This window comes from Saimiri boliviensis (genome assembly GCF_048565385.1).
Source record: "Saimiri boliviensis isolate mSaiBol1 chromosome 19 unlocalized genomic scaffold, mSaiBol1.pri SUPER_19_unloc_3, whole genome shotgun sequence".
In the NCBI taxonomy this organism is placed as follows: domain Eukaryota; kingdom Metazoa; phylum Chordata; class Mammalia; order Primates; family Cebidae; genus Saimiri; species Saimiri boliviensis.
In genome coordinates this window covers 487,713-631,891 of record NW_027412504.1, presented here as the reverse complement: position 1 = coordinate 631,891, position 144,179 = coordinate 487,713, and the positions used below count along the sequence as shown (strand labels likewise).

The 144,179-nt window shown below is 43.7% G+C and overlaps 1 protein-coding gene, 1 long non-coding RNA gene and 3 pseudogenes across 2 annotated transcripts; 2 read left to right on the top strand and 3 right to left on the bottom strand.

Moving 5' to 3' along the window:
* Nucleotides 1–613, top strand: part of LOC141583306 (telomeric repeat-binding factor 1-like) — a 2,793-nt pseudogene extending 2,180 nt beyond the window's left edge.
* A 1,808-nt stretch (nucleotides 614–2,421) lies between these two features.
* Nucleotides 2,422–5,709, bottom strand: LOC141583318 (Krueppel-like factor 4 pseudogene; annotated as a pseudogene).
* An 8,435-nt stretch (nucleotides 5,710–14,144) lies between these two features.
* Nucleotides 14,145–19,179, top strand: LOC141583316 (uncharacterized). Its single transcript, XR_012515985.1, has 3 exons — nucleotides 14,145–14,319; nucleotides 14,731–14,844; nucleotides 17,891–19,179. It is a non-coding gene; the product is annotated as an uncharacterized LOC141583316 (long non-coding RNA).
* A 39,277-nt stretch (nucleotides 19,180–58,456) lies between these two features.
* On the bottom strand, nucleotides 58,457–59,599 carry LOC141583305 (phospholipid phosphatase 2-like). Its single transcript, XM_074392549.1, has 2 exons — nucleotides 59,294–59,599; nucleotides 58,457–58,738 (listed from the first exon to the last, which is right to left on the bottom strand). The coding sequence occupies exons 1-2, from the start codon at nucleotides 59,597–59,599 to the stop codon at nucleotides 58,457–58,459; spliced, it is 588 nt and encodes a 195-aa protein (XP_074248650.1).
* Nucleotides 59,600–87,600: 28,001 nt separating this feature from the next.
* Nucleotides 87,601–91,017, bottom strand: LOC141583304 (E3 ubiquitin-protein ligase UBR2 pseudogene; annotated as a pseudogene).
* Between the last annotated feature and the right edge of the window lie 53,162 nt (nucleotides 91,018–144,179).

The following is a 144,179-nucleotide window of genomic DNA, read 5'->3' as shown; positions in this document are numbered from 1 at the left end:
CCGGGTGCTCTGCTCACTACCTGGGCAATGGATCATCTGTGCCCCACACCTCAGCAGTGCAGTGTACCCAGCTAACAAGCCTGCCATGTGCTCCCTGAATCTAAAATACAAATAAATTTTATTATTACCCATGGAACAAAATCTGTACTATTAGCAAGAGTCATTTTGCGTCTCACTTGGAAACAATTTGACTTTTGTTCCAGTGTTTAAACTTTGACAAAAATGGTTTTGAATAGATCTGTATAGCCTGATGCCATAAACATAATATAACCTGTTGCCATAAATATAAGATTCTCTGATACATTCATTTAACATATCAATATCGGGCCAAAAATAATATTGTGTAAAGTTTAAATAGCTATTGACTATGAGCACCTTGACGTCTATGATAGGTAATAAACAAGGCCATACATACCTTACTAAGCAGTTTTGGTTTTTCACTAACATTGCATTTTTTAAAGATTTAAACTCACAGAATTATTGAGCATATTGACTTGTGTGCTTTATTTAGCAAGTGAGTAAAAATATTGGAATAATAAAGCATTTGCATAAAAATCAAATGGTAGTGTGTTGTAATCTGTATTTTACTTCCTATTAAGGTTTTATACGTGACTTTCCCATGGTTCCTGAATTTGTTATCTTATTATATACTATATATAATCAGAAACATGGATAATTTTTTAAAAGAAGAATCTGACAGCTGCGCGGCGACGCCCCCCTGTGGCCACAGGGCTGAGAACGGTGGCCCTTAGCTCCATCCTCACCTGCTCAGCCGAGACCTCCCCTGGGTCTCCCTGGGCTCCCGGCAGCAGGAAAGGCGTCTGAACACAAGAGGGCGCCCCTACCCCATGTCACGGTTGGGATCGGCCGCGTCTGTGTGGGTCTGTTCATGGGCTTTTTATTCTATTCCATTGATTTAAGCCTATTTTATAACAATGTCGCACTGCTTTTTATTACTAGAGGTTTATAGTAAATCTTGAAATTACTCAATATGCATCCTCCAAATTCCTTCTTTTTAAAGTTATTTCAGCTATTCGAACTTATTTATATTTTCATAGAAATGGTAGCTTCAGCTTGCCAATTTCTTTTAACATTTCCTTTAAAGCTCACTGGTGTCTTAATTGAAAATGCACTTAATTTAACAGCTCAGTCTTGGAGAAGTAATAACACTGGATATTCCACTTCTTGAATACGCAATTTCTCTGTTAATTTTGATCTTCTTTACTTTCTGTCGGTAGTGCTTGTAGACTTTAGTGTAGAAATTATACACACTATTAAAAAATTGATGCCTGAACATGGTATTACTTTGCTAATTTTTATTTTGAGACAGAGCTTTGCTCTGGTTGCCCAGGTAGAATGCAATGATGTCATGTTGGCTCACTGCAACCTCTGCCTCCTGGGTTCAAAAGATCTCCTGCCTCAACCTCCTGAGTACATGGGATTGCAGGCTTCCACCACCATGCCCGACTAATTTTGTATTTTTAGTAGAGAGAGGATTTCGCCATGCTGGCCAGGCTGGTCTGGAACTCCTGACCTCAAGTGACCCACCCACCTTGGCCTCCCAAAATGCTGGGATTACAGGAGTGAGCCTCTGCACCCGGCCTGTTTTTTATTGTATTAATTGAGTTGTGTTATTTAATTTGCAGTTTATTTGAATCAAACACTTCCCCATAAACCAATCTGGAGTGACATATTTTTTAAAATGTGTATTTGAATTTATTAACTTCTTGCACTGAATTTTTGGTCTTTGTTCGAGAGAAATCATTGTTCTTGGTTCTTTTTTCTTCTAATTTTGTTGTCTGCATTTTCTTTTTTTAATCTGAGTAATGTTGGCCTCATAAATCCAGTTGAAAAGAGTTGCCTCCTTTAATTTCTAAAAAGGTGTGTGTAAAATTGATGCTATTTTCAACTGTGTGTTTCATATAATTCATCAGCAAAGCCTTCTGGACCTTTTGTATTCTCTATGGGAAGGATTTCAACTACAAATTCAATTTCTACAATTTATATATGGCTGGTCACATTTTCTATTTCTTCTTAGATCAGTTTTCATGAATTTTCTCTCTCAAGGAAATTGTTCATTTGGATGTCAAGCTTATTGGCATAAAATTATTAATATTCCTTTTCTTGACCTGAAGGTCACAGTGGTCTGATGTTCTTTTATTCCTGTTATTGTTAATTTGTATCTTTTTGTCTTGATCAATCTAGTTAGGGTTTTATAAAATTTACTGATTATTTTCCCGTACAAGCAAGTTTAGGATTTGTTAATTTTATTTATCTTTCTAAGTAATTGACTTCAGTTTCATTATCATTTCCTTCCTCTGCATGTTCCTTTTCATTTCTTATGGCAGAAGCTAAGTTACTAATTTGACATCTTCTTCTTTTCTAATAGAGGTACTTAAAAATGTCATTTTTTCTCTATTATTTCAGCTGCACACCATAGATTGTGATTTATTTTACTTTAATATCCTTCAGTTTAGAGGATTTCCTAATTTCTCTTGTGATTTCTACTTTGACAAAATTGTCATTTAGAGTTTTGATGTTTAATTTCTAAATACTTGGTATTTTTACAATCATGTATCTTAGTCCATTTTGGCTGTTGTAACAGAATACTATAGTCTGTGTGGATTATAAACAAAAGAAATCTATTTCTCACAATTCCAGAGCCTGGGAAGTCCAAGGTCAAGACAATAGCAGAATGAGTGTGTGATTCAGGTGTTTCCAGATTCACAAATGGTGTCTTTTCTCAGTGTTCTTACATGGTGGAAGGGGCAAAGGACCTGAATGAAGTCCCTTTTATAAGAACAGTAACCTAATTAATAAGGGATCTGCCCTCATGACTTAATCACCTCTTAAAGGCTCCACCTCCAAACACCATCACATTAGGGATTAGGTTTCAATATATGAACTTAGGGAATGACCAAAACATTCAGTCCACAGGATCACCTTATTGCTACCAATTTCTAATGCGTTTTCATATGGTCTGAAACTACGTCTTGTATGGTTTCAATATTTTCAAATGTATTGTTTGATGGCCTGAGATATAGTTTCTCTTGGTAAATGTATAATTCACACTTGAGACAATATATATTTTTTCACTGATGTTCATATGTATTTATATACATAAAGTCTGTGTGGTTAATGTTTTTGTTTTTCTAGTTCTTTGTTGGAATTTTCTATAGTTTTTAAATTTATTGCTAAAGTTTTAACATATCCAATCATGCTCATAGAATTCTCCATTTCTCTCTGTAATTTTATCCATTTCTTTGTGAACTCTGAAGTTAAGCTATTGGGCGGATTTCTGATTGCATGTCTTTTTGCTGGATTGATGCTTTTGTTATTGTGAAATGTCTCTCTCTCTGTTTTTTTAATCTCTGGTAATACATTTCATTTGAAAATCTCTTCTTTACTGGTTGTAATATAACCGGTAGCAATATAATGCTTTCAACCCCCTTAGGCTTACTGTTCACGTGACATTGCTTCTTCCGTCAATTTTCATTTAACTTAGACCTACGTGTGCAGGCGTTAGTCTGTTTTCACACTGCTAATGTTGTAACCAAGCGAGTTGTAAGGAAAGTGCCACACTCTGAGATAGAATCAGGAGTTCTTTGTTGCCAGTGACCAAGAGACAGCTAACGCTCAAAATTCTCTTGGCCCGGAAGAAGGGGCTTGATTCCTTTTTACACTTTGCTTAGAGAAAGGGGGTAATCACCCCCTTGCATTTTGTAAGTCCAGGAATATTCAAGTTGGATTTAGAATTGGAATGATAGAAGATCCAGTCACAGACGCCATCGATTCTTTGATTTTTGTCTTTTGGATTCCTCGTTTTTCCTGATTATCCACTCACAAGTTGACTCAGCTGGGAACCTGACCATGAATGTAGTGCTTTCTGGCTGGGCTCCGCCCCTCATCGGGAAGACCAGGTGAAAAGGTAAAGAAACAAACAAAAACCTGAATTCTCCCTTGGCAGTGTGGGTCATATCCACTGTCTGGGATTTAAAATGCCTCTTCATGTGCAAGGCGAGGTGGTCTGACCTGGAAAATGCTCGGTGGCGTTTCTGGCACCGGAACGGGCGTTGCCCAGTGTGTTTACCGTAGTGCCTGGTCAGTTCATCTGAGCAGACGAATTTCCATCCACAGCCCTGGCAGTCACCGTGGTAAGGTTTCTCAGCTGTGTGGGCTCGCAGGTGTGCCTTGGGATGGGAACTCTTTGTGTGGGTGGCCGTGCTTTTCTGGGACACGATCGTCTTCCCCTGTTTGGCCTGGGCTCCTCGGCAGGCAGGAACCCGGCGGCTTGAGCTCTTGGTCATGGAGCGGCGGACTTGCGGCTGAGTCTGGTCAGGCAGGAAGGATGGGTAATCGGGCCCTGGGTGGGGATGGAAGCCGGGGAAGTGGCAGGGCAGGGTGACAGTCCCTGCTGCTCAGCAGTTCCTCAGGTCCCAGGGGTTGGGGGCTGCCGCCCCAGGGGGACGTCGTGTACAGCCCGCCGTGGCCATGGCTGGGAGGGGTCCAGCGCCTGAGTGGGTGCAGGAGGAGACTCCTCCTGCTTGATCTGGGGGTACGGGCGCTGCGGGCCGCCGTTGTGGGGGCCGCCACCACCACCACCAGGTGGCTGCTGTCAGGGCCGTCTTCGCTGCCGCTGATGACAACTGGCTGTGTACTCGCTGCCCGGGGGCGCTCAGTGACGCCTTCAGCATGAACTTGCCAGTCACCCCAACAGCTGGCAGCTGCAGCTGCAGCGGTGGAGTGGACCCCGGCTCCAACTGCGGCTGCAGCAGGTCCGCCGCAGAGCCGCCAGAGGGGCTCATGTTGTGCATGTCCTCCAGGTCGAAGGAAGCCGTCGGAGGGGGAGCGGACTTTCTGCCACAGAGGAGGCCTCCGCCCGTGGGGTCCCCACGCCTGGGTCGCCCCGCCGGCATCGGACAGCCGAAGCTGCAGGTGGAGGGTGCGCTGGCAGGGCCGCTGCTCGACGGGAACGACGAGGAAGACGCGGATGCTGACAAGGGTACAGTGGCGGCCACTGACTGCTGATGGACAGCGGACCGGAGAGGACAAGGCCCAGGTCCAGGAGGCCGCCGAGCTCCTCGGTCTCTCTCCGGGGCAGGGGGCCAGGTTGCTACCGCCGCAAGCTGCAGGGGCTCCGGCAGGTCTGTGGCCACGGTCGCCACCACTAGGTCCTGGCGTGGCCAGGAAGCATTGGGGGAAGTCCTTCATGTGGGAGAGCTCCTCCTGCCAGCGGCTAATCGGGTTATTTGGAGCACCTGCTTAACACAGTGTCCTCTCCCTTCCCGCCCGGCCAGACGCCAACGTGGAGAAAGGTGGGAGCAGCGCCTCGCTGACAGCCCTGTCAGACCCCCCAGGTGGCTGCCTCATGAATGTGAGGGCCCAGAAGGTCCTCAGGAGCCCGAAGCATCTGGGGCACCTGAGCCCCAAAGTCAACGAAGAGAAGACTTAGAAACGAAGCCAAAACCCAAACCCCCAAGTTGCCTGACGTCCTTCTTCTTTAGATTAAATATAAATTAGAGTCATCCTTTTTAAAAAGTTTCTTTGTTTACAAAGCTCTTAGAAAAGTAGACAATCTTATAAAAATAGACAATCAGCAAGGCAAGAAAGTAGGCCCGGTGGCCGGGCTGCCCTGTCTTCCACTCACCAGCGTCCTCCACCACTATCATGGTCACCTGGGTTGCTGCCGTGGGCGCAGGGGCTGTGGCCAGGGCAGTGGGCAGGAGTTGCCACTCGGTGAGGCTGCCACGGTGGAGAACTGGTGGGTGCTGCAGGGCACGGAGTCTGGGGAGCTGGAGTCTGGATGCACGGAGTCTGGGTGCGCAGAGGCCACAGGCGCGGGTCATGGGCCTGTGGGTGGGGAGGGGACCGGAGGGGCGGCGAGGTCACTCGGCGGCTCCTGGTGCCTCCGCTGCCTGCCACGGCCTCTGCTCCCCACGCGCCCGCTCCTTCTCTCTGGGAAACTTGGAAAAACTCTTAATATGTGCAGATTCCTTAGGCTTTCTTGATTCTTTCCGGGCCTTAAGGTAGATTTAGAGAATTATAAATTCTTGCAACAGAAAATCTGCCTTAAAAAAGTCTTCCCCGGTGATCTTTAGGCAGCTCATCTACAGACAGGTTCTTAGACACCCTGGCAAGTTTCAATGTTGAAAATTGTTTCCTCTTCCCTCAAAGCAATGACAGGGCAGGTGGCCAATGGACGGGGACCGGAAACCGAGGCTGCCCCCGAGGGCGCGTCTAAGGCAGAAGACAAGGACGGCATCCGAAAGCACGTCCCGTCCCGTGGAGCTGCAGCATTTCAGATCAATACTGCAAATACCCCCGAACTGCCAAGGAACACGGCCCAGGCACCCTCTGAGGAGGGATTCTCACTTTTAATTCCTCTGTTCTTCATCTTCTGCTCTGTTGGAACCCAAAACCTTCGAGTGGATCTCTCCCGTTCTGGGAGCGCAGCTGTTCCTGGGACTCGGCTCCAGCTGCCGCCCACTCTGGCCTAACCGGGCTGTGCGGTGGAGGTGGCGGCCCCTTTAAGGCCCCGCTGCGCCTGCGCCTGGGGCTCTCGGAGGCGGGGCCGGAGCGGAGGACCAAGCGGCCGCAGGGGGGCGGTGGGCGGTGGCTGAGACAGCGGCGGTGCCGGAGGGGAGGGGAGGGGAAGGGCGGGGCGGGGCGGGGCGGGGCGGGGATGGGAGGGGCGGGGCGGGGATGGGAGGGGCGGGGTGGGGCCGGTGGCGGGGGAGGGGAAGGGCAGGGGAGGGGCGGGGAGGGGAGGAGCGCGGTGGGGGCGGTAGCGGGGGAGGGGCTGGGGCGGGGAAGGGCAGGGGAGGGGAGGGATCGGGAGGGCTGGGGAGGGGAGGGCAGGGGAGGGTTGGGGAGGGGAGGGGAGGGTTGGGGAGGGGAGGGGAGGGTTGGGGAGGGGAGGGGAGGGTTGGGGAGGGGAGGGGAAGGGGAGGGTTGGGGAGGAGAGGGGAAGGGAAGGGAGGGGAGGGGAGGGCTGGGGAGGGGAGGGGAGGGGAGGGCTGGGGAGGGGAGGGGAGGGGAGGGCTGGGGAGGGGAGGGGAGGGGAGGGTGGCGCCGCCGCTGGGAGCCGCTCAGTGAGTGCGGCGCTTCTGGAAACGCAGGACAGGCGGGCGGGCTGCGGAGGGCGGAGGCGCGGGGCGTGGCGGCCGCCATGCCTGTGGGAAGTGAAGGTTTGCCGGGAAGTCCACCAGCGTTTGTGAGGTGAGGGCGCCGCGCCAGGCCGCGGGCGGGGAGTTCGGGACCCCGGCGCGCAGCTGGGTTGACGCGCGCAGGGGCCTCCGCAGCGTTTGCTGGGCGAGCCGGCCGGGGCGGCCGCCGGGCTGGAGTCCCTGCGCCGGGTTCCTCTCCCCGCGGCCGCCGCAGCCCTCCTCTCGGGGCGCCGGGAGGAATCCCGCTGGCGGGAGCGGGTCTTTGGGGCTTCTCAGATGATCTCACCGGGCGTCCTTTCACCGAAGCGCAGCAAGACTTTTGGAGTGGTGTCCTCGCTTTCCTTTTTTTTTTTTTTTTTTTTGCTGGTAAAGCTGCTTTCCACAGGAAGTCTTTTCTTGAAGTGCTGTCATTTATTTCTTTGGGGTACAGTGTTGTTCACCCGAAGGAATGACTCTCAGTGCTCCAGGACGTTAAAGTGATCTGCTGGTCGTTTCAAAGCTTTGTTCTGAGCTGATACGCTAGTAGCTTTCTTTTATTGTTAAATTTTATTGGTAAATTTCACCTGTGAACCAGCAGCTCGGTTTTCTATTCTAAAATGCTAGCTTTAAGATTTCTGAGAACTTTGTGTCAAAGAAGTCTTTGAAAAGTTACAGAAGTCTGTGGAAGAAGTTGACAATTTGAAATGTGCAGGTGGTCGGGGGACAGTGGATCACACGTGTAATCCCAGCGCTTTGGAAGGCCAAGGTGGGCAGACCACTGGAGCCCAGGAGTTCCAGACCGGCCTGGGCAACATGGCAAAACCCCATCTCTACTGAAAATACAAAAATTAGCTGTCTGTGGTGGTGTGTCCCTAGCTACCTGGGAGGCTGAGATGGGAGGATCTATCAGAGCCTGGGAGGCTGAGATTACAGTGAGCAGTGATCTTGCCAGTGCACGCAGGCCTGGATGGCAGAGGGAGAACCTAAAAAAAAAAAAAAAAGTACAGGTAATAAATTTATACTAAGTAAAATTCACCACAGATGAAGAAATAGAACATTGCTAGATTGGGGTATATATGTAAGAGTCACATTGTTGGGTTTAGAGGTATCAGATATTGTTGAACATTTTCCCAAAGTGGTTGTAAAACTTATCAGGGACTATTCTGCTTATCCCACATCCTTGCTGATGCTTGTCAGTTCAAAGTTATTTTGCCATTGGAGTAGAGGTGCAGTAATGTATCAGTGTGGTTTCATTTTGCCTTTTCCTGGTATTGAGGTTGAGTATTTTTTAGTACCATTTATATGTCCTCTTTTGTGAAGTGCCTGTTAAATCTCTGTATCCTGTTTTCAGGATATGCTTGTTTTTCTGTTGATTTGTAACACTTTATTCTGGTTATGTGTCCTTTCTAGGATATATACATATTGCATTTCTCTTTTTTCAAACTGTAGCTTGCCTTTTCACTCTTTTAATGGTGTTTTTAAATGAATGGAGATTCTCTATTTTTTTTTTTTCTTTTTTAGACAGGATCTCACTCTGTTGTCCAGGCTGGAGTGCAATGGCACAATTACAGCTCATTGCAATCTCGACCTCCCAAGGCTCTGGTGATCCTCCTGCCTGAGCCCCCAAGTAGCTGGGATCTGCAGGGGAGCACCATTATGCTCAGCTCTTTTTGTATTTTTAGTAGAGATGGGGTTTTAACATGTTACATAGGCTGGTCTGGAATTCCTGGGATCAAGTGATACACCTGCCTTGGCCTCCCAAAGTGTAGGGATTACAGGCATGAGCCAGTGTACCCAGCCTGAGTTTAATTTTAATGAAATTATACTTGATCAATCTTTTCCTTTATGGTGACTGCTTTTTGTGTCCTGTTAATCAATGCCTAACCTAAGAATATGAACACATTTTTTTCTGTGTTAACCTCATAGCAATTTTATTTTAGTTTATGCTTTTTTTTTTTTTTTTTTTTTTTCAGACAGACTTTCACTCTATTTCCCAGGCTAGAGTGTGGTGGCATAATCTCAGCTCACTGCAACTTTCATCTCCTGGATCAAGGGATCCTCCCACCTTAGCCTCTTGAGTACCTGAGACCATAGGCATGTGCTACCATGCCTGGCTAATTTTTTTTTTTTTTTTTTTTTTTTTTTTTTTTTTTTTTGTAGAGATGGGCATTGAACATTTTCCCAGGTTAGTCTCAAACTCTTGGGCTCAAGTAGTCTGCCCACTTCAGCCTCCCACAGTGCTGGGATTACAGGTGTGAGCCACCCCACCCAGCCATGATTCACTTTTTACTCTACTAAAAAATAGCCATCTCTACTAAAAATACATGGATGTGACTGTTTAATGTAGCACCATATATTGACCGGAACATCCTTGTCCTTCTGGACTGTGTGGCACTTTTTTTCATAAATCAGGTGGCTGTATGATCATCTGATTTATGAAATCAGTGTGGGTCTGTTTCTGGACCAACCTGAGCAACATAGTGAGATCCCATCGCTACAAAAAATCATAAATAAAGATGTAAAATGTTTTTAAGTGGGTAGAGAAGATGGAGTCATAGGTGATAATTTATAAATGATTGTCAGTTTTTGGCTACATACAGGTGTTGGTAAGTCAGATCTGTTGGGAGTTTAGGCAACATGTATTAAGAGAATTATGTGTTCAGAATGATTGCTAGATGTTCACTGACTTCAATTAGATATTATTTGAGACTCACAGAGCTACAGGTTTTATTATTTATTTATTTGTCTTTTAAAAAATTTTACCATCTTCCTGTCAAGGCAGTAACTCTATACTTAATTGTTCTTAAGTATACCTAATTACCAGGAAAATTTTATGGATCATATCTAATTGTTAAGCCATTAAAGGACTGACGTGATGTAATATAGACAATAGTATTCTACATAATAGTTTCAGGACTACATCAATGAAATTGTTTCTTTTTCTTCTTCTTCTTCTTCCCCTTCCCCTTCCCCTTCCCCTTCCCCTTCCCCTTCCTCTTTTCTTCTTTCTTCCTTCTTTTTTCTCCTGCATATAGTTTGAACATATCTTCTTCTCTTTGCTTTCTTGAGACAAGGTTTCGCTCTGTCACCCATGCTGGAGTGCAGTGGTGCAGTGGTATGATCATGGCTCATTGCCGTTTTGACCTCTCAGGCTCTAGCAGTCCTCCTACCTCAGCCTTCTTAGTAGCTGCTGGCATGCACCACCATGCCAGGCTCAGTTTTTATTTTTTGTATACAGGGTCTTCCTATGGTGCCCAGACTGTTTTCAAACTCCTGGGCTCAAATGATCCTCCCACCTTGGCATCCCAAAGTGTTGGTATTACAGGTGTGAGCCATCACTCCTGGCCATTTTAGTTTTAATAATTTTATATTTTTCTAATTTAAAATATTTATTATTTATGAATGTAATATTGTTATGATTATTTTGTAAGTGTTTAATCTCATTTTCAAAATAAGCTTGTGGAAATTAGAGATCTTGTTTCTTATTTACTACTGTATTCTCAGTGCCTGACCTTGCCTGGTATGAAACAGATATTCAATAAATAGTTGTTAAATGAATGAATGAACCACATTCAACAATTCTCTAAGTATCACAGCTTTCACTGTCTAACAAATAAAATAGCTTGTATAGAATAGAGTCACAGTTAACCTGCCATAAAAGGAAATGTCAATGAAAATAGACCTTTGTATGTGTAGCTGCTAAGATTTTGGGGCTTTTGTTACTGCAACATAAACTAGCAAAGCTCAGTGAGACTGCAGATAGAATATACATATATAAATAGACCAGATAGACCAGTGGATGAGATTCCAAAGATAGTTCAATCATCATTAGCTAACCACACCCACACTCTCTTAATTTCCTAACGGAAAGAATGGAATTCCTGTTCACTAAGATCTGCCCCAAATATTACTTATTTTGTGAAAACTTCTCTGGCTACTCAGGAATCTCCCTGCTTCAGCCTCCCGAGTAGCTGAGATTGCACGTGTGCACCACCATGCTTGGCTAACTTTTTATTTTCAGAGACAGGGTCTTACTATGTTGCCCAGGCTGGTCAGGACTGTTGATTGCATATGACAAAAACCCAGCCAATTCTAGTTCCTCACCGCCTTTCAATCTGCTCCTTTCTCAGTCTTCCCAGTCTCAACAAATGGCAGTTCCATCCTTCAAGTTCCCCAAGCCCCAAATCTTAATGTTAACCTTGCTTTCTCTCTTTTATGTCATAGCTCGTATGAAGGCCAATCATGTTCAGACACAGGCGGAGGTTCCTGCTGACCCAGGCTCTCACCAGCACATTGTCCTTTACTGTCCTCCTGAGGGTGTCTGGAGCTTCACTGCTGTGTGCTCTCGGCCTCCATGCTGGGGCACCACTGACTCCTGCTGTCCAGGGCTTCCAGTGGACTCTCCGAGGCACTGATGTAGAATCTTCCCCATTCGGTTCATCAAGAGCAGCCTCATGCGGTGTGGGCTGACATGAAGAGCTGCCAGATCTAACAGGTAAAAATCACGAGGCACTGCCAGCTGGATGGGGTCAGAGAGTCCTCTCTCCATTACGATTCAGATGAGAAGGGAAGATTCCATAGGCCCTAAACATTGCAGCATGACCCGCATGTGCCACCCACGAGCTGCAGTGCGTGGTCAGGTGGAAGTTATTTGACTTCAGGAGAGGACAGTGTTCTCTTCAGGCCTTTTCCTCAGTGGCTGGATCTGCGTCCCTCTCCTCTCTCTTCCCCTCTCATCCCCCAGTCTCCATCCCCATCTCTCTCTCTGTTTCCACCTTGCTGTTCCCTTTCACCTGCTTTCACCTCTTCAACTTTCGTGATTCCCCCCTCCCTGTCCACCACATTTCCCAGGCTAAGGCTCCTGAACTGTCCTGTGTGGGGAGATGTGTCTGGATTTAGGTGGTGCCCTCTAGATGTGTCCAGGATGGGGAAACAGGGCTCAGCTGCCAGTATAATGGTTTCAGAGAGTGGCCACTTTTGAAGGCCTTTCACATTTCCCATTCTAGAATTGTGTAGGACTTAAAATTGATGGGCCACAGTAGAATTCTTGGTTCCTCATGACCTTGTGGTGGTCACCTTCTTTCACTGAGCATTCACATGGTGGCTATTAGGTGCCAGGCCCTGCTCTGGGCTAGGGACACCATAATGAGTAAATGTCAGATCACTACCCCATGGAACCCACCACTGCAGGCATTGAGAGGAGAAAGAAAGGGGCGTGGCCTGTTTGTGTTCTTTTCACGTGGTCACCTGCCAGTTCCTGGGGGAGTGGGAGCCAGTGCAAGGAGAGAAGCCCAGTGAGAAAGGCAAAGGGATGATGTCAGACCCAGGAGCTGAGGCTCACATTCCCCTGCAGCTGGGCAGCTTCTGGAGTGGACAAGGAGCAGCAGGGAACATTGTGGCCTGGTGTTCTGGGGTTCACTGTCTCATCTCATTCCTGTGGGTGCCAGAACTTGTCCAAAGGGAAGACTCAGTGTCTCTAACAACAGCAAGGCGGAGACAGAAAGTGTTTCAGAGAAGCAAGAATGATTGTCTGCCATGGAAACAGTATATGGATTTATAGTAGTGTGTCTCTCTAATAACTAGTTAGCATGTTCCTGTTAATTGAACATATCGGTGGTGTAAGTTTCCTTGGATCTCCTCATCTTCATGTAAGTTTATCTGTTCCCCTATCCCTCCCTTCTTTCCTTCTTTTCCTTCCTTCCTGGGTTTTCTGATCAGGGTCATGTGAGGCTAAAATCCAGAAATGGGCTAGCTATGCTTTTTCTCTAGAGCTCAAGCTTTTATTCCAAGTTCACTGCAGATATTGGAAAATGTTTCTATTCTTGTTTGTGGGGGACTGAGGGCCCTTTTTCTGTGCTGGCTGTCAGCCAGGAGATACTTTGACTTCAGATGCCACCTGCTTTCCTCTTTACCTGTCTTTTCTATCTTTCAACCAATCACAACTCATGGAGTCCTTCTCAAGCTCCTTCCTTCTCTGACTTCATCTTCTCCAACCAGCCACAGAAAGCTCTGTCATGTATGGAGTGATGTGATTCAATCCACTTCATGCAGGTAATCTCATCATCTTCAGGTCATGTAACTGTCACATAAAAACATAATCACAGGAGTGGTGTCTCATCACCTTAACAGGCTTCAGAGACAAGGGTATGGCATGTTTGGGGACCATGTCAGAAATTCCATCTACCACAGTTGGACACTCACATTCCCCCATCTGCAAAATACATTCATCCTCTCCTCTAAAGTTTCCAAATTTCATGTCATTAAAGCATTAGTTCAACATGAAAAATGTCACATAGGCCACATCAGATCCAAAGTTTAAAATCTTATCTAAAACATCCACACCAGGTGTCAATGAGGCTTCTGAGGGTGTCCATTAAGTACAGATTATTGACATAATTGCCTTACCTCTGTCTACCTGTGAAACTGAACAAACTGCTTATCTGCTCCTAATGTGGAATGGCGGGACAGGCACAGAATAACAGTTACAGTGATTCTAGTTCAAAAAGAAGGAACATGGAAGGGAGAAAAAAGTCACCAATCCAAAATAGTTTGGAAATGGAGCTGGGCAAAATCCAGCAGGAGGTACTTAAGTAGGATCCACAGCCTGAGACTGACCCTCCATCCTGTGGGACTTTGCTTCTGGGATCTTTGCTCTGCATTTCTTGAAACCATTATTGTCTATCTTATTTCCCCCTACTCCTTTGGTTCTTCCCCTTTCTCCTCATGGCAGCATCCTCTGCTTAATCCTTGGTCCATCGCCCCCAGCAGAATTGGTCAGATAGTGCCTGTGTCACGGTCCTGACTGTCTCCACGAGGGGCTGTCCTTGTGAGCCTGTGCTCCTCTGAGATCATCTTCACTGTCCTAACCTCGCTCAGTCATGATTGCTTTCAGCTGCCCTGGCTGGCTTAGGAGAAAACCTAAGACTATGGAGTACCAGAGCCATTCTCTGCCCTCTCTATCTCCAGGAGAGGAAGAAAATACCAGGGATCTTCATGGAGAAATGACCCACATGAGGGCCTGGACTCTCCAGCAGTTACAGCAGAGGAAACTCCCTGAGGAAGCATGGAGTAGCTGAACGCCCAGACTGGGAAAGCAGGGTTGTGTTAACCACTGTTTAATCCTCACATGCTCCCTGCCCCAAACTGCTAGCCAGTGAATGACAACGGACTGGGAGTAAGTAATAGGCCTACAGAACCATGATAAAGAATTGTCCAAGGAAAGACCCTTTTACTCTGTTTGCAAGGTGAAATTGCTGTATTTGATCTAAAGTTTTCTGAAAGGCAGCAGCGAGTTTCTGGAGGATGAGTTACCTGCTTTGCACAGGGAGGGTGAGGCCAAGGCTTTCGTGGTATATCTGCTGCCACTGGGTGATGAGGGAACCTGGGAGAGTCTTAGTCTTTCTGGACTTGAGTTTTCTCATCAGTAAAGTAGGTGCTAATTGTACCTCTCTGAGGTCCCTTCCTGCTTAGTTTTCTCTGAGACCTTGAGGGACTGAGATGGTCTTTAACACTGCCTGGACCTCTAACCTGCCTCTGACCTCTCTGGGTCTGACTCCTGACTCTGGCCCCTGTGTTTCTCCTTCAGAGCCTGAGCTGAGTTCACACCTGGGAAGCTGAGAACTGAGGGAACAGATGGAAGAAAGTCAGCAGGTTTTGGAAAAGAGAAGAACCTGTAAAGGACAAGTCAGCGCTAGAACAGGTGAGAAACAAAGCAGGGGAGAATAAGGACAAACTGGGCCAGAAGCCTCAGGGGAATGGGCAATGGGCCTGTGATCATTCAGCCACCTGCATCCTCCCAAGCCTAAACCTGGAAGAAGTCAAAACCCTGAATAGACCAATAACATGGTCTGAAGTCGAGGCAGCAATAAAGAGACTACCACCCAAAAAAAGCCCAGGTCCAGATAGGTTCACAGCTGAATTCTACCAGACATACAAAGAGGAGCTGATACCATTCCTTCTGAAACTATTCCAGACAATCCAAAAAGAGGGAATCCTTCCCAAATCATTTTACGAGACACCAAAACCCGGCAGAGACTCAACGAGAAAAGAAAATTTCAGGCCAATATCCATGATGAACATAGATGCAAAAATCTTCAATAAAATACTGGCAAACCGATTGCAACAGCATATCAAAAAAGCTCATCCACCATGATCAAGTAGGATTCATCCCGGGGATGCAAGGCTGGTTCAACATACGCAAGTCCATAAACGTAATTCACCACATAAACAGAACAAAAGACAAAAACCACATGATTATCTCGATTGATGCAGAGAAGGCTTTTGACAAAATTCAACACCCCTTTATGCTAAAAACCCTCAATAAACTAGGTATTGACAGAATGTATCTCAAAACAATAAAAGCTATTTACGACAAACCAACAGCCAGTATCATACTGAATGGGAAAAAACTGGAAGCATTCCCTTTGAAATCTGGCACAAGACAAGGATGCCCTCTCTCACCACTCCTATTCAATATAGTACTGGAAGTTCTAGCCAGAGCAATCAGGCAAGAAAAAGAAATAAAGGGTATCCAAATTGGAAAGGAGGAAATCAAATTGTCTCTATTTGCAGATGACATGATTGTATATCTGGAAGACCCCATCATCTCAGCCCAAAATCTCCTGAAACTGATAAACAACTTCAGCAAAGTCTCAGGATACAAAATCAACGTGCAAAAATCACAAGCATTCCTATACACCAGTAACAGACTTCAAGAGAGCCAAATCAAGAACGAACTGCCATTCACAATTGCTACAAAGAGAATAAAATACCTAGGAATACAACTAACGAGGAACGTAAAGGACCTCTTCAAGGAGAACTACAAGCCATTGCTCAACGAAATAAGAGAGGATACAAGAAGATGGAGAAACATTCCATGTTCATGGTTAGGAAGAATCAACATCGTGAAAATGGCCATACTGCCCAAAGTAATTTACAGATTCAACGTTATTCCCACCAAGCTACCAATGACCTTCTTCACAGAACTGGAAAAAAACACCTTAAACTTCATATGGAACCAAAAGAGAGCCCGCATAGCCAAGTCAATTCTAAGAAAAAAGAACAAAGCAGGAGGCACCACACTACCGGACTTCAAACTATACTACAACGTTACAGTAATCAAAACAGCATGGTACTGGTACAAAAACAGAGATATAGACCAATGGAACAGAACAGAGGCCTCAGAGGAAATACAACATACCCACAACCATCTGATCTTCGACAAACCTGACAAAAACAAGCAATGGGGAAAGGACTCCCTGTTTAATAAATGGTGTTGGGAAAACTGGCTAGCCATGTGCAGAAAGCAGAAACAGGACCCCTTCCTGACACCTTACACAAACATTAACTCCAGATGGATTAAAGACTTAAACATCAGACCTAACACCATAAAAACCCTAGAAGAATATCTAGGCAAAACCATTCAGGACATAGGTGTAGGCAAGGACTTCATGACCAAAACGCCAAAAGCAATGGCAACAAAAGCCAAAATAGACAAATGGGACCTAATCAAACTCCACAGCTTCTGCACGGCAGAAGAAACAGTCAGTAGAGTGAATCGGCAACCAACAGCATGGGAAAAAGTTTTTGCAGTCTACCCCTCTGACAAGGGGCTGATATCCAGAATTTACAAAGAACTAAAGCAGATCTACAAGAAAAAAACAAACAAGCCCATTCAAAAATGGGCAAAGGATATGAACAGATACTTTACAAAAGAAGACATACAGGAGGCCAACAAACATAAGAAAAAATGCTCATCATCACTGGTCATCAACCACATTGAGATACCATCTCACACCAGTTAGAATGGTGATCATTAAAAAATCTGGAAACAACAGATGCTGGAGAGGATGTGGAGAAATAGGAACACTTTTACACTGTTGGTGGGAATGTAAATTAATTCAACCACTGTGGAAGACAGTGTGGTGATTCCTCAAGGACCTAAAAATAGAAATCCCATTTGACCCAGCAATCCCATTACTGGGTATATATCCAAAGGATTATAAATCATTCTACTACAAGGACACGTGCACACGAATGTTCATTGCAGCACTGTTTACAATAGCAAAGACCTGGAACCAACCCAAATGCCCAATGATGTTAGACTGGATAGGGAAAATGTGGTACATATACACCATGGAATATTACGCAGCCATCAAAAACGATGAGTTCACGTCCTTTGTAGGGACATGGATGAACCAGGAAACCATTATTCTCAGCAAAGTGATACAAGAGCAGAAAATCAAACACCATATATTCTCACTCACAGGCGGGTGATGAACAATGAGAACACATGGACACAGGGAGGGTAGCACTACACACTGGGGTCCGTTGGGGGGAAATGGGGGAGGGATGGGGGGTGGGGAGGTGGGAGGTGGGAAGATACAAAAGGAATACTCCCTTTTTTTAAATTGCATTTTAGGTTTTGGGGTACATGTGAAGAACATGCAAGATTGTTGCATAGGTACAACATGGCAGTGTGATTTGCTGCCTTCCTCCCCTTCACCTGTATCTGGCATTTCTCCCCATGCTATCTCTCCCCAACTACCCACCCCCTGCTGTCCCTCCCCTGTTTCTCCCCGACAGACCCCAGTGCGTAGTGCTCCCCTCCCTGTGTCCATGTGTTCTCACTGTTCAACACCAGCCTATGCGTGAGAACATGCGGTGTTTTTAACGACCCACAAAGAGACTTAGACTCTCAAACACTAATAGTGGGAGACTAACATTCCACTGTCACTATTTGACAGATCAACAAGACAGAAAATCAACAAGGATATCTGGGACTTGAACGCAGATCTGGACCAAGTGGACCTAACAGACATCTACAGAAATCTCCACCCCAAATCCACAGAATATATATTCCTCTCAGCACTGCATGATACCTAGTCTAAAACTGACCACATAATTGGAAGTAAGTTGCTCCTCAGCAAATGCAAAAGAACGAAAATCCTAACAATCTCTCAGAACACTGTGAAATCAAATTAGAACTCAGGATTAAGAAAGTCACTCAAAACCACACAAGTACATGGAACCGGCACAATTTGCTCCAGAACAGCAACAGGATAAACAATGAAATGAAGGCGGAAATAAAGATGTTCTTCGAAACCAATGAGAACGAAGACACGACATACCAAAATTTCTGAGACACATTTAAAGCAGTGACTACAAGAAAAATTATAGCAATAAATGCCCACATTGGAAGTGAGGAAAGATCTAAAATCGTCACCCTATCATCAAAATGGAAAGAGCTAGAGGAGCAAGATCAAAAAAATTCAAAACCTAGCAGAAGACAAGAAGTAACTAAGATCAGAGCAGAAGTGGAGATAGAGACAAAGAAAAACTCTTCAAGAAATCGGTAAATCAAGCAGCTGGTTTTTTGAAAAGATCAACAAAATAGACAAGATAGCCATACTAATGACATAGAAAAGAGAGAAGACTCAAATGGATGCAATACAAAATGATAAAAAGGGTATCACCACCAATTCCAAAGAAATACAAACTACCATCAGAGATTACTACAAACAACTCTATGCATATAAACCAGTAAATCTGGAAGAAATGGATAAACTCCTGGACACTTACACCCTCCCAAGACTAAATCAAGAAGGAGTTAATCCCTTAATAGACCAACAATAAGGACTGAAGTTGAGGCAGTAATTAATAGCCTACCAACCAAGAAAGTCCAGGCCCAGATGGATTTACAGCAGAATTCTACCAGATGTACAAAGAGGAGTTCATATCACTCCTTCTAAAACGCTTCGAAACAATACAAAAAGAAGGAATACTCCCTAACATATTTTACGAGACCATCATCATCCTCAGACAAAACCTGGCAGACATACAACTAAAAGAAAAAAATTCAGGCCAATATCCATGATGAACATTGATGCAAAAATCTTCAATAAAATACTGGCAAACTGAATCCAACAGCACATCAAGAAGCTTATCCATCACAATCAAGTAGGCTTCACCGCGGGGATGCAAGCCTGGTTCAGCATACGTAAATCTATAAATGTAATCCATCACATAAACAAAGAAAAAAAAAAAACACATCATCTCAAAGGATGCAGAGAAGGCCTTCAACAAACTTCTACAGCCCTTTATGCTAAAAAAAAAAAAAAAAAAAAAAAAAAAAAAATCTCTCAATAAACTAGTATCAATGGAACACATTTCAAAATAAAAAAAAGCTATTTATGACAAACCCACAGCCAACATCTAACTTAACGAGCAAAAACTGGAAGCATTCCCTTTGAAAACTGGCACTAGACAAAGGTGCTCTATCTCACCCTTTCTATTCAACATAGTATTGGAAGTTCTAGCTAGAGCAATCAGGCAAGAAAACGACATAAAGGGTATTCGATTAGGAAAAAAAGAAGTTAAATTGTCTCTATTTGCAGATGACATGATTGTATATTTAGAAGATCCCATTGTCTCGGCCCAAAATCTCCTTAAGCTGCTAAGCAACTTCAGCAAAGTCTCACAATACAAAATTGATGTGCAAAAATCACAAGCATTCCTATACATCAGTAAAAGACAGAGAGCCAAATAATGAGTAAATTCCCATTTACGATTGCCACAAAGAAAATAAAATGCCTAGGAATACAACTAGCAAAGGCTGTGAAGGACCTCTTCAAGGAGGATTACAAACCACTACTCAAGGAAATAAGGGAGGACACAAACAGATGGAAAAACATTCCATGCTTATGGTCAGGAAAAATCGGTATGGTTAAAATGGCCCTACTTTCCAAAGTAATTTATAGATTCAGTGCTATCCCCATCAATCTACCACTGACCTTCTTCACAGAACTAGAAAAAAAAAAAAAAAAAAAAAAAAAAAAACCACTTTAAACTTCATATATAACCAAAAAAAAGAGCCCATAAAACGACAATCATAAGCAAAATAAACAAAGCTGGAAGCATCACGCTACCTGACTTCAAACCATTCTCAAAGCTACAGTAATCAAAACAGCATGGTACTGGTACCAAAAATGAGATATAGAGCAATGGAACAGAACCAAGACCTCAGAAGTAATGCCACACATCTACAACCATCTAATCTTTGACAAACTTAACAAAAACAAGCAATGGGGAAAGGATTCTATGTTTAATGAATGGTGTTGGGAAAACTGGCTAGCCATGTGCAGAAAACTGAAACTGGACCCCTTCCTTACACCTAATACAAAAATTAACTCCAGTTAGATTAAAGATTTAAACATAAGACCTAACACCATAAAAACCCTAGAAGAAAGCCTAAGCAAAGCCATTCAGGACATAGGCACAGGCAAGGACTTCATGAATAAGACACCAGAAGTACTGGCAACAAAAGCCAAAATAGACAAATGGGATCTAATTAAACTGAAGAGTTTCTGCATAGCAAAAGAAACAATCACTAGGGTGAACTGGCAACCAACAGAATGGGAAAGGAATTTTGCAACCTACCCATCTGACAAAGGACTGCTATCCAGAATCTACAAAGAACTAAAACAGGTTTACAAGAAAAAATGAACCTATTCAAAAGTGGACAAAGGATATAAACAGACACCTTTCAAAAGAAGACATAGATGAGACTAACAAATACATGAAAAAATGCTCATCATCTCTGGTCATTAGAGAAATGCAAATCAAAACTACACTGAGATACCATTTCAGGCCAGTTAGAATGGTGATCATTAAAAAATCTGGAGACAACAGATCCTGGAGAGGATGTGGAGAAATAGGAACACTTTTACACTGTTGGTGGGAGTGTAAATTCGTTCAACCATTGTGGAAAACAGTATGGTGATTCCTAAAGGATCTAGAAATCGAAATTCATTTTGACCCAGCAATCCCATTATTGAGTATACGCCCAAAGGATTATAAATCATTCTATTATAAATACCCATGCACACATATGTTCATGGATGAATCTGGAAACCATCATTCTCAGCAAACTGACACAAGAACAGAAAACCAAACATCCCATGTTCTCGCTCACAGGTGGGTGATGAACAATAAGCACACATGGGCACAGGAGGGGAACATCACACACTGGGTTCTGTTGGGGGGTGCAGAGTTAGGGGAGGGACAGCAGGGAGTGGGGAGGCTGGGTAGGCATAACATTGGGAGAAATGCCTGATGTGGGTGATGGGGGGATAGGGCAGCAAACCACCATGGCACGTGTGCACCTTTACAACAATCCTGCAAGATCTGCATGTGTATCCCAGAACTTAAAGTACAATAAAATAAATAAATAAATAAAATAGGGATCAATGCAGAGCAAAAAAGACTTGTTTTCAAAGGTAAAACACATTTTTTATAGAAAAGATAGAAACCAAACACTGATTTGGCACATAATTCAGACATGCTATTGATCGATAAATATCTGAAAAATAAGGTAAAAAAAAAGTGAGTTACAGGGAACATTAAAATCTGAAAATTATTGTGCATTTAGCAATAGGACAGTACCACAGGGGCAAAGGAATCTCAAAGGCCCCCTATAATCTAACATAAGCTAGCTGAGTTCATCTTGTTCTCAAATTGGACCTTCGACTCCAGCTTATGTGGCCCACTTCCCTATACTCTGAATACAGCTTGCTCATTCATACATCTTTGCCTTTGGTGACACCTTTTGATGTTCATGGAAAAATCCTCTAATTTCTAAATCATATGCCTCCGTTAAAATCCCTCCCTAGATACACCTTTTCCTTACAGTGTTCCCTAGATAACAATACTATTCTTGCAGAATTGAGAGAGGTCTCACTTAGATAAGATCAAGAAACAGTCCCGGACCTGCCACGTTCTCACACAAATATGTGTTACCATGAAATGACTCTCTCACTGTACCACACTTGTTTATTGTGCCCTGCCAAATTAGATCATAAACTATTCTGGAGGAAGAATGGTGTCCATTGTTCTCTTTGTTCCAAATCACCTGGTTGAATAAGTGGTTAATAAATGGTCATATACTTGCTATTTTAGACCTAAAAAAATTCTTCCTAAAGAAAAAACAAAGTACTTAAAACAATTACTACAAAAGCAAGAGAAGAGGTTAATCTTCCTAATGTCTTTAATTTCAGTGGCCTAGGTAATTACTAGTATATGCAAGTTTAAGTGCAATTCTTCGGAAGAGGTCGGAGGAAAGACGAGTGAGGAGAATGCAATTTTTTAATGTTCTAAGTACTACTCAAGAAGCAAAGAAGCAGATGTCCTTCATTTCCATACAGACCAGAAATATGTGATGTAATAGGCTTCACACAGACCCAGAGAAAATTTGTTTATACGTGGGGAAGAATTTTTCACTGCACAGCTAACCACTGAAGCAAGCTTCTTAAAGGAAATTTCAAAAACCATGTAGACAACGATGTGTTTCCATTCGTTGGAACATTTTACTACTATAGGAACAATCGCTTTCTTGACTCTCCTCCCCCTGCCCTAGATTCATCATGAACAAGTGTCTTTGGAAAAATCTTACATTTAGAAAGTTGGATAGTCTTACTGGAGTGAAAGAAATAGTTCTTACCATTTTTATCCACAAATAACATAAAAATGTAACAATGATTGCAAGTAGGTACTGAAGAAATAAGAGATTACACTGCAGGTTTGTAGAAGACACAAAGTCAAAGCAAAAGCAAGCAAAACGTCATCAAATTGAGAAGAAATCGTTCAGCCTTTCTCTTCTCTTGATCTGTACTCTGAAGCTGGCATAAACCCTTATGTTTATTAGAAATGTCCTCAACAGGGAATCTTGAAGTAGGGATGTGTATCCTAGTCTCTAATGGGATTATTTAATCTCCCTGAACCTCTGTTTTTCCACCATTGATAAGATGAGAATGAGAATACTTATCTACCTATATAGGTGCGACCAGATGCTGTCATGAATATGAACATATTTGCTAAAGTAAAGTGAGCTATTACTGAAATGTATGATTATTATGGGAAATTTGGTGGGGAAAGTAGACTATGATTAGAATAGCATTTTACTCTATTATTATTATTTTACCACAGCACAATTGCCGATTTTCCGTTTAATACTTGTTAAGCACCAGGTTTCCAGGGTAGAGAAATAAACAAAACAAATACTCCTGCAGTGATTGAAGGAAAGCAAACTCTTGTCAAATACATGTTTGTTTCTCAGTACAATACAGCTAACATTTCCTGAGTGCCGGCTAGACAACAAGTGCATGAATATTTTCATATAAACACTCAGAGCTTAATCTTTTTGCTTAAACTATTTTCTGACATGGAAAGAGCCCAGGTTTTCTTTTAAAAAGATAGAAAATTTAGAATGCTCAGTAAAAGTTATGACATCAAATTAATAGAAATTGACTCAGTTTTTACAACTTAAACTTTACGGTGCTTGAACTAAATCAATATCGATTGAATTCTTTTGAGAAAACTTCAACCCTTACTAGTGTTGCTTCCTTCAGGTTGATTCAACAGAACTTTAATCCACCCAAATCATATGCGCTGTGCCTGGATGTGCCTCTGGAGAGCATTGAACTCTCCCTGTACAAGAACAGCTTTTCACTCAATTTTTAAATCCCACTTCAATATCATAGAATTTTAGAATTACAAAAGGACCTTAGAGGTTAAAATCTTCCACTCATTCTAGGAGTCTTATAAAATATTCATGGACAATTTTGACCTGTCTTAAAGCTAGATTCCCTTCTATTATGTAAACATCTAAAAAAAAAGAGGCATCATAGTCTTTCATTAGGTAGCCCAAACGATTATTTCATTGGTAAAATATTAAGACAAAGTCCGTATTCCTGGAACACATTTAATGCCTCAATTTTGGAAAAAAAAAAAAAAAAAAAAAGTCATTATTGTCCTCCATCAAAATTAGGTAGAACTGGACATTTTTTTACATTATTAGCTGGACATAATGTATTTTTAGACCCTCAGAATAAAATACGTACATACTTGCTTTTTAACGCCTGAAATTATCATTAATGTTAGTAGTCTCCTCATCTCTTACATGTTAATACAGTATTTACTAATTAATTTACTCAAATATTTTACATTCTTAGTATGTGTCGTGTAAATTACCGGTCCATGAAAAAGATCAAAATTCAATTCTTTATCGTAATTCTTATGTTACACAGGGGTGACTCTCTTGCCTCTCCTGTAGCATCTCAGAGGCAATTCTCCATGCCCAACAATCTTCCCTCTCCTTCCATGTGTTACCCCAGACATATTTGGGGTTCATAAGTGGAGGACCACAACCCCTGGGCTACCTAAAATAAGCCCCTTACATGCACAGAAACGTTGGCCTGCAGGTTCGGTAGAATGTCCTTCTACCAGAGGACCCTGGATTCCAAAGGTGTTAAGCCATCTCCTGATGCACCTGGTAGAATTCTTTGCTGGCACTACAATTGTCTTTGGCTCTTACCTTCCTGAGCAGGGGTTCCTAACTCCCCAGGCTGTGGACTGAGACTGGTCTGTGGCCTGCTAGGAACTGGGCTGTACAGCAGGAGGTCAGTGGCAGGCAAGTGAGCATTACCACCTGAGACCTGCCTCCTGTTACATCAGCCAGCATTAGATTCTGACGGGAGCGTAAACTCTGTCGTCAACTGCACATGTGAGGGATCTAGCTTGTGCACTCCTTATGAGAATCTAACTATTGCCTGATGATCTGAGGTGGAACAGTTTCATCCAAAAACCATCCCAACTGGTTTTGGGATAAAGCTGCCCAAGACGGAAACCAGTCTCTGTTGTCAAAAAGATTAGGGACAGCTCTTCCCAAGGACAGGACTTCCCAGTTGTGTTAGTCCATTTTGCATTGCTGTAAAGGAATATCTGAGACTGGGTAACTTATTCAGAAAAGAGGTTTCTTTGGCTCACAGTTCTGCGGGCAATACAAGCACGGCACCACCACCTGCTCAACTAGTGGTCAGACCTCTGGGAGCTTTTACTCGTGGTGGAAGGCAAAGGGGGAAGCCGGTGTTTCACATTGCAAGAGAAGAGGGAGGTCCCAGACTCTTAACCAGCTAAACTAATAGAGCAATAAATCACTCATTTCCCTGGGGAGGGCATCAAGCCATTCATGAGAGATCTGCTCCCATAACACAAACACCTCCCGCTAGACCCCACCTCCAACACTGGGTGAATCACGTGTCATCATGAGAGTCAGAAAAGACAAAACATCCAAACAATATCCCCAGTTCTCACACCTGTGCAGTGCCTCCAATCAGGGTCATACATAAAGCTGCTGGTGCTGTCATTCGGCCTCTGAAGTTTTTGTTGCACGTGGGTGTGTGCATATGCATATCAGTGGTAACTCCTCAAAGCAAGCCTGGGACTTATCGTCATTTAAGTTCGCATCATGGCCATACTCTTTACATTCCAGTTCCTGGAAGAAAATCCCATGAAACTAAAAATAACAAAGCTGGCCTCCATAGCCACCTCCCTTGTGGGAAATGAGTCATCTAAAATTCACAGGGAGGCATGTTTGGCATGGGATATAGAAATGATCCTTTTTAATGTAGTGCTTTTGGTAGAAAGAATACCCACACTTGGGACAAGCATATTATACGCCATGAAAAACATACAACTTTGTGGTACATATAACCTCCTCTGAGATGGAATTCAACATGTATTTTTGATTTTAACCTTCAGACTCAGTACACAAACCCTGTCCAACCCAACTAGACTCCGTCATGCTGGGTGTTGGACAGAAATTACCAATGAGCTTAGTAAAAACAAACCAAGCTAAAGCAGACAACCAAAACTCCTCTTGCAAACATTTTTTTTTCAAGTTCTTAAAGGCATTTTTATATGCACTATTTCTTATGCTCTGAAGAAATTTATTTTATATAATCATTTAAGAGATTAAATAACTGGTATAATGAATAGAAAATTACTTTTCAATTATTTGGTTACATTTCTGTACAAGGTCAAATGTAATTCACGGGAAAATGGAATCTGTCCAAATAAACCAAAGAATGACACAAATAAAAACTGTCCGAGAATTCTGAATTATTTTTGGAGAAACTGTTATGCCATTGTGTCACTATAACCACTGTTAGCATGAGTGGTAGAGAACGTATTTCCAAGGCAGTTTTAGTGGCAAAATAAGATCTGAACACAATTGCCTTAATTAACTTAAAATAATCACAAATTCCATAATTAGGAATCTACTTATGGATCAAGGCAGACGAGAGGCAGGAGTAGGTGGCAGCTCCAGTCAGAGCAGCATGTGGAGGCTTCCACTGTGAATTTTTGCTCCAGATTGACTCCAAGAACAAACCAGCAATACTGAGATGACTGACAGACCCTCTGAAGGAAACAGACTCTTTCCTCAGGACCACAGAGACACCCCAAATACTATGAGAGACCCAGCTGTGGAAGTGGAAAACGTCCCCAGTGGAGAAGCTGAAGCTGAAAGAAGGAAACCCTCTGGCAAGTTTCCGAGCCTGATTCATCGTTCACCTGGAAACAGACTCAGGGATGCTGCAGGGGGCATCGTGGGAGTGAGACTGGCCCTTCAGGTTTCCTGGGAGCTGGTTGAGGCCTGTGACTGCCAGCTTTCCCCCACTTCCCTGACAACCTGCAAGATCCAGCAGAGGCAGCCATAATCCTAGGTACACAACGCCAGTGACCTGGGAGTCTCATCCCCACCCACCACAGCAACCACAGCAAGACCTGCCCAAGGAGAGTCTGAGCTCACACACACCTGGCTCTGCCCTACATGACGGTCCTTCCCTACCGACCCTGGTAGGGAAAGACAAAGGGCATATAATCTTGGGAGTTCTAAGGCCCCACACACCAATGGTTTCTCTCCACACTACTGCAGCTGATGCTTTCTGGGATGTGCCACCTCCTGGCAGGAGGCCAATCAGCACAAACATAGACCTCTAAATCAACAAAGTTAAGAACCCTCATGGGTTCGCTGCACCCTACACCACCTCCTCCGGAACAGGCACTGGTATCCACAACTGAGAGATCCATAGATGGTTCACATCACAGGACTCTGTGCAAACGATCCCCAGTACCAGCCCAGAACCAGGTAGACTCACTGGGTGGCTGGATCCAGAAGAGACAACAATCACTGCAGTCAGCTCACAGGAAGCCACATCCACAGGAGAACGGGGAGAACACTACAACACGGGAACACCCCATGGGACAAAAAATATCAGAACAGCCTTCAGCCCTAGACCTTGCCTCTAACACAGCCTAGCCCAATGAGAAAGAACCAGAAAACCAACCCTGGTAATATGGCAAAACAAGGCGTGTCAACACCCCACAAAAATCACACTAGTTCACCAGCAATGGATTCAACCCAAGAAGACATCCCTGATTCCCCTGAAAAAGAATTCAGGAGGTTAGTTAAGCTACTCAGGGAGGGTCAGGGAGAAAGGCAAAGCCCTGTGGGGGTGGGAAAAAAAATCCAAAAAATGATACTAGAAGTGAATGGAGAAATATTAAAGGAAACAGACAGCTTCAAGAAAAAAAAAAAACAATCCAAAATTCAGGAAACTTTGTTCATACTTTTAGAAACGTAAAATGCTCTGGAAAGTCTCAGCCATAGAATTGAACAAGTGGAAGAGAGAAATTCAGAGCTCAAAGATAAGGACTTTGAATTAACCCAACCCAACAAAGACAAAGAAAAAAGAATAAGAAATTGTGAACAAAGCCTCCACAAATTATGGGATTATGTTAAATGACTAAACCTAAGAATAATTGGTATTCCTGAGGAAGAAGAAAATTCTAAAAGTTTGGAAAACATATTTAGGGAAATAACTGAGGAAAACTTCCCTGGCCCAGATAGAGACCTAGGCATGCAAATACAAGAAGCATGAAGAAGACCTGGGAAATTCATCACAAAAAGGTCTTTGCCTAGGCATATTGCCATCAAATTATCCAAAGTTAAGAGGAAAGAAAGACTCTTAAGAGCTGTGAGACAGAAGCACCAGGTAACCTGTAAAACCAAAGTCACCCGATTAAAAGCAGATTTACCTGCATAAACCCTACAAGCTAGAAGGGATTGGTGCCCTATCTTCAGCCTCCTCAAACAAAACAGTTAGCAGCCAAGAATTTTGCATCCAGTGAAACTAAGCATTATTTAAGAAGGAAACATACAGTCATTTTCAGACAAACACACACTGACAGAATTGACCATTACCAAACCACCACTACAAGAACCGCTATAAAAGGAGCTCTAAATCTTGAAACAAAATCCTGGAATCACACGCAAACAGAATCTCTTTAACGCATAAATCACACAAAACCAATAAAACAAAAATACAAGGTAAAAAGCAAAAAACAAAACAACACAGACTATGCAGGCAACAAAGAGCATGATGACTGCAATGATACCTCACATTTCAATACTAACATCGAATGTAAATGGCCCAAATGCTCCACTTAAAAGATACGGAACTGCAAAATGGGTAAGAACTCACCAACCAACCATGTGCTGCCTTCAGGAGTCTTGCCTAACACATAAGGACTCACAGAAATTTAAAGTAAAAGGCTGGAAAAAGTCATTTCATACAAAAGGACACCAAACTGAGCAGGGATAATTGTTCTTAGATCAGACAAAACAAACTTTAAAGCAACAGCAGTTAAAACAGAAAAAGAGAGATAGTACATAATGGTAAAAGGCCTTGTCCAACAGGAAAATACCACGATCCTAAACACATATGCAGCTAACACTGGAGTTCCCAAATTTATAAAACAATTATGAACGGACCTAAGAAATGAGGTAGACAGCAACACCATAATAGTGGGGGACTTCAATACTCCACTGACAGCACTAGACAGGTCATCAAGACAGAAAGTCAAGAAAGATACAATGGATTTAAACTATACCTTGGAATAAATAGACTTAACAGATATATACAGAACGCTTCATCCAACAACTACAGAATACACTTTCTGTTCAACAATACATGGAACTTTCTCCAGTATAGACCATATGATAGGCCATAAAACGACCCTCAGGAAGTTTCAGACAACTGAAATTATATCAAGCACTCTATCATACCAACAGTGGAATAAAACTGGAAATAAATTCCAAGAGGAACCTTCAACACCACACAAATACAGGGAAATTAAATAACCTGCTCCTGAAAGAGCACTGGGTCCAAAAGCAAATTGAGATAGAAATGTAAAAATTTGTCAATCTCAATGACATATTTAAATTACACAACCTATCAAAACCTCTGAGCTACAACTAAGGAGGTGCTAAGAGAAAACTTCATAGCCCTTAACACCTACGTCAAAAAGTCTGAAAGAGCACAAACAGACAATCTAAGGTCGTGCCTCAAGGAATGAGAGGAAAAACATAAACCAAACCCAAACCCAAACCCAGAAGAAAGGAAATAGCCAACACCAGACTAAATGTAATAGAAACAAACAAACAAAAATACAAAAGATAAATGAAACAAAAAGCTGGTTCTTTGAAAAGATAAATAAAGCTGGTAGACCATTAGCAGAATTACCCAAGAGAAGAGAGAAACATCCCAATAACCTCACTGAGAAGCACAACAGAAGATATCACAACTCACACCACTGAAATACTAAAGATCACTCAAGGCTATTACAAACACCTTGACAGAAATAAACTAGAAAAGCTAGAAGAGATGGATGAATTCCTGGAAAAATACAGCCCTCTTAGCTTCAATCAGAAAGAATTAGATGCCCCAAACAAACTAATAACAAGTAGCAAGACTGAAATGGTAATTTAAAAATTACCAACAATAAAAAGTTCAGAAGCAGATGGAATCACCACAGAATCCTACCAGATATTCAAAGAAGAATTGGCAGCAATCCTTTTGACACTATTCCACAAGACAGAGAAAGAAGGAACCCTCCTTTATCCATTCTATGAAGCCAGCATCACCCTATTACCAAAGCCAGGAAAGGCCACAACGAAAAAGAAAACTACAGAGCAATGTCCTTGATAAAGATACATGCTAAAATTCTTAATAAAATACTTGCTAAGCAAATCAAACAACATATCAAACAGATAATCTACCATGATCAAGTGACTCATACCAGGGATGCAGGGATGGGGTAACATAAGCAAGTCAATAAATGTGCTGTACCACATTAACAGAATTAAAGACAAATATTACATGATCATCTCAATAGATGCAGAAAAAGCATTTAACAAAATCCACCATCATTTTCTGATTAAAACCTTCAGCAAAATCGGTACACAAGGGACATACCTTAATTTAATAAAGGCCATCTATGCCATACCCACAGCCAACATAATACTGAATGGGGAAAAGTTGAAAGCATTCCTCCTGAGAATGGAAACAAGACACGGACGGCCACTCTCACCATTCCTCTTCCACATAGTACTGGAAATCCTAGCCAGGGCAATCAGACAAGTGAAAGAAATAAAGGGCATCCAAACAGGTAAAGAGGAAGTCAAAATGTCTCTGTTTGCTAACAATATGATCATCTACCTTGAAAACCCAAAGGACTCCCCCAGAAAGCTCATAGAACTGATAAAATAATTTAGCAGATTTCCCAATACGAGATTAATGTACACAAATCAGCTCTTCTATACACCAACAGTGACAAAATGGAGAACCAAATCAAGAACTCAAACCCTTTCACCATTGCCGCCAAAAAAGAAAAAAAAAAAGAAAAAAAAATACTTAGGAATATATCTAACAAAAGGGTGGACAGACCTCTAGTAGGAAAACTACATAACACTGATGAAAGAAAACATAGATGACACAAAGAAATGAAAACACATCACATGGCCCTGGATGGGTAGAATCAATATTGTAAAAATGAGCATACTGCAATGTACAAATACATGCAATGTATAAACACGATGCAATTCCCATCAAAATTTTACCATCATTCTTCACAGAGTTAGAAAAATAGTTCTAAGGCCGGGCGTGGTGGCTCATGCCTGTAATCCAAGCACTTTGGAGGCCCAGGCGGGTGGATCACCTGAGGTCGGGAGTTCAAGAAAAGCAGTTCTAAAATTCATATGGAAACAAACAAGAGCCAACATAGCCAAAGCACGACTAAGTAAAAGGAACAAATCTGGAGGCCTCACACTTCCTGATTTCAAACTATAAGGCCATGGTCACCAACACAGCATGGTACTGGTATAAAAACAGGCACATAGATCAATGGGAACAGAATAGAAAATCCAGAAATAAACCCAAATACTTACAGCCAACTGATCTTCAGTAAAGCAAGCAAAAACATCAAGTGGAGAAAGGACACCCTTTTCAACAAATGGTGCTGAGATAACTGGCCAGCCACATGTAGGAGAATAAAGCTGAATCCTCATCTCTCACCTTATACAAAAATCAAATCAGGACAGATTAAAGACTTAAACCTAAAACCTGAAACTATAAAAATTCCAGAAGATAACACTGGAAGAACCCTTTTAGGCATTGGCTTAGGCAAAGATTTTATGACTAAAAACCCAAAAGCAATTGCAATATAAACAAAAATAAATAGCTGAGAGATAACTAAAGAGCTTTTGCATGGCAAAAATAACAGTCAGCAGAATAAACAGTTAACTCACAGAGTGAGAGAAAATGTTCACAATATATACTTCTGACAAAGGACTCATATCCAGAATCTACAACAAACTCAAACAAATCAGTAAGAAAAAATCAATCAACCCCATCCAAAAGTGGACTAAGACATGAATAAATTCTCTAAAGAAGACATACAAATGGCTAGCAAACAATTTAATAAATGCTCAACATCACTAATGATGTGGGAAATGTAAATCAAAACAACAATGCAATACCACCTTACTCCTGCAAGAATGGCCATAATCAAAGAATGTAAAAACAACAACAACAACAACAACAACAGTAGATGTTGGCATGGTTGTGGCAATTAGGGAACACTTCTACACTACTAGAAGAAATATAAACTAGTACGGCCACTACGGAAAACAGGGCGGAGTTCCTTAAAGAACTAAAAGTAGAATTACCATTTGATCAAGCAATACCACTACTGGATATCTACTCAGAAAAAAAGTCATTATTTGAGAAAAGATACTTGCACATGCATGTTTATAGCAACACAATTCACAACTGCAAAATCATGGGACCAACCCAAATACCCATCAATAAATGAGTGGATAAAGAAACTGGCATACATATACATGATGGAATACTACTCAGCCAAAAAAGGAATAAATTAGCAGCATTTGCCATAACCTAGATGAGATTGGTGACTTATTCTAAGTGAAGAGACTCGAAAATGGAAAACCAAATATTGTATGTTCTCACTGATATGCAGGAACTAAGCTATGAGTACACAAAGGCTTAAGAATGACACAGTGGACTTCGATGACTTGGTGGAGGTGGGGAGGCACAAGGGACAAAAGCAACAAATACAATGCCGTGTATACTGCTCAGGCGATGGGTGCACTAGGATCTCACACATTACTAAAGAATTTACTCATGTAACCAAGTACCACCTGCACCCCAATAACTTGTGGAAAATAAAATAAAATAACAAAGAATCTTTCTATGAAGTATTTGTTATGCACTAGGCAAGGTTCTAAGAGGTTTACATATATTGATTTATTTAATATTCTCACCAACCACCCTCAGGGGACACTATTGTCAACCTCATTTTACAGATGAGGGAATGAGATGTAGAAAAGTTAAATTGCTTACTCAATGTTACACATAATATGTGGCAAAGACAAGATTTAAAGTAATTAATAATGTGACTGTATTTTAGGGGAAAGTTCAATTGACTTGAGGAAATAAATGTGAAATGCATCAGCATTTTCTATGTGTTTCAGCAGATAATGCATTGTGCCCCACTGCTACTGATGAACCACGTAGGAAGCTAGGTGAGACCAAAGCCGGGATTAACCAGCAGTCTGCTGGTCAGGAGAAGGGTGAGAAGGAGCCAGTGGGGTCCTACCCATTCTCTATCAGCTTATCTAGGACTCTCCAATCTCTCTACTTTCTCATTCTGCCTAATACAAAATACAGTACAAAACCTGTCTTCCTGAGACTAAAATAATTCACCCATGCTTGGTGTCCAGGGCCCACGTTAATCATGTCTGAAACTTGGTTTAACAAATGCACAATGAATCATCATCGCTTTCATCTCTTTAAACTATGACGCAGTCATTAAAACATACCTAACTTGACTTCAAGATGCGCAGGGTAGAGAATCAGAGGGTTGGATGGGCATGGGGAGCTGGGTGCAGGCTCAGTCTCATCTGGCCTTCGCTTGCCTTCCTCTAAGCCAGATTGCCTGAGGGGAGGAGCAGTGTAACATCTGCTTCCAGTAATGAAAATCCACCCTACCAACAGAATGGCCATACATTGAGAAGAGGGAAGTACTGAGTTCTGAAACTCAGTACTTCATGAGTGAAGACTCATCCCAAACTCCTTCGATGTAAGTTTACTATCTATCTGTGGATGTTATCAGACTACATAATCTTGTAAATTTGTTTAGACCATCTTTCAGTTATTTTGAGTGAGTTATGCTTTTTCAATTAGTTGATGGTTGTTTTTTTAAAACTGGGAAGAAATGCAGATAACTGTTTTCTCACCATAAACTGAGCACATATGATGCTTTGAGCCATATAAATGTTTCATGGGTTTTGTGAACTGTACTGGTAGGAAGAGAATTCTGACATGTCACCTCATAATTCTTTGTGTAAAATCAACATGACAACAGCTTGAAATTGAAATCTAAGTTCAAACCTGATTAATAGTTTCATAAAATCTACAGTGGTAGTAAGTGATTGCAGGAAGGAAAAAATTATCTGGGTAGTTTTCAGCCATACTGATGTGTACAATGAATCTAGGGGTGATCAAATGTTGAGTGCATAAATAAATGAGCTAATATGTAAGTGGAATGTTGATAAATTATCGATCAATGGCCTAAATAGTACATACGACTTAGTTATATCACTGACTATCTAGATCATTCTGCTTCCATGAATTGGTTTTTCTAGCTCCATTCTTTCCAAATCATCAGGAATGCTTGATTTATTACCTGGCTAACCAGGAGCTCACAGGTATCTTCTCATCCTTGAGCCAAGGGCCTTCACTCATCACTGTTTCTTTCCTTGATTGTTACTTGCAAGTGATAAATGTACTTGCTTTTCATCATCTCTTCTTCCAATACATGCCCCATGATGAGAAGGACTCAGCCTGGCTTGTTATTCCCATAAGGACAAAGGCCAACTAAAAATAAGAAGCTCGACTCTGTGTAAAGGACTGAATTGTGCCCCACACTAAATTTGCATGTGGAAGTCCTACCCTCTAGTGTGACTTTATTGGAAGAGAGGGCCTTTAAAGAGTTAATTAAGTTTAGATGAGATGACAAGGATTGGGCTTCAGTATGATAAGACTGGTGTTCTTCTAAGAGGAGAAAGAGACACAAGAGATCTCTCTCTCTGTGCATGGAGAAAAGGCCACATGGGAGGGAGTGAAAAGGTAACTGTCTCCAAGATAGGAAGAGCCGTCTCACCAAAAGCCAACCCCACTGGCACCTTCGTCTTAGACTTTCGGCCTCAAGAACAGTGAGGAAATAAATATCTGTTGTTTAACTTACCCAATCTGTAGTATTTTGTTAGGAAGCCTATAATTACTAACTGACTCATATATTCTCCATGTTAAAAATAAGAAAAGAAGCACCTTTTGCTTAGGGCGTTTATTTTAGAAAGCTTGTACTTCTTTGTCATTTTGAAATGTATGTAAATATTCTTAAAAGATAACTTAGTCTCATTAGTTTTAAGACCCAAGGATGCTGTTCTGAAAGCCGGGGAATCATCACTTTGAAAATTATCAAGGAAGATAACACCTCCATTTCTCAGGTTCAGTAGGAGGCTGGGAGAGTAAGTTCTGCAGGTATCTTACTCCAAGTTGCAAGACAACCTCCTTTTATAAAGACATAAGAAGTTTATTTTTTCTTTGGAAAAGCCAATTGTCTAACAGAGACGGTTACCCCAATTGCTAAGAACGTTTAAAATGAAAGGTGTGTGACAAATGGGACTGTAAAGTCCCCTTGAGGACAAGTTATTGCTTACCTTGAGAATTTGTATGTTAAAGGTTGTATCTGTTTTTTATATAAAATGTGAGAGTTGTTTTTTTTTTTTTTTTTTTCTGTCTTTGCAACTGCTGAGCTGATTTCCTGAGAAGTGCATCTCACTCTGGTTTCATGCTAAAAGAAATAAAGGTTATTCAATTAGAAAAAGAGGAAGTCAAATTGTCTCTATTTGCAGATGACATGATTGTATATTTAAAAGACCCCATTGTCTCAGCCCAAATCTCCTTAAGTTGATAAGCAACTTCAGCAAAGTCTCAGGATACAAAATCAATGTGCAAAAATTATGAGCATTCCTGTACATCAGCAACAGACACACAGATAGCCAAATCATGATTGACCTCCCATTCACAGTTGCTACAAAGAGAATAAAATACCTAGAAATACAACTAACAAAACATGTGAAGGACCTCTTCAAAAAGAAGGACAAACCACTGCTTAAGAAAATAAGAGAGGACAGAAACAGATATAAAAACATTTCATGCTCATGGTCAGGAGGAATCGATATTGTGAAAATGACCATACTGCCCAAAATAATTTACATATTCAATGCTATCCCCATAAGCTACCAATGACTTTCTTCACAGAATTGGAAAATAAACACCTTAAGCTTTATACGGAACCAAAAGAGAACCTACATAGCCAAGACAATCCTAAGCACACAATTATGGAGACATCATACTACCTGACTTCAAACTGTACTACAAGGCCACAGTAATAAAAACATCGTGGTACTGGTACCAAAACAGATATGTAGACCAACGGGACAGAACAGAGGCCTCGAAAGTAACACCACACAGCTACAACTGTCTGATCTTTGACAAACCTGACAAAAACAAGCCATGGGGAAAGGATACCCTAGGTAACAAATGGTGTTGGAAAACTGGCTAGCCACATGCAGAAAGCTGAAACTGGATCCCTTCCTTGCACCTTATATAAAAATCAACTCCGGATGGATTCAAGATTTAAACATAAGACCTAACACCGTAAAAAACCTAGGCAGTACCATTCTGGACATAAGCATAGGCAAGGACTTCATGACTAAAACAGCAAAAGCAATGGCAACAGAAGCCAAAACAGACAAATGAGATCTAAACTTAAGAACTTCTGCACAGCAAAAGAAATTAGCATTAGAGTGAACTGGCAACCGAAAGAATGGGCAAAAAATTTTGTGACAGAGATGAAGAGACACTTTTCAAAAGAAGACATTCATGCAGCAAACAACCATGAAAAAAAAGCTCATCACTGATAACTAGAGAAATGCATATCAAAACCACTTTGAGGTACCATCTCATGCCAATTAGAATGGCAATCATTAAAAAATCTGGAGACAACAGATGCTGGAGACAATGTGGAGAAACAGGAATGCTTTTACACTGCTGTTGAGAGTGTAAATTGTTCAACCATTGTGGAAGACAGTGTGGTGATTCCTTCAGGATCTAGAAATAGAAATATTGTTGGACCCAGGAATCCGATTATTAGATATGTACCCAAAGGATTATAACACTTTCAATTATAAAGACACGTGTACACGTATGTTTATTGTGGCAAAGACCATAGCAAAGACTTTGAACTAACCCAAATGCCCATCATAGATAGACTGGACAAGGAAAATATGTCACATATACACCATGGAATACTGTGCAGCCATAAAAAATAACTTCATGTCCTTTACTGGAACATGGATGAAGCTGAAAACCATCATTCTCAGCAAACTGACACAAGAACAGAAAACCCAACATTGCATGTTCTCACTCATAAGTGGGTGCTGAATAATGAGAACACACAGACACAGGTAGGGGAACATCACACACTGGGGCCCAGGGGCTGAGGGGCTAGGGGAGGAATAGCAGGGTGTGGGCGAATTGGGGAGGGATAGCATTAGGAGAAATACCTAATGTAGATGACGGGGCAATGGATGAAGTAACAACCACCATGGCATGTGTATACCTATTGAACAAGCCTACATGATCTGCACATGTATTGCAGAACTTAAAACATAATATTTTTTTCTAAAATATAAGTGGATGGTGAACAATGAGACCACATGGACACAGGGAGGGGAACATCCCACACTGGGGCTTGTGGGTGGTGGGGGAGGGGTGGGGAGGAACAAGCAGGGGTGGGGGGATTGGGAAGGGATAACACGAGAAATACCTAGTGTAGTTGATGGGAGGATCAGATGCAGCAAAGCACCAAGACGTGTGGATACCTATGTAACAAAAATGCACGTTCTGCACATGTACCCCAGAAATTAAAGTGTAATAATAGTATTTCTTTCTCTTCTACCTTCGTGGAGAAGTTTTCTTGGTTGGGGGGAGATTTCGTTTTCAATTATGTGTCTCTAACACCTCCCAGTCTCAGTGAGAATGTTAAACATATATACATATATACATATATATGCATATGTATATGTATATATATATTTTTATATATATGTATATAAACATCTTCTAAATTAATACTTTATCTCTTCATCTGTATTAGTCCAATTTGCATTGCTGTAATAAAGGGATACCTGAGGCTGGGTAATTTATAGGGAAATGAGGGTGATTAGACTCATGGTTGTGCAGACTGTCCAAGAAGCATGGCACCAGCATCTGCTTCTTGTGGGACCTCAGGGAGCTTACAACCATGGCAGAAGGCAAAGGGGAGCTGGCACCTAACATAGTGAGAGAGGAAGCAAGAGAGAGACGGGGGGCAGTATCACACTTTAACAACCAGATCTCAGTGAGTGAAGAGAGCAGGAATTCAGCCATTACTGTGAGGAGGGCACCAAGCCATTCATGAAGGATCTGCTCGATGAGCCAACACCTCCCTCCCAGCAGGCCCTACCTCCAACACTGGGGATCACATTTCAACCTGAGACTTGAAGGACCCAAACATTCAAACGATATCACCATCTCTGTTACTACTGTATCTACACAGATAATGAGGGGTTCTGTTAGACTTCATTACATCTTAATTCTGCTGCCCATATCAGATAAACAATGGTAGGCTGGTAATGAGGAATCAGAAGTATAGGCCAAAAGTGGTTTTACTCAGATGGCCATAGCATCATTTTAAATGTTTGGAAAAATTAGATTTCTTGGGTTAGTGCACTGATTAGTGGAAAATGCCCTGTGCTTGCAGTTGGAAGAATGTGGATCTGAACTCTGTTCCACCACTGACTCTCTCTGTGAGTCTTACCAGTCTCCTAATTTCACCCTGAAGCCCAATCTCCTCATCTGAAAACGTCTCTTGTTTCTTCTAGGGTCACTGAGAGACCAGATGAAATATTACAGGTGTGCTTTGCGTGATGAACACTTGTACCCTAGTGTTTTCTTAGTATTCACTATCCTTGCCATCTAAAGGGACTGTGACATTTACCAGCTAGTTTCCAAAGGGGCTTACTCCTAAAGGAAAGGAAAACTGATCTTTCCATTTCCAGTTCATCTGTCCATTCTTCTACTCCTTTAAACTTCTTCATAAAGACTGTCTTGCCTTTCAGCATTATATTCTATCTTTAATAACATAGGACATGGTGCTCACAGTTTTGCACATTTGTTCTGCATTGGGGGTTATGGTTCCTAAGGGGGATGCCCTATCAAGTTACCCTGTCTTTTCAGCTCAAGAATTCAAGGTGTTTATAAACTGAGGAAATACAATGACTTCAAGTGGAAAATAAAATGAGGAATAACTGCATTCTACAAGATAGCAGTGCAATTTAGAGCTAGAACAGGCCTAGTGTGTTCTAAATCTAGCATAAACACATTTTATGTTATAAATATGGATTTTAAGTAAAAAACCAAGCTTTCTGTTGTGATTTATTTATTTAGGTTTCTCTCTAATTTGGTTGAGGTCTCTCTTTAAAGGAGGCCAGAAGCCGGCCCATCTTCAGGAGAGCCCCGGCCACGAGGAAAGGCAGGCTCTGGGGTGTCAGTCAGGTAAAGCACAAGGAGGAGGCAACACCAAAACACAGGAACAGAAGAAATCTCTAACTTACACATCCTGGAGAAGGTCGGGGAGCGTCTGCAGCCCGAGGGGCAGTCTGAAGGCCGTGAGGAACCAGAGAGCAGAGGGAGGGCCTGAAGCTTTCTTCTCGGGCTTTCCCGTGAGGGTGTGGCTTTGCTGATTTAAGAGAACACGTGGAGCTGGGCTTATTTACAGGGCTCTGGTGTCGACCATTAGGTTTTATCATGACCAGCAGCTGTGTGATGGGTGGGTTCTGACTCAGCGGGATGGGCCGCATCACGACCACTCAGGGAGGGGGAGGGTTACCCAGATCGGAGGGGATACAGTGAGACTGGGCTTCAGACAACTTAGGTCAGGTCTGAAAACGGATGCTGAGGCAGCAACTATTAAACACATTTATGGCAGCTTTCCCCGAAACCTGGCTTTTAAATCATTTATATTACACATGAACAAAAACTAAACTGAAAATATTTGGAAATAACCCCTTTGGTTTGCACTAATAAGTGGGAATCAAGTTTCTAGGTTGTCCTATTTTAAGTCAAATGACAATGTTATTTAAGTTCTCCTATTCGTAGTTTCTCCTATTATAAGTAAAATGACAATGTCATTTCATCTTAAAGCTAAGATATGAAAATAGAGAGGGAAATATGTAGCCCTTTACCTGAGGTGTCAAAGTGTTTCTGTTCATAAAGGCCGTTTTAAGTTTTAGTTTCAGATTTATCTTGTTACTTTAGTGCAGTCTAGGTGAAAATATTCTTTTGAGGCTGTTAGACACATGTTCCCATTTGGAAAAAAGATATTTCATTGACCATATATGTTTCTATTATGATTGTCGAGTGTTTCTTTTATCTAGAGGTTTATATTGCTAAAGAAGTTGCCTATGGTTACAGTTTGCAGCCAACAAGTTACCCTGAATTAGCAAAGGTGGCTCTTGCTATAGGAATGCTGTGGCGTGAGGCTTAACCATAGTTCTCATATTGTGGTTCCCGAACGAGCAGCATCAGTTGTGTCTGAGAACTTATTATAAATGCAAATTCTCAGACCCCACCCAGACCTACTGAATAAGAAACTCTGAGTGGAAACCAGCAATCTGTGGCCCAACAAGCCCTACAGGTGATTCTGGACTGCACTAGAGAGCCATCAATTTAATGTTACAGAAACCCCTTTAGGGTTTCTGTAGCACATTGCTTCAGTAATATAAATGTTGACTTTATTTTACTTAATGGCATATGTGATATAAATGGTATATTAATGTCATATAAATGACTATAAATGGTAGCACATTACTTAAATAATATAAATGGTCAACATTTTAAAATTCTTTTAGCTGGTACTGAAAACCACTATCCTGTTTAACAAGGGTTCAGCCTAACAATAGTGGTGGTCATCACAATTCACAGTCTTGGCCAGTTGGTCCTGTTCATAGGCACAGTCAGTGATTCACCCAGAGGACTCACAATGAGTTGCAAACATGTCCCTTCTGCAGAGCTCAGACCGGGATGCCTTTTGAGGTGCTAACTGGCAAAAAATTTTAAATGTCCTTGCGATTTACCCTGCCCTCATCTTCACCCTCATTCTGGGTCTTTGCTTTCCATGAAACAGTCGCTTTCTCTGTGACCTTATTTATCCTCTCTCACTGTGTGCCCTTCCTCAAACTTGCAGAGAATCCACAAGATTCAGTAATCACCTTCTGAAGGTAGTTTCAGAACTGACTGCTCTCTTAACTATCTCTCTATCTTAGTAAACACAGTCACTTAGATGTCCTCCTGTTAACATCAGCACAAATAAATAAAACTGAATGTGTGCCTCACATCAGCTTCCTATCTGAGCGTCCACATTTTTGTCAGTGGGAGGTTGCACAGATCTACAAGTTACCCTGATTCCCCTTTCTCCTTTGCTGGCTTGACCCTGGAATGAGCTATAGATTTTCATAATATATATCGTATTTATCCATTTCTCCATTACTGTATTTAGAATGTAAACACCGGAAATGGGAAACTGTTTTCCAAAAGGCCTTCTTCTGTCCCTTTCTTATTCCCTCCCTCTCTTTCTCCTTTCTTCCCTTTCTCTTAATTCCGTCCTTTTTTCCTTCTCTCCTCCTTTCTTTCCTCCCCTTCCTTCCACAAACAGATGGCAAAAGAAATGATTTAGCTCCTCTCCTTCTAGGTGTCCCACTGACTAAGAGCAGCCTTTGCATTCTTGAGCCTCAAAGTACTCCACGTTCTGCTGACAATCTACTTCATTCATCTCCCTCCATCCACTTCCTGTATTGACACTTATTGGGTCTCAAACTCAGACACACCGAAAAGCCTGATTGAAAGAGATATTTGAGACCAAATCCTAGGGTTTCTGACACAGTAGTTTCATGGTAAATCCCAAGATTTAACATTTCTGAAAAGTTTTCATGTGCTACAGATAGAATGTTGGTATCTCCCACAAATTCATATGTCCAAGTCCTAACCCCGCAGTGTGTCTGTATTTAGAGATAGGGTCTCTAAGGAAGTAAGTAAAGTTAAATGAAGTCATAGGGTGGGGCCCTGGCCCGATGAGATTAGTGATTTTATAAAATAAGGTGTTATTATAAAATAAAACACCGGAGAAAGGAAAGGAAAGGAAAGGAGAAAGGAAAGGAAAGGAAAGAAGAAAGAAAATGAAAGGAAAGGAAAGCAAAATCAGATGTGGGTGTAATGCACACTAGCATGAGCAGTGGTGCGGTGGTGGTGGCGGCGGATAAGGTAATCAGGGAAGCCTTTTCCGTGAATGTGATAGAAGTGAGGGATGAGCCCTGGGAACTAATTTGAAGTTTCTTCAAACGGTTGCAAGTAGATTTACCGTATGACTCAGTGATTCCATTCCTAGCTATATGCCCCAAAGACCTGAAAACAGGTGTTCAAACAAAAACTTGTATGCTCTTTAAATATGTCAAGATCATAAATATGCAGGAAAGTCTTGGAAACAGTGTCAGGAAAACTGGATCAGAATGAAAAAACATATTATACTCCCAAGCGGGACAAGAGGTAAAAGTTAAATGAGTTCGTGAACTGAATTATCATGTAGGAACCATGCTGATTTCTTGATCTAGGGGTTATGCGGTGGTAACCTAGGAGAGTTTCCACACTTTGGATAAAATATACCGGAGTATTTTGTGGGATGTTGCAAATCTGGTACAGCAATAACTGGTGGGGACTCTAAGAAAAGAAACAGGTTATATTTTGCACTGCTACTGGAAGTTTCCTAGAAGTATGACATTATTAAAAAGTAAATTACTTTTTAAAACAACCATGTCAATACTATGCCAGAAAAGCAGAGACATCACCAAAATCCACTATAGAGGCTACTCTTCATCCAAAGCTGTGAACCCTTATAAAAGCCTCAATGTCAACCAACTCCACTTAGTAGATATTATTATACTTATTAGTATTAGAGGCTGCTGTGTGGACACATTAGTTTTACTGCACAGTGTGGATATTAGTGTTAGGGCATGGTGTACATATTATATTGGTGTTGGAGAACAGTGCAGATATTACATTAACATCAGGGAACCATATGGATAGTATTACATTAGCATTAGAAGCAACAGTGTGGATATCAGATTAGCGTTAGAATATTATATTGGTGTGGATATTATGTTGGTGTTAGGTTATGGTCTGGATATCATAGTAATGTTAGGGCACGGTGTGATTATTATGTTAGAGGCCACTGTGAGAACATATCTTAGCAGCCACTGTGTCTGGATATTGACAATGATATCAGGATGTAGTCGTAATGATGGGATTTGGGGATTTCATTTTTCTAGATGAATTTCTTCCTTTGCTGAGTACTCTAAAGACTCTCTTGTCTGCACTCAGGGCCATGGAAAGGAAGCTTTTTACTCACCAAAGAACAAGACTTAGTTGACACCACCGTCGTGCTGCCCCGAGGAAGTCTTCGGGCACCTCAGAGGGAAGTTGGTCAGGGGTGGGTTCGTGCGCCCTCTGGTGGCACCAGAGCTCAGCACAGATACTCTTGCTCAGTTTCTCAGCAGACGTGCACCCCCGCCTGGCTGTCCTGAAATACCTATAAAATTCAATATTGAGTTTACTCAATGTAATAATTTTAGAAACTCAAACCAAAATGAAACCCACTGCAGCCATTCCTTCCCAAAGACGGTGATGGAAGACTTTGGAAGCCATGTAGAATCAAATGAATATATACACAAATTAAGAAAAACAAAAACATACTCAAAATAGTCCAGAGACTGTAATTTTAAATGCAAAATTATAAAAAATCTAAAAGGAAATCTATATGACGTTGAGTTTGGTGTTGACTTGTAACACAAAACATTAAATGCCAATTCATGAAAATATTGATAACGGAGTTCATAAAACTAAGTATTCTACTGTGCAAAACTGTATGCAGAGAACAAAAAGAAAAGAGAGATGCGAGAAGATAATTACAAAACACACACGTGATTTTAAAACTGGGTAAATATCTGAACAGATACCTAACCGAAGCAAATATACTGATAGTAGGCTGGACATGGTGGCTCATGCCTGTCATCCCACATCTTTCAAAGGCTTAGACGGGTAAATATTCTGAGGTCAGAGTTCCAGACCAGCCTGGCCAACATGGAGAAACCCGTCTCTACTAAAAATACAAAAAATTAGCCATGCGTGCTGGTGGGCACCTGTAATCCCAGCTGCTTGGGAGGCTGAAGCAGGAGAATCGCTTAAACATGGGAGGTAGAGGGTGCAATGAGCCAGTATCGTGCCATTGCACTCCAACCTGGGTTACAGAGCAAGAAAGACTCCATCTCAAAAATATATATATATATTGTTAACAACATATCTCATACATGTTGATATGCTTATACGAGGGGAAACTAGTTCGGGTCTACACAGGAAATCTGCATTTTCCTCCCAATTTCGGTGTGATTCTAAAACTAATTTAAAATAAAGCCTTTATTTAAAAATTGTAATTTTTAAAAATATCTCCTTACTTATTTGCACTAATAATAAGTAGTAATTGACACTAACTACTCCTACTTTTCAAAACAAGGGCATTCATGATGCTACAAAATAATTTATGCAAACATATATAATTTCAATGAAATGCCTATTTTACAAGATTTACGTTAAAATAACACATCCATGTAAACATATTTATCATATCTTTTTTCTGGTGGTGTGGTTCACTCTCTAGGAAATCTGGTCACCTTAGAACCAAGGAAAGAATTCAGATTCTGGACACTATTTCAATTTACAGCAGAATGTTTTCAAAAGTATAACTTAAAAAAAAATTAAAATAGCAATTGATTGTGACTGAATCACTTATTATAATGAATGCTTGTCTTTGTTTTGTTTCCCAGCATTCCTTTTAGCTACAATACAACAAAAGCAAATATTTGCCACTGGAAAAAAATATTCAAAGAAAGACTGTAAAGGGAATTTGTGACCACAATTATTCAATTTTTCATGACGATGCTTTCTAATACTGAAAAGCTTAAAGGGTTAGTCAAAGTTATCCCCCCAAAGATGCTTTGAAGTAATCGATGAAACTAGAGAAACAAAAGTGACAGGACAATCAATGCGACTTTAGATGTCACTGTGTCTCATGAGAAACAGTAATTTACCTTTAGAGGATCGCTAAGAATTACTGGAAGCCCAGACTCTGGAATACATCTAAATTTAGTTGTCAATATCACTAGCAATGAATGTGATAAAAAGGGATCTGTGTTTTATTTCTGTAATACAATATCAATGCAGTATTTAATGCTCCAAGGAAAATAAGTTATACCTGAAATACAGTTGACAATATCAGAATCAAAATAAGCCTCCTGACCAGGCACGATGGCTCATGCCTATAATCCCAACACTGTGAGGGACCAAAGCAGGTGGATAATCTGAGGTAGGGAGCTCGAGACCCGCCTGACAAACACGGAGAAACCCCATCTCTACTAAAAATACAAAAATTACCCAGGCGTGGTGGTGCATGCCTGTAATCCCAGCTACTGGGGAGGATACGGCAAGACAATCGCTTAAACCAGGGAGGAGGTGGGTGTGCTGCGCCAAGATCACACCATTCCTCTGCCCTACTGTATGTGTAAAAATGCAAATTCACTGAACCAGACTAAATTGTATTCAGTAGAAGGCTGATCAAAAAATTCAAAAGAATGCAACTTTTGTTTTATCTACTTCTGTCCTAGAACCACCCCCCACCCCGCCTTCCTACTTCCAGTTGTTCCACCTCACTGAACCGAATGACTTTACATCTTGCACACAGTGATTGGTGTCTCATGTCTCTCTAAAATATATAAAAGCAAGCTCTACCCTGACCACCTTGGGCCCTTGTTGTCAGGACCTCCTGAGGCTGTGTCATGGGTATGTCCATAACCTTGGCAAAAAAACTTTCTACTTGACTGAGACCTGACTCAGTTATTTAGGGATCACAATCCACAAGCACCATGGTGTGACATTTGACTACAGCATTCAGTACAGAGATGAGTTATACAGGTATGGTATGTAGCCTGAAAGCAAGAAGCTATACCATATCACTTACACCATCCAGGTTTTACAAGGACACTTGATGGTGTGTGCACAAAGATGAAATCACTAAAGACACATTTCTTAGAAAGTATCCACATTGTTAGGAGATGCTTGAGTGTATTTTAAATGGTTAAAGCCTAGGAGAAAAAAAAAAGCAACTGAACTGTTATGGTTTAATAACAAAGCTTAATAGAGTTAATGTATTTCATCTAATCTAAGATGCTAATAATTAACACACATTATTTTATGCAACATCACAAATAGGCTGCCAACTAAACCAACTTTCTGAATGACAACAAAAATGTAAACTTACTTCTATTAATGCCAGGAAAGTAAAATGAATATGAATCATGGTTTTGACATGTTAAAGCAAAAAAGGAGAAAGCCGCTAGCCTGAGGTCTTCCCTAAGCAAACGAAACCGAACTTTGAGGCATGCAAACTGACTTAAAAACGTTAACAAACCAACCAGTCAATGACAAAATACCCAGCTGCCAGCTGGCTGTATGACTATTGACACTGAGGGAACCATCCCCACAACCGGCGGTTGCCCAGCTGGAGCCAACGAGAAACCTCACTCAGCTGCCACCGCTGAGAGCTGGAAGACCCAAGCCCTATTTTTCACTCTGGTGCTTCAGGCACGATTCATCATTCCTTCCTTCAAATTTGCCTAAAATTCTTCTAACCCCTAAATTCTAACTTTTAACCCTAACCCTTAGCCCTAATCCTCACCATAAACCCTAACGATACGTTAGTTTCTACGTTTGCACTGATATGTCAGTGTTGATTATTAAAACTTGCACTGCAGCCGCCTGGCCTTGGGTGGGGAGAATCTAGGTGCGAAGGATTCAGAGGAGCTTTCGGTGTCCAGTTTTCCATACCGAGATCTTACCAGTCTCTGACCCTAAGCAATGAAGGGCTGCAAACAGGAAGGAATTTACTCACTGTAGACGTGGCCTAGAGTTGTAGCGAGGCTATGCCCGCTAGGCCTGTGCCATGGAGCATGCAGCTCCACACTCACGGTTCCCCACAGATGTATACTGAGAAGACTGCAACCCCGCAGACCGGCAGGATGCCGCGTGATGCACGCCAGGGCCTGGATGCCACACCACGTAAGCCGGCGCTGGGACAATGCACCACATGCCCCTAACCCCAACCCCTAATCCCTAACCCCTAACCCTAACCCTGAGCCTAACCACGTTAAGTACAGGTTTCAATGAGCACAGACTGTGCTAATGCTCTCCACCTTTGGCAACAGAGCTACACTCTGTCTCAAAAAGGAAAAATACAAAAAATTAGCTAGGCATGGTAGTAGGAGACTGTACTCTCAACTACTTTAGGGGGCTGAGGCAGGGGACTTGTTTGAACCCAGGTAATGAAGGTTACAGTGAACTGAGATCACCCCACTACACTCGAACCTGGACAACAGTGCAAGACTTCATCTGCAAAGGAAAATAGAGACACGGTTAAACACACACTGCATTAATAAGACATGCAAACAGACATCAGGCACATAACAAGATGATCAGTATCATTACCATTACGACCATCTACACCGAAACCACAATGGCATATACCTTTGACACACACTAGAAAGGCTATAATCTAAAGAAATGTAAAATAACAAGTATCAGCAAGGTCTGAGAGAAATGACCATCCTTAAATACCGTATGGGGAATATAAAATAGTGCAGCCTTTTTTGTTTAAATATGTATGTTACTGCGATTTAGGTTTTGGGGTACATTTGAAGAATATTCAAGATTGTCGCATAGGTACATACTTGGCAATGTGGTTTGCTGCCTTTCTCCCTATCACCTATATCGGGCATTTGTCCCCATGATATCCCTCCCCAACTCCCACTACATGCCCTCCACAGACCCCAGTGTGTGATGCTCACCTCCCTTTGTCCATGTGTTCTCACTGTTTAACACCCGCCTATGAGTGAGAACATGCAGTGTTTGATTTTCTGTTCTTCTGTCAGTTTGCCGAGATTGATGCTTTCCAGGTTCATCCGTGTCCGTACAAAGGACACGAACTCATCGTTTTCTATGTATATGTGCCACATTTTCCCTGTCCAGTCTATCATCGTTGGGCATTTGGGTTGGTTCCAAGTCTTTGCTATTGTAAACCGTGCTGCAATGAACATTCGTGTGCACGTGTCCTTATAATAGAACCATTTATAATCCTTTGGATATATACTCAGTAATGGGATTGCTAGGTCAAATGGAATTTCTATTTCTAGGTCCTTGAGGAATCGCCACACTGTCTTCCACAATGGTTGAACTAATTTGCACTCCCACCAACAGTGTAAAAGTGTTCCTATTTCTCCACATCCTCTCCAGCATCTGTCATCTCTAGATTTTTTTAACGATGGCCATTCTAACTGGCGTGAGATGGTATCTCAATGTAGTGTTGATTTGCATTTCTCTACTGCAGCCTATTTTTAACACAGTTTGCTGTTTCCTCAAAAAGTTAAAAATACGCCGGGCATGATAGCTAATGCCTATAATCACAGCACACTGGGAGACAGAGACAGGTGGATCACATGAGTCCGGGAGTTAAAAGCTAGCCAGGATGACACAGCAAAACCCAACCTCTACTAGAAATACAAAAATTAGCCAGGCATGGTGGCACACACCTGTAGTCCCAGCTACATGGGAGGCTGAGACAGGAGGATTGTGTGAGCCCAGAATGTGGAGGCTGCAGTAAGCTGAGATTGCATCACTGCACTGCAGCCTAGGAGACAGCACAAGACCTCATCTCAAAATGGAAAGGCCAAACATGGTGACTCACACCTGTAATCCCAGCACTTTGAGGGGTGGAGGCAGAAGGATCTCTTGAAGTCAGAAGTTAAAAACCACCTTGGCCAGCATGGCAAAACCCAGTCTCTACTAAAAATATGAAAATTATCCGTGTGTGGTGGTATGCACCTGTAATCCCAGCTACTTCAGAGGCTGAGGCAGGAGAATTGCTTGAACCCAAGAGACTGAGGTTCCAGTGAGCTGATATCAGGCCACTGCACTCCAGCCTGGCCAATAGAGGCAAGATCGCACCAAAAAAAAAAAAAAAGAAAGAAAGAAAGAAAAGAAAAGAAAAGAAAACCATAATGCCTGGGACTGGAGGAGTGTAGTGGCTCACGCCTATAATCCAGCACTTTGGCAGACTGAGACGAGCACGTACCTCCGGTTGGGAGTTTGAGACCAGCCTTACCAACATAGAGAAACCTCGTCTCTACTGAAAATACAAAAATTAACTGGGCGTGGTGGTGCTCACCTGAGGAATCACTTGAACTTGGGAGGTGGAAGTTGCAGTAAGCCGATTGTGCTACTACACTCCAGGCCTGGGTGTCAGAGCGAGACTCCGTCTCCAAAAGAAAAAAAAAAATACAAAAACTTAGCTGGGCGTGTTAACAGGAGCCTGTAATCTCAGCTACTCGAAAGGTGAGACACAAGAGTCATGTGAACCCAAGAGTGGGAGGTTGCAGTGAGCTGAGATCGCACCACTGCACTTTAGCCTGGGTAAAAGTGCAAGACTCCATCTCAAATTAAAAAAAGAAAGTGAAAAGACAGCACACAGTGCATTATATATCTAACAAGTCTGTTAACCACAGTGTATAATTTGTCTGACTCAACAACAAAAGCAACCAAATTACAAAATCTAAAAACAGCTGAACACACACTTCAACAATACGACATGCAAATGGAAAACAAGCACATAACAGGATGATCAATATAACTCTCATTATGGCAATCTACATGGAAATCACAATGATAAACTCCTTTAACACACACTCAAAAGGCTATAATCCAAATAAATAGAAAATAACAAGTGTTAGCAAGGTCAGAGAGAAATCACCATCCTTAAATACCATATGTGAATATAAAATGGTGCAGCCTATTTTTAACATAGTTTCGTATTTACTCACAAGTGAAAAATAGTCTGGGCACAATAGCTGATGTCTGCAACCACAGCACATTGGGAGGCCGAGACAGGTAAATCACGTTGAGTCCAGCAGTTCAAGGTCACCCAGGACGACTTAGCAAAACCCCATCTCAACTAAAAATACAAAAATTAGCCAGGCATGGTGGCACACACCTGTAGTCACAGCTACTTGGGAGGCTGACACAGGAGAATTGCTTGAACCCAGAATGTGGAGGTTGCAGCAAGCCGAGATCACACCACTGCACTCCAGCCTGCGAGACGGCACAAGACCCTGTCTCAAAAAAGAAAGGCCGGGCATGGCAGCTCATGCCTGTAATCCCAGCATTTTGGGAGGCCGAAGCAGAAAGATCGCTTGAGGTCAGGAGTTCGAGACCAGCTTGCCCAACATGGTGAAACCCCATCTCTACTAAAAACATGAAAATTAGTCAGGCATGGCAACAGGTACCTGTAATCTCAGCTACTTGGGAGGCTGAGGCACAAGAATTGCTTGAACCCAGGAGGCAGAGGTTCCAGTGAGCAGTTGTCAGGCCACTGCACTCCAGCCCGGCCGACAGAGCAAGACCTATCTCAAAATAAAAAAGAAAGAAAACCAAAATACCTAGGAGTGGCAGGTGCAGTGGCTCACGCCTGTAATCCCAGCACTATGGGGAGCTGAGGCAAGCAAATCAACTGAGGTTGAGAGTTTGAGACCAGCCTGACCATTGTGGAGAAACACTATCTCTATAAAAAATACAAAAATTTGCTGGGCGTGGTGGCACAGGCCTGTAATCCCAGCTAGTCAGAAGGCTCAGGGAGAAGAATCGCATGAACCCGGGAGGTGGAAGTTGCAGTGAGCTGATATTGCACTAATGCACTCCTGCCTGGGTGACACAGCAACAGCAATACAACATCTCAAAAATCAATAAATAAATACAGAAAATTGGCTGGGTATGGTACTGGGAGTATGTAATGTCAGCTACTTGGCAGGCTGAGGCAGGACAATCATCTGAAACCAGAAGGTAGAGGTTGCCGTAAGCCAAGATCACACTACTGCACTCAAGCCAGGGAAACAGAGCTAGAGTCTGTCCATCTCATGAAAACAAAACAAAAAAAAAAGATAGGGGGAACACAACCCACAGAAAGGAAGAAAATATTTGTGCATTACATGTCTAACAGTCTGTTAGCCACGATGTGTAATTTGTATAAATCAACAACAAAAACAACCAAATTGCTAAATGGAGAAACAGCTGAACCCACACTCCGCCAATAAAACACTGAAATGTAAAACAGGCACATAAGAGATGGATAATATCATTATCGTTACGGCCATCTTAACTGTATGACATACTCAATGTCATACACAATGACATACACACGCTTTGCCAAAAATACATGTAAATGGAAAACAAGCACATAAAAAGATGATCACTATCATGATTATGGCCATCTAAACTGAAACTATGACATACTCCCTCACACACACTAGAAAGGATATAATCCAACAAATGTTAATTAACAAGCATTGGCAAGGTGAGAGAGAAACCACAATCTTTAAATACTGTACAGGGAACAAAAACGGTGCATCCTGTGTTTAACATAGTTCGGTAATTCCTCAAAAAGAAAAAAAAACTAGCTGGGCACATCAGTTGATGCCTGTAATCCCAGCACAAGGGGAAGCTGAGGCAGGTGCATTGCGTGACTCCAGGAGTTCAAGACCAGTAAGGATGACAAAGCAAAACCACCTCTCTACTGGAAATACAAAAATTAGCCAGTTCATGGTGGCACATAACTTCAGTCCCAGCTATTTGGGAGGCCAAAATGAGAGGACTGCTTGAGCCCACAATGTGGAGGTCACAGTAAGCCAGGATCACAGCCCTGCACTCCAGCTTGGGTGCCAGCATAAGATCCTGTCTCAAAAAAGAAAGCATGGCCATGGTGGTTTATGCCTGTAATCCCAGCACAAGGGGAAGCTGATGCAGGTGCATCATGTGACTCCAGGAGTTCAAGACCAGCAAGGACGACATAGCAAAACCACCTCTCTACTGAAAATACCAAAATTAGCCAGTTCATGGTGACACACACCTGTAATCCCAGCACTTTGGTAGGCTGAGACGGACAAATCATTTAACATTTGGAGTTCAAGACCAGCTTGGCCAATATGGCAAAACCCCATCTCTACTAAAAATATGAAAATTACCAGGGCTTGCTAGCATGCACTTAAAATCCAGCTACTTGGGAGGCTGAGGCAGGAGAACTGCTTGAACCCAGGAAGTGGAGGCTGCAGTAAGCCGTTATCGAGCCACTGCACTCTAGCCTGGCTGACACAGCAAGAGCCCGTCTGAAAAAGGAAAAAGGAAAGAAAACGAAAATGCCTGAGAGTGGCAGGGTGCAGTGGCTCCTGCCTGTTATCCCAGCAATTTGGGAGGCTGAGGCGAGCAGAGCACGTCAGCAGTTCGAGACCAACCTGACCAACATGAAGAACACCTGTCTCTACGGAAAATACAAAAATTAGCCGGGCATAGTGGCATGTGCCTGTAATCCCAGCTCCTCAGCTGGCTGAAGTAGGATGATCACTTTAACCCGAGAGGTGAAGTTTGCACTGAGCCATGGTCGTGCTACTGTACTCCAGCCTGGGCAACAGAGAAAGACTCTGTCTCAAAAACATTCAAATAATTTCACACTAGAATAGTTATACTAAAAAAAAAAAAAAAGAGTTGACAAAGATGTGAAGAAACTTGAACCCTTAAACACTGCTTCTGACAGTATTAAACGGTCCAGCCTATGTGTAAAATCATTTAGTGTTTCTTCAAACACTTACAAATAGATTTGCCATCTGACTCAATGATTCTGTTCCACGGCATATACCGCAAAGAACTGAAGACAGGTGTTCAAACAAAAACCTGTATGCTCTTTAAATGTGTCAAGGTGACAAATATGCAGGAAAGTCTGGGGAACAGTGCCAGGAAAAGAAAACTGGATCAGAACAATGAAAAAATACATCATACTCCCAGCTGGTGCAGAAGGTAAAAGTGAAATGAGTTTGTAGACTGAATTATCATGTAGGAACCGTGAGGATTTCCTGATCTAGGGGTTATGTGGTGGTTACCTGGGAGAGTGTACTTTGGGTAAAATACACTGAAGTATTTTCTGGGACATTGTAAATCTGGTACAGCAACAACAGCTGCAAAATCTAAGAGAAGAAACAGGTTATACTTTGTACTGCTATTGGAAGATTCTTACAAGTATGACATTACTGGAAAGTAAACTACTTTTTAGAACAACCATATCAATACCATGCCAGGAAAGCAAAGACCTCATCAAAGTCCATTATAGAGGCTATAGTTCAACCAAAGCTGTGAAATCCTTATAAAAATCTCCATGTCAACAGAGTCCACTTAGTAGACACTATTGTATTTACTAGTATTAGCTACTGCGTGGATATATTAGTGTTATGGCATGATGTGGATATTAGTGTTAGGACATGGTGTGATTATTATATTGGTGTTAGGGCATGGTGTGATGACTGTATTACAGACCACTATGAGAATACTTATTAGCAGCCGCTGTGTCTTGGACACTGGAAAGATCAGAATGTAGTCAAAACAGTGGGTGTGAGGGTTTCCTTTTTCTAACTGAAATCCTTCCTCTGCTGAGTACTCTCTAAAGTACCCTCTCTCCTCTGCACTCAGGGCTTTGGATGGGAAGTTTGTTACTCACCAATGAACAACACCAAGTTGACACGACCTTCATGCTGCCCTGAGGAAGATAAAGCTCCTTGCGGCTTCTGGCATCTCAGACAGAAGTTGGTCAGGGGTGGGTTCGTGCACCCTCTGGTGACGCCAGAGCTCAGCACAGACACTCTTGCTCAGTTCCTAGGTGGACGTGCAACCCCGCCTGGCTGTCCTAAAATACCTATAAAATTCAATATTGACTTTACTCGATGTAGTAATTGTAGAAATTCAAACCAAAATGAAGCCCACTGTAATCATTTCTTCCCAAAGACGGCGATGGAAGACTTTGGAAGCCATGTAGAATCAAATGAATATATACACAAATTAAGAAAAACAAAAACCTACTCAAAATAGTCCAGAGACTGTAATTTTAAATGCAAAACTATAAAAAATCTAAAAGAAAATCTATATGACGTTGAGTTTGGTATTGACTTGTAACACAAAACATTAAATGCCAATTCATGAAAATATTGATAACACAGACTTTATAAAACTAAGTATTCTACTGTGCAAAACTGTATTCAGAGAACAAAAAGACAAGAGAGATGTGAGCAGATATTTACAAAACACATACGTGATTTTAAAACTGGGTAAATACCTGAACAGATACCTAACCAAAGCAAATATACGGATAGTAGGCTGGACATGGTGGCTCATGCCTGTCATCCCACAACTTTCGAAGGTTTAGACGGGTAAATAATCTGAGATGAGCCTGGCCAACATGGTGAAACCCCATCTCCACTAAAAATACTACACAGGAAATCTGCATTTTCCTCCCAATTTCAGTGTGATTCTAAAACTAATTTAAAATAAAATCTTTATTTAAAAATTGTAATTTTTAAAAATATCTCATTTGTACTAATAATAAGTAGAAATTGACACTAACTACTGCTACTTTTCAAAACAAGGGCATTCATGATGCTGCAAAGTAATTTATGCAAACATATATAATTTCAATGAAATGCCTATTTTACAAGATTTACGTTAAAATAACACATCCATGTAAACATATTTATCATATCCTTTCTCTTGTGGTGTGGTTCACTCTATAGGAAATCTGGTCACCTTAGAACCAAGGAGAGAATTCAGATTTTGGAGACTATTTCAATTTACAGCGGGACATTTTCAAAGGTATAACTTTTTTAAAAAAAATTAAAATAGCAATTGATTGTGACTGAATCACTTCTTATAATGAATGCTTGTCTTTGTTTTGTTTCCCAGCATTCCTTTTAGCTATAATACAACAAAAGCAAATATTTGCCACTGGAAAAAATATTCAAAGAAAGACTGTAAAGGGAATTTGTGACCACAATTATTCAATGTTTCATGACGATGCTTTCTAACACTGAAAAGTTTAAAGGGATAGTCAAAGTTATTCCCCCAAAGATGCTTTGAAGAAATTGATGGAACTAGAGAAACAAAAGTGGCAGGACAATCAATGCGACATTAGATTTCACCGTGTCTCCTGAGAAAAAGTAATTTACCTTTAGAGGATCGCTAAGAATTACTGGAAGCCCAGACTCTGGAATGCGTCTAAATTTAGTTGTCAATATCACTAGCAATGAATGTGATAAAAAGGGATCTGTGTTTTATTTCTGTAATACAATACCAACGCAGTATTTAACGCTCCAAGGAAAATAAGTTATACCTGAAATACAGCTGACAATATCAGAATCAAAATAAGCTTCCTGACCAGGCACGATGGCTCCTGCCTATAATCCCAACACTGTGAGGGGCCAAAGCAGGTGGATGACCTGAGGTCGGGAGCTCGAGACTGCCTGACAAACACGGAGAAACCCCATCTCTACTAAAAATGCAAAAATTACCCAAGCGTGGTGGTGCATGCCTGTTATCCCAGCTACTGGGGAGGATACGGCAAGACAATCGCTTAAACCAGGGAGGAGGTGGGTGTGCTGCCCCAAGATCACACCATTCCTCTGCCCTACTGTATGTGTAAAAATGCAAATTCACTGAACCAGACTAAATTGTATTCAGTGGAAGGCTGATCAAAAAATTCAAAAGAATGCAACTTTTGTTTTATCTACTTCTGACCTAGAACCACCCCCCACCCCGCCTTCCTACTTCCAGTTGTTCCACCTCACTGAACCAATGACTTTACATCTTGCACATATTGATTGGTGTCTCCTGTCTCTCTAAAATATATAAAAGCAAGCTCTACCCTGACCACCTTGGACCCATGTTGTCAGGACCTCCTGAGGCTGTGTCATGGGTATGTCCATAACCTTGGCGAAATAAGCTTTCTACTTGACTGAGACCTGACTCAGATATTTAGGGATCACAATCCACAAGCACCATGGTGTGACATTTGACTACGGCATTCAGTACAGAGATGAGCTATACAGGTATGGTATGTAGCCTGAAAGCAAGAAGCTATACCATATCACTTACACCATCCAGGTTTTAGAAGGACACTCGATGGTGTTTGCACAAAGATGAAATCACTAAGGACGCATTTCTCAGAAAGTATCCACATCGTTAGGAGATGCATCACTGTGTTTTAAATGGTTAAAGCCTAGGAGGAAAAGAAAAGCAACTGAACTCCTGTTATGGTTTAATAACAAAGCTTAATAGAGTTAACACATTTCATCTAATCTAAGATGCTAATGATTAACAAACATTATTTTATGCACCATCAGAAGTAGGTTGCCAATAAAACCGACTTTCTCAATAACAACAACAACAAAAAACTTACTTTTGTTAATGTCAGTAAAGTAAAATGAAAATGAATTATGGTTCTGATACATTAAAGCAAAGAAGGAAGAAGCCGTTAGCCTGAGGTCTTGCCTAAGCAAATGGAAACCAAACTTGGAGTCATTTAAACTGACCTTAAAACATTAACCAACCAACCAGTCAATAACAAAAAGCCCAGCTGCCAGCTGGCTGTATGATTAGGGACGCTGAGGGAACCATCCCCACAACCGGCGGTCGCCCAGCTGGAGACAACGAGAAACCTCACTCAGCTGCCTCCACTAAAAGCTCGAAGCCCCAAGCCCTTTTTTCCATTCTCCTGCTTCAGGCATGATTCGTGAATCATTCCGGTGCTCAAACTGTTTAAATGTATTTGGCGTAAAATTTTTCTAACCCCTGTATCCTAACCCCTAACTGGTAACCCCGAACGCTAACCCTATCCGCTAGCCCTAATCCTCACCCTAAACCCTAACCATACGTTGGTTTCTACGTTTGCACTGATATGTCCGTGTTCAGTATTGAAACTGCGGTACTGGCAGGGCCACATGACTAGTGCGGATTTTATAGTAACATGTTTGGACTGAGGCCTTGCATTAGCATTAGGTGTTTCCTACCTGAGCACTGGGCTTATTGTATCCATATTTCAGAGGCCATATCTGCCTCAGGAACGCTCCATTTGTCTTCTGAGGCTGCTGGGTGCACCTCACACCGCAGCCGCCTGGCCTTGGGCAGGAGAACCCAGGTGCGCAGGGTTCAGAGGGGCTTTTCGTGTCCAGTTTCCCACACAGAGCCCTTCGTACTAGTCTCTGACCCTCAGCAGTCAGGAATGCAAACAGGAAGGATTTTACTCACCCTGGACACGGCCCAGAGTTGTCCCAAACCGAGGCTGTGCCCGCTAAGTCTGTGCCGTGGAGAACGCAGCTCCGCAGATTGCCCTGACGCGATGCACGCCGGCGCCCTGACGCCCACTGAAAAGGCACGCTCGGGCGCCCCCTGCTGGTGGCCAGGCGGTGGGGGCCCTCTTGCTCATGGTCCTGTGTCTGCACCCCCCTGATGGCAGCTGGGGCCACCGCGAGCCCCTCTTGCAGTAAGAACCCCGCCCCAAGGTGTGTGCTGAGGAGGACGCAGTTCCACCCTCACAATGCCCCCCAGTTCTGTAAGGAGGAGAACGCAACTCTGCAGACCGCTGTGACTCAATGCACGCTGGTGGTGTGACAGGATGCACACCGGTGGAAGAGCCTCAAGAATCTGAAAGGTGGGTGTGGGGGCCCCTACTGGGGGCCTTCACTGCAGGGCCCTCTTGCTCACGATGCTGTGCCCACGCCCCCTTCTGGCTAGGTCCACTGCAGGGCCCTCTTACAGTGTGGTGACCGGCATCACCTGCTGGCAGCTGGAGCACTGCAGGGCCCTCTTGCTCAGTGTAGTGGCAATATGTCCGCTGCTGGCAAACAGGGCAGTGCTACATCCTCTTGCTCACAGTGTGGTGCCTGTGCTGCTGGGCACTCTTACTCTCGGTGTAGTGGGGTCACGCCCCCTGCTGGCCGCTGGGGCACTGCAAGACCCTCTTGCCCATAGCGTCCTGGCAACACTCCCATGATGGCAACTAGAGCACTGCAGGGTTCTCTTGCTCATGGTGTGGTATTCGCTGGGATTACAAGCGTGTGCCACCATGCCTGGCTAATTTTGTATTTTTAGTAGAGACAGGATTTCTCCATGTTGGCCAGGCTGGTCTCGAACTCCCAACCTCAGATAATCTGCCCGCCTCAGCCTCCCAAAGTGCGGGGATTATAGGCATGAGCCACCTAGCTCGGCCTAATTTTTTGATTTGTCATAGAGACGGGGTTTTGCCATGTTCCCTATGTTGTGGGGTTTCCTTCTGATGAGATGAAAAGATTCTGGAATTAGGTAGAGGAGATGGCTGTACAGCATTGTGAATGTACTAAAAATGAACTGTACACGTTAAAATGGAAGAAATAGTGACTTATACAAATTTTATTTTGATTGATTGATTGATTGATTGATTGATTTTGGTCTGACATTACCCTAGGCTTGTCAGTCAATATTTTGATTTTTTTTAAAAAGGACAACGATGAGTTGAAACGTTTAAGGACCTATCAGTAGAAATGGTAAGAAGACAGTGCAAGGCGGGGCATGGTGGCTCACGCCTGTAATCCTAGCACTTTGGGAGGCCAAGGTGGGTGGATCACCTGCGGTCAGGAATTCAAGACCAGCCTGGCCACCATGGTGAAAACCCATCTTTAAAAAAAAAAAAAAAGAAGACGACGACAGCGCAGAAGAGGGCAGGGCTGAGACTCAACAGAGACAGCACGTTCCCCGCAGCCTCCTGCTGTCTGCGGGGCACCTGGAGCCCTGAGGCCCCACTCCTGCCTGACCCCCCGCCTGCTGGCTCCTAATCATCTGGCTTCTGCGGCTTCTTCAGCTCCCACTGCCCCCAGAGTGAAGGCTGCTCGTCCACACTCACCTGGCCTCCGTGACGCCAGCCGCGTTTCTCCTGCACACGCTCTGCAGCTGCACGTAGATGGAGCAGTTGACCCAGCTCCACTCGGGGTCACAGATGGCCAGGAAGTTGGGGTGCAGGTGGCCGATCGTGTACTTGGCCAGGTCCGTCAGAGACTGGCTCACAGCCGCCCCGAAGAGGAAGGTCCCCAGCACCTTGTACACGGCAGCCACGTAATTATTGAAGTCAGAGCAGGAATAGAGCCGGTCTGTGGGCACCAGGTAGGCTTCTCCTGCTGAGACCTGCGTGTGGGGCAGCTGCGGTGACCAGAGGGGGTCCTGGTGAGCCCATGGGCCCTTAATGGGCCTCAGTCCTCCCCATGGGCCTCCCCAAGGCTGCTACAGAGCTGGGGACTCTAAAGGTGTCCTAGCTGGGCTCGGTGGCTCACGCCTGCCAGCCCAGCACTGTGGGAGGCTGAGGCGGGAGGATCACCTGAGGTCGGGCGTTCAAGACCAGCCTGACCAACATGGTGAAACCTGTCTCTACTAAAAATACAAAAATTAGCACGCCTGTAGTCCCAGCTACTGGGGAGACTGAGGCAAGAGAATCACTTGAACCCAGGAGGCGGAGGTTACAGTGAACAGAGATCCTGCCATTGCACTCCAGCCTGGGCAACAAGAGCAAAACTCCATCTCAAAACACAAAAGCGGGTTCCTATTACCCACAATTACCACTCGGGGCAAGGCCGTGTCCCCCAGCCCCTCACAGACCTCCAGTCCACCCCCATCAGGAACCCAGGGTTAGACTGTACCCCATTCTGCCCCCCTCCCTGTCCCTCTGAACCCCTCCTGCCTTACAAGAATGACGGTGGCTGTGATGGTGACCCCAGCCATGAGCCCAAGGGTGATGGTGTCTGGACGATAGGGGTACCGGATGGAGTCCTCCCAACAGTAAAATCCTCGGCTATATGGGGCGTTCACCAGCGACAGGACAGCGAAGGACAGGGAGGCTGGAGGGGGAGAAGGGCCTGGGAGCTGTGAGGTTCTCAAACCAGCTGGGCCATGGGGCCCCCACACCCGCCTTGGCCTCGAGGCCTGCTCCCACCAACAAGGAAGAGCTTTTCTCACAGCACGTGGGAGGCCCAAGAGACACTCCTTTCCCATCACCCTCAGATGAGCACGAACTCCTCAGGCCCTCTCCCCCTCACACCCTCCCTCTGCTCCTTGAAAAACCGGGCAAGGACGGGCGCGGTGGCTCAAGCCTGTAATCCCAGCACTTTGGGAGGCCGAGGCGGGTGGATCACGAGGTCAAGAGATCGAGACCATCCTGGTCAACATGGTGAAACCCCGTCTCTACTAAAAATTAAAAAAAAAAATTAGCTGGGCATGGTGGTGTGTGCCTGCAATCCCAGCTACTCAGCAGGCTGAGGCAGAAGAATTGCCTGAACCCAGGAGGCGGAGGTTACAGTGAGCGGAGACCCTGCCATTGCACTCCAGCCTGGGTATCAAGAGCAAAACTCCGTCTCAAAAAAACAAAAAACAAAAAAAAAAAACAAAAACGGGCAAACACTCACCTCTGGGCCTTTGCACAGTTTGCACAGGGACCTCTCTCTGCCCAGAATATCTTATTTTTACTTTTAAAAGTAGAGACTGCGGTCTGATGCTGACCAGGCCCGTCACAAACTCCCAGGCTAGAGCGACCCCCCAGCCTCAGCCTCCCAAAGTGCTGAGATTACAGGTGTGAGACAACGTGCTGGGCACCAAAGTGACTCTCACTTCCGCTCAGTTTCATCTCCCCTCCCGGCTGTCCCCACCGGCATCCCTCTCACAAAAGGAAAGGTCTGTTTAGCCGTGCGTGGTGGCGTGTGCCTGTAATCCAGCTACTTGGGAGGCTGAGGCAGAAAAATTGCTTGAAACCGGAAAATGGAAGTTGCAGTGAGCCGAGATCGTGCCACTACACTCCAGTCTGGCAACAGGGCGAGACTCTGTCTCAATTTATTAAAAGAAAATAAATAAATAAATAAAAATAAGAGGGAAGGTCTGCTCTTTCTCCCTATTGCCCCATGTGGAATTACGCAGTCACGTGTGGGACACTGGACTTAATCTCCCCGCCTCCACCCGCCAGCACCAGGAGGGGCCTATTGTATTCAGGACAGAGACCCTGGAGGCTGCTCAGAGCCTGGCCAGCGCAGATGTTTAATAAACATCTGTTAAAACAGGCAGGACTTATTTCAACCTAAGAGCTGGCCAGAGAAGTCAGGAAAAGGCAAAAGCAGGGGCACAGCGGAGGTGCCTTCATGCTCGCCCCTGCCCGCCACTAACCCTCGTGCCAGGGCACATGCCAGCCACATGGTGACTCAGGGACGAAAAGCACATTCTTGTCAATTCCACACTTGCGGAAGGTGTCACACAGCACTGGGGCTCCCGGGGCCCTGCTGAGCTGAGGGTGGCCAGGGAAGCCGGAGTCAGCTACAGAGGGCAGGGCCCGGGGCAGCTCCCTGTTCCACACGGCAGGTGCACAACAAAAGCGCAGGGTGTCTACCCCAGAGAATAACGAAGGCAGGGCATCTTTGGCCCAGCAGGGTAAGGACAAAAAAGCGTGGCTTTTCTGAATTCTGAGAGCCTGAGGAGGGACAGGGAGCCTCACACTCCTCCCTGCATGCCAGCTGCAAGGGTCCTAGGACACGGCACGCCTTCGATGCTGGCTGAGTCTGGGGAAATAAAGCAGTGAAGACAGCAGAGGTCTGCCTCACAGGGCAGAAAAGGCGGAGGGAATGCAGAACAGAAGGGGCAGTGCAGGGGCCCAGAGCCGGGACGGTGCCTGGAGAGGCGAGCGCTGGGGCAGAGCGGGATGCCTTGTAAGAGCCCAGCTTCTGCTGAGGCGCAGGGGCGGCTGGCGCCGCTGTGAGTGAGGGCAGAGACCAGGGAGGAGGCTCCTGCAATTGCCCCGCGGTGGAAGGTCAGGGTCACAGGACTGCAGCCTCTCCCCGTGGCTCTCAGCAGGCGGAGGCTCACACCGGTTGGCCTCCGTTTCCGTCCTTCCTGCCCCAGTAACTCCAGCTAGAGACTCAGACATCCCCATGACAACCGGCCCCAGGCTTCCCTCTGCCTGGAAAGCTCACCCTGGGGTCCCCGGAAGAGGCACCTTCTCTTCCTTTGACCCCCGGGAGCCTTCCCGCCCTCACACTGCCCCCACAGCCCCGTCTGGAACCTGTGGACTGCACTGTGACGGGCCGCAGCTTCCGGAATGGAGGTGCCCTTGGCCTGGCCGCCACCCCTGGCACGCAGCAGCCACACCCAACCCCACCCCGGCGGCACCTCCTGGCTGTGCGGCCTCCAGCAGGCGACTCCGCGCGGCTGCCCCTCCCTCACAGGCCTTTTACGGAACCATTTAGGTTATCTGCATGCTGCTGAGGGCCTGGCTGCCAGAAAGTGCCACACACATGTTTAAGTAACTGACAGCACAGCTGCTCAGGACATGGCGCCCAGGGCTGGCAGACACCCCACGGGACATGGCACCCAGGGCTGGCAGACACCCCACAAGACATGGCGCCCAGGGCTGGCAGACACCCCACAGGACATGGCGCCCAGGGCTGGCAGACACCCCACGGGGACCTCGTGCTGTCCCCTAGCTCCCCCTAACGAGGGTCTACTTCGGAGTTCAGAGGGCTTGGCCAGAGAACCAGGAAACGCACTGAGGAGGAGCGCCCCCCCCGCCCCCCCGTGGTGACAGAACCGTAGGGCCATTGTCCTTCAGCCACAGAGCAAACACTTGGCTTTTGTTTCCAGGACCCTGGTGGGAGGCCTCCGCGGCGCGCTGCTTCCCCGACCTGACCCAATAACCCGCGGGACAGGTTTCGGTCTCCCGAGGTCCCAAAGCCTGGGACTCAGCTTTTCTCTCCAAGTGTCTCCCCCACCAGAGGCGCAGGGGTTCAAATCCCACCGACGCGCAGAGCCTATGCCTATCTAATTATTATTTTTTTTTGAGACAGAGTTTCCTTCTCGTTGTCCATGCTGGAGTGCAATCTCAGCTCACTGCAACCTCTGCTTCCCAGGTTGAAGCAATTCTTCTGCCTCAGCCTCCCAAGTAGCTGCAATTACAGGCACATGCCACCATGCTTGCCTAATTTTGTCTTTTTAGTAGAGGTGGGGTTTCTGCATGTTGGTCAGGCTGGTCTTGAAGTCCTGACCTCAGGTGATCCATTCAACTCGGCCTCCCAAAGTGCTGAGATTACAGGGATGAGCCACCACACCGGGTTTTGGTTTTTGTTTGCTTTTTGAGATGGAGTCTTGCTCTGTCTCCCAGGCTGGAGTGCAGTGGGATGATCTTGGCTCACTACAACCTCCACCTCCCGGGTTGAAGCAATTCTCCTGCCTCAGCTTCCCGAGTAGCTGAGATTGTAGGCACATGCCACCACGCTGGGCTAATTTTTGTAGTTTTAGTGGAGTCAAGGTTTCACTATGTTGGCCAGGCTGGTCTTGAACGCCTGACCTCAGGTGATCCACCCGCCTCAGCCTCACAAAGTGCTGGGATTACAGGCATGAGCCACCTCACCTGTCCACTATGCCGTCTCATTGTATTTCTAAAAGGGGAGGGAAAAGAAATAATTGCATTTCCATCCTCGCAGTAACTCCATAAAGGAGATATCATTTACCTTTTACAAATGCGAAACAAAAGCTCCAGCTTTTTTTTTCTGAGACGGTGTCTCACTTTGAAGCCCAAGCTTGAGTGCAGTGGCATGACCTTGGCTCACTGCAGTCTTGACCTCCGGGACTCAAGTGATCCTCCCACTTTAGCCTCCCGAGTAGCTGGGACTACAGGGAGACACTGCCACACCTGGAAAATTTGTTGAAATTTCTTGTAGAAATGGGGTCTTGCTATGTTGCCCAGGCTGCTCTCAAACTCCTGGGCTCAAGCAATCCTCCCACATCGACCTCCCAAGGTGCTGGGATTACAGGCATGGTTGTTCCAGCTTTTTTTTCCCCAAGGCCACATTAAGTTGTTAGTGGCTGAGTCAAGAGAGTCCTGGGGTCTGCTGACTCCTACTTCAGTGTTTTTCCAGCTAGACTACAGCCACTGTCATTCCGGGAAGTTGTCTGACAGTGGACTGAGATGGATTATTTGGGTGTGTAGCACAGAGGAACATCTCTTAGGAGACCGAACCCTGAAGTTCTGATGGGGCCAGCATGTATTCTGGGGAAAGGTTCCATAGCTCCCATCCATGACCAGTGAATAGGAATTAGGTACAAGGCGTGGTGGCTCAAGCCTGGAATCCCAGCACTTTGGGAGGCTGAGGTGGGTGGATCACTAGGTCAGTTCAAGACCAGCCTGGCCAATATGGCAAAACCCCATCTGTACTGAAAATACAAAAATTAGCTGGGTGTGGTGGTGGGTGCCTGTAATTCCAGCTACTCAGGAGGCAGAGGCAACAGAATCGCTTGAACCCAGGAGGTGGAGATTGCAGTGAGCCGAGATTGCACCACTGCACTCCAGCCTGGGTGAAAAAAAAACACTCAGTCTATAAAAAGAAAATGCTGGACATTGGCCAGGTGCGGTGCAATGGCACATCTGTAATCTCAGCACTTGGGGAGGCTGTGGCAGGCAGATCACTTGAGGTCAGGAGTTCCAGACCAGCCTGACCTACATGGTGAAAGCCCATCTCTACTAAAAATATGAATATTAGCTGGGTGTGGTGGCAGGTGCCTATAACTCCACCTACTCAGAGTGCTGAGGCAGGAGAATTGCATTAACTTGGGAGGCGGAGTTTACAATGAGCTGAGATCACACCACTGTACTCCAGCCTGGGCGACAGAGACAGTCTTCATCTCAAAAAAGAAAAAAAAGTTGAGTGAGGTGTATGTAGTCTCAGCTACTCAGGAGGCTGAGGTGTGCGGATCACTTGAGCCCAAGAGTTTGAGGCTTTAGGGAGCTATGGTGGAGTCACTGCACTCCAGCCTGGGTAACCAAATGAGACCCCTATTTCTAAAAAACTAATTTAAAAAGTTAACAAAATAAGAGAGACAATATGATAGTATTCATCACCAATAAGAGATCAATCACATCACCCACTGAATCTTGCCAACATCATCAAACTCTAATGGGGTGAGCACAAATCCAGCTGCAAATATGCCACAAATACAAAAGACAGAGAATGGGTTCACCTGCACCAGGGAAATCCAGATTTTGAGAAATGCTGCAGGCCCAACAGTGTGGAGTCTTCCAAAATCCATCGAAAGGAAAAGGGAGAGGCCAGGCAAGGTGGCTCAGGCCTGTAATCCCAGCACATTGGGAGGCCAAGGTGGGCAGATCACAAGGTCAGGAGTTTGAGACCAGCCTGACCAACATGGAGAAACCCCATATCTACCAAAAATACCAAAATTAGCCAGGTGTTGTAGCACATGCCTGTAATTCCAGCTATTCAGGAGGCTGAAGCAAGAGAATCGCTTGAACCTGGGAGTCCGAGGTTGCAGTGGACTGAGATTGTGCCATTGTACTCTGGCCTGGGTGACAGAGCAATACTCTGTCTCAACAACAACAACAACAACAACAACAACAACAACAGCAAAAAATGGAAAAGGGCCAGGCGCGGTGGCTCAAGCCTGTAATCTCAGCACTTTGGGAGGCCGAGGTGGGTGGATCACAAGGTCAAGAGATCGAGACCATCCTGGTCAACACGGTGAAACCCCATCTCTACTAAAAATACAAAAAATTAGCTCGGCACGGTGGCGCATGCCTGTAATCCCAGATACTCAGGAGGCTGAGGCAGGAGAATTCCCTGAACCCAGGGAGCAGAGGTTGCGGTGAGCCGAGATGGCGCCATTGCACTCCAGCCTAGGTAACAAGGGCAAAACTCCGTTTCACAAAAAAAAAAAGAAAAAAAGAAAAAAGAAAGAAAGAAAAAGAAGAAGGAATACAGGAGAAACTTATAAATTGTGTCTTTTTTTAAATTTTAGTTTTTGGCCGGGCATGGTTGTTCACACCTGTGATTCCAATCTTTGCACTTTGAGAGACTGAGGTGGGCAGATCACCTGAGGTCAGGAGTTTGAGGACAGCCAGGCCAACATGGTGAAACCCCGGCTCTATTAAAAGTACTAAAATTAGCTGGGCATGGTCCCATGTGCCTGTAATCTCAGCTACTTGGGAGGATGAGACAGAAGAATGGCTTGAACCCAGGAGGCGAAGGTTGCAGTGAGGTGAGATCACACCACTGCACTGCAGCCTGGGTAGAGTTTAAAAAAAAGAAGAAAATTAGGTTTTGTAGAGACAGGAGTCTCCCTGTGTTGTCCAGGTTGGTTTCAAACCTCTGAACTTAAATGATCCTATCACATCAGGATTACAGGTGTGAGCACTCACCCAGCCAACAAACTTGGAGAGTGAAAGAGGCTTCAAAGACATAACAATGCTGGGGAACAGTTATGGGCTAGAGATGCATACTAGGACGGCTCTACTCTAAAGAAACACAAAGAGGCCAGGTGTGGTGGCTCACCCTGTAACACCAAACACTTTGGGAGGCCGAGAAGGGAGGATAGCTTGTGCCCAGGAGTTTGGGACCAGCCTGGCAACATAGTAAGACCCTGTCTCTACAGGAAAAAACAAACTTTTTTTAAATTAGCCCAGAATGGTGGTGCACACCTATAGTCCCAGCTACTCAGGAGGCTGAGGGGAAATGATCACTTGAGCCCAAGAGGTCAAGGCTGCAGTGAGCCATGATCAGACCACTGCACTCCAGCCTGGGTGACTGAGCAAGAACCTGCCTCAAAAAAAAAGATGAACAGAAAGAAGCAATTACTGTGAACGTCAGGGTTGGGGAACACTTCTGGAGAGAAGGGAGGGGCTCACTTTGTGCCCATCTCCAGCCCCTTCTCGAAGTACAGAGTCTAGTGGGGAAGACAGCAGCACAAGTGGAGATTCAGGCCACAACACCAGGAAGTTCCCTTCCACCTTCCTGCCTCCTTGCCCTTTCCTTTGGGGAACAGGAGCATGATTGTCGTTCTTTGCCTTTGTAACTAGATCGAGTTTCTGATGGGAGAATTCATATACAGGATGTATAGCATCAACACCAACAGCCAGCTAGAATTGATGGCTTTGTTGATACCCCAGCCAGGCACATCCCTGATTCCTCTGGTAAGTACATCTGGATGTTGCTGCTGACCAGGATTATCAGCCACATGCTCGGTGCCCGCTCCTAGATTCTAGAAATCCCCTGACATTGCCCCCAAAAGGAGAGACACTCATTCACAATTCTGCATTGATATTGTCTCTATGCAGAGCTCCTGCCTCAGCCTCCCAAGTAGCTGGAGTTACAGGCACCTGCAACCATGCCTGGCTAATTTTGTATTTTTAGTGGAGACAGGATTTCACCGTATTGGTCAGACTGGTCTTGAACTCCTGGTCTCAAGTGATCTGCTCACCTGGGCTCCTGAAATGCTGGAATTACAGGCATGAGCCACCAGGCCTGGCTATTTCTGTGTCACCCCGTAGGCCAGCCTCTGCATGTTTGGGCTTGATGAGGCTGCGGCTGTCCAGCTGGCTGCCTGTCATCTTTAGTCTCTGTGTCTCCTCGATCCTTCTCAGCTGCCCATACATTCATTTTCTTTCTTTTTTTTTTTCTTGAGATGAAGTTTTGCTCTGTCACCCAGACTGGAATGCAACGGCATGATCTCGGCTCATTGCAACCTCTGCCTCCCATGTTCGAGCAATTTTCCTGCCTCAGCCGCCCAAGTAGCTGGGACTACAGACACGTGCCACCAAGCTGGGCTAATTTTTGTATTTTTATTAAGATAGGGTTTCATCATGTTGGTCAGGCTGGTCTCAAACTCCTGACCTCGGTGATCTACCCACCTCAACCTCCCAAAGTGCTGGGATTACAGGCATAAGCCACAGTGCCCGGCCTCAGTTTTTAAATTCAGCCTGAGTGGGCTTCTCTCACTAGCAGCTAAGAGCTCTGACTCCTACAGCCTTCTCCCACCCAGCAGGAACTGTTTGGATGTTTCTGGATCTAAAATTCAAGTGTCTAAGCCTACCAGTAGTTGCAAGTGCAGATGGTCACACAACTTTTTGACTTTACAATGGCACAAAAATGATCACATTCAGTAGAAACTATGCTTCCAGTACCGATACAATCTGTCTTTCACTGTTAGCATAGTGTTCAATACACTGCATGAGGGCCAGGTGCAGTGGCTCATGCCCTTAATCCCAGTACTTCAGAAGCCTGAGGTGGGAGGATCGCTCGAACCCAGGAGTTTGAGAGCAGCCTGGGAACATAGTGACACCCTGTCTCTATAAAAAAGATAAAAATTAGCCACGTGCTATTGTGTGCACCTGTAGTCCCATCTACTTGGGAGGCCGAGGCAGGAGGGATCACTTGAGTCCAGGAGATTGAGGCTGCAGTGAGCTATAATCATGCCATTGCACTCCAGCCTGGGTAACAAAGCAGGACCTCATCTCTTAAAAAATAAAAAATTTAGGCCGGGCGTGGTGGCTCAAGCCTGTAATCCCAGCACTTTGGGAGGCCGAGGCGGGTGGATCACGAGGTCAAGAGATGGAGACCATCCTGGTCAACATGGTGAAACCCCGTCTCTACTAAAAATACAAAACAACTAGCTGGGCATGGTGGCGCGTGCCTGTAATCCCAGCTACTTAGGAGGCTGAGGCAGGAGAATTGCCTGAGCCCATGAGGCGGAGGTTGCGGTGAGCCGAGATCGCGCCATTGCACTCCAGCCTGGGTAACAAGAGCGAAACTCCGTCTCAAAAAAATAAAAAAAGAAAAAGAAAATAAAAAAATAAAAAATTTAGGCCAGGCATGGTGGCTTATGCCTATAATCACAGCATTTTGGGAGGCTGAGGTGGATGGATCACGACGAGGTCAGGAGCTCAAGACCAGCATGACCAACACGGTGAAACCCCATCTCTACTCAAAATACAAAAATTAGCTGGGTGTGGTGGCATGCACCTGTAATCCCAACTCTGGAGGCTGAGGCAGGAGAATTGCTTAGAACCTGGGAGGTAGAAGTAGCGGTGAGCCGAGATTGCAACATTGTACTCTAGCCTGGGAGACAGAGAAAGACTCGGTCTCATAATAAATAATTAAATAAAAATTTAAAAGTAGGTAAACTATTGCTTCATGAGGACAGCATTTCTGTTTGGGATGATGAGAAAATTTAGAAACAGATGGTGGTGATGGTTGCACAATATTGTGAATCTACCAAACGCCATTGAATTGTACACTTAAAGGTGGTACATTTATCCAAGTTTATTATCTATTTCTACAAACATTCACAAAGGATGGACTCCCGAAATGTCAAAGACATGATCCAAGGCGGGGAAGGGTGAGTGGGTTTTGTTCTCCTTTTAGTACTGCTCGGTTTGTTCTCAACCTAAAGTCGGCTGGGCTAACATCCAATGCTTGGTAGGGTAGGTGTATTACATGCATTTGCGGGCCAGGTATGGTGGCTCACACATGTAATCCCTGCACTTTGGGAGGCTGAGGTGGGCAGATTGCCTAAGCTCAGGAGCTCAAGACCAGCCTGGGCAACATGGTGAAACCCTGTCTCTACTAAAAATACAAAAATTAGCTAGGTGTGGCAGGGTGCCTGTAGTCCGAGCTACCCGGTAAGCTGAGGCAGGAGAATCGCTTGAACTCGGGAGGCAGAGGTTGCAGGCAGTGAGCCAAGATGGAATCACTGCACTGCAGCCTGGTCAACAGAGCCAGACTCCACCTCCAAAAATAAAAATAAAAATAAATAGGACAAGTACGGTGGCTCACACCTGTAATCTCAGCACTTTCGGAGACTGATATAGGCAGACTACCTGAGGTCAAAAAGTCGTGACCAGCCTGGACAACATGGTGAAACCCAATCTCTACTAAAAATACAAAATTTACCCAGTGCTCATGCCTGTAATACCAGCCACTCGGGAGGCTGAGGCAGGAGAATCACTGGAACGTGATAGGCAGAGGTTGCAGTGAGCCAAGACTGCACCACTGCACTCCAGCCTGGATGACAGTGTGAGACTCTGTCTCAAAAAATAAATAAATGCATTTTCAACTTAGTATATTTTCACTTCCCCCATCCCCAACCAGAGACAGGATCTCTGTGTTGCCCAGGCTGATCTTGAACTCCTGGGATCAAGCAATCTTCCCACATTGACCTCCCAAAGTGCTGGGATTACAGACGTGAGCTACTGCACTTGGCTGCTATTACCAATTTATAATATATTTATGGGTACATGACCCCATCATGAGTCAAGGAGCATCTGTAATCATGCTGAAAATGGGGGTAGCTTGTGTGATGATATGGGGGAGTGTCACAAAAGGGGACCAGGGCCTGCAGGGGGACACCACAGGCTGCCTCTGGCTCAAACCCAGGGCTCCCTTCTCTGTGTCTCCTGCTGCAGGACAGACCCCAGGCTCACAGCTCTGCAAATCCACACTGTCTGCACTGCAGGACTTCAAATCCACAGCTGGGGGTTGTGGGTGATGTTGGAGCAGGAGCAGGGCAGGGGGGACACATCAGGGGTTGCACCTGCAGTCATATTGGCAGAGCAAGTTCGTTTTTGTTTTTGTTTTTGTTTTTTTTGAAATGGAGGTTCGCTCTTGTTGCCAAGGCCGATTGCAATGGCATGACCTCGGCTCACCGAAACCTCAGCGTCCCATATTCAAGGGATTCTCCCCCATCACCCTCCTGAGTAGCCGGGATTACAGGCATGAACTAGCACGCCTGGCTGATTTTGTATTTTTAGTAGAGATGGGTTTTCACCATGTTGGCCAGCTGGCCTCAAATTCCTGACCTCGAATGGTCCACCTGCCTCCACCTCCCAAACTGCTGGAATTACAGGCGTGAGCCACCGCACCTGGCCCTGGTTTCCCTGTCCTCCCTGCTGGCTCTGTACAGCCTCAGCTTCTCTTCCCCCGACCCCTAGGTGATGATGAGCAACCCCCACTCCCTGAGGTTCTAGGCCACCTTCCATGAGAGCTGTTACAAGTTACATGGGAACATCAAGTACAATCTGGTGAGCCATGTCCCCACCAAACCTCACCGCATGTCTCCCGAGAGCTCCCTCTTTCTTCTTCCCTTAACAGCTTAAAGAGCTGAGGAATTTCCAGACAACACAGCCCCTATCCCTGCCCCGTGGTGGGAAGATCATCGGGCAGCCATCACCTACACACCTCTCTTCATTAAAGTGTCATACGAGTCAGGCGTGTGAGAGCTTGTAACCCCAGCACTTTGGGAGGCTGAGGCAGGTGGATCACAAGGTCAAGAGTTTGGGACCCACCTGACCAACATGGAGAAACCCCGTCTCTAATAAAAATGAAAAAAATTAGCAGGCCATGGTGGCACGTGCCTATAATCCCCGCTACTCAATAGGCTGAGGTAGGAGAATCACTTGAACCCATGAGGCAGAGGTTGCAGTGAGCTGAGATTGTACCACTGCTCTCCAGCCTGGGTGATAGAGTAAGACCCCATCTCAATAAATAAATAAATAAAATATCACATGGGAGATTCCCGCATGGCATGACAGGGAGGAGCCTAACCCAGCCTCAGGCAGGGCTGGAGATCTGAGTTAGCTGAGTAAACTGAGGCATAAGGATTTAGTGGGGGCAATTTCCACAGGGCAGGGGCCTGACCAGCTAGAAGTCAGCAAGAGCAAACTTCTTTGACCAGGCTCATCACCTCTAGATGAGTGAGAAAAACAATCACTCCTCACTGTGGGTCCCCAGAACTCTGGGAGCAAGTGAGTGGGAGCCATCATACTGGGGCCGTTGTATCTGTGAGCTTCTAGAAGCCTTACACAGGCAGTGGGATTAGAACAGAGCAGGGCTTGGCTGAGGGCAGTGGCTCACGCCTGGAATCCCAGCACTTCGGGAGGCCGAGGTGGGTGGATTGCCTAGGGTAAGGAGTTGGAGACCAATCTGGCCAACATGGTGAAACCCCAGCTCTACTAAAAATACAAAAATGAGCCAGGTGTGGTAGCACTCACCTGTGGTCCCAGCTACTCAGGTGGATGAAGCAGAAGAGTCTCGAACCTGGGAGGTGGAGGTTGCAGTGAGCCAAGATTGCATCACTGCACTCCAGGCCTGGGTGACACAGCAAGACTCCATCTCAAAAACAAACAAACAAACAAACAAACAAACAAACAAAAAAACACACAAAAGGTCAGGGCAGGGGACAGAGTGGGGCTAAACAGCTTCCAGGTTTACCTCTCCTCCAACACCCCATCTCTCCCACATTCCTGAGTTGGGGGATGCCCATGGTGTTCCACAGGTGCACTTGGGATTTTTCTCTCCTGACCCCACAGAATATTTACCTAAAACAGAAGCAGCACTGAGGCAGGACCGACCCAACATCACTTCCAGCTATGCTGTCTCCTGGACAGAGGTGGGGACTGGGCTGCCTATGGGAATTCCCTTAGCAGGAGCAGAGAGAAGCAGGGCTGAGATCACAATCCCAGCTGAAGAACAGTAAAACACGATGATTAAAACACTTTACAAGAGCCAGGTGAGGTGGCTTACACCTCTAATCCCAGCACTCTGGGAAGCTGAGGTGGGCAGGTCACCTGAGTCCAGGAGTTCGAGACCAGCCCGGCCAACATTGTGAAACCCTGTCTCTACTAAAAATACAAAAATGAGCCAGGTGTGGTGGCCAGTGCCTGTAATCTCAGCTACTCAAGAGGCCGAGGCACGAGAGAATGGCTTGAGCCTGGGAGGAAGAGGTTGCAGTGAGGCCAGATCATGCCACTGCACTCCGGCCTGGGCGACACAGTGAGACTCCACCTCAGCAACAACAGCAACAAAACACTTTACAAATGGTGGTCACTCAAAACACTTACACATAGCATTACCATTTGCTCTAACAAAGCCACTGCCATCCATCCCAAATGAATAGAAAGCAGGAACACAGAGAGGTATTTGCACACCTCTGCTCACAGCAGCGCGATTCACAACAACCAAAAGGCAAAATCAACCGACGCGTCCACCATCGGATGAAAAGATAAACACAGTGTGATCCATCCGCACAGCAGAATATGACTCAGACTTAAGAAGGGAGGGAGGCCGGGCGAGGTGGCTCACGCCTGTAATCCCAGCACTCTGGGAGGTCACAAAAGCATTCTCAGCTGCTGACAGCATTGCTACCAACCAGTTCAGTGATCTTCCTTTTCCCAGCTGGGAAGACCTGCACTTGTCCCCCGGGGATCACCTTTCTGTACACCAGGCCAGCGATGGCCGACTGCGGCCTCATCTGCAGCACCTTGAGCCAGTATGTGTTCTGCTGCTTAAACAGCATTTGCAGGCAGGCCGAGAGGAACATCAGCACCACGAGGAGGTAGCCCTTCCAGGCCAGAGGCTTGGGATCACCAATAAACTCCAGGAAAAGGCTTGCAGGGGAAGGAGGGAGAAGGGACAGCTGGTGAGAGGTGCCCATGTATGCTGCCTTAGCCCAAACCAGGCCAGGCGTGGGGGATCAGTCAGCGTGGTTGACTTTTTCACAATCATGATCTCGGTTATTTCCCCCACTGTCCATGCTTCTTTTCAATCTTACTGCACCTCCTCAAGATCAAGAGATGGGGTTTTTCTACCCCCTTGTTCTGGGCTAAATTGTGTCCTCACAAAATTTATATGTTGAAGCCCCAACCCCCTGTACCTCTGAATGTGACTGTATTTGGCAATAGGGCCTTTAAAGAGGCAATAAAGTTAAAATGAGGTCATTAGGCTGGGCCTGCATCCAGTCTGGAGTCCTGATAAGAGAAAATGTAGACACACGGAGAGACACCAGGGTGGACACAGAGGAAAGACCACATGAGGACACAGGGAGGAGGTGGCCAACTGCACACCAAGGACGGAGGCCTCAGATGGAACCAACTTGTGGATGCCTGATCTGGAACTTCCAGCCTCCAGAATCATGAGGAAAACACATTTCTGTTGTTGAAGCTACTCAGTCTGTGATGCTCTGTTACGGCAGCTGAGCAGACACCACTTGAATCTGGGCTGGCCACAAAACCACCTTTGACCAACAGGGTAGAGTGGAGGTAAAGCTATGCCGGCTGTGAGCCTCAAGAGAAAATGTGGCTTTTGGCCTATTGCTTAGAACCCTCCCAAGCAGCCACATGAACAAGTCGGAACTAGCTCTTTGGAGAATGGGAACCCATATGGAACAGAAAGCCATCCCAGCTTCAGACACACAGCTGCAGGCACATGAGAAAACCCAGCCAAGAAAAGAAGAACCACCCATCTGTGCCCAGTCCACATTACTGACCCACATGACTGGGAACAAAATAAATAAGTGCTTATAATTTTTAAGCCACTCACTTTTTAGCATTTTACAACAAAAGCTAATTTATACAGTCAGGTAAAAGCTTGCTTATTTGCCCTTGTAAGGGACAGTCACTTTCTCATTAATCATTTCCCGTTTTCAGTATCCTTCTCACCCACCCTCCAGTGTCCCAAGCACCAGATCTATAGGCAGAGGCATGAGAGCTGAAGCCCTCTGACTCTGGAGCAGGCGTCCCCAACCTGCGGCCCCCTGAGGCCATTTATCCGGCCCCCCGCCGCACTTCAGGAAGGGGCACCTCTTTCATTGGTGGTCAGTGAGAGGAGCACAGTATGTGGCGGCCCTCCAACGGTCTGAGGGACAGTGAACTGGCCCCCTGTGTAAAAAGTCTGGGGATGCCTGCCCTGGAGGGATGCTATTAAGAGACCACCAGCCTTAGCAGAGCTCCTGAAGTCTGGACTCACCTAAGCAGCTTGGGGACAGTGAACCTGAAGACATCACTGATGAAGAGGCTGTGGGTCCCAGGAGGAAGGTAGAATGGAACACCCGCCAGACGGTCCTCAGCAGTGGGCCCCACTGCCTCCCTTTTTCCATAGGAATGGCTCAGTCTCTGGAGCCTCCATGCCACTGCCTCCTTTCCTTTTTTTTTTTTTTTTTTTTTTTGAGATGGAGTTTCACTCTTGTTACCCAGGCTGGAGTGCAATGGCACGATCTCGGCTCACCGCAACCTCCGCCTCCTGGGTTCAGGCAATTCTCCTGCCTCAGCCTCCTGAGTACCTGGGATTATAGGCACGCGCCACCATGCCCAGCTAATTTTTTTATTTTTAGTAGAGACGGGGTTTCACCATGTTGACCAGGATGGTCTCGATCTCTTGACCTCGTGATCCACCCGCCTCGGCCTCCCAAAGTGCTGGGATTACAGGCTTGAGCCACTGCGCCCGGCCCTCCTTTCCTTTTAAACACTATTGCCTTGGTGTGCCTTAGAGGAAGGGAGAGGCTGGCTCTGGGTCCCATTTTATACTCTCAGCCACCAGCAGCAGGGCCAGGCATCAAAAGCTTGCTTTCCTAACAATGGGCATGGGTGGGTGTGGATCCAGCCTGGCTCTCTCACCTGTGCCTCCTTATCACCCTGAGTACCCATTTAAGAGGCAGTCACAGGTGTTGTGGCGGAAGGGCAGGAGGGCAGCCCTGAGGACTCTTAGATGACCATGGGAAAGCAAACACATTGAGCACCTAGTATGTGCCAGACACTCCCTAGTCATCCTAAGACCTCCGGCAAGCCAAATGTTCCCATTTCACAGATGAGAAACCTGAAGCTCAGAGAAGTGAACTTGTCCAAGGGCACACAGCTGAGAAGTAAAAGCTGGAATTCAATTCCATCTCTCTGCCTCCAGAGCTCATGCACAGGCTGCAGTGCAGTGGTAAGATCTCGGCTTACTGCAACCTCTGCTTCCTGGATTCAAATGATTCTCCCACCTCAGCCTCCTGAGTAGCTGGGATTACAGGCAAATGCCACCATATCCAGCTAATTTTTGTATGTTTAGGAATTGGGGTTTCATCATGTTGGTCAGGCTGGTTTTGAACTCCTACCTCAGGTGATCCACCAGCCTCAGCCTCCCAAAGTGCTGAAATTACAGGCCTGAGCCACTGCACCCAGCCTCCCATGTATTTTTCAATCTATCATGTTGTCATCCTGGAGGAAGAACAGCACCCCCTCTTCCACACTCACAACCAGCCAGCCCTTAGGTGGTTTTGAACGGGTGGAGAATCACAGCTGATGTGCATGGAGTGTGGTGCTCTGGCTCTGGGTGAAAGCACAGACAAATGCTCAGGCTGCCTCCAACTCATAAGATCCCCAGCCTTTGGCCATAAACAGGGGCACAGAGAAGAGCTAAAGTGAGAAAGGGAAGGGGGGTGATAAGGGGAAGCCCAAGGGCCCCTGCAGGGCAGGTCAGAAGCCTTGGGCCATAATGGAGAGGCTGGAACGATGCATCAGCAGCCAGTCACTGTGTGGTATTGGGCTGCCCTCTCTGTGCGTGAGAGGATGGGTGTGGTCCCCCATCTGAGTCCCTTGTGTGCCTCTGACAATCTGTAAAGTTATCAGTAATTGCTTGCTTGCTTGCTTTCTCTTTTGAGACAAAGTTTCCCTCTTGTTGCTCAGGCCAGAGTGCAGTGGCATGATCTAAGCACACTGCAACCTCCATCTCTCGGGTTCCAGTGATTCTCCTGCCTCAGCCTCCCAAGTAGCTAGGACACACCACCATGCCCAACTAATTTTTGTATTTTTAGTAGTAATGGGGTTTCACCACGTTGGCCAGGCTGGTCTTAAACTTCTGACCTCAGGTGGTCTACCTGCCTTGGCCTCCCAAAGTGCTGGGATTAAGGGTGTGAGCCAACATGCCTGGCCACTTATCAGTAATTTCAATCCCCATTACAAATCTCTGACCCGGGGCCACGTGCAGACATCAGCTCCTTCCATGAAGGAGCTCACTGACTTCCCTGGACCCCCTTGCCAGGTGGGTATTATTAGACTCTCCATTTTACAGAAGGGGAAGGAAGCAGGCTCTGAGAGGTGGCGATAGCAGCCCGAGGTCACACAGCAAGGGCAGAGCAGGGATTGCAGCCTCGATCTTGACTTATGGTTCCTAGAGTGTGTCTTGTGCACTAAGGACCCCCAACCCCACCATAATAATAATAATAAAAGAAGCATAACAAAAATCCCCTTGTGAGCTCAGGTGGTAAGACCCTTGCCGGCCATGATCTTTGTCCCTCATTGCTGACCTGATCTGGTGTTTGGTTTGGCATCTATGGAGGGTTGTGGCTCAGCTCTGTTACCAAGTGGGCATGGCCTGCTGCTCACAGGTATTTTGGCATTTGGGTCTCAAAGCCAAGAAGATGCCCCTTCCATGCAGAGAGCATCCCTGACCACCCTTTCTGTCTGACCCCACAGTTTCATTCATTGCCTTCACAGCCTTGCCCATGGTGCCAACCCTCACTTTGTCTTGTTAGAGCCCCAGGTGGGTAGACTTTGCCTGAGTTTTTTACCAAGATGTCCCTAGGATTGAGTCCAGCATCTGCACACAGTAGGAGCTCAATAAACACTTGTCAAATGAATGGGAAAAACAGACTGAGCGATATGTATAAAAGGGCCTAACGAGAGTGCCCAGCACATACTGTTATAAACATTTATAGAAGGAAGGATGCAGCCTGGCTGGGTGGACAGAACTTGGCTTTGGAGCCAGGAGACTATGGTTCCAATGCCTGCTCTGTCTCCTCTCCTCTGAGCCTTAATGTTTCCATCTGTAAAATGGGGTCAGGGAAGAGCTGACTGGGAAGTTTTCTTTCTGGCTGGAGATTTTACTCAGTTCGGTTCTAGCTGTTTGCCTGGAGAGTCACTGTGTTCAGCCTGCAGGCTCCACAGCAGGCATTTTCCTCTTCTGGAGGTCTCATCTCCCATCAAGGAAGAGATCCAGATTGCTGTCTGATGTCTGGTCTCTGGACTGAAGGCCATTTAGTGCAGGACTCACAAATGACCGTGGGGAAAGACGGGGTATGCATGAGTGGCATGGGCAAGGTGTGAGTTGGGGGATACAAAAGGGAGTAGTAGTGAGGGCTGGGTGCAGTGGCTCACACCTATAATCCCAGCACTTTGGGAGGCCGAGGTGGGCAGATAACCTTAGATCAGGAGTTCAAGACCAGCCTGATAACCTGAACAACATGGAGAAACCCAGCATCTAATAAAAAATATAAAACTTAGCTGGATCTGGTGGCGGGCACTTGTGGTCCCAGCTACTTGGGAGGCTAAGAAAGGAGAATCATTTGAACCTGGGATGTGGAGCTTGCAATGAGGCAAGATGGTGCCACTGCACTCCAACCTGGGTGACAGAAGCAGAGAGAAGGAGGGAGGGAGGGAAGGAGGGAGAAAGCGGGGGAGAGAAGGAGGGAGGAAAAGAGAAAGAAAAAAGACAGAAAGAGAAAGAGAGAAAGAAAGAGAGAGAAAAAGAAAGAGAGAAAGGAAGTTAAGAGAAAAAAAGAAGCAAGCAAGAAAGCAAGCAAGCAAGCAAGCAAGAAACAAGAGAGAAAGAAAGGAAGAGAGAGAAAAAGAGAAGGAAAGAGAAAAAGAAAGGAAGAGAGAAAAGAGAAACGAAGGAAGGAAGGAGGGAGGGAGGGATGGAGGGAGGGAAATAGAGAAAAGAAAAAGATACATGGACGCATATGCTTATTGCAGCCTGATTCCCAATAGCAAAGAACCAAAACCAACTTAAATGCCCATCAATGGTAGACTGATAAAGAAAATGTGCTACATATACACCATGGAACATGATGGAGCCATAAAACAGAATGAGGTCATGTCCTTTGCAGCAACATCGATGAAGGTAAAAGCCATTATCTTACATGAACTAACAGAGGAACAGAAAACCACATACTACATGTTCTCATAAGTAGAAGCTCAACATTGAGTACACATGGACACACAGACACTGGGACTTATTTGAGGATGGAGGGAAGGACGAGGGTCAGGACTGACAAACTACCTATGAGGTACAGTGCCTACCACATAGGTGAATAAATAATCTGTACACAAATCCCCAGTGACACCCATATAATAAACCTGCACAGTACCTCTGAACCCAAAATTTCAAGAATAACGGATAAACTAAATCAAAAGAAAGCATAAGGAAAGGAAAATGTGAGACAAAAACCAAAAAATAGTAGACATGATAGTTTGGTGCCTTGAAAAAAGAGAAATAGACAAATTAGTAAGAAAGGAAATAAGCATAAAAGCAAAAAAAAGGCAAGGAAAACATTATAAGTTAACTCTAATTATAAGGGACTATTTTACACAACTTTCAAATATACAAATATATTTGAAATCTGCATTGATTACTATCCAATACAACTTCTAAATCATAAAAATGTCCTACATCTGCACTGTTGAATATGTAGCCACTAGCTACGTGTGTTGAGTGAATACTTGTACACTTAAATGTGGCTCATGTGACTGAAAAATTGAATTTTTCTGATGATTAATTTACTTAATTTTTAATTATAACTGCATTATAATTAGTTTAAATTTGAATAGTCTCATGCAGCTAGTGGTATTGTATCAGAAAGCACAGAATATGAAATTGAAATTTTCTGAAGACAATATTATTTACCAAAGTTAAATCCAAGAGTATTTATTTTTAAAAAAAGTTTAAACAGACCAACTCTACAAAAGACATAAAGTTACTAAAGAATCTCATTCTCCCAGGCGCGGTGGCTCAAGCTTGTAATCCCAGCACTTTGGGAGGCCGAGGCAGGTGGATCACGAGGTCAAGAGATCGAGACCATCCTGGTCAACATGGTGAAACCCCGCCTCTACTAAAAATACAAAACATTAGCTGGGCATGGTGGCACGTGCCTGTAATCCCAGCTACTCAGGAGGCTGAGGCAGGAGAATTGCCTGAATCCAGGAGGTGGAGGTTGCGGTGAGCCGAGATCGTGCCATTGCACTCCAGCCTGGGTAACAAGAGCGAAACTCCGTCTCAAAAACAATCTCATTCTCTCTCTCTCTCACACACACACACACACACACACACACACACACACACACAGGTGTTACAAGGAAAAGGAAAGCTTTTCTTTATAACACAAACAGGACTTCGACAAACTACTACTCATGGCTCAAATCCTGCTGCAGACCATTTTCCTGCAGTCCATGAGCTAATAATTTTACACCACTAAAGAAGAAATAGAATATGTAACAGAGACCATATGTGGCCCACAAAGCCTAAAAGACTTAGAATGTGGCTCTTTACTGGAAAAATCTACCGGCCCCTGAGCTAGAAAAATGCCTGAATTTTAAAATCACCGTTTTGCAAATACCACCAAGGTAATATAAGATTCTGGCATGAAATTACTCCTAACACTATATACAAACATATTGTTAGGAAAAGGACATTCATATATCTCTATTACCCATCAAATGTTTATTAAGCATGGAATTTAAATCGAAGAGATGAAACTTAGCTTCACAAATATTGAGATAAAGTGACATTATAAACTTCCCGATGCAATGCAATGGGAAACAATACTTGCCTAAACATTTTGCCTAATCCAGAAGAACAGTTAGATAAATCCAGTTTAAGAAACATTCTATAAGACAATTAATCTGGACTCTTCAAAAATATCAAGGTTGTAAAAGATGAGAAAAAACGGTGGAGGGGAAGCAATATTCAAGACTGATGAAAATAAGAAACATGACAAAAATTCCAATATAAGATCCCTGATTGATATAGAGAATATCTGAGAGCAAGTGGAGACATTTAGACTGTATACTACATAATATTAATTATCAGTAGCTAATGTCTTGTAATTGTTATAGTGGCAATATAAAAGAATGTGCTAATTTTGGGAAAAAATCCCTTAAGTATTTTTAAATAATCTTAATGTCTGCAATTTGTTTTCAAGCAGTTCAGAACTCCCCAAAATGTGAGTGTGTGCATGCATATGTACGCGTGTGTAAGAGAGAGAAAATGAGTGTGTATGTGAAGAGGAAAAGACACAGAGACACACACAAAGCCAATCCCAGAAAATGTTAATTTGTGAATCTAAATAAAGGGTGCATGTGTCTTTACGGTACTTCTTTTTCAACTTTTCTGTTTGACATTAAAAGTTGGAAGAATTTTTTTTAAAGGCACCTGTTTATTCAGGGTGAACATGATCTTCAAATGTCTTTGCCAGATGTTGGTTTCCTGTAGTTGTTAATACTTTTGTGCCACCTGATTGCCTTATGACGAAATTAACTTAGCTATGAAAGAAAAACTGCCTGTGTAGCCATAAAGCCAAACAATTGCTTCACTGAATAGTAAAAGAAAGTATGAGACGGGCGCGGTGGCTCAAGCCTGTAATCCCAGCACTTTGGGAGGCTGAGGCGGGTGGATCACGAGGTCGAGAGATCAAGACCATCCTGGTCAACATGGTGAAACCCCGTCTCTACTAAAAATACAAACAAATTAGCTGGGCATGCTGGCGCGTGCCTGTAATCCCAGCTACCCGGGAGGCTGAGGCAGGAGAATTGCTTGAACCCAGGAGGCGGAGGTTGCGGTGAGCCGAGATCGCGCCATTGCACTCCAGCCTGGGTAACAAGAGAGAAACTCTGTCTCAAAAAAAAAAAAAAGAAAGAAAGTATGGAGTTCATTCCAAGTAATATTGTTACAAACTGTTATTCTCCTAATACAGTATAACCAATTATTCTCCTTGTAAAAGTTCTTTGAAAACAACAACAAAGAGACAACATACCAGAATCTCTGGGATACAGCTACAGTAGTGTTAAGAGGGAAATTTATAGCACTAAATGCCCATGTAAGAAAGTTAGAAAGATCTCAAATTGACAACCTAACATCACAACTAAAAGAACTAGATGGGCAAGAGCAAACTAATCCAAAAGCTAGCAGAAGACAAGAAATAACTAAGATCAGACAAGAATTGAAGGAGATAGAGACATAAAAAACCCTCCAAAACAATCAATGAATCCAGGAGCTGGTTTTTTGAAAAACATAACAAAATAGATAAACCCTAGCTAGACTAATGAAGAAAAAAAGAGAAGAATCAAACAGACAGAGTAAAAAGTTATTAAAGGAGATATCACAACTGACCCCACAGAAATACAAACTCAGACAATACTATATTACATCTATGCCAATAAATTAGAAAATTTACCAGAAATGGATAAATTCCTGGACACGTACATCTTCCCAAGAATAAACTGGGAAAAAGTCAAATCCTTGAATAGACCAATAACAAGTTCTGACATTGAGGGAGTAATTAATAGCCTACCTACCAAAAAAGAAACCCAGGACCAGACAGATTCAAAGACCAATTCTACCAGAGGTACAAAGAGGAGCCTGTACCATTCCTTCTGAAACTATTCCAAACAGCTGAAAAGGAGAGACTTCTTTCTAACTCATTCTATGATGCCAACATCATCCTGATACAAATACGTCGCAGACAGACAAAAAATAGAAAACTTCAGGCCAATATCCCTAATGAACATCAATGTGAAAATCCTCAATAAGATATTGGAAAACTGAATCCAGCAGCACATCAAAAAGTTTATCCACTACGATCAAGTTGGCTTCATCCCTGGGATCTAAGGCTGGTTCAACATATGCAAATCAATAAACAAACCACCTAAACAGAACCAAGGAGAAAAACCACATGATTATCTCAATACATGCGGAAAAAGCCTTTGATAAAATTTAACACCCCTTCATGTTAAAAACGCACAATGAACTAGATATCCATGGAACATCTCAAATTCTTCTTCAACTTTTTTTTTTTTTTTTTTTTTTTTTTTTTTTGAGACAGAGTCTCACTCTGTTGCCAGGCGCCAGGCTGGAGTGCAGTGACACACAATCTCGGCTCACTGCAACCTCGGCCTCCTGGTTTCAAGCAATTCTTCCGCCTCAGCCTCCCAAGTAGCTAGGACTACAGGCGCGCGCCACCACACCCAGCTAATTTTTGTATTTTCAGTAGAGACGGGGTTTCACCATGTTGGCCAGGATGTTCTCGATCTCTTGACCTCTTGATCCGCCTGCCTCGGCCTCCCAAAGGGCTGGGATTACAGGCTTGAGCCACCACGTCCGGCCTAAACTTTTCTAAAGTTGAGAACTAGAGGGAATACTTTCAAACCCATTTTTGGGGCCAGCATCATTCCTATGTCAAAGTCAGACACAATAAGAAAACTAAAGACCACTATCTAAGATGAACATAGATGGAAAAATCAAGCAAACACCAGCAAAATGAACTTAAGAACACATCAAAGAAATTACACATAGTGACCAAGTTGGATTTATCCCTGTCTCAACACTGTTTTTACCATACAACAATGGTAAGGAGGCTAAAGAGACAACTTAAATACTGGGAGAATAGATTTACCAACCATAGTCTCTCTTAAAAGGTTAATACCTAAAATATGTAAAGAATTCAAACAACCCAATAGCAAAACAATATGATAACCTGATTAAAAAATAGGTAAAGGACCTGAACAGACTTATCTCCAGAGAAGACATAAAAATGGCCAAGTATATGAAAGGATGCTCAACATCACTGGTCATCAGGGAAATACAAATCAAAACCACACTGATTTATCCCCTAACATCTGCTGGGATGCTTATTATGAAAAAGACAAGAGATAGGTGGTGCTGAAGGTGTAGAGAAAAGGAAAGACTTGTAAACTGTTGGTAGGAATGCAGATTTAGGTGGCCACCTTGGAAAATTTCACAGAGCTTCCTAAAAGAAATTCAATGTAGAACTACCATATAGTAATTCATGCAGAATTACCATAGTAATTCCTCTTCTGGATATATCCCCAAAGGAAATGAAATCACCACCTTATAAGGATATCTGTGTGTCCATGCTTTTTGTAAAATTATTCTCAATAGCCAAGATAAGGAAACGACCTAAGTGTCCACTGATAAAGGAATGGATAAAGAAACCAGGGTATACATATACAACAGAATACTATCTGGCCTTAAATAAGGAGATCCTGCCATTTTCAGCAACACGGATGAACCTAGATGACATTATGTTCAGTAAAATAAGCCAGATATAGGAAGACAAATACTACATGAACTCCCTTATATATGGAAACTTGAAAACATAATCATAAACACAACGCAGCAGAGTGGAATGGTAGTTGGGAAAGGTACAGGAGAAATGGGAGATGTGGGCCAAAGGGTACGAATTTTTTATTTACACAGGATGAATACGGGTAGAGAACCAGCATGCAGCATAAGCACCATAGTTGATGATATTGCATTGTATACACTGGAACTTTGTTAAAACAATAAATTTTAGATGCTCTTACCACCCCCCACACACACACACATACATGCAAAAAGGAAAGGTAACTATGGAAGATAATGTAGTAATTAATGTATTTGACAGTTATAAGCACTTCACCATGCAGATGTACATGAACACATGTTGTACACCTTACATTTATACAATAAAAATATTACTCATTATTATTACTGAAAAATAAAATTATTTTTCATAGAAACTGTTAAAATATAAATTATATTAAGATAACTGTATACCTGTTTTAAGCGTTTCTCAGTATTAATTTTTAACATGGTGAATATTAATAGAACCCACATAAGTTATTACTAAAAATAATAACGTCTGCCACATTCTACTGAGAGATCTTCAGGGAAAATATTCTAGCAGTCCAGGTTAATTTTTTTAACTCTATAAATAGTTTTTGTGGACATAATTACCAAGTCAAAGAAGAATTTGCCTATGAATCATCGGTTATTTCGGTGTCCTAGGCATCTCTAAAAATAGGCTGCCAGACAACCCGAACCTGGAAAAGAACTGAAAATTTCCCCATTCAGATTCATTCTTTTTGTTCACTGGTAACTGTAGAAATTTTTAGAAATCAAGTTGAATTCTCGATGTTCACTGCATTCAATAGTATGGATGTCATGAAAATGTTCCCTTATTTATCTGTATGCCTAATCATTAAACTGTAGTATAAAGTAAATACTCAATAATTCACTTGAAATGCTCCTCTCTAGTTACTGCAGAATTGAGTGTGATTATTTAAATGTCACCCAATGAGACAGAGTAGGATGATTGCCAACCACCTGCCCATCTAATACATTCCTCTTGAAAGGCATCAAAATTCATGTGCTTGCAGGTAAGAAGCATGATATAATTATTTCATTTTATCTTAATAAAGTATGCTTCAGTTTACTACTGTGAGCCCAGGAGGAGTGAAGAGAAAGTGGAATGGACTAAAAACTCTGAGAAATAAAGCACAGCTAAGGAGACAGCCAGAGAAGTTGCAGTTCTGAAACTGGCTGCTTTCTTTCACTGAGAGACTTTGTTTCTCAAAGAGATTAGCTTATTTTTCTCACAAAGGTGGAAGGGGACAAGTGGAATTTTTTTTTTTAATATCACACTCTGGTGTATAGGAAGAAAAATTTAACAATACAGTGAGACCCCTGGATCTTTCACACTGATATGAATTAAAACCTAAGGCATGTCTATCCTGACAAAGACCAAACACACAATTATATAAGCCAAGATTCATCATCTTCTCAACATCATCATCCACAGAATGTTTACTGTGTGCCAACAAGTTAAGTGCCTTCGAAGCAACCTCACAAAACCTTTATGAGCCAGGTACTTTTATGAGCCCCTTTTTTTCAAATGAAGAAATTAAAGCCTACAGAAGTTGTAAACAACTGGTCCAAAGTGGCTAAGTTACTAAAGATCTTCTCACTCCAAAGTCCCAGTCTTCCCAAAGAGCAAAGAAGATTAATGTGGCTCTAGAATAAAAATACTCTGTAGTATTTGGATAAGAAAATGAGCATTACGGGAAGGAGAAATCACACAGGATGGAAAGAGAACAAAATGAGTTATGTTTGTGGTATAACCAGGAGACTGACTGAGTCAGTGGAGTATTTGTATTGAGAAATGGTAGGAAGCAAGCTAGAACAGAAGACTGGGGCAAATCAGTCAAATGGATTTAAATTCCAGTCTAAAACCCAGGGCAACTGGAAGCCAGTGCACATTTTTTATCAGCATCCAATACCTGAATAATCCTGTGCTTGTTTTAGGAAATCACACAAGATCATCAGAATTTACAGCTAAAATTAATTTTATTGACAATCTGGTTAAATACCTTTAATTTAGAGATTAGATACTGAGATTTATGTTAAGGATCCCTACTCTTTGCTACTTAAAAGTCAAGATAAGTGAACATTACATTTAGCTGAGAAAAGAAACATCCAGTAACTGCCTTTTGAATATGAACTGTTAACATTGTTTTGTTCCTTGAGAATCTGTGATCTTCTAAAGAAAATATTCCTATTTTTATGGTAGGAACTTTACAAATATAGACACTTAATGAAAAAGTAATATTAGTGGTACCAACAACAGAAAATGGATTTAGGAGAAGTGACATGAATTGGGGGAAGGTCACAGGCCCATTTTAGCCACGTTCCCCAAGACCCCCAGAATGCCCTTCACCCATAACTACTCACTGACATGGTGGCTTTCAGGTGAATGCCATGGAGCTTGCTGGGCAAGGAGCATGGAGAAGACCAATCAGAAAACGTCTCGAGTCACCTGCCTATGTAAAATATCTCCCCTTTCAGCCTCTTTGCATTCTACAATTTCTCAATATTCAGCTACATCAGATCCTCTTCTTTTTTCATTTCATTTTTTTTTTTTTAAAGATAGGGTCTCGCTGTATTGTCCAGGATTGCCTGAAATTCTCAGGCTTACCTCAAACTTCCAGAGCTAAAGCCATTCTCCCACCTCAAGCCTCCTGAGTAGCTGGGACTACAGGTTCATAACACTGCATCTGGCTCTTTCTCTTAACTCTGACCACTGACTTCTAGAATTTCCTGCTATGCCACACTATAATGTGAGCTTATATGTATTTATAGAGGCTGCCAAGAAACAGTCCCAGAAGTGCTGTGTTCCAAATCTGAGAGCAGAACTTTGGTTTACTTCATGTATCGTTTGGTTTTTAGGCTAGGGAAGCAAATGCATCCTTAAAACCAACTTATGTCCGTCCCACCTCTGGGAAGGCTTCACCAACACAGACTTCTTCAAACACAGAAATTATATTTCTAAAAAAAAATGGGTGGAAAAGCCATGTCTGATAAATTTCAGTTCTCATAACATAGGAGTTAAGAAAAAGTAAGCAATGATAATGTCATTGAATATAGGCATTCACATGTGAGACAAACATAGATAACGCAAAAGTTGTGAAGGCTACCCACTTTCAAAATAAAACATTGACGAACCTTAACATTTTTGCTACATTCCTTCTTCTGAACCAGCTTCTTCAGATCTTTAAGAAATATTGCACAGCCGGGCACAGTGGCTCAAGCCTGTAATCCCAGCACTTTGGGAGGCCGAGGCGGGTGGATCACGAGATCAAGAGATCGAGACCATCCTGGTCAACATGGTAAAACCCCATCTCTACTAAAAATACATAAAATTAGCCGGGCATGGTGGCGCGTACATGTAATCCCAGCTACTCAGGAGGCTGAGGCAGGAGAATTGCCTGAACCCAGGAGGCGGAGGTTGCGGTGAGCTGAGATCGCGCCATTGCACTCCAGCCTGGGTAACAAGAGCGAAACTCCGTCTCAAAAAAGAAAAGAAAAGAAATATTGCAATAGTATTGAGATCTAAGGAGAAGATAGATCAATAATAACATAGGTCTGAGATCTAGAACACAGATATAAGATGTAAGATCTATGTTCGCCATATTTTATGTTTTGCTTCTTAGAAAGGACTTGAAACAACACTTACTGGTTTTTAAATTATTGTCTTTTGTATGAGAATTTTCTCTTGTTTCACACACATCTTCACCAAAAAAAATAAAGGTTTTGTTACTTTTTGTTTGACATATGTATAAAATTTCTAGGAAAGTACTTATCATAATTTTACTTTTAAGAAAAATGACACTTATTTTTTGTTGTTGTTGAAAGTTTAAATAAAGAATTTATTTCCAAATTAAGCAGAACTTTTTTGTTTGTTTGTTGGTTTTTGAGACAGAGTCTCATTCTGTCTCCCAGGCTGGAGTGCAGTGCCACAGTCTCGGCTCACTGCAACCTCTGCCTCCCGGGTTCAAGGGATTCTCCTGCCTCAGGCTCCTGTGTAGCTGGGATTACAGGCACACACCACCACGCCCAGCTTAATTTTGTATTTTTACTAGAGATGGGGTTTCACCATGTTGATCAGGCTGGTCTCAAACTCCTGACACCTCATGATCCGCCTGCCTTGGCCTCCCAAAGGGCTGGGATTACAGGCATGAACCTCTACACCCGGCCAGAACTTCTTTCTTTCTCAAAAAGCCAACTGGGTTAAAAAAATCCAAGATTGTGTTTTTTGGTGGTACAATAATTATAAATGTTGCCAGTCAATGCCAGCCAGTGTCTGATTGGCTTCCTGTGCACGTCCAATTTCCTCGGTGACACTGTGTTGGTGCCAGAGCTTCTGAATCTTCTTGAATCGCTCGTTGCATAAATGTAAAGGATTTCCCCATCTGAGTCCCTGGTCGGTCTCCCCGTAGCCATCAAGGTAAGGAGGATAATAAAAACAGCCTTTGGTTTTGCCAGCTAAAAACAGCAACTGACATTCCCATACTCTCAGGAAGATGCCCACCCCAGAGCCGCAGGAGTAGGTGTGAGCTGTGCAGGCTCCTACATCCTACCCCTCCAGTTCAGTCTGGCAGCAGTAACTCTGGGAGCACAGCAGTGATCCACACACAAGAAACAGAGTTGGGGCTCTGCTCTTATCACCACCTGATTTGGGGCACGAGAAATTGAATGCTTGATTAATGAGGCTGTTGTAATCCTCTGGAAGGTCTATTAATTTGTTAGATTCTCTTAGATATCTTATAGTATCTCTTTCACCTTCTAGGTATCTTTTAACTTCACTGTTATGACACTAACTTTCAATCAGTGAATTCATTATCTCACTATTTTCTTGAAAAGGGTACTTACATATGACCCAGAAATTTCACTCCTATGTATGTACCCAAAAGAATAAAAATCTATGATCACACAAATATTTGTACATAAATTTACATAGCAGCATTACTAACAATAGTCAAAAGGTGGAAACAATCCACATGTCTACTTGATGAATTTCAAAATGTGGTAGCCATACAAGGGTTATCAGCCATAAAAAAGTAGTTAGAATGGCAATCATTAAAAAATCTGGAGACAACAGATGGTGAGGAGGATGTGGAGAAATAGGAACACTTTTACACTGTGGGAGTGTAAATTAGTTTGATGGGAGCGTAAATTAGTTCAACCATTGTAGAAGACAGTGTGGCAATTCTTCGAGGACCTAGAAATAGAAATTCCACTTGACCCAGCAATCCCATTACTGGGTATATATCCAAAGGATTATAAATTTTTCTACTATAAGGACACATGCACACAAATGTTCATTGCAACACTGTTTACAATAGCAAAGACTTGGAACCAACCCAAATGCCCATCGATGATAGACCGGACAGGGAAAATGTGGCACATATACACCTTGAAATACTATGCAGCATAAAAAACGATGAGTTTGTGTCCTTTGTAGGGACATGGATGAACCTGGAAACCATCATTCTCAGCAAACTGACACAAGAACAGAAAATCAAACACCGCATGTTCTCACTCCCAGGCAGGTGTTGAACAATGAGAACACATGGGCACAGGGAGGGGAGCGTCACACACTGGGGTCTGTTGGGGGAACTAGGGGAGGGACAGCGAGAGGTGGAGAGTTGGGGAGAGAGAACAGGGGAAAAATGCCAGATCCAGGTGATGGGGAGGAAGGCAGCAAATCACACTGCCATGTGTGTACCTATGCAACAATCCTGCATGTTCTTCACATGTACCCCAAAACATAAAATGCAATTTAAAAAAAAAAAAAAGAAGTGATGAAGCATCTACACTTCAGGAAGCAGGAAAACTGAATCTAGAAAAAAAGAATCACGACGATATTGAAAAACATGCTAAACCTAAATTAGTACAGACTATAAAAATAACACTGATGATTAACTGGGTGTCGGTGTATTCAAAACAACAAAGTAAAATATTATCTAGCTTAAAAAATAGAAGAAACCAAGTTAAAGCATTTCAGCATCTTTCTAAACCAGTAACAATAAAGACATAATGAAAACCCATTCAATCCAGCAGCAGACAGACAAAAACCAAAGACAAGATATAATAGATAGAAAACATAAAAAATAAGGTGGCTAAGATAACTTCAAGTTATGTAATAATGTAAATAAGTTAAATTCACTTATTAACAGGCAGAAATTATCAGACTGCTTATAAAAAGAATGCTCTTATTGATAAATGACACACAAAGTTTGAAAATAAAGGATGAAGAAAGCTGTAACAGACACCCCATAAGAATGAAAGGAATCAAGAAGATTTATATAAGTCAAATAAGATACTCCCAGGTCTGGGCGCGGTGGCTCGAGCCTGTAATTCCAGCACTTTGGGAGGCCGAGGCGGGTGGATCACGAGGTCGAGAGATCGAGACCATCCTGGTCAACATGGTGAAACCCCGACTCTACTAAAAATACAAAAAACTAGCTGGGCGTGGTGGCGCGTGCCTGTAATCCCAGCTACTTAGGAGGCTGAGGCAGGAGACTTGCCTGAGCCCAGGCGGCGGAGGTTGCGGTGAGCCGAGATCGCACCATTGCACTCCAGCCTGGGTAACAAGAGCGAAACTCCGTCTCAAAAAAAAAAAAAAAAAAAAAAATCACAGAACTTCTACAAAAAGTAAACATGCACTTGGCCACAAATAAGTCTCAATACATTTCAAAAACTTTGTATCTGATCAATTCTCTAATCATAATGCAATTTAAAATAAGCCAGGCCAGGCGTGGTGGCTCATGCCTGTAATCTAAATCAGAATAATAATACTTTGGGAGGCTGAGGCAGGCAGATCCCTTGAGTCCAGGAGTTAAAGACCAGCCTGGGCAACATGGCAAAACACCCTCTCTACAAAAAATGTAATACAAAAATTAGTCATGTGTGCTAGCAAATGTCTGTAGACCCAGCTACTCAGGAGCCTGGGAGGTGACAATTGCAGTGGGCTGAGATCACACCATTGCACTCCAGTCTGTGCAACACAGTGAAACCCTGCCTCAAAAAAAAAAAAAAAAAAAGTTAGCCTGGCATGGTGGCATGTGCCTGTAGTCCCAGCTCCTTGGGAGGCTGAGGTGGAAAAACCCCTTGAGCCCAGGAGGTCAAAGCTGCAGTGAGCCGTAATTGCACCACTGCACTTCAGCCTGGGCAGCAGACCAGGACCCTGTCACATACATACTTAGAAAAGTAAAAAGCAGACAACAATAAACAACTCTATGTGCTTGCAAACTAAAAAACACACTTCTAAATAATCACTATGAAAACCACATATATTTAGAACTTAATAACCATAAGAGAAATATACATCAAAAGAAGTCCTGGAATAAACTGGAAAGAAATTTAAAGCTTTAAATATATTTATTAAAAAATAAGAAAACAATAACTGAAGTCAAGAAACTAAAAAATAATAATAATAATCCACCCCAGTTAGATCATCTGTCTTTCTTTTTTTCTATAAAGGTTAATGAAATTTTACAATAGCACAGATTACCAAGAAAATTTATTGGTTCTCTGAAAAGACCAATAAAAGAGATAAATCTCCCAGGAACCTTGATAGAAAAAGACAAAAATAAACAACATTGGAAAGCTACCAAAAGGAGGGGTGTACATGGTTATAGATAGTCAAGATTTCAAACATACAACCATAGAGTCAGTTTATGCTAATATATTTTAAAACACACATGCACACTTTTCTAGAACCAAAAATTATTCTAGAAGTAGAACATCTAAATAGATAAGTAATTATTAAAGAATCTAAATTCATAGACAAAAAGAGTCTCCTTGACAAAAGAACACTAGACTGACACAGTTGCACAATTTTAATTAAAGGGCAAAAAATCTCTAATTTTAAAACGCCTCAAAAAGAAACAAAACAAGAAAACTATTTTGCTTATTTCATCTAGCCAGAATAATACTGATATCAAAAACAGAAAAGACAAAAAATTTAAAAAAGTGTAACACCTATTTCACTTTTGTTCATAGATGCAAAAACCTACATAAAAAATTATGCCAATCAAATCTAGCAGTTTTTTTTTTTTTTTTTTTTTTTTTTTTTTTTTTTTTTTGAGACGGAGTTTTGCTCTTGTTACCCAGGCTAGAGTGCAATGGCGCGATCTCGGCTCACCGCAACCTCCGCCTCCTGGGTTCAGACAATTCTCCCGCCTCAGCCTCCTGAGTAGCTGGGATTACAGGCACGCGCCACCATGCCCAGCTAATTTTTTGTATTTTTAGTAGAGACGGGGTTTCACCATGTTGACCAGGATGCTCTCGATCTCTCGACCTCGTGATCCACCCGCCTCGGCCTCCCAAAGTGCTGGGATTACAGGCTTGAGCCACCGCGCCCGGCCAAAAATCTAGCAGTCTTTAAAGGAAAACGAGAAAGCTGCCCTTGCAGCTCAGTATGTTAAAGCATTAAAGGAAGGAAAGAGAACATACCACCACCTGAATTAATTGGGGAAAAAAGTTTTGATATATTAAACACTCATTCAAATTAGGAATTAAGGAGAAGATTTTAAACATAAAAAAGAGTCTACCAAAACCCTAGAGCAAACTTCAAATGCAGTAATTATTAAAAGTGGGCTTCTCAAAATCATAAACAAGGTAAGGAAGCTCACCATCACTTTTTTCTATTCCATATCACATGGGAAGTCCTAAACAGAGAAAAAGAGAGAATGCAGGAGAATTATCAGGAGAAACAAATGATCATAATTTGCGTATAACTGTCTTTCATCAAATATCCAAGGGACTTCATTGAATGAATAAGAGAGTTCAGCAGGACTAAGATCTGTGTGTGTATGTAAATAGAGATGTAGCTCCAACATCTAAAAATCCTACATTTATAACCAATTAGCAAATAAAGTCCACTGATTCCATAGAAACAAAAACTATTCAGCATCTTGAAGCAAATTATATATGCAAGAATTTTATGTAGTAAAACAAAACACTATTAAACGTTAAGTTAAAAACCCTGTAAATGGAGAAGTATCTTATTCATGGAAGATTCAACAGCATAAATAAGTCCGTTATCTGCAAATTAATCTGCAAATCCAATGTAACTGGGATTTATGAGGGGGCTTGCCGGACCAGTTATCATGTAATCTTATTGTTTAATATTGGTATTATAATACAGGAATGAAGCTTGAGAAATCTATCCACTTGAGCAGGCGTCCCCAAACTTTTTACACTGGGGGCCAGTTCACTGTCCCTCAGACCGTTGGAGGGCCGCCACATACTGTGCTCCTTTCACTGACCACCAATGAAAGAGGTGTCCCTTCCTGAAGTGCAGCGGGGAGGGATAAATGGCCTCAGGGGGCCGCATGCGGCCCATGGGCTGTAGTTTGGGGACACCTGCACTTGAGTGATTAGCATCTTCCTTAGTCTATCCTCTCAAATAGTGATTTTTCCTCCAACAGGAGCAGAATTGCAAAAGGTTTTGGATTCAGTTTCCTGGGAAGTAGCATTCTAAAGACTAATGCCAAGACAACAGGTGGCAAAATAGATACCATACTGTTATAATCTCATATTCTTGCTTATAGAGATGGCCAGACAATTTACTCTTCTGACACAGAAGTACTCTACAAGATTCAGGTAAAGAGTTACTCCATTCAAGGCTGGGCGCGGTGGCTCAAGCCTGTAATCCCAGCACTTTGGGAGGCCTAGGCGGGTGGATCATGAGGTCAAGAGATCGAGACCATCCTGGTCAACATGGTGAAACCCCGTCTCTACTAAAAATACAAAAAATTAGCTGGGCATGGTGGTGTGTGCCTGTAATCCCAGCTACTCAGGAGGCTGAGGCAGGAGAATTGCCTGAACCCAGGAGGCGGAGGTTGCGGTGAGCCGAGATCGTGCCATTGCACTCCAGCCTGGGTAACAAGGGCGAAACTCCGTCTCAAAAAAAAAAAAAAAAAAAAGTTACTCCATTCATACGCTTCACATGTGCACAACTCAGAGTACAGACAACAGAACAAGTAACAACTGGACACCATGTAATACTGTTTAGCCATCTCGCTTTATAAAACAACTCATTCTAGAATAATAGTCCCTGTATATTTCTTATTTTAAGCAGGACTATATCCCTAACGATGCACCAGAGCCAGGTGCAAAATATACTCTCAAATGACTGACAAACCTAATCCAGGTATTTAATACTATATGTATAATAATATGAAAACCGTTTTGATTCACACACAGCTGATAAGTATATATAGACAACAGATTAAGTTGTTTAAGTACACTTGTGAACTGAGATAATGGGCCCATTTGATCAGACAGAAGAAGATACGATTATCTTCCTACTTGCTGTGGTAAATTGGTGTATGTTTCATCTAAACATAGTACTCTTCAGTTTTAATTCCAAATATGCTTTAATTTTAAATATACATCATATGTAGATCATACAGTAACTCTTGTTTAACCCTCTGATGTAAACTCCCAACGATTTCCAAATTTTAAACTAGTTATTTTATATTAAATTAAAAAGAGGCCGGGCGCAGTGACTCAAGCCTGTAATCCCAGCACTTTGGGAGGCCGAGGCGGGTGGATCACAAGGTCAAAAGATCGAGACCATCCTGGTCAACATGGTGAAACCCAGTCTCTACTAAAAACACAAAAAATTAGCTGGGCATGGTGGTGCGTGCCTGTAATCCCAGCTACTCAGGAGGCTGAGGCAGGAGAATTGCCTGAGCCCAGGAGGCGGAGATTGCGGTGATCCGAGATCGTGCCACTGCACTCCAGCCTGGGTAACAAGAGTGAAACTCCGTCTCAAAAAATAAATAAATAAATAAATAAAATAAATAAATAAAAAGAAAGGGAGCTGTTAAAAGACACTTTTTTATAAGGGTATGCACAATGGCAAATAAAACAGACATGGTCTCTGCCCTTGAAACTTACAGTCCAGTGGAAAAGACAGAAAAAAAAAAGAAATTAACAAATTTATTGTAACAAATTATGCTAATTAGAAAGGAAAATCGCTAAGACGATGAAAAAGACCAACAAGGGAGCCTACTTAGCATGGTCAAGGAAGGCCACTGACAATACAGGCTGAAGGCGTGTGTGAACGGTCTTTTTCCTGAGACAGAAAACCTGAAGGAGTTTTCAGACTAAAAGTCCAGTTAAGCTGAAGAGTTTAGGTGGGGAAATGGGAGTGCGCAGAAGATCAAGTGAAAAGGGGACAGGAGGAGCTTTTAAAGTGCAACAGGAAATCACTGCAGAGTTTTAAGCAGAGGAATTACACGATCAACTTAAAAGATTACATTGGCTGCTGTGTGAAAACTTTGGGATGATGAGTGGAATGGGCCAAGAATGAAACTTTGTCAAGATACTTGTAATTACACTGAGACCAGATCAGGAAAATTTGAAGGAGAAAGGTAATTCCGACTGCACTGGGAGGCATGCTTTCAATTTAGAAACCAATGTAAAGGGAATGTACACAAGGTAAACTCTATAAACTTGCTACTAAGCGAAATGGCCTAAACTAGAAACTGAACTATTCGTGCCAATTCCTGCTGCTCAAATAACTTCCAAAATCCTACTGCTGTTTACTTGGGCTAAATTTTCGCCCAGTTCAAATATCTTCGAAGACGCGGGCTAACTACTCAGGTGGAAGAGAAAGAATCAACGGGGAGTGAACGAGCTGACAAGGAGGGGATGCGCCTGAAGATGCAGCCAGCCTTCAGAAAAAGGACTTCTAAGCAGCCTCACTTAGAAGAAAGAAGGAAGGAGGGCTCGGCTGCTGGATTTCGGACTTACTTTCTTCCTCCAAAGCGAGGAGGGCGGGTCGCTGAACCGGCGGCAGGCGCGGGGTCCCTGGAACGCTGCTTCTCTGCAGGAGGCAGAGCGTTTGGGACCCGAAGATGAAGGAGGTTGGGCATCCCGATGGCCGGAGCCCAGACGCTCCCCAGGTGCCGGGAGTTGAACTGACTGAGCCCGACCTCGCCCTGCCAGCCTCAGCACGTGGTCACCGCGGCAACCAGGCACCTTCCCAGGAGGGCTTCCTGGCCTTGGGCCTTCCCACTCCCAGGGTCTGTGCGGAGCCGTGCGAGGCCTTTGCAGCGGGCCCCACCTTAGCTCGCTCCACTCAGCACTGCCCCGGTAATTAAGTGCAAATTATCAGACTGAGGCGGGGGCGGGGGGGAATGTAGGAGTTTCAACCAAAAAAGGCAGGTTCATTGCCGCTGCTCCGCAGAAAGCCAGCTGGGGAGGAAGACCCTCCCTGTTTTGCTTTACAAACCCTTAGTGGCTAATCTGACACTCACTCCATTAGCTTAAAGTGAACTCTTCAGTGGAATTCTGAAGTTCTGATTTCTAACTTTTGTTTACAGCATGCACGGCGAAGATCTCAGGCTCTCAAGTTATTCAACCTAAATTCTTACACTGGCACTGCCACTTAGTAGTTACTTATGTGGCCTTGGGCAAAACACTCCGCATCTTGGCCACTTCATCTGTCAAATGGGAATGAGAATAGTGCCCACTTTACAGTTATTGTGAGAAGCAAATGAATTTGTGCTTACGATCATGCCTGAAACACGTAAGCAGTTAATAATTCCAATTGTTTTGGAATAAAATGGACGTCCAGAAATAAACCTTCATGTGTGTATGGTCAACTGATCTTTAGTAGGGGTGCAAGACCATTCAATGGGAAAAGAATCATCTTCAACAGAGGGGAGACAACTGGATATCCTAGTGCAAAAGAACGCAGCTACATCCTTACCTCACATCACATACAAAATTAAAATGGCTCAAAGACCTAAACTTAGGAGCTAAAACTCTAAAGCTCTTCAAAGAAACTGTTGGTGAGGCCGGGCGCGGTGGCTCAAGCCTGTAATCCCAACACTTTGGGAGGCCGAGGTGGGTGGATCATGAGGTCAAGAGATCGAGACCATCCTGGTCAACGTGGTGAAACCCCATCTCTACTAAAAATACAAAGCATTAGCTCGGTATGGTGGCGCGTGCCCAGAAGTTCCAGACCAGTCAAGGTAACAGAGCGAGACCACATCTCTATAAAAAAAAGAAAGAAAGAAAGAAATAGATAATAAAAATTAGCTGGGTCTAGTGGTACATGCTTATAGTCCCAACTACTCAGGAGACTGAGATAGGAGGATCACTTGAGTCTGGGAGATCAAGGCTGCAGAAAGCCATGGTCACACCACTGCACACAAGCCTAGGTGAGACTGAGACCTTTTCTCAAAATAAATAAATAACATAAAAAAGACAACCCATGTTAAAAAACGGGCAAAGAGGTCAGGCGCGGTGGCTCACGCCTGTAATCCCAGCACTTTGGGAGGCTGAGGCGGGTGGATCACAAAGTCAAGAGATCGCGACCATCCAGGTCAACATGGTGAAACCCCGACTCTACTAAAAATACAAAAAATCAGCTGGGCATGGTGGCGTGTGCCTGTAATCCCAGCTACTCAGGAGGCTGAGGCAGGAGAATTGCCTGAACCCAGGAGGCAGAGGTTGCTGTGAGCCGAGATCGCGCCACTGTACTCCATCCTGGGTAACAAGAGCGAAACTCCGTCTCACAAAAAAAAAAAAAAAAAAAAAAAAAAAAAAAAAAAAGGCAAAGAATCTTAAATAGGAATTTATCCAAAGAACATATAGAAATAGCCAAAAAGAAAATGAAGATGCTCAATATTGTTAGTCTTCAAGGAAATGAAAATTAAAACCAAAATTAAATCCCACTTGACACCCACTAAAATGGCCATCCAAAAGGATGGACAGCCAGGTGCAGTGGCACACCTGTAATCCCAGCACTTTGAGAGGCAAAGGCAGGTGGATCACTCGAGGTCAGGGGTTTAAGACCAGGCTGACCAATGTAGCGAAACCCAGTCTCTACTAAAAATATGAAAAACTAGCTGGGCATGGTGGCACATGCCTGTAATCCCGGCTACTCAGGAGCCTGAGGCAGGAGAATCACTTGAACCCAGAAGGTAGAGGTTGCAGTGAGCAGAGATCACACCACTGCACTCCAGCCTGGTGACAGAGGGAGACCATCCCAAATAAATACATATATAAATAAAAAGATGGACAATAACAAGTGTAGAGAAGGATGCAGAGAAACTCAAACCCTCATAAACTGTTAGTAGGAATATGAAAATTGCACAGCCCCTGTGAAAAATGGTCTAGCCATTCTTCAATAGTTTATACAGTTACAACATAATCCAGCAACCACCACTAAGTATACATGCAAGCAAAATAAAAACATAATGCACACAAAAAGTATACAAACAAATGTTTATAGCAGGATTATTCATAATAGCCAAAATATAAAACAAACCCATAATGGTCATAAACTGATTAGTGGTTGAATAAAAACTGGTAACAGTAAGCTACCCCTTACTGTTAATTGTGATGAAATACCAGCTGAGGCACATGCCTTGGGAGCCAAGTGGCTTCTGCACTTGACCAGTATAAAGACGGGTGTGGGAAGAGTTCTTTTGGATGCACTTGAGCAGGGGCCTCTAATCCCTGGGTCACAGGCCCGTACTTGGCCACACAGCAGGAAGTGAGCACCAGGTGGGAGAGCAAATCTTCATCTGTATTTACAGCTACTCCCCTCATCACTGCCTGATATCCGCCTCCCACCAGGTCAGTTGCAGCATTAGATGCTCATAGGAACACAAACCCTATTGTGTAACAGTGCATGCAAGGAATCTACATTAGTCTGTCCTTAGGAGAATCTAATGCCTGATAATCTGTCACTGTCTTCCATCACCCCCAGACTGGACGGTCTAGTTGCAGGAAAACAAGCTCAGGACTCCCGCTGATTCCACTTCATGGTGAGTTATATAATTATTTCATTACATGCTACAATGTAATAATAACAAAGTGCATAATGAATTTAATGTGCATGAAATATCCCAGAACTGATCCCCTGCCCCAAGTCTGTGGAAAAATTGTCTTCTACAAAATTGGTCCCTGGTGCAAAAAATATTGGGGACCACTGCACTTGAGCACTTACAGAGAGAAATACAAAAAACTCAAGTCCTTACGTCTCAGCATAAGTCATGGTCTAAGATCCGGAGAGCTTCCATGATAGCCCAAACACAATTCCTTATTTCTTGTATCGACAGGGCTGATATTATTGAAAATGAAACACAGGCCGGGCGCGGTGGCTCAAGCCTGTCATCCCAGCACTTTGGGAGGCTGAGGCGGGTGGATCACAAGGTCAAGAGATCGAGACCACCCTGGTCAACATGGTGAAATCCCGCCTCTACTAAAGATACAAAAAAATTAGCTGGGCATGGTGGCACGTGCCTGTAATCCCAGCTACTCAGGAGGCTGAGGCAGGAGAATTGCCTGAACCCAGGAGGTGGAGGTTGCAGTGAGCCGAGACCACGCCATTGCACTCCAGCCTGGGTAACAAGAGCGAAACTCCGTCTCAAAAAAAAAAAAAAAAAAAAAAAAAAAAAAAAAAGAAAGAAAGAAAAGAAAATGAAACACAAACTTAAATGTGTGGGTTGCTGAATTATAACAGTTGGATTCACTGTGCCACCAAGGTTCTCATGAGAACATTAGGGTACTATAGGTAAGAACGGGATTTTTTTTTTTTTTTTTTTTTTTTTTAAGGCAGTCTCCCTCTGTTGCCCAGGCTGGAGCACAGTGGTGTGATCTTGGCTCACTTGCAGTCTCAACCTCCCAGGCTCAAGCCATCCTCCCACCTCAGCCTCTGGGGTAGCTGGGACCACAAGTACGAGCCACCACACCCAGATAATATTTTGTGTTTTTGGAGAGATGTGGTTTCACCACATTGCTTCGGCTAGTCTCACACTTCTGGGCTCAAACCATCTGCCCACCTTGGACTTCTAAAGTTTTGAGATTACACGCAGAAGCCACCATTCCTGGCCCTATTTTCTTTTACACTGATTTATTGTGAGGACCCCCAACTGTCTTCCTGACTTCTAGGCTTGCTCACTTCAACCTGTTCAATGAAGCCAGAGGAATTTTTCTAAAAGGCAAATTTGGGTCGAAATGGTCCTTGACTAAAACCTGTTGGTGACTGCTTAATGTCTTTAAGATAGAGTCCAAATGAATTTGGCCGTGGGGCCTGGTAAGAGCTGGCCTTGGCTCACTTTCTGAGTTTTATTCTGTGCTACCCTCCCCATATCCCTACCCTCCAGTCACATGAAATGTCAGTTTTCTTGGGGGACTTTACTGGTCTTTCAGGAAACACTCCCCTACCCTCATCATCACTCTTTCATTCTCATCTTTGTTCCTCTTTAGCCTCAGCTGAGATGTCTGACCTCACTCTCTATGATACAACAAGAAGCCTCTTGGGAGTGTTTCCACCCCACTGTGTACTTCTGTCATTGTGCTCATCACAGTATGGTAAGTATTGGCGTATGATTCCTATATTGATCCATTTTGCATTGCTATAAGAAAACACATCAGGCTGGGTAGCTTATAAAGAAAAAAGGTTGGCCAGGCATGGTGGCTTACACCTGTAATCCCAGAATTTTGGAAGGCCAAGGTGGGCAGATCATGAGGTCAAGAGATTGAGACCATTCTGGACAACATGGTCAAACCCTGTTTCTACTAAAAATACAAAAATTACCTGGGCTTGATGGTGCACACCTGTAACCCCAGCTACTTGGGAGGCTGAGGCAGGAGAAATGCTTGAACCCAGCAGTCAGAGGTTGCAGTGAGCCAACGTTGCAAGGCACTCCAGACTCAGCGATAGAGTGAGACTCTGTCTTAATAATAATAATAATAAACTTAGCTGGGTATGGTGGCACATGACTGTAATCTCAACTACTTGGGAGGCTGAGGTGGGAAGATCACTTGAGCCCAAATGATAGAAGCTGCAATGATTCGTAATTCACTGTACTCCAAAGTCTGTGTGACAGAGGTGGACTCTGTCTCAAAACAAGGAGAAAAAATGAAAAAAAAAATATTTTTTGGGTTAAAAAAATAAAGGGTAACAAGAAGACTCAAAAAGCAAAGGTGTCAGTCCCCACTAGAGTGTGGGGACTTGCGCAGGAGTGTCTGGACTTGAAGAACAGGTTGGTGGAGACCAGATCGTTCATCCCACGCAGTTTGCTCTGTAGCATGTACATCAGATATCCCACATTGGCTGCTGGTGACTGAACTGGGCTTCCCGTTTCTGTGTTTGGTTTGCCCATCACAGTATTGAAAAATCTTTGAAGTGAATACCTTGCAGTTTGCTACAGTCCCCCCTGCTGGTGTCCCACATTATTTCAGCCTCCTTTCCTCATGCAGATTTTTTGACCCACTGGGACCTGTGTTTGCTATGGGGGAACGCAGGAGGGCAACAGAAAGTACACAACCTCCAGCCCCCGGTCTTTCCAGGTAATCCCCCATTCAACCCCAAGCTAGGCCTGACCCAGGTTAGCTTCCATGCTGGGGCACCCTCAGGCTGCTATGGCGTCTGAAAGCTGCTGCATCAGACTTCCACAGGAGGCCCCTGTGAAAATGGGGGAGCAGGGGAATCAGAAACGGATGGCCAAAAAATAAGGGGGCTGGTGGAAAGCATTGCAACATACGGCAGAAAGCAGGAAAAGAGTAGGAAGCCAAAATACTACAGCCTCCGGTCTCCCCATGCAGTCCCCAATCCAAGTCTTTTTTTTTTTTTTTTTTTTTTTTTTTGAGACGGAGTTTCGCTCTTGTTACCCCAGGCTGGAGTGCAATGGCGCGATCTCGGCTCACCGCAACCTCCGCCTCCTCGGTTCAGGCAATTCTCCTGCCTCAGCCTCCTGAGTAGCTGGGATTACAGGCACACGCCACCATGCCCAGCTAATTTTTTTGTATTTTTAGTAGAGACGGGGTTTCACCGTGTTGACCGGGATGGTCTCGATATCTTGACCTCGTGATCCACCCACCTCGGCCTCCCAAAGTGCTGGGATTACAGGCTGAGCCACCGCGCCCGGCCAATCCAAGTCTTAGAATTGACCGTGCTTAGCTTCCAGGAAGGGGCACATTCAGGCTGCTATGGCACTCAAAGGCTGCCAGGATGGCCCACCACAGGGAGGTATCTGGTACGAGCCAGGCATGGGGGAAAGGGATAGCTAGGGAGTCGGGGAGGTTTGGAAGCAGTGTGACAAGCGCGGGAAAGCAGGAAGGGAGCGCGACCCCAAAGCCTCCAGCCCTGGGTCTCTCAAGGCTGTCCCCCATCAAGCTCCAGCCAGGCCCATCCCTACTTTGCTTCTGGGCTGGGGTGCCCTGAGGCTGCTATGGCACCAGGGGCTGCTGGCACGAATCCCACAGGGAGGTCACGTGCAGGCTGGTACAAAAGAGGGGACCAGAGAGTGGGGAGGAGGTTGGGAAGCGCTGTGACAAGCAGAAGAACACAGAAAAAGAGAGGGAAGCCAAAGTTTCCAGCCTTCTTTTCCCCGAGGTGGTCTTTCATCCAAGCCTCAGCCAGGTCCAGACCTGTTTAGCCTTAGGAATGGGTGGCCCTCAGGCTGCTATGCCACTTGGGAGCTGCCACAAGAGATCCCTAAGAAAAGGTCAGGGGCTGCGGAGTGGCAGAGGTGGGCAGGCAATGGGGGACCTGAGAGTCAAAGGCCGGTTAAAACCGTTGGAACAAGTGGAAGAAAGCAGGAAAGGATTGGGAAGCCAAAAGCCTATCGCCTCTGGTTTCCCCACGTGGTCTCCCATCCCGGCCCCAGCCAGGCTCAACCCTGCTTAGCTTCCAGGTTGGGGCCGCTCAGGATGTGATGGTGCTCAGTGACTTCGGAAACAGCCCCCTTCAGGGGGGTCCTGGACCAAGGCAAGGCTGAGGCTGGCCAGAGAGTCAAGGTGTTGCTGGGATGCCTTGCGACAAGAGGGTGAATGTGGGAATGGAGCAAGAAGCCAAAAGCCTCCCATCCCCTGTACTCTCAGAGGGTCCTCAATCCAAGCTCCAGCCAGGCTGGATCCTGCTTAGCTCATGGACTGGGGCACCCTCAAGCTGCTACTGTTACAGAAAGGTCCCAGGCTGAGACAGGCTTGCAGGCTGTCAGCAAAGATGGGGTCAGAGTCGGGGTGGTTGGGAAGTGTTGCAACAAGCGAGGGAAAGCGAAAAGTGAAAGGGAAGGAAAAAGCCTCCCGCCCCCAGGCTCCCCAGACAGCTCTCTATCCAAGCCCCAACCAGACTGGACCTTGCTTAGCTTCCATGCTGGGGCCCCCTCAGGGTGCTATGGCATCCAAGGGCTGCCAGGCGAACCCCTACAGGAACATCCCAGGCTGCCGTGGGAGCACAGGCCAGTGGAAACGGGGCCAGTGAGTCAGGGGGCCATTGTAAAGTGTTGGGGAAAGTGGCGCAAAGCAGAAGAAAGAGGATGCCAAAATCCTCCAGCGCCTGTTTTCCCAGACCATCCCCCATCTAAGCCCCAGCCAGGCCAGACCCTGCTTAGCTTCCAGGCTTGAGGGCCCTCCGGCTGCTAGCGTGACGGAGGACTGCCTGGACAGACATTCGTGGTAAGGTCCTGGGTCGCAGCAGCATGGGTGAAGGCAGGCCAGAAAGGGGAGGGGCACAGTCAGCGGATGGTCAGGAAGCATCATGACCAGCAGGGAAAGGTGGGAAAGAAGCAGGAAGCCAAAAGTTTTCAGTCCCCAGTCTTCCTGCAGTCCTCCATCCGAGCCCCAGCCAGACACAACCCTCCTCAGCGTTTTGGCCTGGGAGTCCTCAGATTGCCATGGGCCCATGGGCTGCTGGAATTGACCCACATGGGAAATTTTCAGGCTGTGGCAGGGCGGCGGGAAATGTAGCCAGAGTCAGGTCTCAGTTAGAAAGCACTGTAAGAAGCAGCAGAGAGCAAGAAGGTAACAGAATTCCATGAGCCTCCAGCTCCCGGTCTCCCCAGGCGATTTGCCATCCATGTCTCCGCCAGGCCAAACACCGCTTGGCTTCCGGACTGGGGCGCCCTCAGGCTGCTATGGTGCCAGGGTGCTGCCGGGACAGATATCCACGGGGAGGTCCCTGTCCATGGTGGTGAAGCATTCAGGCTAGAAATGGGGGACAGAAACTCAGCGGGGGTTGGAAAGCATTGACAAGTGGGGGAAAGCAGGAAGACAAAACCCTCCAGCCCCCCACCTTCCCAAGTGGTCTTTCATTCAAGAACCTGCCAGGCTTGACCCTGCTTAGCTTGGGAGCAGGGGTGCCTTAGGCTTCTATGGTGCCCGGGAGCTGCTGGGCAGACCCCCATAAAAAGGCCCCAAGCTGTGGTTGGGGTGCAGGTGGGCAAGTGTGCGACAGAAAGTCAGTGGGCAGTTAGGAAGCATCGTGTCAAGCAGTGAAAAGTGGGAAGGAAGCAGGAAGCCGGAAGCTTGCAGCCCCCAGTTTCCCCAGGTGGTCTACCATCCCAGCCCCAGTCAGATCTGACCCTGCTTACCTTCCAGCCAGAGGTGCCCTCAGGCTGCTACAACACCCAAGGGCTGCCAGGCAGACCCCAAAAAGAACAGCAGAACCTGGGCTGCTGTTGGGGCGCAAGTTGGCAGAAAAGTGGGCCAGAGAGTCAGGGGGCAGTTGGAAAGCGTTGCAATAAGCGGTGGAAAGCAGAAAGGGAGCGAGAAGACAAAAGCCTCAAGCACCCCGTCTCCCCAGACGGACCTCATACAAGCCCCAGGAAGGCCCAGCTCTGCTTACTTTCAAAACTGAGGCACCCTCAGGCTGCTACGGCCCCAAGGGCTGCTGGGGTGGCTCCACAAGAGTGGTTCCCCCACAGCCATAGAGGCAAAAAAGGATCAGCCAGAGTCAGGGGCTGTTGGGAAGCGTTGCTACAACTGGGGAAAAGCGCGAATGGAGCGGAAAGCCAGGAGCCTTCATCCCCTACTCTCCGCACGTGGTCTGCCATCCAAGCCCCTGCCAGGCCTGATCCTGCTTAATTTCCAGCTAGGATACTATCAGGCTGCTATGGCCACCCTTGGCTGCCAAAACGGAATTCCAAGTGGAGGCCCTGGATCCCGGCAAAGGAGCAGTCAGATAATAAAGGAAAACCGCGCTTTCCCCAAACCAAACACCGCATGTGCTCACTCCTAGCTGGGTGTTGAACAATGAGAACACATGGACTCAGGGAGAGGAGCATCACAACTGGGGGCAGTTGTGGGGTGGGGGTAGGGGAGGGACAGTGGGGGGTGGGGAGGGTGGGGAGGGATAACATGGGGAGAAATGCTGGATATAGTATACACCTAAAGTAAAATTAAAAAAAAAAAAAAAAAAGGAGGGGGAAACCAGAGAGTCAGGGGCACCAGGGAAGCGATTCCAAAAGCAAGGAAAAACGGTGAGGAAGGAGAAAGCCAAACACCTCCAGCCGCTGGACTTTCCAGGTGGTCCTCATTTTAAGCTTTATCCAAACCCGACATTGCTTTGCTCATCAGGCTGCTATGATGACTTCGGGCTTCTGGGTTCGACCCCCAGCAGGAGGTCCAAGGTGGCAGGTGTGCAGGACCAAGGGGTTCCAAAGAGTCAGGGGGTGGCTGAAAAGCACTGTAACCAGTGGGGGAAAGCAGGAAGGGAGCCAAAAGCCAAAAGCCACCAGCCAGGGACTCTCCAGGCGGTCCCCCATCCAAGCCCTAGCCGGGCCCCACTCTGCTTAGCTCCCGAACTGGGGCGCCAGAGGTCGGCGGAGACGGACCCCTCCAGGGAGGTCCCTGGCCGCGGCAGGAGCGGGAAAGCGGAGCAGACTCGGATGGTGTTGAAAACTGTTTTGACAGCGGGAACGCGGCGGAAAGCCGAAACCCTCCGGTCCCCAGTCCCTCCGCGCAGCCCCCTTTCAGGCTGCAGCCAGGCCCGACCGGGCTCAGCCTCCTACGGGCGCGGGCCCGAGAGCTGCTCTGGCGGCCAAGGGCGCCGAGACAAACCCGGCGGGGGCGAAAGAGAGGACAGAGAGTCGGGGTGACCGGGAAGAGTCGGGGTGACTGGGAAGTGCTGGGCCGGGTGCGGGGCAGCTTGAAGGACACGGAAAGACGAAGCGCCCGGCCCCAGACGCTCCAGGCTCGACCCCACGCAGCGCCCGGCTCTGCCCGCCCGTGTTCTCGCTGCAGCCCGGGGTCTTTTTGTGGGAGTTTCTTCTGGAAGGTTCCGTGGGCCGCAGCAGTCCGCGGGCGCCCGGGCCGGCGGGAAGCCACAGTGATGCAGGCCCGGAGGCTCTTGGCTTCCCGCTGTTTTCCTGTTTTCTCCCACGTGTCCCAACACTTCGTAACCACCGCGCTCTCTGGACCCCGTATCCCGCCTACCTGCACCTCCAACGTGGAGGAGGAGGTCTCCGCGGGTCCGTTTGGCGGACCCGGGTCAGCACAGCAGCCTGAGGGCGCCCAGCACTGACGCCCAGACGGCGAGAGCGTGGCCGGGGCTTAGCCGCGGGGCCGCGCGGGGGCTGCAGGCTCGCGGCCTCCTGCTCGCGTCCCGCCCGCCCCGACTCTCTTCAGCCCCTTCCCTGCCCGCCCGCGCCCCCGCCCTGGCAGCCCCCGGTCACCGCCGCAGCCTGAGGCCTTCCCAGCCTGGAAGCTAAGCAGGGTCGCGCCTGGCTGTGCTTGGATGGGGAACTGCCTGGGAAGGCCAGCCCTGGCGGCTCCTGGCTTCCTGCCCTTTTCCCTTTTTCCCCGTGGTCGCACGGTTCTCACCACCCCGACTCTCAGACTGCTGTGGTGCTCGTGGGCTGCCTAGACGGAGCCCCAAAGGGAGGCTCCATGGCAGGCCGAATCCGGGCGGGAAACTGAAGGCCAGAATGTAAGGGGGCGGTTGGGAAGCCCTTCGGCAAGCGGGGAGAGTGGAAACAGAGCCGGAAGCCAAAAGCGTCCCGCGCCCGTTCTCTCCAGGGGGTCCTTGACGCAAGGTGCAGCAAAGCCTGACCCTGCTTAGCTTCTGCGCTGGGGAGCCCTCAGGCTGCTATGGTGCCCGGCACCTGTTGAAAATGACCCCACGGGGAGGTCCCGAGCTGCAGCATGGTTGCACGGGGATAAGAATGAAGGGACCAGAGAGTCAGGGGTCTGTTGGGAAACTTTATGACAAGCAGAACTTGGAAAAGAGTGGGAAGCCGACAGCTTCCAGGCCCTTACCTCCTCAGGCTTTTTGCCGTCCAAGCCCCAACCAGTCCTAACCTGCTTAGGTGAGCTGGGGTGCCCTCAGGAAGCGATGGCATTTGGTGGCTTCTGAGATAGACCCCTTCAGTGAAGTCCCAGGCCACAGCGAAAACACAGGCGGGCAGAACTGGCTCACAGCCGCCCCGAAGAGGAAGGTCCCCAGCACCTTGTACACGGCAGCCACATAATTATTGAAGTCAGAGCAGGAATAGAGCTGGTCTGTGGGCACCACGTAGGCTTCTCCCACCGAGACCTGCGTGTGGGGCAGCCGCAGCGACCAGCGGAGGTCCTGGTCAGCCCATGGGCCCTTAGTGGGCCTCAGTCCTCCCCATGGGCCTCCCCAAGGCTGCTGCAGAGCTGGGGACTCTAAAGGTGCCCTAGCTGGGCTCGGTGGCTCACGCCTGCCAGCCCAGCACTGTGGGAGGCTGAGGCGGGAGGAGGATCACCTGAGGTCGGGCGTTCAAGACCAGCCTGAGCAACATGGTGAAACCTGTCTACTAAAAATACAAAAATTAGCACGCCTGTAGTCCCAGCTACTAGGGAGACTGAGGCAAGAGAATCACTTGAACCCAGGAGGCGGAGGTTACAGTGAACAGAGATACTGCCATTGCACTCCAGCCTGGGCAACAGGAGCAAAACTCCATCTGAAAACACAAAAGGGGGTTCCTATTACCCACAATTACCACTCGGGGCAAGGTTGTGTCCCCCAGACCCCCACAGACCTCCAGGCCACCCCCATCAGGAACCCAGGGTTAGGCTGTACCCCATCCTGCCCCCCTCCCTGTCTCTCTGAACCCCTCCTGCCTTACAAGAATGACGGTGGCTGTGACAGTGACCCCGGCCATGAGCCCAAGGGTGTCTGGACGATAGGGGTACCGGATGGAGTCATCCCCACAGTCAAATCCTCGGTTATATGAGGATTTTTGAAATTTTTTGTAGAGATGGGGTCTTGCTATGTTACCCAGGCTGCTCTCGAACACCTGGGCTCAAGCAATCCTCCCACATCGACCTCCCAAGGTGCTGGGATTACAGGCATGGTCGCTCCAGCTTTTTTTTTTTCCCAAGGCCACATTAAGTTGTTAGTGGCTGAGTCAAAAGAGTCCTGAGGTCTGCTGACTCCTACTTCAGTGTTTCTTCAGCTAGACTACAGCCACTGTCATTCCTGGAAGTTGTCTGACAGTGGACTGAGATGGATTATTTGGGTGTGTAGCACAAACAGAGGAACATCTCTTAGGAGACCGAACCCTGAAGTTCTGATGGGGCCAGCATGTATTCTGGGGAAAGGTTCCATAGCTCCCATCCATGACCAGTGAATAGGAATTAGGTACCAGGCATGGTGACTCAAGCCTGGAATCCCAGCACTTTGAGAGGCTGAGGTGGGTGGATCGCTAGATCAGTTCAAGACCAGCCTGGCCAATATGGCAAAACCCCGTCTCTACTAAAAATACAAAAATTAGCTGGGCCTGGTGGTGGGTGCTTGTAATTCCAGCTACTCAGGAGGCTGAGAAAACAGAATTGCTTCAACGCAGGAGGTGGAGATTGCAGTGAGCCGAGATTGCGCCACTGCACTCCAGCCTGGGTGACAAAACAACACTCAGTCTAAAAAAAGAAAATGCTGGACATTGGCCAGGTACAGTGTGATGGCACACATCTGTAATCCTAGCAGTTGGGGAGGCTGTGGCAGGCAGATCACTTGAGGTCAGGAGTTCCAGACCAGCCTGACCTACATGGTGAAAGCCCATCTCTACTAAAAATATGAATATTAGCTGGGTGTGGTGGCAGTTGCCTATAATTCCACCTACTCAGAGTGCTGAGGCAGGAGAATTGCATTAACCTGGGAGGCGGAGTTTGCAATGAGCTGAGATCATGCCACTGTACTCCAGCCTGGGCGACAGAGACAGACTTCATCTCAAAAAAGAAAAAAAGTTGGATATGGTGGTGTGTGGTCTCAGCTACTTAGGAGGCTGCAGTGTGCAGACCACTTGAGCCCAGAAATTTGAGGCTTCAGGGAGCTATGGTAGAGTCGCTGCACTCCAGACTGGGTGACAAAATGAGACCCCTATTTCTAAAAATCTAATTTAAAAAATTAACAAAATAAGAGAGACAATATGATAGTATTCATCACCAATAAGAGATCAATCACATCACCCACTGAATCTTGCCAACAAGCTCAAACTCTAATCTAATGGGGTGAGCATAAATCCAGCTGCAAATACGCCACAAATTCAAAAGACAGAGAATGGGTTCACCTGTACCAGGGAAATCCAGACTTTGAGAAATGCTGCAGGCCCAACAGTGTGGAGTCTTCCAATATCCATAGAAAAGAAAAGGGATAGGCAGGCAAGGAGGCTCATGCCTGTAATCCCAGCACATTGGGAGGCTGAGGTGGGCAGATCACAAGGTCAGGAGTTTGAGACCAGCCAGACAACATGGAGAAACCCCATCTCTACCAAAAATACCAAAATTAGCCAGGTGTGGTAGCACATGCCTGTAATTCCAGCTATTCAGGAGGCTGAAGCAAGAGAATCACTTGAACCTGGGAGTCGAAGGTTGCAGTGAACTGAGATTGTGCCATTGCACTCTGGCCTGCGTGACAGAGCAAGACTGTCTACAAAAAAAAAAAAAAAAAAAAGGAAAAGGAATAGAGGAGAAACTTGAGATTTTGTCTTTTTTAAAATTTTAGTTTTTTGGCCAAGCACGGTTGTTCACACCTGTGATCCCAATCTTTGCACTTTGAGAGACTGAGGTGGGCAGATCACCTGAGGTCAGGAGTTTGAGGACAGCCAGGCCAACATGCTGAAACCCCAGCTCTATTAAAAGTACAAAAATTAGCTGGGCATGATCCCATGTGCCTGTAATCTCAGCCTACTTGGGAGGATGAAACAGAAGAATGACTTGAACCCAGGAGGCGAAGGTTGCAGTGAGGTGAGATCACACCACTGCACTGCAGCCTGGGTAGAGTTTAAAAAAAAGAAAAAAAATTAGGTTTTGTAGAGACAGAAGTCTCCCTGTGTTGTCCAGGTTGGTTTCAAACCTCTGAACTTAAATGATCCTATCACATCAGGATTACAGGTGTGAGGACTCACCCAGCCAACAAACTTGAGAGATTTAAAGAGGCTTAAAAGACATAACAATGCTGGCGAACAGTTATGGGCTAGAGATGCGTACTAGGACGGCTCTACTCTAAAGAAACACAAAGAGGCCAAGTGTGGTGGCTCACCCCTGTAATGCCAAACACTTTGGGAGGCCGAGAAGGGAGGATCGCTTGTGCCCAGGAGTTTGGGACCAGCCTGGCAACATAGTAAGACCCTGTCTCTACAGGAAAAAAAAAAAAAAAGTTTTTTTTAAAATTAACCAGGAATAGTGGTGCACGCCTATAGTCCCGGCTACTCAGGAGGCTGAGGGGAGACAATCACTTGAGCCCAAGAGGTCAAGACTGCAGTGAGCCGTGATCACACCACTGCACTCCAGCCTGGGTGACTGAGCAAGAACCTGCCTCAAAAAGAAGACGAGCAGAAAGAAGCAATTACTGTGAATGTCAGGGTTGCGGAACACTTCTGGAGAGAAGGGAGGGGCTGGCATTGTGCCCATCTCCAGCCCCTTCTCGAAGTACAGAGTCTAGTGGGGAAGACAGCAGCACAAGCAGAGATTCAGGCCACAGCACCAGGAAGTTCCCTTCCACCTTCCCACCTCCTTGCCCTTTCCTTTGGGGAACGGGACCATGATTTTCTTTCTTCTTTGCCTTTCTAACTAGATAGAGCTTCTGATGGGAGAATTCAGATACAGGATGTATAGCATCAACATCCACAGCCAGCTGGAATTGACAGCTTTTTTGATACCCCAGTCAGGCACATCCTGGATTCCTCTGCTAAGTACATCTGGATGTTGCAGCTGTCCAGGATTCTCAGCCACATGCTCAGTGCCCAGTCCCAGATCTTGGACATCCCCTGACATTGCCCCCAAATGGAGAGACACTCACTCACAATTCTGCATAGAAATTGTCTCTATGTGTCTTTTTTTTCTCCTTTTTTTTTTTTTTTTTTTTGAGAAAGAGCTACTCTGTTAATCAGACTGTAGTCCAATGGTGTGATCTCAGCTCACTGCAACCTCCACCTCCCAGGCTCAAGCAGTTCTCCTGCCTCAACCTCCCAAGTAGCTGAAGTTACAGGCACCTGCAACCATGCCTGGTTAATTTTGTGTGTTTTTTGTTTGTTTGTTTGTTTGTTTGAGACGGACTTTCGCTCTTGTTACCCAGGCAATGGCGCGATCTCGGCTCACAGCAACCTCCACCTCCTGGGCTCAGGCAATTCTCCTGCCTCAGCCTCCTGAGTAGCTGGGATTGCAGGCATGCGCAACCACGCCCAGCTAATTTTTTGTATTTTTAGTAGAGACGGGGTTTCACTATGTTGACCAGGATGGTATCGATCTCGACCTCGTGATCCACCCGCGTTGGCCTCCCAAAGTGCCGGGATTACAGGCTTGAGCCACCACGCCCGGCCTCAATTTTGTGTTTTTTGTGGAAATGGTTTCACCATATTAGTCAGGCTGGTCTTGAACTCCTAGTCTCAAGTAATCTGCTCTCCTAGGTCTCCTAAAATGCTGGAATTACAGGCATGAGACACCATGCCCGACCATTTATCTGTCACCCACCTAGGCCAGCCTCTGCATGTTTGGGCTTGATGAGACTGTGGCTGTCCAGCTGGCTGCCTGTCATCTTTAGTCTCTGTGTCTCCTCGATTCTTCTCAACTCCTCATAATTTTCTTTTTTCTTTCTTTTGTTTTTTTCTTGAGATGGACTTTTGCTCTGTCACCCAGACTGGAGTGCAATGGCATGATCTCGGCTCATTGCAACCTCTGCCTCCCATGGTCGAGCAATTTTCCTGCCTCAGCCTCCCAAGTAGCTGGGACTACAGACACGTGCCACCATGCTGGGCTAAGTTTTGTATTTTTAGTAACATAGGGTTTCATCATGTTGGTCAGGCTGGTCTCAAACTCCTGACCTCAGGCAATCCACCCACCTTGACCTCCCAAAATGCTGGGATTACAGGCATAAGCCATAGTGCCCAGCCTCAGTTTTTAAACTCAGCCCGAGTGGGTTTCTCTCACTAGAAGCTAAGAGCTCTGACCCCTACAGCCTTCTGCCACCCAGCAGGAGGTGTTTAGATGTTTCTGGATCTAAAATCCAAGTGTCTAAGCCTACCAGTAGTTCCAAGTGCAGATGGTCACACAACTTTTTGACTTTACAATGGCACAAAAATGATCACATTCAGTAGAAACTATGCTTCCAGTACCGATACAATCTGTCTGTTTTTCACTGTTGGCATAGTATTCAGTAAATTGCATGAGGGCCAGGCACAGTGGCTCATGCCCTTGATCCCAGTACTTCCGGAGGCTGAGGTGGGAGGATCGCTGGAACCCAGGAGTTTGAGACCAGCCTGGAAACATAGTGGCACCCTGTCTCTATAGAAAAGATAAAAATTAGCCACATGAAATTGTGTGCACCTGTAGTCCCATCTACTTGGGAGGCCGAGGCAGGAGGGATCACTTGAGCCCAGGAGATTGAGGCTGCAGTGAACTATAGTTATGCCACTGCACTCCAGCCTGGGTAACAGAGCAGGACCTCATCTCTTAAAAAATAAAAAATTTTGGCTTATGCCTGTAATCCCAGCACTTTGGGAGGCTGAGGTGGCTGGATCGCGACGAGGTCAGGAGTTGAAGAACAGCATGACCAACACGGTGAAACCCCATCTCTACAAAAAATACAAAAGTTAGCTGGGTGTAGTGGCATGCACCTGTAATATCCCAACTCTGGAGGATAAGGCAGGAGAATTGCTTAGAACCTGGGAGGTGGAAGTAGCAGTGAGCCGAGATTGCACCATTGTACTCTAGCCTGGGAGACAGAGAAAGACTCGGTCTCATAATAAATAATTAAATAAATAAAAATTTAAAAGTAGGTAAACTATTGCTTCATGAGGACAGCATTTCTGTTTGGGATGATGAGAAAGTATAGAAACAGATGGTAGTGATTGTTGCACCATATTGTGAAGCTACCAAATGCCATTGAATTGTACACTTAAAGGTGGTACATTTATCCAAGTTTATTATCTAATTCTACAAACATTCATGAAGGCTGGACCTCTGAAATGTCAAAGTCATGATCCAAGGTGGGGAAGGGTGAGTGGGTTTTGTTCTCCTTTTAGTACTGCTCGGTTTGTTCTCAACCTAACGTCAGCTGGGCTAACATCCAATGCTTGGTAGGGTAGGCGTATTACGTGCATTTGCGGGACGAGTATGGTGGCTCACACATGTAATCCCTACACTTTGGGAGGCTGAGGTGGGCAGATTGCCTAAGCTCAGGAGCTCAAGACCAGCCTGGGCAACATGGTGAAACCCCGTCTCTACTAAAAATACAAAAAATAGCTAGGTGTGGTAGGGTGCCTGTAGTCCCAGCTACCCGGTAGGCTGAGGGAGGAGAATCGCTTGAACCTGGGAGGCAGAGGTTGCAGGCAGTGAGCCAAGATGGAATCACTGCACTGCAGCCTGGTCAACAGAGCCAGACTCCACCTCCAAAAATAAAAATAAAAATAAATAGGACAAGTACAGTGGCTCATTCCTGTAATCCCAGCACTTTAGGAGACTGATATAGGCAGACTACCTGAGGTCAAAAGGTCGCGACCAGCCTGGACAACATGGTGAAACCCAATCTCTACTAAAAATACAAAATTTACCCAGTGCTCATGCCTGTAATGCCAGCCACTCTGGAGGCTGAGGCAGGAGAATCACTGGAACCTGATAGGCAGAGGTTGCAGTGAGCCAAGACTGCACCACTGCACTCCAGCCTGGATGACAGTGTGAGACTCTGTCTCAAAAAATAAATGAATGCATTTTCAACTTAGGATATTTTCACTTTTTTTTTTTTTTTTTTTTTTTTCAGAGACAGGATCTCTCTGTGTTGCCCAGGCTGGTCTTGAACTCCTGGGATCAAGCAATCTTTCGACATTGACCTCCCAAAGTGCTGGGATTACAGACATGAGCTACTGCATTTGGCTGCTATTACCAATGTATAATAGATTTATGGGGACATGACCCCGTCATGAGTCAAGGAGCATCTCTAATCATGCTGAAAATGGGGGTGGCTTGTGTGAGGATATGGGGGAGTGTCAAAACACAATGGAACCAGGGCCTGCAGGGGGACACCATAGACTGCCTCTGGCTCAAACTCAGGGCTCCCTCCTCTTTGTCTCCTGCTGCAGGGCAGACATCAGGCTTGCAGCTCTGCAAATCCACGTTGTCTGCACTGCAGGACTTCAAATCCACAGCTGGGGGTTGTGGATGATGTTGGAGCAGGAGCAGGGTAGGAGGGACACATCAGGGGTTACACCTGTAGCCACAATGGCAGAGCAAGTTCGTTTTCTTTTTTCTTTCTTTCTTTTCTTTTTTTTTTTTTTTTTTTTTTTTTTTTTTGAGATGAAGTTTCACTCTTGTTGCCCAGGCTGGAGTGCAATGGCATGACCTCGGCTCACTGCAATCTCAGCATCCCATATTCAAGTGATTCTCCTGCATCACCCTCCTGAGTAACCGGGATTACAGGCATGCATTAGCAAGCCTCGCTAATTTTGTATTTTTAGTAGAGATGGTTTCACCATGTTGTCCAGCTGTTCTCAAACTCCTGACCTCAAATGGTCCACCTGCCTCCACCTCCCAAACTGCTGGAATTACAGGTATGAGCCACCGCACCTGGCCCTAGTTTCTCTGCCCTGCCTGCTGGCTCTGTACAGCCTCAGCTTCTCTTCCCCCAACCCCTAGGTGATAGTGAGCAACCCCCACTCCCTGAGGATCTAGGCCACCTCCCATGAGAGCCGTTACAAGTTACATGGGAACAGCAAGTACAATCGGGTGACCTATGTCCCCACCAAACCTCGCCGCATGTCTCCCGAGGGATTTCTCTTCCTTCTTCCCTTACCAGCATAAAGAGCTGAGGAATTTCCAGACAACACAGCCCCTAGCCCTGCCCTGTGGTGGGAAGATCATCAGGCAGCCAACACCTACACACCTTACTTCATTGAAGAGTCACACAGGTCAGGCATGTGGGAGCCTGTAACCCCAGCACTTTGGGAGGCTGAGGCAGGTGGATCACAAGGTCAAGAGTTTGGGATCCACCTGACCAACATGGAGAAACCCCGTCTCTACTAAAAATAAAAAAAAATCAGCAGGCCGTGGTGGCATGTGCCTATAATCCCAGCTACTCAATAGGCTGAGGTAGGAGAATCACTTGAACCCGGGAGGCAGAGGTTGCAGTGAGCTGAGATTGTACCACTGCACTCCAGCCTGGGTGATAGAGTAAGATCCCATCTCAATCAATCAATCAATCAATCAAATAAGTAAGTAAGTATCACATGGGAGATTCCTGCATGGCATGACAGGGAGGAGCCTAACCCAGCCTAAGGCAGGGATGGAGATCTGAGTTAGCAAACTGAAGCATAAGGATTTAGTGGGGGCAATTTCCATGGGGCAGGGGCCTAACCAGCTGCAAGTCAGCAACAGCAAACTTCTTTGACCAGGCTCATCACATCTAGATAAGTGAGAAAAACAATCACTCCTCACTGTGTGTCCCAAGAACTCTGGGAGCAAGTGGGTGGGAGCCATCATACTGGGGCCATTGTTTCTGTGAGCTTCCAGAAGCCTTTCACAGGCAGTGGGATTAGAATGGAGCAGGGCTTGGCTGAGCACAGTGGCTCACACTTGGAATCCCAGCACTTTGGGAGGCCAAGGTGCGTGGATGGCCTAGGGTCAGGAGTTGGAGACCAGCCTGTCCAACATGTTGAAACCCCAGCTCTACTAAAAATACAAAAATAAGCCAGATGTGGCAGCACTCACCTGTGGTCCCAGCTACTCAGGCGGATGAAACAGAAGAATCTCTTGAACCTGGGAGGTGGAGTTTGCAGTGAGCCAAGATTGCATCACTGCACTCCAGGCCTGAGTGACAGAGCAAGACTCCATCTCAAAAAAAAAAAAAAAGTAGGGGCAAGGGACAGAGTGGGGCTAAGTGGCTTCCAGGTTTACCTCTCCTCCAACACCCCATCTCTCCCACAGTCCTGAGTTGGGGGATGCCCATGGTGTTCCCCAGGTGCACTTGGGATTTTCTCTCCTGACCCCACAGGATATTTACCTAAAACAGAAGCAGCACTGAGGCAGGACCGACCCAACTTTACTTCCAGCTATGCTGACTCCTGGACAGAGGTGGGGACTGGGCTGCCTATGGGAAGTTGTTTAGCAGGAGCAGAGAGAAACAGGGCTGAGATCACAACCCCAGCTGAAGAACAGTAAAACAGGATGATTAAAACACTTTACAAGAGCCAGGTGAGGGGGCTCGCACCTGTAATCCCAGCACTCTGGGAGACTGAGGTGGGTGGATCACCTGAGGCCAGGAGTTTGCAACCAGCCTGGCCAACATGGTAAAACCCTGTCTCTACTAAAAATACAAAAATGAGCCATGTGTGGTGGCCAGTGCCTGTAATCTCAGCTACTCAGGAGGCTGAGGCATGAGAATGGCTTGAACCTGGGAGGAGGAGGTTGCAGTGAGGCCTGATCATGCCACTGCACTCTAGCCTGGGCAACACAGTGAGATTCCATATCGACAACAATGACAAAACACTTTACAAATGGTGGTCCCTCAAAACATTTACACACAGAATTACCATTTGCTCTAACAAAGCCACTGGCATCCATTCCAAAAGAATAGAAAGCAGGAACTCAGAGAGGTATTTGCACACCTGTGCTCACAGCAGTGCTATTCACAACAGCCAAAAGGCAAAATCAACTGACGGGTCCACCATTAGATGAAAAGATAAACACAGTGTGATCCATCCGAACAGCAGAATATGACTCAGACTTAAGAAGGGAGGGAGGCTGGGCGAGGTGGCTCACACCTGTAATCCCAGCACTCTGGGAAGTCACGGTGGGTAGAGACTCTGTCCTGAAAAAATAAATACATACAAATAAAGAGAAATAACAAAGGAAGTGAGAATATATCGTGAGTGACTCTAATAAGTAAGGACTGAAAGCGTTCTCAGCTGCTGATAGCATTACTACCAACCAGTTCAGTTATGTTCCTTTTCCCAGCTGGGAAGACCTGCACTTGTCCCCCAGGGCTCACCTTTCTGTACACCAGACAAGCGATGGCCGACTGCAGCCTCATCTGCAGCACCTTGAGCCAGTACGTGTTCTGCTGCTTAAACAGAGTTTGCAGGCAGGCCGAGAGGAACATCAGCACTGCGAGGAGGTAGCACTTCCAGGCCGGAGGCTTGGGATCACCAATAAACTCCAGGAAAAGGCTTGCAGGGGAAGGAGGGAGAAGGTACAGCTGGTGAGAGGAGGTGCCCATGTGTGTTGTTTTTGCTAAAACCAGGCCAGGTGTGGGGGATGAGTCAACTTTTTCACAATCATGATCTCGGTTATGTCCCCCACTGTCCATGCTTCTTCTCAATCTTACTGCAGCTCCTCAAGGTCAAGAGATGGTGTTTTTCTTCCACCTTGTTATGGGCTAAATTGTGTCCTCGCAAAATTTGTATGTCGAAGCCCCAACCCCCGGTATGTCTGAATGTGACTGTATTTGGAAATAGGGCCTTTAAAGAGGCAATAAAGTTAAAGCGAGGTCATTAGGCTGGGCCCTCATCCAGTCTGACTGGGGTCCTTACAAGAGGAGAAAATGTAGACACACAGGGAGACACCAGGGCACACACAGAGGAAAGACCATATGAGGACACAGGGAAGAGGTGTCCAACTGCACGCCAAAGGCAGAGGCCTCAGATGGAACCAACTTGTGGATACCTGATCTGGAATTTCCAGCCTCCAGAATCATGAGAAAAATACATTTCTGTTGTTGAAGCTACTCAGTCTGTGATGCTGTTACAGCAGCTGAGCAGACACCACATGAATCTGGGCTGGCCACAAAACCACCTTTGACCAACAGGGTAGAGTGGCTTTTGGCCTATTGCTTAGAAGCCTCCGAAGCAGCCACATGAACAAGTCTGAGCTAGCTTTTTGGAGGATGGGAACCCACATGGAACAGAAAGCCATCCCAGATTCAGACACCCAACTGCAGGCACATGAGAAAACCCAGCCAAGAAAAGAAGCACCACCCAGCTGAGCCCAGTCCACCTTACTGACCCACATTACCATGAACTAAATAAATGAAGCCACTTATCATTTTAAGCCACTCTTGGGGCATTTTACAACAAAAGCTAATTGACACGGTCATGTAAGAGCTAGCTTATTTGCCCTTCTGGGGCACAGTCACTTTCTCATTAATCATTTCCCTTTTTCAGTATCCTTCTCACCCACCCTCCAGTGACCTGAGCACCAGATCTATAGGCAGAGGCATGAGAGCTGAAGCCCTCTGACTCTGGAGGGATGCCATTAAGAGACCACCAGACTTAGCAGAGCTCCTGAAGTCTGGACTCACCTAAGCAGCTTGGGGACAGTGAACCTGAAGACATCACTGATGAAGAGGCTGTGGGTCCCAGCAGGAAGGTAGAATGGAACACCTGCCAGATGGCCCTCAGCAGTGGGCCCCACTGCCTCCCTTCTTCCATAGGAATGGCTCAGTCTCTGGAGCCTCCATGCCACTGACTCCTTTCCTTTTAAACACTATTGCCTTGGTGTGCTTTAGAGGAAGGGAGAGGCTGGCTCTGTGTCCCATTTTATACTCAGCCACCAGCCGCAGGACCAGGCATTAAAAGCTTGTTTTCCTAACAATGGGCATGCGTGGGTGTGGATCTAGCCTGGCTCCCTCCCTGTGCCTTCTTATCACCCTGAGCACCCATTTAAGATGCAGGCACAGGATTTGTGGGAGAAGGGCAGGAGGGCAGCCCTGAGGACTCTTAGATGGCCATGGGAAAACACACATGTTGAGCACCTACTACGTGCCAGACACTTCCCAGTCATCCTAAGACCCCTAGCAAGCCAAATGTTGTTCCCTTTTCACAGAAGAGAAAACTGAAGCTCAGAGAAGTGAACTTGTCCAAGGGCACACAGCTGAGAAGTAAAAGTTGGGATTCAATTCCATCTCTCTGCCTCCAGAGCCCATGTACTTTTCTTTTCTTTTTTTTTTTTTTGAGATGAAATCTCACTCTGTCACCCAGGCTTCAGTGCAGGGGTGTGATCTCAGCTCACTGCAACCTCTGCTTCCTGGATTCAAGTGATTCTCTCACCTCAGCCTCCCAAGGAGCTGGGATTGTAGGCAAATGCCACCACACCCAGCTAATTTTTGTATGATTAGGAGATGGGGTTTCACTACGTTGGTCAGGCTGGTTTTGAACTCCTACCTCAGGTGATCCACCAGCCTCAGCCTCCCAAAGTGCTGAAATTACAGGCCTGAGCCACTGCACCCAGGCTCCCATGTGCTTTTCAATCTATCATGTTGTCATCCTGGAGGAAGAACAGCACCCCCTCTTCCACATGCACAACCAGCCAGCCCTTAGGTGGTTTTGAACTGGTGGAGAATCACAGCTGATGTGCATGGGGCCTGGTGCTCTGGCTCTGGGTGAAAGCACAGACAGATGCTCAGGCTGCCTCAAACTCTTAAGATCCCCAGCCTTTGGCCATAACCAGGGGCCACAGAGAAGAGCTAAAGTGAGGAATGAAGAGGAGGTGGTGGGGAGGCCCAAGGGCCCCTCCAGAGCACATCAGAAACCCTGGGCCATAATGGAGAGCTTGGGGTGATGCAGCTGCTGACAGCCGGTCACTGTGTGGTCTTGGGGAGGTAGACTGCTCCCCTCTCTGTGTGTGAGAGAATGAGTGTGGTCCCCCGCTCTGAGTCCCTTGTGTACCTCTGACAACCTGTAAGGTTATCAGTAATTTCTTGCTTGCTTGCTCTTTTGAGACCAAGTTTCACTCTTGTTGCTCAGGCTGGAGTGAAGTGGCATGATCTAAGCTAACTGCAATCTCCACCTCTTGGGTTCCAGCAATTCCCCTGCCTCAGCCTCTCAAGTAGCTGGGACACACCCCCATGCCTGATTAATTTTTGTATTTTTAGTAGTGATGGGGTTTCACCACGTTGGCCAGGCTAATCTTAAACTCCTGACCTCAGGTGGTCCACCTGCCTTGGCCTCCAAAAGTGCTGGGATTAAGGGTGTGAGCCAACATGCCTGGCCACTTATCAGTAATTTCAATCCCCATTACAAATCTCTGACCCGGGGCCACGTGCAGACATCGCCTATTTACATGAAGGAGCTCACTGACTTCCCTGGACCCCCTTGCCAGGTGGGTATTATTAGACTCTCCATTTTACAGAAGGGGAAGGAAGCAGGCTCTGAGAGGTGGCGATAGCAGCCCGAGGTCACACAGCAAGGGCAGAGCAGGGATTGCAGCCTCGATCCTGACTTATGATTCCTAGAGTGTGTCTTGTGCACTAAGGACCCCCAACCCCACCATCATAATAATAATAAAAGAAGCATAACAAAAATCCCCTTGTGAGCTCAGGTGGCAAGACCCTTGCTGGCCATGGTCTTTGTCCCTCATTGCTGACCTGATCTGGTGTTTGGTTTGGCATCTATGGAGGGTTGTGGCTCAGCTCTGTTACTGAATGGGCATGGCCTGCTGCTCACAGGTATTTTGGCATTTGGGTCTCAAAGCCAAGATGATGCCCCTTCCATGCAGAGAGCATCCCTGACCACCCTTTCTGTCTGACCCCACCATTTTATTCTTTACATTCACAGCCTTTCCCATGACACCAACCCTCTCTTTGTCTTGTAAGAACCCCAGGTGGGTAGACTTTGCCTGACTTTTTTACCAATATGTCCCTAGTATCGAGTCCAGCTCCGACACACAGTAGGAGCTCAGTAAACACTTGTCAAATGAATGGGAAAAGCAGACTGAGTGATATGTGTAAAAGGGCCTAACGAGAGTGCCCAGCACATACTGTTATAAACATTTATAGAAGGAAGGATAGAGCCTGGCTGGGTGGACAGAACTTGGCTTTGGAGCCAGGAGACTATGGTTCCAATGCCTGCTCTGCCTCCTCTCCTCTGAGCTTTAATGTTTCCATCTGTAAAATGGGATCAGGGAAGAGTTGATTGGGAAGTTTTCTTTCTAGCTGGAGATTTTACTCAGTACGGTTCTAGCTGTTTGCCTGTAGAGTCATTGTGTTTAGCCTGCAGGCTCCATAGCAGGCATTTCCTCTTTTGGAGGTTTCACCTCCCATCAAGGAAGAGGTCCAGATTGCTGTCTGATGTCTGGTCTCTGGACTGAAGGCCATTTAGTGCAGGACTCACAAATGACCTTGATGAAAGGCAGGGGGTATGCACGAGTGGCATGGGCAAGGTGTGAGTTGGGGGATACAAAAGGGAGTGGTGAAGGCTGGGTGTGTGGCTCACACCTGCAATCTCAGCACTTTGGGAGGCCAAGGTGGGAAGATAACCTTAGGTCAGGAGTTCAAGACCAGCCTGATAACCTAAGCAACATGGAGAAACCCAGCCTCTAATAAAAAATACAAAAATTAGCTGGATCTGGTGGCTGATGCTTGTGGTCCCAGCTACTTGGGAGGCTAAGGAAGGAGAATTATTTGAACCTGGGATGTGGAGCTTGCAATGTGGCAAGATGGTGCTCCAGCTGGGGTGACAGAAGCAGAGAGAAGGAGGGAGGGAGGGAGGGAAGGAGGGAAAGAAGGAGAGGGGGGAGGGAGGGAGGAAGAAAGAAAAAAGAAAGAGAAAGAGAGAAAGACAGGAAGGAAGATAAGAGAAAGAAACAGAGGAAGAGAAAGAGAAAAGCAAAGGGAGAGAGAGAAAAGAGAGGAAGGAAGGAAAGAAGAAAGGGAGGGAGGGAGGGAGGGAAGAAAGCTAACAGAGAAAAGAAAAAGATACATGCGTGCTTATGCTCATTGCAGCATGATTCCCAATAGCAAAGACATGAAACCAACTTAAATGCCCATTGATGGTAGACTGATAAAGAAAATGTGGTACATACACACCATGGAATATAATGGAGCCATAAAACAGAATGAGGTCATGTCCTTTGCAGCAACAGTGATGAAGGTAAAAGCCATTATCTCACATGAACTAACAGAGGAACAGAAAACCACATACTACATGTTCTCACAAGTAGAAGCTCAACATTAAGTACACATGGACACAATAGACACTGGGACTTATTTGAGGATGAAGAAAAGAGGAGGGTCAGGACTGAAAAACTACCTATGAGGTACAGTGCCTACCACATAGGTGACTAGATAATCTGTACTACAATCCCCAGTGACACTTATATAATAAACCTGCACAGGTACCTCTGAACCTAAAATAAAAGTTAAAAAAAAAAAAAACTGATAAACTAAATCAAAGGAAGCATAAGGAAAGGAAAATGTGAGATAAAAACAAAAAAAATAGTGGATATAATAAATACTTTGGTACCTTAAAAAAAGGAAATAGACAAATTAGTAAGAAGGGAAATAAGCATAAAAGCAAAAAAAGAAAAGAAAAAAATTATGTTATCTCTAATTATGAGGGACTATTTTGCACAACTCTGTGCAAATACATTTGAAATCTGCATTTATTACTATCCAATTCAACTTCTAAATTATAAAAATATCCTACATCTGCACTGTTCAATATGTAGCCACTAGCTACGTGTGTTGAGTGAATACTTGTACACTTAAATGTGGCTCATGTGACTGAGAAACTAAATTTTTTCTAATTATTAATTTATTTAATTTCTAATTATAATTTTATTATAATTAGTTTAAATTTGAACAGTCTCATGCAGCTAGTGGCTATTGTATCAGAAAGCATAGAAGAAAATGAAATTGAAATTTTCTTAAGACAGTGTTATTTACCTAAGTTAAATCCAAACAGTATTTATTTAAAAAACAAAAAACTTAAAGACCAATTCTATAAAAGAAATAAAGTTATTAAAGAATCTCATTCTCTCCCTCTGACACACACACACACACACACACGCAGAGAGACACACACACACAGAGACACAGACACAGACACACACAAAGAGAGACACAGACACACACACACACACACACACACACACACGCGCACACAGGTGTTACAAGGAAAAGGAAAGCTCTTCTTTATAACACAGAACAGGACTTTGACAAACTACTACTCATGGCCCGAATCCTGCTGCAGACCATTTTCCTGCAGTCCATGAGCTAATAATTTTTACACAGCTAAAGAAGAAATAGAATATGTAACAGAGACCATATGTGGCCCACAAAGCCTAAAAGACTTAGAATGTTGCTCTTTACTGGAAAAATCTACTGGCTCCTGATCTAGAAAAATGTCTGAATTTTAAAAATACCATTTTGCAAATACCATCAAGGTAATATGAGATTCTGGCATGAAATTACTCCTAGCACTATACACTAACATATTGTTAGGAAAAGGACATTCATATATCTCTATTATCCATCAAATGTTTATTAAGTATGCAATTTAAATTGAAGAGATGAAACTTAGCTTCACAAATATTGAGATAAAGTGACATTATAAACTTCCCAATACAATGCAATGGGAAACATAATATTTGCCTAAACATTTTGTCTAATCCAGAAGAACAGTTAGATGAATCCAGTTTGAGAAATATTCTATGAGACAATTGGTCTGGACTCTTCAAAAATGTCAAGGCTGTAAAAGATGAGGGAAAAGGGTGGAGGGAAAGCAATATTCTAGACTGATGAAAATAATAAACATGACCAAAAAATCCAATATAAGATCCCTGACTAATATAAAGAATATTTGAGAGCAAGTGGAGACATTTAAATTTAGACTGTATACTACATAATATTAATTATCAGTAGCAAATGTCTTGTGATTGTTATTTTAGTAATATAAAAGAATGTGCTAATTTTGGGAAGAATCCCTTAAGTATTTTTGTATAATCTTGATGTCTACAATTTGCTTTCAAGCAGTTCAGAGTTCCCCAAAATGTGTGTGTGCATCTATATGTACGTGTATGTAAGAGAGAGAAAATGAGTGTGTATGTGAAGAAGAAAAGAGACAAAGAGACACACAAAGCCAATCCCAGAAAATGTTAATCTGTGAATCTAAATAAAGGGCGCATGTGTCTTTACAGTACTTCTTTTTCAACTTTTCTGTTTGATGTTAAAAGTCGGAAGAATTTTTTTTTAAGGCACCTGTTTATTCAGGGTGAGCATGATTCTCAAATTTCTTTGCTAGATGTTGGTTTCCTGTAGTTGTTAATACTTTTGTGCCACCTGATTGCCTTATGACAAAATAAACTTAGCTATGAAAGAAAAACTGTCTGTGTAGCCATAAAGCCAAACAATTGCTTCACTGAATAGGAAAAGAAAGTATGAAGTTTGTTGCAAGTAATATTGTTATAAACTGTTATTCTCCTCATACAGTATAACCAATTATTACCTTGTAATGTTAGTCAGCATCTACTAATAAGGAGAGAGCAATGGGCAGTATTTATACACAATGACACTGAGAGCAATTCCTTGTAGCCTGAAAAACAGTATGGCAAACATTAAGAGAAGGTACAGGAGGTGTGTTTTCATGATTTACAGGACAAGAAATCACACTATCTTCTTCTACTAGATGATTAACTATTCTGGGAAACATATACTCAGGTTTATAGTTATAATAGACAAGAATACAAGGTGCATAAGCAACCCTGTCATCTTTCATTATTACAATCTTGCCAATCTGGAATGAAGCAAAAAATGACACATGTAGATAGGGGCATTGGCCTAAGAAGAGGAAGACCAGAGTGATGGCTTCAGCTCTGCTTCCAAAGCAGAACTCTAAACTTTAGAGGTGCTATATATGGCATCTCTAATGGCTCTTCCACATCAAAGTCTCCTCCTTGGGAGACCAATGGACCAGACCAGGAATCCTTTTGTCTTCTTCACTCCCACTGGGACTTGCTCTTTTACCCTTTCTCCTATCTCTTTGTCCTCTTGATGTTAAGTGCTACCTTGTTTGTTGTGGAATATTTAACCTATAATATTTATATATTGGTTAAATATACTATTATGTGTGGTATGCAATATAGACTGACTTGTCGAATGGATTGAGTCTGTGTTCCCCATGGCTCTAACTATGGAGTGAATGGGAAGTGCTAAGGAGAACTGTCTCCTTGGGAACTCCTTGTAGCTCGTGGCTTTTGTGATTAGAAATTCTCTGGAGAACTAAGAGAATTACGATGAGTTCTTCTTCAATAGAAGTCTGACGTGTGGAAAGACACACACATGAATGAACCAGGATACCTCTAACCTTGCACTGCTGATGACATGGGGCTTTGAGAAAAAATTGCCTAAACTACTGAGGACATAGATGCCACCAAGTGAGGTATGGGTTAAATCAAGCAGAGTAAGACCATAGGTGAGTAGAATGCTTTGGAAATTGATTATTAGATTAACTCAGAGTTAATTTAGAACATTTGTCAATCTGTTCAGTTGTGTGGTGTGTGATTTTTTAAGTACATAGGCAAATTTTCTTTCCTAAATAGGCACAGTCTCCAGAACGTTACTGAATCTTCCTTTGATCATTTTACATTTTATAATATTTCTGAGTCATTATTTTAAACATTATTACCTCTGAATAGGGATTGTAAATATGGGATGTGAACACTGGATTGAATCTGTACAGGATTCATGCATCCCTGGAAGGTGATTTTTGGAGGGACATAAATCTCGAGTGTGAACTAGTTTCTACTCTTTTTCTCCTTCTCATGAAATATGAGTGTAGCAACAACAACAAAAATTAAGTTGAGGATTCTGATTAGTTTGGGTTCATAAATTTATCAAATTCTTACCATATTTTGCTTTAAATCAAAGTGAATGAAATTAAATCTATATCCCCTAGTCTAATTCCCTTTAGTGAGACTGCATTCTTTCCACAGCTATTAGAGAAAGATTTTTTTTTTGCCCACACATTTTCAAAGAAGTTTCTGGAGCTTACAACACACCGGCCATCATTTAAACTATAAGAATTCAGAAGCAGAAATTCTACCCACAATTGAACTTCACTGAGTTGGCTGACATGGTGTTTTAAATTCTAGTTCTGCTATAGAGCAAACCCAGATTGAGAAGCTGAGGACAAGTCATACGTATTGTTTGTACTGGGAGACTGCATCATTAGCAGAGTCTTTGATACACAACGGCAAGTTCTGTTTAAGATGTTTATGCTCCCGGGAGTTTTTCCTAGCGTTCTTCCATTAGACGATATGTACACAGAGCAGTGTTCACAAACTCTGAGTGGCATTGACATTAATTTCTAATAATGTTTAGAAACATTTGTAAAATTTCTAAACATTATTATAAATTAACAATAGGGCCCCATCCTCCAGTATACAATGTGCATGCTAAATCAATGACCATTATTTGATGCACGATCCCACAAAGAAAAAATATATGGGTCTCAGAATTAAGGCATGGAAGCCACAATGGCTCTGTTACTATCACCCCCAGTAACCCACTTCTGGAATGCGTGCTTCCCATTTCCACAATTCTGGGCACCACAGGTGTAGAGAACTCTTCCACCAGCAGATAGAAAATACAGCTGCCCCTTTAACATTTTGGGCACTTTGTGTTTAGGGCCAACAACAACAACAACAAACAGAATAGGGATAATTGCCATCCGGGAAACGGTACATGGCCTAGTCGTCAGGAGGAAAGCTGCTATTACACATTTGAGAAGTGAGCAATCAGCTTAATACCAAGGTGGTTCGCAGACATTAGTATTTCATTATCTAATTTTAATAATAAACCCATAATTGCCATAGCCATAGCCTAAGAAAAGTAAACATGAACTTGGTCCCCACAGGAAGGAAGTTGTGGGCTACCCACAAAGTTAGCATCCTTCTACCATTATAAGAACTAAGGTGAAGGGCTCTAGAATGAATCAGAGGGTTTAGCCTAGAACTCTGCCTCCCCAGTAGCAGCTAGGGCTGCAATTTCTCCTACTAACCTTTTTCCCTTATAACCTTACAAGTTTCTTCAAAGAGAAAGTCCCACCAGAGTCCTAAACGAGCCACCCTGAGAAATTATATGAAACAAACGGCCATAGAAATACGGAGGAATTGTCATAAATACTGCAGTGCCCAGATCTCTCTGCCCTATTTCCTTCAAGACTCAAGGACATGTACCCCGAGCTGGGTATGACCTCGCTGAAAGAGATTACCTCTTCTCCAGTGAATCCCTACCCAAGTACTGGAGATAAACAATAAGCTCCTCTCCCCAAAGAGGAACAACTCTGGGAGGCTACCCAAGCTTCAGGGCTCCCTTTGGAGTCAGCTGCATCCCTGTTGCAATGCATCACAGCTCCAGTTCTTCCTCTGCCCAACCCTAATTCTTTCCTTTCCCCACACCCCAAGTGCTGAGCCCAAGACCACTCCCTAAGAAACATCCTTTACACTCATTTCCATCTGAGTCTGTTTTCTGTTGTAGTCAATCTACAACAAACTTTAAGTAACCCTGGCATACTAACAGCAAAAAGTTAATATTGCTATTTTACTTGCACCATAATTTTTTTTATCACTTTGCAGTATTTTTTCTCTTAGTGTCATCTAAAAGCAAAGAAAATTCTTCAATCAAATGTGTTTATACCCTAACAAGAGCTGTACTATACAGAATTATTTTTAAATATATAAGATACCTTTGATTCCTCCAATATAAATACATGTTTAACATGGCCAAACAATGTTAAGACAAACAGGAAAAAAGAAAATTTGATTATGGAATAAAATATTTGGGTATTTAGGCCGGGTGCGGTGGCTCAAGCCTGTAATCCCAGCACTTTGGGAGGCCGAGGCGGGTGGATCACGAGGTCAAGCGATCGAGACCATCCTGGTCAACATGGTGAAACCCTGTCTCTACTAAAAATACAAAAATTAGCTGGGCATGGTGGCACGTGCCTGTAGTCCCAGCTACTAGGGACGCTGAGGCAGGAGAATTGCTTGAACCCAGGAGGCGGAGGTTGCGGTGAGCCGAGATCGCGCCATTGCACTCCAGCCTGGGTAACAAGAGCGAAACCCCGTCTCAAAAAAAAAAAAAAAAAAAAAAAAAAAAAAAAAAATTGGGTATTTGAAGCAAAGAAATGGCTAAAGTGTTAATTGTACTTAATTGGCATATAACCGGAGACTCATCCAATATATCAGAAATCAAGTGACTTCTACACTCTGATCAGATTGTAGTACCATTTACTAGGCTTTCTTTCTCATTTTCTTCTCCCTTTATTTGCTCATCTCTTTATCTCTGAAATGTTTTTAAGCCTGAAATCCCAGTAGCTGTATTTTCCCACCCACTGTTATTTGTCTCTGAAACCTGTCTACCATCCTGGATGTGCCTGACCTTTTATTAGCTATCTGCTGAATTGAGGCAGCTGCTGCCTAGTCCTGAAGTATCTAGCAGTGTCCAGTATCTGCCTTGGACTCCTTGGCCTGGGTAAATTTTATTTTTTCTTAATGGAGAATGCAATGGAGTCACAGCTTACTCCTGGGTTAGGTTCTAACATTAGTCTATTAGGTGAAGAAAAAAATGTAGGACACTGATAATACTCTTGCAAATCTTATCAGATAAGAAAAAAGGAAATCTATCTCAAAAATGCCTCATTGCTGTTTTTTTTCCCAGCATTTGAATCAATCACTATGAAATGTTTGGTTTTCATTTAAGGTAATACATTATTCAAATCAGTGCTGCGTTTAAATACAAAAGTTCCACTTAGCTTAGCAAGATGCTGACATTTTAAAAGGCATGAGGGAAAGGCCGTTCCTGTTCATTGAAGGAACTCACTGGAAGATTTCCCTGCATGATTTAAAGTATTACTTTTCCTTGATCTTTTATTTTTGTTGGTTATTATACATAATACTTTGTAGTTTATTTACCAATAATATTTGTATATTTTTATGGCATACACGTGATACCTTGATATACTCATGGAATGTATAATGGATCAAATCAGGTTATTGATCAAGTATTTAGGATATTCATCACCTCAAATATTTATCATTTATTTATGTCGGGAACATTTCAAATCTTCTAGCTATTTTGAAATACATATTGTTAATTATAGTCACCCTACTGTGCTATCGAACACAGGTATTTATTTCTTCTAACTAATGTTTCTCTTACTTTAATGGCCTCCAGTGTCATCCATGTTGCTACAAATGAAAAGATTTTTATTCTCTCTTATGGCTGAATGGAATTCCCTTGTGTATATATACTACATTTTCCTTACCATTCATCTGTTGATGGACACGCAGGTTGACTCGATATTCTAGCTATTGTGAACAGTGCTGCAATAAACGTGGGGTTGCAGGTCTCCCTTTGATACACTGATTCCCTTTTCTTTGGAGAAATAACCAGGAGTTATAACCACAGGATTTCTGGATCATATGGTTGTTCCATTTTTAGTTGTTTGAGAAATCTCTGTACTGTTTACCTTCATAGCTGTACTAAATTACACTCCCATCAACAGTATGTAAGAGTTCCCTTTTCTCAGCATCCTTGCAAGAATTTATGGTCTTTTTAATAATAGCGCTCCTAACTGGGGAAGATGACAACCCTGATTATTAGTGATGCTGAGAATATTTGTATAGACCTGTTGGCCATTTATACTTTAATTCTTATGAATTAAAAACACACATACAACACAACCCAGTCAGTTAGGCATGGATATGATAACTATGAGATTGACTAACCCTGGGAAGTGGCAGGACCTGACCTATGCAAATGCCATATCTTTCTGAACCCTTCCTCCAGAACTACTTTCATGTGACTAACTCTGTTTCCACTCTTTCATACTCTTTCTGTTCACATATTTTCCCCCACTTTCATGTTCCTAACCACTCCATTTTAATGTCACTGCACGACTGATTTTCAGCTTCGCTATTCTATGTGAGCGATGACCCCAAAAGGGACTTCCAATCTGTTTAGCTACTAGATGATGATACAGAATAGAGAAATAAACATAACATTGAATTCACATAACTGTATTAGCCTTTTACAAATCAGATCAACCATGGCAATGAACTCTCACCATCCATCTTTTGGTTGATTAATATTATAAGCAAATCTATTCCTCTGGGCAGACATTAAACATGAGAAAAATTAACAAAGCTGCACTAATACAATCACAAGGTCAGTAATTTATAATCTGAGAAAAGGAACTGGTAAACCATATTTTAATTATACAGTTTCACCATGATACATTACTTATGTGACATTTTAAAATTTGTTCACACAATAATTAATCTAGACAAGAAAGTTGTAATAAATCATAACCAGATAACTTATACCGGCATACTTTTCTCTCAGCATATTTCTTCCTAGCCTACTGGACGTTTGTAACAATATCCCTGGGGTCAGATATATTCATACTAATTCATTTACCAAACTGTACAAGTATTTTTAAATATATTACTTTAATATGTTACCAATCAGAGAACAAGTTAGTCAGTAAACAAATAAATGGCTGAAAATATTACTGTGTATTCATGGATTTCATATTTGTTTCCAGGTTGCAATGCATGGAAAAGTAGAGAGTAACTTAGAAATTAAAACCTGTTAAATTCAGGAACATGCTGGATAATTTTAAAAGTTGGAACAGCTGGCCGGGCGCGGTGGCTCAAGCCTGTAATCCCAGGACTTTGGGAGGCCGAGGCGGGTGGATCACGAGGTCGAGAGATCGAGACCATCCTGGTCAACATGGTGAAACCCCGTCTCTACTAAAAATACAAAAAATTAGCTGGGCATGGTGGCGGGTGCATGTAATCCCAGCTACTCAGGAGTCTGAGGCAGGAGAATTGCCTGAACCCAGGAGGCGGACGTTGCGGTGAGCCGAGATCGTGCCATTGCACTCCAGCGTGGGTAACAAGAGCAAAACTCTGTCTCAAAACAAAAACAAAAACAAAAACAAAACAAACAAAAAAAACATGTTGGAACAGCTACAAAAAGGTAAAGCCATGTTTCATTTGGGAAAAATAAAAGTTCCTAATAAGAGCATTAAAAATGTGAAAATGAATTTCTATCACTTGTGTTTTGACAGATCTCAAATTCATTATTGTCAATGTGCTTTCTTTTGGGAACAGTTCTAGTGATAAATCTAGTTTTAAAACACGTAAGACATGCTCAACCCTTTGACATTCTGGTCATCATGTTTCTTTACCACGTTGGACACTTGAAAAGAAATGCTACTTAACCAGTTGTCTGTGTTTTTTGTTTTTGTTTTTTTTTAAAGCAAATTAAAAAAAAAAAAAGCCCATTAAAACATTAAAAAGTATTCTCACATGCATTAGCATACCTTAGCATATCTGATTATCTAAAGACAATTTATTTGGACAGATATTATCCCAATTTATAGTTGAAGATACTAATATCAGAGAGGTTTAGATTTGCCCAAGGTCACAATTTTAATTCTGAAAAGCTTCCAATATCATGTTTAGCTTTTATACCACCATACAACTGCTACAATGGAGCAAATGCGCTTTGTTTACACTGGTATCACTAAGCCATGAAGCAGTGTCTGACCCCGAGTAGTTTAATCAATCTTTTGTAAATGAATGACCAGAGAAATGATTGAATGTCTGAGTCACTGTTGGGTTCCATAAGAGAGGTGGTTAAGCTACCCTTTGGCAGGAAATGAATCCTTGCAGCTCATTACAGTGGCAACTACAGCTCTAGAGATCTCATAAATTTTGAAGGTTCCTAAAACATAAACACCTGAACTCCCAGTTGTAAGCTTCATTTAGAAATTTCCACCTCTTCTATGTGAGTGCAGTTAAGTTGGATATAACGATGAGATGTTTCACATAAGCCTCATGGTAACCCCAAGGCAAACATCTATAGTAGATACAAAATAGAGAAAAAAATAATCAAAGCATACTACTACAGAAAATTGCATAATTACAAAGAAAGACTGCAAGAAGAAAGAAATAATCTATAAAATATCCAGACAACAATAAATAAAATATCTATAGTAAATCTCTACCAATCAATAATTACTTTAAGTGTAAATGGTCTAAAATTAATAAAATATACAGTGCAGCTACATAAATTTAAAACAGACCCAACTACATGCTGCCTAAAAGAGACTCATTTCACTTGTAAAGAAACACGTAGACTGAAAATGAAATTATGAAAATAGATATCCCATACAAATGGAAATCAAAATAGAGGAGTAGCTGTTTACCAGATAAAATAGCTGTATATTCAAAACTGTAAAAAAAGAAAATATAACAATTCCCATACAAATGGAAATCAAAATAGAGCAGGAGTAGCTATTTATCAGATAAAATAGGCTTTATATTCAAAACTGTAAGAAAAGAAAATATAACAATTATAAATACATATGCACCACCCAACATCAGAGCACCTAAAGTATAAAGCAAATATTAACAGATATGAAGGGAGAGATAGACAGCAATACAATAATTGAAGGAGATTTCTTGGGCAGCAATAGCCGCCATTTTGTGATCTGTTGCAGTTTGCACAATTTCAGTTTCAGTTCCTGTTTTCCTGCTGATAAGTTTCAGTTTAATGTTTCCTGCTGGCAAGTTTCAGTTTAATGTTTCCTGTTGACAAGTTTCAGTCTTTGTTTCCCCCCCGCCCCCGCAGATAAGTTTCAGTAATGTTTCAGTTTCTGTTTCTCCACTGAATGTTTCAGTTTCTGTTTCCTGCTGGTAAGTTTCAGTTTTGAAACTTATGAAGGCCGGAATCTCCCAACTGCAAGCTTCCTTTGCCCCGCCTCTCTGCCTGAGCCTATTTAAGCTGTGAGCTTAGCAACAATAAATGAGACTTGATCAGACTCCTGTCTTGTCTCCGTTCTTCGTGTCTCCTGCCCATCCATCCCCACTCCCTCCCTTCGAGCTCCTGTTGTTGTCCTGCAGGTCGGGACAGATTTCAGTATTACACTTTCAGCAATAGGAAGATGATTAAGGAGAAAATTAATAAGAAAATGTTGGGCTGGGCGCGGTGGCTCAAGCCTGTAATCCCAGCACTTTGGGAGGCCGAGGCGGGTGGATCACGAGGTCAAGAGATCGAGACCATCCTGGTCAACATGGTGAAACCCCGTCTCTACTAAAAATACAAAAAATTAGCTGGGCATGGTGTCGCGTGCCTGTAATCCCAGCTACTCAGGAGGTTGAGGCAGGAGAATTGCCTGAACCCAGGAGGCGGAAGTTGTGGTGAGCCAACATCACGCCATTGCACTCCAGCCTGGGTAACAAGAGTGAAACTCCATCTCAAAAAAAAAAAAAAAAAAAGAAAATGTTGGACTTCACCTATACTTTTTTTGTTCACCTATACTTTCAATCAAATGGACCTAAGAGATATATGTAGAACATTCGCAGGATACATATTCTCCTCACGCCCAAATGAAACATTCTCCGGGATATATCATATGTTAGATCACAAAACAAGATTAACGAATTTAAGATTAAAAATATATCAAAATCTTTTCTGATTATAATGGTATAAAAGTAGAAATTAATAACAGGAAAAAAAGACCTGGAATATTCTCAATATAAGAAATCAAAAACCATGCATCTGAACAGCCAATGTGCCAAAGGAAAAAAAAAAAGAAATTACAAGGAAAATTTATAAATATACAGAGATAAAAATGGAAACAAAGCATACCAAAACTTACGAGACACAGCAGAAGTGGCTGTAAAAGCAAAATTTATAGCAATAAACATGTACATCTAAAAGAACAAAGATCACCTCAACATTACACCAAAAGATACTAGAAAAAGAAGAACAAACTAAGCCCAAACATAGCAGAAGGAAGGAAACAATAAGGATCGGTGCAGAAATATATCAAATGAGAATAGAAAAAGTATGGGAAAAATATCAATAAAACAAAGAAGTGGGTTTTTTTAATTTTTTTTTTTTTTTGCAAAAATAAACAAAAGTGAAAAATCTTTAGCTACACCAACTAAGGCAGACAGAAGATTCAAATAAATGAAATCACAGTCCAGGCGCTGTGTCTCACGCCTGTAATCCCAACACTTTGGGAGGCGGAGGTGGGCGATAATGAGGTCAGGAGACCAAGACCACCTTGGCTAACATGGCGAAACCCCACCTCTACTAAAAATTAAAAAAAGTTAGCCAGGGGTAGTGGCACACCCCTGTAGTTCAAGCTACTCAGGATGGTGAGGCAGGAGAATTGCCTGAATCTGGGAGGTGGAGGTTGCAGTGAGCCGAGATGGCACCACTGCACACCAACTTGGGCAACAAAGCGAGACTCTGTCTCAGAAAAAAAAGAAAAGAAAAGAAAAGAAATCACAGATTAGAGAGGAGACCTTACAATAGATGCCTCAGAAATGAAAAGAATCATAAGGGGCTATTATAAACAGTCATATGCCAACATTAAATAACCTAGAGAAAATGCATAAGTTTCTAGCAACACACAACCTAGTAAGATCAAATCAAGAAGAAACAAAAAGGTTCAACAAACCATTAACAAAAAAAGTTGAAGTAGCAACCATTTACTGATTAGGAGATCCTTTCATCATTGCTTGTTTTTTTCAGGATTGTCAAAGATCAGATGGTTGTAGATGTGCGGTGTTATTTCCGAGGCCTCTCTTCTCCATTAGTCAGTGGGTCTATTCTGGCAAGAGTACCATGCTGTTTTGGTTACTGTAGCCTTGCAGTACAGTGTCAAGTCAGGTAGCATGATGCCTCCAGCTTTGCTCTTTGTGCTTAAGATTATCTTGAGTATACAGGATCTTCTTTGGTTCTATATGAAATTTGAAATAGTTTTTTTTTTTTTTTTTTTTTTTTCTGATTCTGTGAAAAATATATACGGTAGTTTGATGGGAATAGCATTGAATCCAAAAATTACTTTAAGCAGTGTGGCATTTTTATGATATTGATTTCTCCTATTCATAAGGATAGAATGTTTCTTTGTTGGTGTCCTCTCTTATTTCCTTGAGCAGCCATTTGTCATTGTCCTTGAAGAGGTCCTTCACATCCCTAGTGAGCTGTATTCCTAGGTATTCTCTTTGTAGCTATTATGAATGGGTGTTCATTCAAGATTTGCCTCTTTGCTTGCCTATCATTGGTGTAAAGGAAGGCTTGTGATTTTTGTACATTGATTTTGTATCCTGAGACTTTGCTGAAGTTGTTTATCAGATCAAGAAGTTTTGGGGCTGAGACAATGAAGTTTTCTAAATATAAAATCATGTCATCTGCAAACAGAGACAACTTGACTTCCTCTCTTCCTATTTAAATATCCTTTATTTCTTTCTCTTCCCTGATTGCCCTGGACAGAACTTCCAATACTATGTTGAATAGGAGTGGTAAGAGAGGGCATCCTTGTCTTGTACCAGTTTTCAAAAGAAATGCTTTCAGCTTTTGCCCATTGAATATGATTTTGGCCGTAGGTTTCTCATAAATAGCTCTTAATATTTTGAGATATGTTCCATGCAAAGACACACAAAGGCTCTAAACCAAGGGATGAAGGAAAATTTACAAAGCAACTAGAAAGCCAAAAAAAAAAAAAAATTAATTAGGGGTTGCAATTCCTAGTCTCTGAGAAAACAGACTTTAAACACAGGTCAAAAAGACAAAGAAAGGCATTACATATGCTAAAGGAAACAATTCAACGACAATAGCTAACTATTCTGAATATATATACACCCACAACAGAAGCACCTAGTTTCATAAAACAGGTTCTTGAGCCTAAGACCTACACACACACACTTAGGCTCCCATACAATAACAGTGGGAAACTTCAACACCCCACTGTCAAGATTAGACAGATCAATGAGACAGAAAATTAACAAGGATATTCAGGACTAAACTCAGCTCTGGATCGCGTGGACCTAGTAGATGTCTACAGAACTCTCTACCCCAAATCAACAGAATATACCTTCTTCTCAGTGCCACATGACACTTATTCTAAGATCAACCACATAATTGAATTAAACCACTCCTCAGCAAATGCAAAAGAACTGAAATCATAACAAACAGTCTCTCAGACCACAGTGCCATCAAATTAGAACTAGGATTAAGAAACTCACTCAAAACCACACAATTTCATGAATATTGAACAACTTGTTCCAGAATGACTCCTGGGTAAAGGATGAAAGTAAGGCAGAAATAAAGAAGTTCTTTGAAACCAACAAGAACAAAGAGACAACATACCAAAATCTCTGGGATACAGCTAAAGCAGTGTTAAGAGGGAAATTTATAGCACCAAATGCCCATATGAGAAAGTTAGAAAGATCTCAAATCGACAACCTAACATCACAACTTAAAGAACTAGAGAGGCAAGAGCAAATTAATCCAAAAGATAGCAGGAGACAAGAAATAACTAAGATCAGACAAGAACTGAAGGAGACAGAGACATAAAAACACCCCCAAAATATCAATGAATCCAAGAGTTCATTTTTTGAAAAAAATTAACAAAATAGATAAACCCTAGCTACAATAATAAAGAAGAAAAGAGAGAAGAATCAGACGGACACAGTAAAATGTTATTAAAGGAGATATCACCACTGACGCCACAGAAGTACAAACTTAGAGAATATTATATTACCTCTATGTAAACCAGGAAAAAGTCAAATCGCTGAATAGACTAATAACAAGTTCTGAAATTGAGGCAGTAATTAATAGCCTACCAACCAAAAAAAAAAAAAAAAAAAAAAAAAACCAAGGACCAGACAAATTCACTGACCAATTCTACCAGAGGTACAAAGAGGAGCCTGTACCATTCCTTCTGAAACTATTCCTAACAATGGAAAAGGAGAGGCTTCTTTCGAACTCATTATATGAGGCCAACATCATCCTGATACCAAAATGTGGCAGACACACAACAAAAAATACAAAACTTCAGGACAATATCACTGATGAACATCAATGTGAAAATCCTCAATAAAATATTGGCAAACTGAATCCAGCAGCACATCAAAAAGCTTATCCACCACAATCAAGTTGGCTTCATCCTTGGGATCCAAGGCTGGTTCAACATATGCAAATCAATAAACATACCATATAAACAGAACCAAGGAGTAAAATCAAATGATTATCTCAATACATGCAGAAAAAGCCTTTGATAAAATTTAACATCCCATCATGTTAAAAACGTGCAATGAACGAGATATTCATAGAACATAACTCAAATTCTTCTTAAATTTTTCTAAAGCTTAGAACTAGAGGGAATACTGTCAAACCCATTTTTTGGGCCAGCATCATTCCTATGTCAAAGCTAGACACAATAAGGAAACTACAGGCCACTAAGATGAACATAGATGGAAAAACCATCAAGAGAACACACACAAAATGAACTCAAGAACACATCAAAGAAATTACACACAATGACCAAGTTGGATATATGTCTGTCTCAACACTGTTTTTATCATGAAACCATGGTAAAGAAGCTAAAGAGACAACTTAAACACTGGGAGTATAGACTTACCAACCATAGTCTCTCTTAAAAAGTTAACACCTAAAATATGTAAGGAATTCAAACAACCCAATAGCAAAACAAAATAATAACCTGATTAAAAAATAGGTAAAGGACCTGAACAGACTTATCTCCAGAGAAGACATAAAAATGGCCAACAAGTATATGAAAACGTGCTCAACATCACTAGCCTTTCGGGAAATACAAATCAAAACCACAATGATTTATCCCCTAACATCTGTTGGGACGCTTATTATGAAAAAGACAAGAGGTAAGTGGTGCTGAGGGTGTAGAGAAAAGGAAACACTTACAAACTGTTGGTAGGAATGGAGATTTAGGTAGCCACTTTGGAAAACTTTACAGAGCTTCCTAAAAGAAATTCAACGTAGAACTACCATATAGCAATTCATGTAGAATTACCATAGTAATCCCACTTCTGGATATATCCCCAAAGGAAATGAAATCACCACCTTATAAGGATATCTGTGTGTCCATGCTTATTGTAGAATTATTCTCAAAGCCAAAGTAGGGGAATGAGCTAAGCATCTACTGATAGAGGAATGGATAAAGAAACCATGGTATACATATACAACAGATTACTATCTGGCCTTAAAAAGGAGATCCTGCCGTTTTCAGCAACATGGATGAATTATGTTCAGTAAAATAAGCTAGATATAGGAAGACAAATACTACACGAACTCACTTATATGTGGAATCTTAAAAACATAATCATAAACACAAAGCAGCAGAGTAGAATGGTAGTTGGGAAAGGTACAGGAGAAATGGGAGATGTGGGCCAAAGGGTATGAATTTTTTATTTACACAGGATGAATATGGGTAGAGAACTAGCATACAGCATAAGCATCATAGTTGATGATATTACATTGTATACTCTGGAAATTTGTTAAAACAATAAATTTTAGATACTCTTACCACACACGCACATACACACACGTCAAAAGGAAAGGTGACTATGGAAGATAATGTGGTAATTTATTAAAGTATTTGACTGTTAAAAGCACTTCACCATGCAGATGTATATGGAAACATGTTGTACACCTTACATTTATACAATAAAAATATTACTCATCATTATTACTGAAAAATAAAATTATTTTTCATAGACACTTAAAATATAAATTATATTAAGATAACTGTACACATATTTTAAGCATTTCTCAGTATTAATTTTTAACATGGTGAATAGTAATAGAACCCACATAAATAATTACTGAAAATAAAAATGTCTTCCCCATTCTACTGAGAGATCTTCAGGGAAAATATTCTAGTAGTCCAGGTTAATTTTTTTTTAACTCTATATTTTTTGTGGACATAATTGCAAGTCAAAAAAGAATCTGCCTATGAATCATCGGTTATTTCAGTGTCCTAGGCATCTCTAAAAATAAGCTGCCAGACAACCTGAACCTGGAAAAGAATTGAAAATTTCCCCATTCAGTTGTATTCTTTTTGTTCACTGGTAACTGTAGGAATTTTTAGAAATCAAGTTGCTTTCTCGATGTTCACTGCATTCAATAGCATGGATGTCATGAAAATGTTCCCTTATTTATCTGTATGCCTAATAAACTGTAGTATGAAGTAAATAATAATTCACTTGAAAAGCTCCTCTGTAGTTACTGCAGATTTGAGTGTGATTATTTAAATGTCACCCGATGAGGCAGAGTAGGATGATTACCAACCACCTGCCCGTCTAATACATCTTGAAAGGCATCAAAACTCATGTGCTTGCAGGCAAGAAGCATGATATAATTATTTCATTCCACTTTAATAAATCATGCTTCAGTTTACTACTGTGAGCCAGGGAGGATTGAAGAGAAAGTGGAATGGGCTCAGAACTCTGAGAAATAAAGCACAGCTAAGGAGACAGCCAGAGAAGTTGTAGTTCTGAAATTGGCTGCTTTCTGTCAAACACTGAGAGACTTTCTTTCTCATAGAGATTAGCTTATTTTTTTCACAAAGGTGGAAGGGGATATTCGGAAAATTTTAAAAAAATCACATACTGGTGTATAGAAAGAAAAATTTAACAATACAGTGAGACCCCCTGATCTTTCATACTGATATGAATTAAAACATAAGGCATGTCTATCCTGACAAAGACCAAATACACAATTACATAAGCCAAGATTCATCATCTTTCTCAACATCATCATCCACTGAATGTTTACTGTGTGCCAACAAGTTAAGTGTTTTCAAGGAAACCTCACAAAACGTTTATGAGCCAGGTACTTTTATGAGCCCCTTTTTTCAAATGAAAAAATTAAAGCCTACAGAAGTTGTAAATAACTGGTCCAAAGTGGTTACACTACTAAAGATCCTCTCATTCCAAGGTCCCAGTCTTCCCAAAGAGCAAAGAAGAGATTAATATGGCTCTAGAATAAAAATAGTAGTATTTGGATAAGAAAATGAGTGTTACAGGAAGGAGAAAGCACACAGGATGAAAAGAGAAGAAAAGTTATGTTTGTAGAATAACTAGGAGACTGAGTCAGTGGAGGATTTATATTGAGAAATGGTAGGAAGCAAGCTAGAATAGAAGACTGGGGGCAAATCAGTCAAATAGATTTAAATGCCAGTCTAAAACCAGGGCAATTGGAAGCCAGTGCACATTTTTTATCAGAGTTCAATACTTGAATAATCCTGTGTTTGTTTTAGGAAATCACACAAGATCATCAGAATTTGCAGCTAAAATTAATTTTATTGACAATCTGGTTAAATACATTTAATTTAGAGATTAGACATTGAGATTTATGTTAAGGATCCCTACTCTTTGCTACTTAAAAGTCAAGATAAGTGAACATTACATTTAGCTGAGAAAAGAAATATCCAGTAACTGCCTTTTGAATATGAACTTTTAATCACTGTTACATTGTTTTGTTCCTTGAGAATCTGTGATCTTCTAAAGAAAACAGATTCCTATTTTTATGGTAGGAACTATATGAATGCAGACACTTAGTGAAGAAGTAATATAAGTGGTACCAACAACAGAAAATGGATTTAGGAGAAGTAAGTGACATGAATTGGGAGAATGTCATAAGCCCATTTTAGCCACGTTCCCCAAGACCCCCAGAATGCCCTTCACCCATAACTACTCACTGACATGGTGGCTTTCAGGTGAATGCCATGGAGATTGCTGGGCAAGGAGCATGGAGAAGACCAATCAGAAAATGCCTCGAGTCACTTGCCTATGTAAAATATCTCCCCTTTTGGGCTCTGCGTATTCTGCACTTTCTCAATATTCACCTACATTAGATCCTCTTCTTGTTTCATTTTATTAATTTTTTTTTAAGAGATAGGGTCTCACTGTATTGTCCAGGATTGTCTCAAATTCTCAGGCTTGCCTCCAACTTCCAGGGCTAAAGCCATTCTCCCACCTCAAGCCTCCTGAGTAGCTGGGACTACAGGTTCATAACACTGCATCTGGCTCTTTCTCTTAATTCTGACCACTGACTTCTAGAATTTCCTGCTATGCCACACTATAATGTGAGCTTATATGTATTTATAGAGGCTGCCAAGAAACAGTCCCAGAAGTGCTGTGTTCCAAATCTGAGAACAGAGCTTTGGTTTACTTCATGTATTGTTTGATTTTTAGGCTAGGGAAGCAAATGCATCCTTAAAACCAACTTATGTCCGTCCTGCCTCTGGGAAGTCTTCTCCAACACAGACGTCTTCAAACACAGAAATTGTATTTCTAAAAAAAAGGTGTGGAAAAGCATGTCTGAAAAATTTCAGTTCTCATAACATAGAAGTTAAAAAAAGTAAGCAATAAAAATGTCATTGAATATATACATTCACAAGTGAGACAAACATAGATAATGCAAATAAAAGTTGTGAAGGCTACCCACTTTCAAAACAAAACATTGACGAACTTTAATGTTTTTGCTACATTCCTTCTGTTGAACCAACTTCTTCAGAACTTTAGGAAATATTGCAATAGTATTGAGATCTAAGGAGAACACAGATCTATAATAACATAGGTCTAAGATCTAGAACATAGATATAAGATCTACGTTCTCCTCCATATTTTAGGTTTTGCTTCTTAGAAAGGACTTGAAGCAATGCTTACTGGTTTTTAAATTATTGTCTTCTGTATGAGAATTTTCTCTTGTTTCACACACATCTTCGCCAAAAATAAATAAATAAATAAATAAATAAAGACTTTGTTACTTTTTGTTTGACTTCCTTTCCAATTACCTTGGTTCATTAGGGTAAGATTTAGCTGTATTTTCTCCATAAACTGAAAGGGTAGACATATTTTCTCTGTGGACAACCCAACAGAGCCACCATCATTTGCTAAAGAACAGTTGCTATATGTTTTTGTATTTACATGTACTTAATTAAATGTGGCTTATATTAAAAATAGCACAGATGTTTTGTTAGAAAACCAAGATTAGAAAAAGATTACTACAGCCAACTCCACATCATCTCTCTTGCCATTTAGTTTCTACCATTCTGAGTCAAACTATCAGCATTGCTTCCATTATTCACCATTTCTCTTTGATGCTTCACATCGTTTCTTTTCTTTTCTTTTTTTAAATTTCTATCACAATATCACTCTCTCGCCACAACTCGAATTGCTCAAATAATTACATGAGGACTACCCTGGTTTAGATAGTGCCCTTTCATATGTTTTCTCATTCAGGTTTTATAAAAACTTGTTTTATGCCGGGCGCGGTGGCTCAAGGCCTGTAATCCCAGCACTTTGGGAGGCCAAGGCGGGTGGATCACGAGGTCAAGAGGTCGAGACCATCCTGGTCAATACGGTGAAACTCCGTCTCTACTAAAATACAAAAAATTAGCTGGGCATGGTGGTGCGTGCCTGTAATCCCAGCTACTCAGGAGTCTGAGGCAGGAGAATTGCCTGAACCCAGGAGGCGGAGGTTGCGGTGAGCCGAGATAGTGCCATTGCACTCCAGCTTGGGTAACAAGAGCGAAACTCCGTCTCAAAAAAACAAAAAACAAACAAAAAACAAACAAACAAACAAAAAATTGTTTTACAAGACCTTGTTTTACAAGACCTTAAAATTGTGTGATTCAAATGGGCAATATGTAGCAATATGTTCATCTTTGATCCACCAATCCCACTGTTGAGAATTTATTCCAAGGACCAAAATGTATGCACCAACTCTATATATTAAAATAAGTATTAATAATACCAGGTTTTGAAATGACCACAATGTCCAGTAGTAGGAAATCAGTTAAATAAACTATGATACATTTGCATGATGTAATAATGAATCCATTTTCCATGATCATGTTAAGCATCGAAGGAAGCATCTAAAATTATCTACATTATGACAGAAACTTGGATGTATTATTGATATGTACACCTGAAAGAGCTGAAAGTATATTTTACAAAATGGTAGGCTTATCAGTGCTTTTTATCTCTATCCTTTTCTCTCTTTTCTCTTTAACTATAAATAGCATATATCTCATGTGAGATACATGTGTGTATATATACATACGTATAAAATTGGCACCAAAGTACATATCATAATTTTACCTTTAAGAAAAATGAAACTTATGCTACCACTTACATATGACCCAGAAATTTCACTCCTATGTATGTACCCAAAGGAATAAAAATCTGTGATCACACAAATATATGTACCTACATTTATATAGCAACATTACTAACAGTAGTCAAAAGGTAGAAACCCTCCACATGTCACCTTGATGAATTTTAAAATGTGGTAGCCATACAATGGTTATCATCCGTAAAAAAGTAGTGATACACACCAAATTTAACCTTGAAAACATAATGCCAAGTGAAAGGAGTCACTCAAGTAGACCTTACATTGTGATATGGTTTGGCTGTGTCCCCACCCAAATCTCATTTTAAATTGTAGTTCTTATAATCCCTCTCTGTGGTGGGAGGGATCTGGTGGGAGGTAATTTAATCATGAGGGTGGTTACTCTCATGCTGTCCTAGTGATAGTGAGTGAATTCTCGTGAGATCCGAAGGTTTTATAAGGAGCTTTTCCACCTTTTGCTTGACAAGTCTTTTTCCTGCTATCGTGTGAAGAAGCACGTGTTTACTTCCCCTTCAACCGTGATTCTAAGTTTCCTGAGGCCCCCCCAAGCCATGCAGAACTGTGAGTCAATTAAATCTTTCCTTTATAAATGACCCAGTCTTGAGCAGTTCTTTATAGAGATGTGAGAATGAACTAATATACATCACTATACAACATTTTTACTGAAATGTTTGGCATAGACAATTCTACAGAGACAGAGAATATATCAGGGATTGCTTAGGGATGGAGGCATTGGGCAATGGGAGTGTATAAATAAAGGGCATGGAAACTTTTTTCAGATTATGAAAACTACAGTTGACTGTAGTGATAGTTCTACACATCTATTAATACACTAGAAGCTATTACTGTATGCTTTAAATGAATTAATTGCATGATATATGAATTATAACTCAATAAACATATTTAAAAATAAAAATAAAAAAAATAACACATTTCTAGCAGCTTTCTTTTCCTTGGAAAAAACTTTAATTTACTTCTGTAATGGAGTGTTTTAGAAAAAAAAAACACTCACAGGACTAGATTCTTTAGTTACACAAATATAAAGCAAGTATATGGACTTTGAAAAACTATGGAATCTCAACAATTTTCAGTGCAGAAGCTGCAGGTGGAAATATTATATATCCTGTATGTGAATGTAAATTGAGTATTCTTACTTTTACGATCACTTGCCTTTGGAAAGTTAGATCCTTTTCCCCCCATCCCCACATAAATATATTCAGTCCAAACTAAACATAGTATGAACTATGTTTAGTCGTATGTTGGTATTACATATGAAGTTAAGACTAAATAGTTTTATCTTTTAGAAATGTATAGCGACTATCGTGAATGTGTTTCTTGGGTCAGGAAAGTCTAACCACATCATCATAGGTGGGGTATGCGGTTTTTATGAAGGAATGGCTACTATCACTGTCAAACATACGAGATCATTAAATAAGCACGACTTCCTTGGACAACAGGGGAGGGGACCTGCTATTCTTTCTGGCATCCAGGAAGATTGTCTCCTGGTATACGTGGTACCAGATGGCAGAAGTTACTTTCTGATGGAGCTGAGATGTCCCTGACTGAGCAGCAACCTACCAGGAGGAAGGCATGAACTCTCTGGTTTCTTTAGTATCTACACACTAAGAGAAACTATTTCTAATAGCAGTGCAATATACTTCCTCTATTTTGCTCTATGTATCTGCATTTACTCAAGTTCTATGACACAGCATAGCCTCACCTGAAATATAATTTGGGGAAATTAAATGAGGGGTTTATATTCATCCTGTAAGTAAACTGATGGAGGAAGAGTATGATGCAGAGAAACCACTGGATTTAGTGAAGTACTCTAAGAATTCCACAGATTTAAAACAAAATCAGAATACAA

Bases quoted from the DNA above. Each gene is read 5' to 3' on its own strand.
- LOC141583305 (XM_074392549.1), bottom strand. From the start codon at position 59,599: ATGGGAAAGGAGTGTCTCTTGGGCCTCCCACGTGCTGTGAGAAAAGCT. The intron at 58,739-59,293 runs GTAAGGCAGGAG...CCCCACACGCAG, and splicing joins TCACAGCCACCGTCATTCTT to GTCTCAGCAGGAGAAGCCTA.